Source organism: Phacochoerus africanus, chromosome 4 (assembly GCF_016906955.1).
Source record: "Phacochoerus africanus isolate WHEZ1 chromosome 4, ROS_Pafr_v1, whole genome shotgun sequence".
Taxonomy (NCBI): Eukaryota; Metazoa; Chordata; class Mammalia; order Artiodactyla; family Suidae; genus Phacochoerus; species Phacochoerus africanus.
In genome coordinates this window covers 12,593,402-12,737,580 of record NC_062547.1, presented here as the reverse complement: position 1 = coordinate 12,737,580, position 144,179 = coordinate 12,593,402, and the positions used below count along the sequence as shown (strand labels likewise).

At 38.3% G+C, this 144,179-nt stretch overlaps 11 protein-coding genes across 11 annotated transcripts; 4 read left to right on the top strand and 7 right to left on the bottom strand.

Annotated features, from left to right (window-relative positions):
• Positions 1 to 6,905: 6,905 nt before the first annotated feature.
• Positions 6,906 to 7,883, bottom strand: LOC125124423 (olfactory receptor 10Q1-like). Its single transcript, XM_047774533.1, has one exon. It carries the CDS (start codon positions 7,881 to 7,883, stop codon positions 6,906 to 6,908), a length of 978 nt encoding a protein of 325 aa, XP_047630489.1.
• A 6,318-nt stretch (positions 7,884 to 14,201) lies between these two features.
• Positions 14,202 to 19,253, bottom strand: LOC125124422 (olfactory receptor 5B2-like). Its single transcript, XM_047774532.1, has 2 exons — positions 18,339 to 19,253; positions 14,202 to 14,336 (listed from the first exon to the last, which is right to left on the bottom strand). Exons 1-2 carry the CDS (start codon positions 19,251 to 19,253, stop codon positions 14,202 to 14,204), a joined length of 1,050 nt encoding a protein of 349 aa, XP_047630488.1.
• Positions 19,254 to 42,872: 23,619 nt separating this feature from the next.
• On the top strand, positions 42,873 to 43,817 carry LOC125123973 (olfactory receptor 5B2-like). Its single transcript, XM_047774148.1, has one exon. The coding sequence runs from the start codon at positions 42,876 to 42,878 to the stop codon at positions 43,815 to 43,817; it is 942 nt and encodes a 313-aa protein (XP_047630104.1). The 5' UTR covers positions 42,873 to 42,875.
• An 8,244-nt stretch (positions 43,818 to 52,061) lies between these two features.
• On the top strand, positions 52,062 to 53,009 carry LOC125123972 (olfactory receptor 5B12-like). Its single transcript, XM_047774147.1, has one exon. It carries the CDS (start codon positions 52,065 to 52,067, stop codon positions 53,007 to 53,009), a length of 945 nt encoding a protein of 314 aa, XP_047630103.1. The 5' UTR covers positions 52,062 to 52,064.
• Positions 53,010 to 59,568: 6,559 nt separating this feature from the next.
• LOC125124421 (olfactory receptor 5B2-like) lies at positions 59,569 to 60,507 on the bottom strand. The gene has a single exon (XM_047774531.1). It carries the CDS (start codon positions 60,502 to 60,504, stop codon positions 59,569 to 59,571), a length of 936 nt encoding a protein of 311 aa, XP_047630487.1. The 5' UTR covers positions 60,505 to 60,507.
• Positions 60,508 to 77,410: 16,903 nt separating this feature from the next.
• LOC125124420 (olfactory receptor 1S1-like) lies at positions 77,411 to 78,400 on the top strand. The gene has a single exon (XM_047774530.1). It carries the CDS (start codon positions 77,444 to 77,446, stop codon positions 78,398 to 78,400), a length of 957 nt encoding a protein of 318 aa, XP_047630486.1. The 5' UTR covers positions 77,411 to 77,443.
• Positions 78,401 to 85,644: 7,244 nt separating this feature from the next.
• LOC125123971 (olfactory receptor 5B17-like) lies at positions 85,645 to 86,592 on the bottom strand. Its single transcript, XM_047774145.1, has one exon. It carries the CDS (start codon positions 86,587 to 86,589, stop codon positions 85,645 to 85,647), a length of 945 nt encoding a protein of 314 aa, XP_047630101.1. The 5' UTR covers positions 86,590 to 86,592.
• Positions 86,593 to 98,466: 11,874 nt separating this feature from the next.
• Positions 98,467 to 99,405, bottom strand: LOC125123970 (olfactory receptor 5B3-like). The gene has a single exon (XM_047774144.1). The coding sequence runs from the start codon at positions 99,403 to 99,405 to the stop codon at positions 98,467 to 98,469; it is 939 nt and encodes a 312-aa protein (XP_047630100.1).
• Positions 99,406 to 108,966: 9,561 nt separating this feature from the next.
• Positions 108,967 to 109,914, bottom strand: LOC125124419 (olfactory receptor 5B2-like). The gene has a single exon (XM_047774529.1). The coding sequence runs from the start codon at positions 109,909 to 109,911 to the stop codon at positions 108,967 to 108,969; it is 945 nt and encodes a 314-aa protein (XP_047630485.1). The 5' UTR covers positions 109,912 to 109,914.
• A 13,586-nt stretch (positions 109,915 to 123,500) lies between these two features.
• LOC125124418 (olfactory receptor 5B2-like) lies at positions 123,501 to 124,469 on the top strand. The gene has a single exon (XM_047774528.1). It carries the CDS (start codon positions 123,501 to 123,503, stop codon positions 124,467 to 124,469), a length of 969 nt encoding a protein of 322 aa, XP_047630484.1.
• Positions 124,470 to 134,122: 9,653 nt separating this feature from the next.
• On the bottom strand, positions 134,123 to 135,070 carry LOC125123969 (olfactory receptor 5B2-like). The gene has a single exon (XM_047774143.1). It carries the CDS (start codon positions 135,065 to 135,067, stop codon positions 134,123 to 134,125), a length of 945 nt encoding a protein of 314 aa, XP_047630099.1. The 5' UTR covers positions 135,068 to 135,070.
• Between the last annotated feature and the right edge of the window lie 9,109 nt (positions 135,071 to 144,179).

Sequence of the window (144,179 nt, the reverse complement as noted above, 5' to 3'; positions counted from 1 at the left end):
ACCCATTTAAAGCTTGGTTTACTGTTGATTTATTGACAGATTTGAACAAATATATTTCAAAAAAGTCTGAAAACGAATGGATGTGTGTATATGTATAACCGAATCATTTTGTTGTACAGAAGTTATCACAATATTTTTAATCAACTATACTTCAATATAACTATAAAAGATGAAAAAAATTCCACTGACATTAACCAACCCCCCCCAGAAAAAAACAAACAAACCATGAAGTGCCCATCACTATTCTAAGTTCTGGGCACACAAAGTGAATAAATAGACTAGATTCCTATTTTCATGGAGTTTGTGTTGTAGCTAGTGAAACAAACATGGTAAATAAGAAATTGAATATTATCAGATAGTGATAAATCCCATGAAAAAAATATAGCAGATTAATGGGATAGAGAGAAACTAGAGAAAGAGGGTCATTGAAAACATCTTTGATGAGGTGATGTTTGAGCTGGAACATGATTGAGGAGAATAACCTATCCGTGAAAATTTGGGGGAAAAGCCAATTCAGAAAGAGGGAAAATGTGATGATGGTACTTGTAAAGGACTGGAGTTCCTGTCGTGGCTCAGTGGTTAACGTATCCAGCTAGGAACCATGAGGTTGCGGGCTCAATCCCCGGCCTTGCTCAGTGGGTTAAGGATCCGGCGTTGCCCTGAGCTGTGGTGTAGGTTGCAGACGTGGCTCAGATCCTGCATTGCTGTGGCTCTGGCGGAGGCTGGTGGCTATGGCTCTGATTAGACCCCTAGCCTGGGAATCTCCATATGCCACAGGAATGGCCCAAGAAATGGCAAAACGACAAAAAAAAAAAAAAAAGGACTCAAATCTGGGGGAAAAAAATCAGTGTGATTAAAACAGCAATATTTGACCTTTAAGCATATTTTGTTATGAGGATATTAGAAATCTTATTATCAGTGATCTTCATAAAGAAACGGAAATCCAGAGAAATTGTCTAACAAGTCAGTGACCAAAAAGACTAATTTGGTTCTTCTAATTTTATCTAATACTATCCTCTGACTCTTGAATAATAAAACCCATCAACTCTTCAGGACCACAAAGGAAGTGAGTGGGGAATAAGTATCTGTTTTTAAGAGAATACTACAGGGCCTTTAATAACTCATTACACCAAGGATTTAATCTTTTTCTAAAATTTAAACTAGAGTGAGAATTTTAAAATTGAATATATTCGTAAGACCCAAATATGACTGCATGTTTTGAAACAATATGTTGTATGATGAGTATCCAGTAAAATAAAATGTCAAAAGCATTTTGTCTCAGTTTTCTAAAATAGAAACATAATATGATTGAGATTAAATTTATGTCAGAACTTTTGTTATTTCCTGGGTTGTGATGCTCAGCTTTGTGTGTTAAATTTTCTAGGCCATAATACTCAGATATTTGGTGAAACACCAGTCTAGATATTACTGAGAAAGTATTTTTTAGATGAGATTAATAATAAGATAGCTAGAGTAAAACAGATTATCCTCCATAGTGGTGGGCCTCATCTAATCAGTTGAAATTTTAAGAGAAAAAAGATTGAGGTCTCCAGAGGAAGAGGAAATTCTGCCTCGAGCCTGACTTTGCACTTAATCTGCAACATCAGCTCTTCCCTGAGTCTTCAGCCTCCTCGCCTACCCTGCACATTTTGGACTCACCAGAATCCACAACTGTTTCTTGGAGAACCTTGTTTGGTAGAACTTCTGATACCAATAGTTGTTCTAAAGGGAAGGAATCCTAAGGATGAGTTTTCTGAGTAGGCTCTGGGCTTTGTGGAATTTGCTTTCTAATCTGATTATATTTAAATCATATTTCTATCTCAAGTAGTAGAGAGAGTACTGAGAGGGCGTGGTGGATACTGGCAATAGAGATATGCAAAATATCACTTTGGATACAACTGATCAAATGCTTATAAGAGGCAAGGTTTTCAGTAACCATGCATATGATACCTTCAAACATTTTTGTCAAAGTGACAAGTATAATGATGTTGGTGGGTTGTTTCTAATTGCACAAGAGTAAGTAAGAAAGAAAAGAATGGGCTCAAGGATTCAAATTGTCAGCTAAACTACTAAATAAATGATTTGGAAACTTCTATGTCTGCCCTGAAAGAGCCTAGTATATATCAGTCCTCCATATCCATGGATTCCATATCTACAGATTCAACAAACCATGTATCAAAAATATTCCAAAAAATTCCAGAAAGTTCCAAAAACAAAACTTGAACTTGCTGCATGCCAGCAATAATTTACATTGCATTTATATTGTATTATATATTGTAAGTAATCCAGAGATGATTTAAAGAGTATGAGAATGTGCATAGGTTATAGGCAAATACTATGCCATTTGATAGAAGGGCGTCCACAGATTTTGGTATCTGTAGGCAGTCTTGGAAGCAACCCCCTGCAGATGAATGAGGGATGAATGAACTGGTCTGACAGTTGCAAAGCTGAGGTTGCTGAAAACCAAACCAGGAATCTCATCCTTCTAGTGGGAGTGGCTGATTTACAATTCAAATTGAATTTCTAACCTCACTGGGTTTCTACTGCTAAAATGAGGGTATTAGTTGGAAAAGAATGGCATCCTAAAAATTGGAATGGGGACATACAGCATAATACTGATGAAGCTAGGGCCACAGAACTCCTAATTCTAAAGAAGCTTCTTTGCTAGTAGAAGCTCTACTCCACCTCCATCTGAAGACGTTAAACCTGCTTTGCCTGCGATGACCTCCCCTGAGGTATTTGCTTGTAAGACACTGCTGATTCTCCACAGGACCCACTCCCACTTCCCTCTTTGCTTCTGGACCTAAAACTAGATTTAAGTCCTAGCAGACCTGGAAAATTGAGGTACAAAGTTGTGCAATACTGCAAAAGAATCACATGACTCCTGTCCCCACCCCCACCCCCAAATTATACAAACAGAAATCCGAGAAATATGTGTAGGAATGGATATTAAATCTATGGATTAATGATGAAAGGAACATAAAATTGAATCGGGCTGAATTTTTTGACATGGACACACTAAGCATACATTCTGAATTTAATTTTGTAGCTTGCGGTGTAAGAAAGGGCCCTAAAAGTTTTCCTGTTTGGCTGAAACATGGACCAATAGGTAGCCTACACCAAATAAAGTAGAAATACCAGACTGCCTTAATATAACATAGAGAAAGGAATTTAAAGGCTTTAGGAGTTTAGAACGTCAGAGGATTTGTCATTTAAGTCCTGCTCACCCATCCCAGGAGAGTGCAAAGGACATGCTTTTTGTCATGACTGTGAGAAACAAATTCATGAGGGGAGTCCCCGCTTCCCTGAAGAGTTCTGTGATTGCTCTTCTCTGTAGGTCAGAAATTACAGTGAGATCTGCCATGGACTTGAGAAACCTAAATGTAATGGAGATAATTGGATTCTTGGGTGGCAAGGGCCAAGTGGGGCACTTAATTGCCAAAGGCAAGATGGCTGTGGTTATTGTAATGCACACAGAGTAAAGCAGCAGTCAGAAGAGTCTGACACATAGAGACCTTTTTTGTGAGTGGCCTTGGCTGGTTGATCACAGTGTTGCTAGAAGAGAAGTAGATGGGAAGTCTATTAAGTTTTTACTTGATTTGTATAAGTGGAAAAGTTTCAGGACAAGTAATTAAAAGTCTAACTTGAATTGTGAAGCACAGAATCAATTCTCAGGCTTGAGCTAGTTTATAAACCCAGAACTTCTTGAATGAAGGGGAGACTGGATTCTCATAAAGAAGAACTCCACTATACTGCCAAGTATTTATGCAGCTAATCTTCCCCTCCCAACCCCTCGCCTTCCCCAAATGGAGATATAGACTGTTAACAATAGGACTGTGCATTGGGGGAAAGGAAATAATCAGGAACTACTAGATACTGGCTCTGAATTGACATTAATTCCAGGAGACCCAAGAGTTGCTGTAGTCCTACCCCAGTCAGGGTAGTTGTTTATGGAGTCAAGTGGTCAATGGATTTTTTCTTTTTTTTTTTTAAGCTCAGGTCTATCTCACGTGTCTTATGAGGCCCTAAATCCATCTTATTTCCTCAGTTTGAGAATGTGTAATTGAACTTTGGGTATAAATTTTTCTTCCTTTCAAACAGCGCTTCTGCCAAAACTCCTGCTTTTGGATTTTAGGAAGGTTTTATCTACTGTTGTGGTCTTCCATACAGCATTGTTTCTGCTCAATGAATTCATGCCATGAAAATGAAGTACAGAAATGGGCCCCAGCTCATGCAATTCACTGGTCTTACCATGTTCCTAACTGTCCTGGAGCATTTGGCTTGATGGAGTGCTGAATGTCCTTTTAAAAACCATCAGGACTGGGGAGAGGTTCTCCAAGAGGCTATACATGTCTTGAATCTCCATCCAACTTATGGTACTGTTTTTCTCATAGTGAGGATTCATAGATCCAGGAATCAGAAGATGGAAATGGAAGTGGTACCACTCTTTATTACCCCTAGTTTTTCATGAGAAAAAAATTGCTTCTTGTGTTTGTGACTTTTTGCTCTTCTGATTAAGAAGTCTTTGTTCCAATATGGAGTGCTTCCACCAGTAGACACAACAATGATTCTATTGAACTGAAAGTTAAGACTGTCACCTGGCCACTCTGAGCTCCTCATGCCTCTGAATCAACAGGCAAAATTATTGTACTGACTGGGCTAACTAATATTGATTACTAAGGGGAAATTGGACTGCTGTTCCATGATGGAGGTAACAGAGAGTATGTCTGAAATGCAGGAGATTCTTTAGGGCTTTTCTTAACACTACCATGCCTTGTGATTAGAACCAATAGAACACTGCAACAACCTAATTCAAATAGACCATTTAGGCATGAAGGTCTATGTGACCCAGCTTGGTAAAAAAACATAATGAGCTATGCTACTCTCTGAGGAAAAAGGGGATATGAAATGGGTTTTGGAAGAAGTGTTTTATAAATACTGGTTTTGACTACATGACCAGTTACAGAAATGAAAGCTGTAATTGTTATGTGTGTTTTTTTTTATTGCTTTATCAATGTGTTGGTGTGAGTTTTTCTCCATCTCTTATACACTTACCATATAACTTGAGATCACTTTACATCATTGTATTTGGTATTGTTAACTTTACATAATAGTATTTAATTTATAGAATATCAAGGAGAAAGGTGACCATTACCAAGGACTTGGTTTGCATCCTCTTCCAGGGAAAGGGTTAGTTCATGTTCAGTTTTAGGCAGGATAAATGTATCAAATTAGGCAGCCGTATGACTTAATTGTTGTCTTTATTTGGAGATTAAGTATGGTTTAAGGAGATGGGTATGGATGCTGAATTGACAAGGGATGAATTGTGGTGGCTAATTTTCCATGTCAACTTGGTCAGGCCACGGTAATCAGTTGTTTGGTCAAATACCCGTGAAGATGCTGGTGTGAAGATCTGGGTTTTTTTTATACATAATTAACATTTAAATCAGTAGACTGTGTTTAAGGAGGCTTACTCTTCTTTTTTTTTTTTCAACACATGGAGGTTCCTAGTCTAGGGGTTGAATCAGAGCTACAGCTGCCAGTCTACACCACAGTCACAGCAAAATGGGATCCGAGTTGCATCTGTGACCTACATCACAGCTCATGGCAATGCTGGATACTTATACCTCTGAGCATGGCCAAGGATCGAACCCACATTCTCATGGATGCTAACTGGGTTCATTACCTCTGAGCCAAAATGGGAACTCTGAGGCTTTCTCTTAATGTGAGTTGGGCTCATTCAATCAGTTAAAGGTCTTGTGAGAAAAGAAAGGAATTTGACTTTCATAATGCCTTTAGACTCAAGAGTACAGCAGTGATGCCTACTGAAATTTCCAGTCTCCTGGCCTGGGCTGAACATTCTGGACTAACCAAACTCCACTATCACATTGGGCAATTCCTTAAAGTACACCTTTTTCATATCCACATACATATATATATATATGTATATACATCCTGTTGATTCTTTTTTATGGAGAACCCTGACTGACATAGAGAATGACCTCTAGAGAGTCTGACCGTGACACGTGATGATCCAGTCTGATGTTCCCACAATTTATGGGTCCCCTATTGGAAATCTGGCAGTTACCCTCCTGTTAATTTTTAGAGCAAACGTACTCTGCTCCACTTTTCCTTACCTACCTGCACATTCTTGAGTTGAATGCGGGAGATTAGGTTAGACCAGCACAAAGGACCCTTGTTACATGTGAAAGAAGTTTAATGAAGGAGACAAGTGAATTGACCAGGCAATAATTTGTCAGACTTTGATGGCAAATACAAGAATAAGGCGTATCAGGTTCAGTGAAATATCCTCGTGAACATTCTTCATCCAGAGCACTGCTCAAGGAATCAGTGAATACCATTGCTTCTTAGGAGGATGCTTCACTGATAATAAAGTTGCCTTAGAGGAAATAAAAACTTTTTTTTAAATTTTTTTTATTTTTTGGTCTTTTTGCCTTTTCTTGAGCCACTCCCACGGCATATGGAGGTTGCCAGGCTAGGGGTCTAATCGGAGCTGTAGCCACTGGCCTACGCCAGAGCCACAGCAACGCAGGATCTGAGCCGTGTCTGCAACCTACACCACAGCTCACCGCAACGCCAGATCGTTAACCCACTGAGCAAGGGCAGGGATCGAACCCACAACCTCATGGTTCCCAGTCGGATTCGTTAACCACTGAGACACAACGGGAACTCCATTTTTTTTTTTTTTGGAAATAAAAACTTTTAATTTGGGGTAAAGTGAACAATAGTAGCCTACAGTGTCCCAGTCCAGTTTTAAAAAATGGGAGTGAACTGTAGCAACTAGGTGTATTAGGAAGAGAATTAATAAAAATTCAAATTTGGGGGCTATAAGTGCACATCTCTATGTAAGAGTTTCACTGTTGTCTTATGCTCAGGTATTCCTTTCAAGTTCCTCTAAACCCTGAGAGAGCTTCAGCTGTTCCTTTGCAACCGATGGCCTTTTTCAGAGCACCTTTGACATCCTTGTTCCTAAGAGTGTAGATCAAAGGGTTGAGTAAGGGGGTGACAAAAGTGTAAACGAGGGCAAATTGGCGGTCCTCATCCACTGAGGAGCTGGACTGAGGACGCAGGTAGACCAATGCACAGAAGCCGTATTGCAGCAGGACCACGGTGATGTGGGAGGAGCAGGTGGAGAAGGCCCGGCGGCGGCCCTCCCCAGAACGGATGCGCAGGATGGCGGAGGCGATGAACACATAGGAGACACAGATGAGCAAGAAGGGGACGGTCAGCACGAGGATGCCCACGACATACAGGACGGCCTGGTGTAGGCGGATATCAGCACAGGCCAGCCTCAGGACCGGAGGCACGTCACAGAGGAAGTGGTTGATTTCCCGGAGGTGCCCGCAGAAGGGCAGGGTGAAGATTAAGGAGGTGAGCTGCAGGGACAAGAAGACGGCCAGGCCCACAGCACAGACCACCATTTGGATGCACAGCGGCTGGGTCATGATGACAGTGTAGCGCAGTGGGTGGCAGATGGCCACATAGCGATCATAAGCCATGATTGCCAAGAGAAAACAGTCAGCACCACCAAAGGTGAGAAAAAAGAACATCTGGGCCCCACAACCAGCTAAGGGAATGGGCTTCCCGGCCCCCACAATGTTGGAAAGCATCAAAGGCACCACAACAGTGGTGTAGCTGATCTCTACAAAGGACAGATTGGACAGGAAGAAATACATCGGGGTGCGGAGGCAGCTGTGGGTGCACACTGCCCAGACGATGGCTGTGTTGCCAGCAAGGATCATCAAGTAGAGGAGGAGGAAGAGGAGGAAGAGGAGCGCCTGGAATTCTGGGACAGTGGTGAAGACGCGGAACACAAACTCGGGGGGACCGGACTGGTTCAGCACAGGACTCCCAGCCACCATGTCTCCTGCAAAAGAAGGGCAAAGTGCTGAACCTTCCTTTGCTGAGTTGCTTTATTGTCTGCGTAAAATAAAGACTTATGAAATTTTTTCAGATATGGGAATTACCTAATTATCACTGGGATTCTACTTGTAAGAAAAATAGGGTATACCATTCTCTAGAATTCCTCTTATGTACGTTCCTGAAGGCAAAGAAACCGACTTCAAAAGTTCCTTTCAACATCTTCCTTTAACTATAAGTTCATAAGCGCTAGTTCTTTGCTTCTGTAAAGAATTCATGGTTATATAATTGTAGACATTTCTTTTACAGATGAAACTTTGAATAATAGAATTTCTCATATTAATCTTGGTGTTTTGGTCTCATAGAGCTCTGGTGACACACTTTTCTTCCAATAATGTCTTGACTTATACTACTTACTTATTTTCCTTTATGAGGTATTATCTGTAAGACTTCAACTTTCAGCCCCAAATTTAGGTTTCGGATATAAGGACAGGAAAAAGCATTGGATCAATGGTAGGCAGAAACAAGAATGGAGCTAGTGGAGTAAGGAAAGCTGATGAGAAAACTAGTAATTTCATAAAAGGAAAGAGAGTAACTACTTTCCTCAGTCACTACTTTCATGCAGATGTCTCTCTAAAATACATTTTTTATGACACAAAAGTTGAGATGGACCACTATGTGAAATATTTCAAGGAAAAGAAATTCTGATCAAGAAACCTATACCCAATCCAGTTGTTATTCTTGTACATAACCTCAAAAAGAATTTTTCGGATTTGCAAAAGCTCTGAAATTATACTGTCTACATCCTTACTGAAAACAATAACTCAATAACTCAAATTATCTATTTAAAAAAATCAGTCAAGTTAAATATTAAATGCAGAGAATTTTGTGATATAAAACTCATGAGAATTAAAACATGGTAAAACACAGTCATATCTAAATAATTATTTCCAATATTATTTTATAAAAAAAACAAAATTCATTATGACAAACAATTTTAACAGTAATGCAGATAAAAAATTTCAGCTGATACAAAAATATACAAGAAATGAATAAAAGAAAGGATAGGTAAAATTGTGTTAATTGTCGCAAATGGTATAAAGAATAATTCGGTAGAAACCATATTATTATTTAGATGTGGATAACTGGAGAAAAGTTCATTCCTTTCATATTCTTTAACACTTTATATTAATCACTTTAATATTACAAACAAATAGAATGTATTTTCCCAATTATATAAAAAGCTTTCCTTTTCAAAAATTAAAGAAAAATTGAGAGAATAAAGCCGTGGCTCAGAAGAGAAATGAGAGCAAAAATGGATAAGGACTCATATAGAAAGAACATCTTTTTAAAAATGTTGTCAGTAGCTGGATGAAATTAGGACAATGAATATCAATGCGCATCTATCCTCCATTAAAATGTGAAGATATCAGATTGACTTAGGAATGTTTAAGAGGCAAGAAATGGAGTGTCATATAAAAGCTATCACTCTTTTTATGCAAAAATTTTCTGGAAATTCTAAAATAGGAAATAAAAAATTATGAAATAAATCATGATCCCCAACCAAAAAAGATCACAAACATTTGATTGCCCCATGAAAACTGCAAGGCAGACAACCAAGAAGTTGTTAGAATTAATAAGGACATTTCTCAAATAAGCCGAGTTAACCAATTTCTACTTAACTCTTTGCTCACCTTTGCCCCTATAAAATGTGCTGTTGGGGTCCACAGCACCCAGACCTGAGGGGAGGGGTCCTCACTCCTGTACACCTGAGAACTTACACTCTCTCCAGCTGAAGTTTTTGTTTAAGTCAATAGTGTTTGTTTCCAACTGTGAAGAAGCCAAGTTCACGTGATTTTATGAAAATTAACAGAATTCACCAAATGTTAAATTATGAATATGAAGAAGGATTCTTTGAATGGAAAGCCTTGAAAATTTTTTTAATTTTTATTTTATATTGGAATATAGCTTTTTTGGAATATAGTTGATTTACAATGTTATGTTAGTTGTAAGTGTATAGCACAGTGAATTGGTTATACATATACAAATATGCATTCCCTTTCAGATTCTTTTCCCATATAAGTTATTACAGAATATTGAGCAGAGTTCCCAGTGCTATACAGGGATTATCTATTTTATATATAGCAGTGTGTATTATTGATTATATATTTTATATATTGTAGTGCTCATTGATTATCTCATATGTAGTAGTGTGTATATGTTAATACAAACTGCCCATTTTAGGGAGTGAGCATTTTATTTAATTTTTTTATTTTTATTTTTATTTTGTCTTTTCTAGGGCCGGAACCGCAGCATGTGGAGGTTCCCAGGCAAGGGGTCTCATCAGAGCTGTAGCTGCCAGCCTACACCACAGCCACAGCAGCTCAGGGTCCCAGCCGTGTCTGCATCCTACACCACAGCTCACAGCAACGCCGGATCCTTAACCCACTGAGTGAGGCCTGGGGTCGAACCCACAATCTCATGGGAAAGACTTGATAATAATGAGTTGCAAACAATGATTTATTGATGAATCAGCTAAAATGGGCAAAATTGCTGTATATATTTGAGGGAAGAAGCAAATTTAAGGCTTTAGTGATTGCCTTATATTTATTAGAGCGAGAGGAGATCTCCTAGCAAGTGTGTTTTGAGAAGCCTCAGGAAACCTCTGAATTTGACCCCCTAAAGGCATTGACCATGGTGAAAGAAATCTTGAGTTAATTATTCCTATGAGAAAACACCTAGGCTTTGAATCTTGCCTGTGCCGCAATCCAGCTCTCTGGCCTTGGGAAATTCCCTTATTCTGTGACCAAACCTGCAAATCTCAGTTTCCTTAGATGCAACTTGCAGGGTTCCTGTGAATGTTGATAAAAATATACATAGAGTGCCCTGTGCTATGTCTAGCTCATTTCCCCTCCAACCTTTTTTTTAAATTATAAAGTACACAGAACATAAAAATTATTATTATTTTGGAATTCCCATCATGGTGCAGCGGAAACGAATCCAACTAGGAACCATGAGATTGTAGGTTTGATCCCTGGCCTCGCTCAGTGACTCAAGGATCTTGTGTTGCTGTGAGCTGTGGTGTAGGTCACAGACGTGACTCAGATCTGGTGTTGCTGTGGCTCTGGTGTAGGCTGGAAGCTGCAGCTCCGATTAGATCCCTATCCTGGGAACCTCTATATGCTGCTGGTGCAGCCCTAAAAGGACAAAAGACCAAAAAAAAAAAATTATTATTTTAAACATTTTAAGCATATAGTTCAATGGTATTAAGGAATTCATATTTTGTGTAATTATACCACCTTTACCTCCAGAAATCTTTTTACCTTGCAAAGCTAAAACTCTGTTCCACTAAACAACTCCCAATTTTCCCCTCCCCCCAGCCTCTGGCAGCCGCCAATCTACCTTCTGTGCCCATGGTCTTGATTACTCTAGGTACTTCATATAAGTGAGATCATATAGTATTTGTGTCTTTGTAGCTGGCTTAGTTCACTCACTGTGTCTACTTTTAAGTAGGATCTCATACTTCCCCAGTCCCCACCACTCCAATTCCTTGAATGCCATCTTGTCTCTCCTGAAATCAGAGAAAGTCCCTCAGCCTGGATGACTTTTCCTTCCTTTATTCTTAGCTAATTTCTACAGATTTCAGCTCAGGAATCAGCCCAGAAATAAATCATATAGGAAGGATTCCTGATTCTCATCCTCTCTGTGCCTCTGGATAAAGTTCTTTTCCTATGAGTCACTACAGAATCGTGAATGCCTGCATCAAAAGAGGTCCTTGTCCTCAGTCATGTAATGAAGGCCTGACATTTAACAGAATTAGGGAAAAATTCTTCTAGGTGAGGGTTTCCTATATACCCTTTTAGAATACTAAAGCTATAAAATGCTCTTCCCCAGTAAGAAAAATAAAGAAATGAGTTCAAGGGTCATACAAAATAATGCTAATGCTGAATTTAGTCTGTAGGTCTATTTTATCTACCCTTACTCTAAATTATTATACACAGTAAATTAGGATTGATTAGGAAAAAATAGCTGATTCATTTTTAAAAAAACTCTGAAGATGTTCCCTTACCTCTTTGTAATTCGCTTCATTCCATCAGCCATCAGAAAATTCATACAGGCAAACTTTTTTTTGTTCCTGAAATGCTGAAAGTTCCTGCCATGGATGCTTAAGGGAGATCTCCTGGAATGCTTTCTGATTCTACATATCCTGTCTTTAAGAATGCAATAAAATAAGGATGCATGGGCTCTAGATGTATATATTTCCCTAGAAGTGAAACATGACCAGTAGATGATGTCCTTGTAATTTTTAGATATGGACGGGGTGCTCAGGAAAACATCAGATTTTGGAAAGCCATCCTTGGGACAGGGCAAGATAAAGAGGCATACCATGCAATAGGGATATCCTATTGGGTTAACGTAAACCACTTCTGCATGGAAGACTAGCTTCCTCTTCCGTATTCTTCTCTTTATCCAGCGGCCATTCTTCTATGATTTAGCCAGATAGCTTAGTGCCCCATAGGATATCTTAAAATAATAGATCCCAAAGAGGAGACATTTCTCCAGTGGCTTTTCTTACAGCAAATCCAACTAAATCACATTTAAGACAAATTTCCTAGGTTGAGCAGCTGCGACAAAGTTAATGGGCAACTTTTCATGTGATGATCAACAGATAACTGCCAGCTAGGGACCACAGGCTGGTGTCCTCCTTCCTGCCTGTACCCAACAGGGACCTAGGGATGGTGTGTTCTCTTAAGTCCAGTTGGTGGGAAATGTTCTTGTCAGCTCAGGGCTTACAGAAGGCATAGAGTGCATTAAAATGACATTTACCAGGAAAATTGGAAGTGTGAATTTAAGGCCTGACTTTGCCACTTAAGTGCTCTAAGTTATCTCAAGCAAATGGTGAAAACGTTCATATCTGAGTTTCTCTATTTATGTGATCCGTGCTTAGACTAGATGACATTCATAGTCCCTTATATCTCAAAATTTTACAATTTCTACCTCTCTCCTAAGGAATAGAAAATATCGAAGAATTGTGATCTATCCATCACATTTGGCTTTCTTATTTCCTCTGTCAATAATATATTTCTGATGAACGCTGCCCCATTCCTACTCATTTTTATGATGATAACTGTAATTTTAATTCTCATTCTACCAGGTTGTTCAATTGCTCCTCATTGTTTACATTTCTTCAATTTCGTGTATGTACCATTTCCTCCTGATTCTGCTAACAGAATTTAAATTTTCAGCCTTTCTATCCCGTAACTCTTGGCAAACCTTCCATGTAAGTCAGAAATTTTTCTATACTGGGATCCATATTTTGCTTTTTTTTTTTTTAAGGGCTGCACCCATGGCATATGAAGGTCCCAGGCTAGGGGTTAAATCAGAGCTACTGTTGCTGGCCTAAACCACAGCCACAGCAACACCAGATCCAAACTGAGTCTGCAACTTACACCATAATTCATGGCAATGCCGGATCCTCAACCCACTGAGCGAGGCCAGGGATTGAACCCACAACCTCATGGTTCTTAGTCGGACTCATTTCCACTGTGTCATGACAGGATAAATATTTTGAAGAAACAACATAGCAATGAATACTTTTTGTTATGATGGTCATTAAGAAAGACCAAATTAGGAATACTATAGATGACTCATGTATAAATCAAAGACATAGAGAGGTTAAATTAAGAACACCTTTTTAAAATTTAAAAAAAATTTTTTTATCATAGTTTATTTACAACGTTCTGTCAATTTCTGCTTAACAGCAAAGTGCCCCAGTACATATAAGAACATCCTCTTATCATCCATAAAATCACCGATTCTTCAATATGCTCAATACTTTACAAAGCCACAATCCTTTAGAAACTGCATAATAAATTATGTTTCCTAGCTATTTTAAGGACCAAATTGTCTTATTTGGTAGTGTGGGACCTATCTGTGTTCAGAGATCCATATAAAGATAGACCGGAATGTATAGTATTTATAAGCCAAACATTCATTGTTCAGCCTCTGGATAAGTTTTGAGCGATGAAACTAGATGAAATCCCCCAGGAGGTGAGTGGTGATAGAGCAGAGAAAAGAGGTCCAAGGATGAGACTGTGGGTCACACCAACATTCAAGGTTTGTGAAGCTACTGAGAGTGAATCAAGGAGCAAGCAGCCTTAGAGGTAAGATGAAAAACAAAGGAGAGTTGATGTACATACTCGTTGATGCTGACAATTCACAAAATTGTAGCTTTGTCTCAAACCTGTCTTGTGAACTTCAGAACGTGCATCAGCTGTCTCCTCCACTTCTCTCTGTCAAATCTTAATTTGACGTCTGTGTTAGCCCTGGATTTTCCTCACTACCTGCTCCTCTTCCATTTCTCCTCTTGGAGGTAAACTATGACCCTTTGTAGGGGTCGCCTCTTTCTTTTCTGCCTCTAAATCCAACCTGTCGGCGAATTCTTTTGGCTCCACCTTCGCAGTGATTAGAAATGTGACTGTTTCTCAACTTCCATCTCTACAGCTCTGGTCCAACATATTGTCATCTATAGCTTGACTTTCCGCCTCCTTTTTCCTAACTGGCCTTCTGGTTTCTACTCTTTACTCTTACAGTCTTTTTTTCTTCTTTTCAAAAATGCATGTGATTAATTAGTTTAAAAAATCTTTTAAAATTGAGTATAGGGAGTTCCTTTTATGACTCAGTGGAAACAAACCCAGCTAGTATCCATGAGGATGGGGGTTCTATCCCTGGCCTTGCTCAGTGGGCTAAGGATCTGGCATTGCCGTGAGCTGTGGTGTAGGTCACAGATGCGGCTTGGATAATGTGTTGCTGTGGCTATGGCTGTGGCTTGCAGATGCAGCTCCAATTTAACCCCTAGCCTAGGAATTTCCATATGCCGCAGGTACAGCTATAAAAAGCACAAACAAAAACAGAAAAAGAAAAAACAAATAAAAATTGATGTATAACTGATTCACAAAATGCACATTTTTTTATTATTTAAGTTTCTAAGGATAAACTGATTTATATTTATTTATTATTTATTTTGTGGTAAAATATGCATAACAGTACTATCTTAACTGTTTTAAGTGCACAGTTCAATGGTATTAAGTACATGGATAGTGCTGTATAATCACCATCACCCATCTTCACAACTCTTTTTCTTCTGCAAAACTGAAACTGTATCCATTAGACAGTAACCTCTCTGTGGTCCCTTTGGCTCTTGGCAAACATGGTTCTACTTTCTTTCTTCTTTTAAAAAAATCTTTTCTTTTCCCCACATCACAGCCTCCAGTAACTCACATTCTACTCTGCTACTGTGAGTTTGGATTTTTAAAAATATTTCACATATAAGTGTGATCATACAATAGTTGTCTGTGTCTGGCTAATTTCACTTAGCATATCTTTCAGGATCATCTGTGTTGATACAAATGACAGGTTTTTCTTTTTCTATGACTGAATAATAGTCTGTTGTTGTGCATCCATCAACAGGCAATTTGGTAATTCCCATTTTTGGCTGTTGAGAATATACTGCCATGAACTCTGGAATACAGACATCTTAACTGACTTAATTTCCTTTGGATATATACCCATAAGTGAGATTACTGGATCACATAGCAGTTGTGTTTTTAATTTTTTTTAGGAAACCCACCAATGTTTTCCACATTGGCTGCACCAATTAGCATTGCCACTAACAATGTACAACTGTTCTATTATCAACACATTTTTTGCTAACACTTGTTATCTCTTGTCTTTTTGATAATAGCCATTCTGAAATGTGTCAGATGATATTATATTGTGGGGTTTTTTTTTTAAATTTTTTGGTCACATCTGTGGAACGTGGAGATTCCTGGGCTGGAATCAAACCTGTGCCACAGCAGTGACCCAAGTCTTTGCAGTGACAATGCTGGATCTTTAACCCACTGAGCTTCAAGAGAACTCCTCTTATTGTGGTTTCAATTTGCATTTCCTTGATGACTAGTAATGTTGTGCATCTTTGCACATATCTGTTGGCCAAAAAATAAAAATTGCAGTAGCAGATTTGACAGGATATGGATGAATGGCTGTAGTATCCTATTGTCCAACACTGAGTGTTAGAGGTGGTCAGATAGCTGTCCAAACTTGCCTGCTGTGTGTGCTACACAACTTTCGGTGACTAATACCACACACCACCCCACCAGGACTTCAAAGTTCAGGGCATCGACGTTTTCTGAGTACACATTCATCTTTTACTGTTCTTTCCCTGTGTCTTCTCTGTGAGGCAATGGGACCTATGGAATTTGATGAAGGTGCACATTCGATGTTAAGGTTTGTGGTCTTCCACCTTCCCCACCAAAAGTGGATCTTCCCTGGAGGATGCAAATTTTCTAGTTTAGATTCTTTACCCAAGTGAAGCTTCTAATTATGTAGCCCAAAGCTTCTAGAAAACAGAGATGACAAGTCTTCCCAGATAACAAGGGCTTTATTGTAAGAAGTAGCAACATGTAGACAGAACACAAGGGTTCCAGTCCCCACCGATGATCTCAAAAACTTATATTGTTTACTGTGCTCCCACTTAGAGCTGTGATAAATTGATAGGAATTTGGGGAATCTTCAGAATATCAACAAGGAAGGAGATTTAAATAGTTTTAAGAAAGATGCTAGATCAATATTATTCTGACTTTTAAATGTCTCTTTCAGTCCATATAATGCTCTAGTTACAAAGCTAATTGTGTGATACTGAGATTAGTAGTCTTTGACAAAATCAAATTGTTTTTCTTCTTGATATATATTATGCCTACTACAGTATTGCTATGGTGTTAAACAATTGTTAGCAGAACTAAGCTGGAAAGAACATGCTTTGGAGTCCTGCAGACTTGGGTTAAAATTCTCACTTTGCCACTGTCTACTCCTGTCTGAACCTTCATCTCCTCCTCTTTGCATGGTTGATTCTCCCAGAGTATGTAAGTAATTGGGCAGATTATTAATAAATATTATCCTTCCCCCTCCCCAATCTCTCCTGTATATCAAGATCTGGGGAAGTGACTTCATTTTACATTCTTGTGGTGCCCAGGTCTTATCCCCAGATCTATTAAATCATACTTTCTAGAGGTGGCATCCAGGCAGCAGTATTGAAAAAATATCCCTTCAGTTATAGTCATATGCATCCAAGGTTGGGAAGCACTGCTGTAGGCTAGTGCTGCTTGGTTGCTTGAATACATTAGTTTTCAAACCCGAGCATACTTCAGAATCACCAGGAGGGCTTGTTAAAACACAGATAGCTTGGCTGTACTCCGAGTTTCTGATTCTGTTGGTCTGGGATGGGGGTTCCTGTAATTGGCATTTCTAAAAAATTCCAGGTGATTGCTGATGCTGCTGGTTTGGTAATGATGCCTTTGAACCACTGCTCTAGGGAAACAGTTTTCAAAGTGTGACCCATAGCACAGTCTCATCTGAAATACAGGGGAAGTTTGTTAAGAATGCAGGCAGTCCTCCCTATCCAGATTCTTTATCTATTAGAACTCTCTCAGGAGAGGGAGAGGTATGGATATATTTTAACCTTCTGAACTGTGTTTTTCTCTTTGAAATTCAAAAACAAAATAGACATAGCTTATATAGTATTTCTCATTATCCAGATTTACAACAGGCATTCTTGCTATCTAAGTTTATGATAAGTATAGGTAGATAATGGGAATAATTCTACCGAGGTCTGGGCTCTACCAGAGATATCTAAATTACATCATCTGGATTAGATCCTGAAATTCTGCATTTCATCAGTTTCTCAAGGTAATTCTTAGGGGCATTGCCTAATGCCTAATGTCTGAGAACCATGCTCCTATGCTATGTAGAAGAATCACAGAGCTCTTTTAAATTCCAGTAATTGAAAATGTAACTCCAGTGTCAAATCCTTATGAGGTTTACCTGCAAAGCACTTTAGATCAGTAGATTGATGTAATGTGAGATCCTATAATATCTAGGATTATAACCTTTATCTTGAGATAGAAGCAATACTATTTTTCTGGAAATAGACATCCAATTTTTCCCTACCCAGTTATATTCCCAAAGTATAAACAGAACCAGTTCCATTTGGAAAGGAATTGCTCAAAGTAATTAACACAAGAAAGAATTAAAATTCAAAAAACATTGTCAAACACTAAAAGTCCAAAAGAAGTTTCACATGATTTTCATGTTATTTGTAATTATATGTCTTCCAATGAAGACTTTGCTTTTCCAACTTTTCTTTTTTTTTTTTTGGTATTTTTAGGGACGAACCCACGGCATATGGAAGTTCCCAGGCTAGGGGTCAAATTGGAGCTGTAGCTCCTGACCTACACCACAGCCACTGCAACACGGGGTCTGAGCCGCATCTGAGATCTACACCGCAGCTCACGGCAACACCGGATCCTTAACCCACTGAGCAAGGCCAGGGATTGAACCTTTGTCCTCATGGATTCTAATCAGATTCGTTTCTGCGGATCCACGATGGGAACTCCTCCAACCATTTTCTTAAATGCACCCTTGACCTCCTTGTTCCTCAGACTGTAGACCACAGGGTTCAGCATGGGGATGACCATGGTGTAGAACACAGATGCCACTTTGTCTGAGTCCACGGAATGACTGGAACTTGGCCGTAAGTACATGAAGATGATTGTCCCGTAGAAGATGGAAACAGTGGTGAGGTGGGAGGCACAGGTGGAGAAGGCCTTTTTCTGTCCCTCAACTGAGTGCATTCTCAGGATAGCAATGAGAATAAACAGGTAAGAGTTCAAGATAACCAAAAGAGTGAAAAAGATATTGCATGCGGCCAATGTGAAGAGCATAATCTCATTTGTGTAGATATCAGAACAAGAAAGATCCAGCAGTGGGGGAATGTCACAGAAAAAGTGATTAACCACATTGGAATGGCAGAAGGAGAGGTGGAAAGTCAAGGCAACGTGGATGGAAGACTGTGAGAGTCCACAGAGGTAGGAGCCAGTGACCAACAAAGCACACACAGTACTTGTCATGGTGGTGGTGTAGTGCAGGGGTTTGCACACTGCTGCATGGCAACCAAAGGCCATCGAGGCCAGGAGGAAACTTTCAATAGTAGCAAAGGCTGCAAAGAAAAACATCTGGGTGGCACATGCATTGTAGGATATAATCTTATCTCCTGTGAGAAACCCCGCCATTACTTTGGGAGTAACAGCGGATGCATACACACAATCCACGAGGGAAAGGTTACTGAGGAAAAAGTACATGGGAGTGTGGAGTCGAGAATCCAACAGAATCAACATGATCATCCCAAGGTTCCCAATCAGAGTGATGAGGTAAATGAGAGTGAAGATTATAAAGAAAGGCATCTGCATCTCTAGGGCATCTGCTAACCCTATGAGAAGGAATTCAGTCACCTCTGAAATGTTCTCCATCAAGGTCATTTGGGAATCACCATGAGCAGCATCTGTGACAAGATAAGTACACACAAGATAATGCTAACTGATCACTGTTACAGGAACAAAGTGTGAATAAGCTCTATCATTCACATGTGCCAACTTCCTATGGAGAGAAGGAGCTCCTGCACCAGAAGTTGGACCAACAGGGTGGGAGTGTGTTGAGTGAGGTCATTCATCTAGAAGTGCTATGGAAAGATGCTAGAAGGCCCTTGCTGACTGGCTGCCACAAGGGGACTGTATTATAAATGTGGCACACCTCAGCTTGCTTGCTTGCTATGTGGTCTGATCTATTACATTAAACAATATGGGACTCTTTTTCACTACTTTCCATATCTTATAAGCCTTCTTGTCTAAGATATGCATAGAAGGCTTAACAGAAAGTAAAACATAGAAAATATTTTGTCGATAATTGGTACACGATGCTGACAAGCCCCCTCAAATACACTTTCTGTCTCTGAAGAACCCCTCATCATTTTTTTCACTGAAAATAGTCAGTGATTCAGAGCCCTGCTTTAGGGAAACCCACAGTTGTTTTTTTTTTTGTTTTGTTTTGTTTTTTCCTAATTCATGAAGGCTGTCAGTTGGGTGCCCCATTTCAACCATTGGCTTATAAAGGAAACTTTATGATTTCTGCTACAATCTTAGTAGAGTTTTGGCATCTTTCAGTAACTCTTAAAACTAAAGGAACTATTTTTCAAAAAGTTGAAGTAAAAATTTTGTTATTTTCTCTCCATGGAATGATCTTTATTATTTTTTAAATTGTAGGCTGATGTTTTCCACCACCGTCTATGCTTTTGCTTTATTTGTGGGGAGGGAGAATAAGGGGAGATGGAAGTTAATTTTGTTCTCACCTAGAGACTCTGTACTATCAACCAAGCCACAGACCTCCTGCCGGATCACATGGTATATCTGGTGGTTCTCACCTCCAGTGGTAACTCCACTGACAGGGTATTTTGGTTGCCATCGTTACGGTGTGAGAGGTTCTCTCAACCCAAGACACACTTCTGACTCTGGAATCTTAAGTCACATTTATTTCTCTTGGGTTGATTAAATATTCAAGGAAAGATGTGATAGAGCCCTTGTCTTTGAGGATTGCCTAGTGAGAGAGACCTGCATCCAAAAGATCTATTAATCATAACGTATTTCTCAAGAGGTATGGCCAACGCATTTGAAATTAGAAAGGATGCGTGGTTAGCCCAACACAGGAACTCAGGAAGGCTTTCTGGAAATGAGAACTCCTGCATTGTGGCTTGGAATCTAAAGGGGATAATAAGATATATTAGTTATTATAATAACAAACACATAGCACTTATTTTGGGTCAAGAAACCATGCTAATCTGGTCAAATATATTAACTCATTTAGTATATTTAGCAATTCTGTGATGCATGTGATATTATTACCCTCATTCTACTTCAAACGGAACTGAGATTTATTTTATTTTATTACTTTTTCATTTCATTTCTTTTATTATTTTTACAGTCACACCTGCAGCATATGGAAGTTCCCAGGCTAGGGGTCGAACTGGTGGCCTACGCCATAGCCATAGCAACATTAAGTCTGAGCTGCATCTGGAACCCACACTGCAGCTTGTGGCTGGATCCTTAACCCACTGAATGAGTCCAGGGATTGAACCCTCATCCTCATGGACATTATGTTGGGTTCTTAACCCAGTGAGCCACAACAGTAACTCCAGAACTCAAGCAGCAAATCTGGAAACAAAGCTGGGATATGAACCTGAGCAGTGTAGTCTAAAATTTATAATAAGCACCCTTCTCAAAATAGTAAGCCAATCAATTAACTTGCCTCTATTTCAGCTTCCTCATCTTTCGAGTGGGAAATATAGATTTCAACTTTTCAGGGAAATAAATAGGATAACTTAGATTATGCAAAACACTTAAAATGAGGTCAATTATACAGCAAATACTCAAGAAGTTTAGGCTGTCATTACTACTAGTACTACTAGTAGTACTAGTTCTAGTAGTTCTGCTATACTAGGCTGAAGAACATCATGGATAAAAGCATGAATTGGCAAATGCTATTGTATAAACAGACAATTATAAGCATATGGGTATACTAATTAGTAAAATACATGACAAAAATCACATCTCAATTAGGAGGTGATGTACAAAAGTCATAGGTGGGGAGTTCCCGTCGTGGCGCAGTGGTTAACGAATCCGACTAGGAACCATGAGGTTGGGTGTTTGGTCCCTGCCCTTGCTCAGTGGGTTAACGATCCGGCGTTGCCGTGAGCTGTGGTGTAGGTTGCAGACGCGGCTCGGATCCCGCGTTGCTGTGGCTCTGGCATAGGCCGGTGGCTACAGCTCTGATTCGACCCCTAGCCTGGGAACCTCCATATGCCGCGGGAGCGGCCCAAGAAATAGCAACAACAACAACAACAAAAGACAAAAAAAAAAGTCATAGGTGGAAAGGAAACAGGACTGGATCTTAAAAGAGGAAAAATATTTCAGATTATGGATATAATGCAACTATTTACAAAAAGACCCTTAGGTGAACTATTTATACCAAATATATTACAGGCATATATTTTCCCAAATATACAGATACGTGTCACTTACTGGTTAGCAAATGAGATGAGACGTGGCCTTGGGAACATTGACTTAACATTCTGTGAACCCCAGTCTGACTGTGGAATACTCAGTTCATGTGATATACAATGTATTCACTTGACAGAGCTGGAAAGATGAAATCAAACGACATACAGAGCTCTAACGTAATATCTGCACATGGACTATTCAGTGCTAGTTCTCACTTTCTCATTCTCTTCCTAGCTGCCTTTGCACATAAGCCAGCTCTGTACCAAGAGCTAGTGTTACAAAATGAATAACATGATTCCCGACTTTTTAAGGGAATAGAGACAGCCAGATCTACAAATTATTCTTCCCCAGTGAAAGTGCTAAATGCCGTAATAAAAGTGCGTGTAAAGTGTTATGAAATAATCACAAAGATAACAAGAATATGCCAACACACACTACTGACCATGCAGTTACTTCCTCCTGAGACTCGTTCATCAAGTCTTAGATGTCCATGCTTGTTGGAGTTGCTATATCTGGTCCAAATGCATAAACGTGTGACATTAAATTTATTTTTGAAAAAATAGTTAATTTCTGTATTCCAACTGTGCACCAAGCATGGCGAGTATATTGACTAAATATCACATTTATACTACTTGTAGTACAAAAGGACACAAAATATCTCCCTTTCATCCAGAAATTCATAGGTGTAGGGCACTGGATAGCATTGTACTACAAACACAAGGTCAGTTCTAATCCTTGTTCTATTGATAATTAGCAGGGTGTGGTCCTGCTGCTAGCCAGATCTGCTTAATTCACAAGATGAATAGCATTCTTTATCTCCCTTGTAGGCTGCTATCCTGCTCTGATGTGATAATAAATATAAAAGTTCTTTAACAACTATAAAAGGTACAAGCATTTTAAAATCAAGCAATTTGAGCCATTACTTTATAGTCTATTTCATTCCTTCTTGGTTACTGCAGGATATTCAGTCAATAAAATTGCATGTCCAAACTTGGATGTTTCTAAAGAAAATGGGTTTGCATTTGAGATCCCAAATGGATGTTGAAAGTTTTCTACAACACCTTAAATTCAGAAAGGGAGCTATGATATTTGCACCTGCTCCTGTAGTAATTCAAAACAGGAAACAAATTAGAAGGTGCAGTCTCCCTTTTTGAGTCTAACCATCACTCCAACCATTAATGTAAGACATCTGATCGTAGTGAGCAGGGAAATCTGGATGCTGGAGAGCAGCATAGTAAAGTGCAAAGAGCAGTGAACTGGGAGTGAGAAGACGCCGCGCTAACAGGGTGTCTATGGTCCAGCTGTTTAACCTCTCTAGGCTTTTTCACCCTCATTCGCAAAATAAAATTGGTTGGACCTTCTCTAAGACCCATTCTAATTCGCTGTGATGGTATGTTTCCTTGATACTCACTTTTGTCCTAAGAAGAGGCAGAGGAGGGTACAAGGGAGGGAATGAGGAAAGCCTTCATGCTCAGACCATTGACCGGAAGTCCACATCCGGGAAAGCATCATGCTGGAGAAACTTCTTTTCTACCAGCGGAGCTCTGTATTGTGCAACATAGTTTAGGCTTGTGCTCTTGCCAATATCAAGGCAGGAAAAAACGACCTCTTAACCCAACAAATCTCAAGGGAAATAGCTTTGTATCTCAGGAGGCTGCTAATCCCAGGTTGGCTCCCCCCATCACCGGCGGAGTCACAGGGTATCGTGTGTATGCATTTTAGCTGAGAGTGCTCATGAAGAGACGGAGGGCGGGGAGCCAAGAGGGAAGAGCCTCTAATCATTAAATCAGCATGAAACAGCCAAGTTAGGCAACAGAAATTAAAACTTTAAATCTCTGGCCTATGGGATGTCGGGACCTCACACAAGCTTTCTCATATCTTTTTCTTAAAAGCCTGGAGATCTGTTCCCCTCTCAATTTTTTTTTTTTAAACAAAGTAACCTACTATAGAGTCTGTCTGGGGATATTTTGGGAGATATTTGTTACTATTTTTAGAACTAAGGGGGTGAATCCATTCTTTCCTCTGCATAGTGTGCTCTGACCCTAAACACCCAGGCAGAATCATCTCTTTTATCAGTGGAGTCATGTGTAATGTGCATTACAAGTTACGGCTGTGCAGTCAGGCAGCCTGCCTCTCAATCATAACTTTTGTCACCGGTTGCAGGGTAACCTTGGCCAAGTTATTCAGTATCTCCAAACATCAGTATATCACCTGTAAAAGGGGGGATAATAATATTGTATATCCCTCATAGGAGAGTTCTAAAGATTAGATGATATATGTGTGTGTGTGTGTGTGTGTATGATTAAATATATAAATATGATTATATATGTATGTGCATTTATATAAAGCTGAGCATGACGTCTAACACGTACCAAGAGATCAATAAACTAAAGTATTACTATTTTATCATCAACACAAATGTTATGTGGAACAAAAGTAGTGGTGCTCAAACATTATACCTGCCCTCTATTTTTCCTTGCCCCCTTGCAGCTTCGTGGAGCTGTGAACTAGAGCCACATAATGGGATGGAAAAGAAATGATGCATGTCGTTTCTGGGTTGAAGTATAGAAAAGCCAGCGCCTCTCCTCTGCCATGTTAACTGAGGAGGCTGTGTGTTTCAGAGGGTGTAGCTACAGACAGCAAGGACTCTGTTGGGTGTTTGAATGAATTCATGACAAGAAACCTCCCCTTTCTTAGACAATCTGTGATGCACATGAAGTAGCAGAAGTAAGAAATAAAACTTTTTTTGTGTTAAATCATTGGGATTTGGGGTTGGTTTGTTACTGGAGCATGAGGTAGTCTATTCAGCTTAATACAACATGTAATAAACTATGTATGTTTTCTGTTGATTTTTTAAAAACAGATCCCTGTGTGCTGGTCAGCTTTTCATTCTTTCTTTCCCCCTCTCCCTCCCTCCCATCCTTTCTTCCTTCCATTCTTCCCTCCTTTTATCCTTGTTTCAGTTCTTTCTTTCTCTCAAAAATATTTATTGTTATATAATTAACATACTATAAAATTCACCCATTTAAAGTTTATAATTCAATGATTTTTAGTACATTCAGAGTTTGCAACCATCACCACAATCAATTCAAGAGAAATTTTTTTTTTTTTTTTTTACTTTTTAGAGCCACACCTGAGGTATACAGATGTTCCCAGGCTACCACAGCTCAGGGCAACACCAAATCCTTGATGCCCTGAGCGAGTCCAGGGATCGAACCTCCATTCTTATGGATAGTAGTTGGGTTCCTAACCCACTGAGCCACAATGGGAACTCCCAGAAATTATGTATTGATTACCCATCTTTTCGGTTTCCTTCCACACTTCCCCCCAGCCCTAGGAAACACTAATCAAATTCTGTATCTATATAGATTTGCCTAGTTTGGAAATTTCATATGAGTAAAACCAGACAATATGTGGTCATTTGTGAGTGGCTTCTTTCACTTAGAAGCTGTTTTCAAGCTTCATTCAATGTCTAGCATGTATCAATATTTCACTCCCTTTTATTGCTGAATAACATTTCATTATAAGGATTACTACATTTTATTTACCCATTCATTAGCAGAAATTAATACAACACTGTAAATCAAGTATATTCTAATAAAGTTTACAAAAGTTACATATTGTGTTATTGTATCATTCTATTTGCTTGATATTCTAAAAAGCAAAACTACAGTGGGAGGTCAGAAAATCAGAAGTTGTCAGGATCTTAGGGATGAGAGGGGATAAGCACAAAGGAAGCAGGAGACTATTTGGTGTGGATGTGACTATTTTGTACATTAATTTTGGTGGTATTCTGTATACATTTATTCAAATTCTCAGGAATGAATACACTAAAATGTATGAATTTTGCTTTATAGAAATCATGTCTTTAAAAATAAAGGAGAAATGACAACAGTAAGGCAAATATGCCTGTGTGTTGACTTAACAAATCAAACTAAGTCCCTACAAGTAGTCAAATTGTTTCTTTCTGATGTAAGGTGCATGAGGAACTATGGATGCCCTCATAGGGGTCTGTTTCCTCAGTTCCGTATGAAACATAGAACTCCATGTTGATAAAATTCCCTTCTCATACTCATTTATTAGCCTCTGAAATTCCAAGATGATTCCACATGACATCATGGTATAGGGATCAGATTGTGTGTAGAGACACTTTGGTTATTAATTTGCAGTTATGTACAAAGCTAATTTAATATGTGCAGTATTAGAGTATAGAAATAATAAAACAGTGGAGTTCCCTTCATGGCTCAGTGGTTAATAAACCCACTAGGAATCATGAGGATGCAGGTTCAATCCCTGACCTTGGTCAGTGGGTTAAGGATCTGGCGCTGCTGTGAGCTGTAGTGTAGGTGGCAGATGACGCTTGGATCCTGTGTTGCTGTGGCTGTGCATAGGCCAGCAGCCATAGCTCTAATTCAGCCCCTAGCCTGGGAACTTCCATATGCCACAGGTATGGCCCTAAGAAGCAAAAAAAAAAAAAAAAAAAAAAAGAAAGAAAGAAAAAGAAATCATAAAACTCTAACAAAAAGAATCAAAGAAAATCTATAAATGTGGATATATAAATAACATATCATGTTCATGTGTTGGAAGATTTCACTATTTCAAGTTCTTCATATTGATCTACAGATTCAACCTAATCAAAACTAGAGCATCAATTTTGGAGACATTGACAAGCTGACTGAAAATTTCAAGTGCCCCAAACAACATAAATAAAAGCAAAAATAAACCAATGGGATCTATTCAAACTGACAAGCTTTTGCACAGCAAAGGAAACCATAAAGAAAACAAAAAGACAAGTTACAGAATGGGAGAAAATGGTTTCAAATGATGCAACTGATGAGGGCTTAATCTCTAAAATATACAAACAACCTAGACAACTCAAGAGCAAAAAAGCCAACAACCCAGTGGAAAAATGGGTGAAAGACCTAAATAGACATTTCTCCAAGGAAGACATACAGATGGCCAATAAGCACTTGAAACAATGCTCAACATCACTGATTATTAAAGAAATGCAAATCAAAACTACCACGAGATACCACCTCACACCAGTCAGAATGGCCATCATTAATAAGTCCACAAATATGCTGGAGGGTGTGTGGAGAAAAAGGAACCCTCCTGCACTGTTGGTGGGAATGTAAGCTGGTACAACCACTATGGAGATCAGTATGGAGGTACCTTAGAAATCTATACATAAAACTACCATATGGCCCAGCAATCCCACTCTTGGGCATATATCCGGACAAAACTTTTCCTTAAAAAAGACACATGCCACTGCATGTTCATTGTAGCTCTATTCACAAAAGCCGAGACATGCAAACAACCCAAATGTCCATCGACAGATGATTGGATTAGGAAGATGTGGTATACACACACACACACACACACACACACACACACACACAATGGGATACTACTCAGCCATAAAAAAAAACAAAATAATGCCATTTGCAGCAACATGGATGGAACTAGAGACTCTCATACTGACTGAGGTAACTCAGAAAGAGAAAGAAAAATACCTTATGATATCACTTACATCTGGAATCTAATATGTGGCAAAAATGAACCTTTCCACAGAAAAGAAAATCATGGACTTGGAGAACAGATTTGTTGTTGCCAATGGGGAGAGGGAGGGAGTGGGTTGTTTGGGGAACTTGGGGTTAATAGATGCAGACTATTGCCTTTGGAGTGGATTAGCAATGAGATCCTGCTGTGCAGCACTGGGAACTATGTCTAGTCCCTTATGATAGAACATGATAATGTGAGAAAATAGAATGCATGTATGTGTGTAACTGGGTCACCATGCTGTACAGTAGAAAAGAAAATAAAAGTTAAAAAAATTTGAAAAAAGAAAATTTCAGGTGAAGAGGTAAAGCTACTGGAATACTTAAAGTTATTGGAAAAGAAGAACAAAGTTGAAATATGATTTCGTGACCTAACTTGATTTCATGACTTAACTCTAAAGTTATATTAATCAAGAAAGTGTATATTGGTGAAATAACAGACACACAGATCATTCGAGCTGAATAGAGATCCCAGAAATAGAACCATACAATATAGTCACCTGATTTTTGCTATAGTAATTCAATTTATTATTTTTTAATAAATAGTGCTGCAGCAGTTAATGTACATATACAAAAACAAGTGTGCCTCAAAGAATAGTTTACATCTAGTGCAATAATTAACTCAAAAGAGTTACTACTTAAATGTGGATTATAAAATTATAAAACTTTTAGGAGAAAACTTAGAAGAAAATCTGAAAGTCCTGAGGATGTCACTGAATTAGTTAGATATAACATCAAAATAATGGTTTATGGAAGAACAAATTGATACATTTTACTCTATCGAAATTAAAACTTTTGTTCTGTGAAAGATGCTCTAAAGAAAATTAAAATATAAATCACGAATTTTGAGATAGTATTTGCAAATCACTTTTTGCACATAATATTTTAAATTTACATATAAATGATTCTTCAAAAAATTTTACAGCTTTATTGAGGGATATATGACAATTAAAATTGTATATATTTAGGTACACAATGTAGTGTTTATATATACACGTAAAATTGTGAAATTATTACCATTATAAGATAATGGATTGGAGTTCCCGTCATGGCACAGTGGAAACGAATCCGACTAGAAACCATGAGGTTGTGGGTTTGATCCCTGGCCATCCTCAGTGGGTTAAGGATCTGGCGTTGCCATGAGCTGTGGTGTTGATCAAAGATGCGGCTTGGATCTGGTGTTGCTATGGCTGTGGCATAGGCCAGCATCTACAGCTTCTATTAGATCCCTAGCCTGGGAACCTCCACATGACACAGGTGAAGCCCTAAAAAGACAAAAGACAAAAAAAAAAAAGATAATGAATATGCCTGTCACCTGATATAGTTATCATTGATTTCTTTGGATGAGAACACTTGAGGTCTACTTTCTCAGCAAGCTTCAGTATAAAACATTATGATTAACAATCATCACCACCCTACGCATTAAGATTCCAGAACTTATTCATGGTGTACCCTTTGACCAGCATCTTCCCGTTTCCCTCATACCCCAGCCCCTGGTAACGATCATTCTATTCTCTATTACTATGAATTTGATTTTGCTTTTTAGCTTCCACGTACAAACGACATCATGTGGTATCTTTCTGTGTCTAGCTTATTTCCCTTAGCATAAAGTTCTCTAGATTCATCCATGTTTTAAAAATGGCAGGAGGCAGGACGTCCTTCTTTCTAAAGGCTGAATAATATTCCATTTATATATATCAGATTTTCTTTATCCATTCTTCTGTTGATGGACACAGATTATTTCCATATCTTGGCTACTGTGAATAATGCTGCAATGAACATGGGAATTCCAATATTTCTTCAAGATAAGGATATTATTCCCTTTGGATATATACCCAGGAGTGGGGTTGGTGGATCATATGGTAGTTCTATTTTTAATTTTTTGAGGACTCTACATACTGCCTTCCATAATGGCTGTACCAATTTACATTCCCACCAATAGTGCGAAAGGTTCCCCTTTCTTAACATCCTTGTCAACACTTATCTTTTGACTATTTGCTAATAGTAATCCTAACAGGTGTGAGATAAATAATTTACTGTGGTTTTGATTTTCATTTCCTTGATGATTAGTGATGCTAAGCACCTTATCATATACCTGCTATCTTTTTGCATGTCTTCTTTGGAAAAATCTCTACTCAGTTCCTTTGTTCACTTTTAATACAGCTATTTCTTTTCTTACTATTGAGTTATACACGTTCCTTATGTATTTTGAATACCAACACGTTATTGAATACATGGTTTGAAAATATTTTCTCCCATTCCAAAAGTTGCCTTGTAATTGTTTCTTTTGCTGTGCAGAAACTTTTTCGTTTGATATAGTCCAATTTATTTATTTTTACTTTTGTTGCCTGTAATATTAGTGTCAAATCTAAAAAAAAAAAAATCATTGCAGAGACTGATGTTAAGCAGCTTTTCCCATGTGTTTTCTTCTAGGTGTTTTATGGTTTTTGGTCTTATCTTTAAGTCTTTAATCCATTTTGAGTTGATTTTTGTGTGTGGTATAAGATAAGGGTCCAATTTCATTCTTTTGTATGTGGTTATCCAGTTTTCTCAACATCATTTATACAAAGACTTTTCCCTATGCTTCATTCTTGGTTCTTTTTTTGAGAGTCAGTTGATTGAAAGTGTGCGGATTTCTTTCTGGGCTCTCTGTTCCACTGGTCTCTGTGTCTTTTTATGTCAGAGAACCATACAGTTTCTATTACTGTATGTTTGTAATATAATTTGAAATTAGGAAGTGTGATGCCTCTTGCTTTGTTCTACTTTCTCAAGATGGCTTCAGCTACTGGGAGTCTTGTGTGGTTCCACAGAGCTGGGATCTGCAGTGAAGGTGCACATGGTGCTACAGCAACTCCAGGGTCTGAGGCACGGCCACTCCTGGTGCAAGTGGCTCAGGTGCTTTAGGCATGAGTGCTGGCAGAGCAGTCACAGACCTGGTATCTGGGGAAGGGTCGTACAGAGCTCTGTATGTGTGTAGACATTTCTGTTGCAATGGTGTTTCCAGCGTCCTCAGTGTGAGGACTTCACAAGCAGCTGTGTAGTTGGGGTGCGGGGCACAAGCGTGTGTAGAGCTCTCATGATCCTGGAGCCCTGGGTGCAGGTTAGCCTGCACTGACAGTGCTTCTGATGGCTGCAGTGTGGGGGTGTGCAGAGCAGCTGTGAAGCCAGAGTCTGGAGTGCAGGCACAAGCAGAATCACCACAGAATGATTGTCTGGAGACACGCGGCTCCTGGGTCTGGGGGTGTGTGGAGGGGTAGAGGGGGAGTGGCCCCAGTGCCAAGGGAGGTAAAACTGTGGTTCTTTCTTTTTATTTTTTAAATTTTTTGACTATAGTTGATTTACAATGTTCTTTCAATTTCTGCTGTACAGCAAAGTGACCCAGTTATACATTTATACATTATTTTTTTCCACATTATCCTCCATCCTGTTCCATCACGAGTGCTTGGATATAGTTTCTTGTACTATACAGCAGGATCTTATTGCTTATCCATTCCAAATGCAATAGTTTGCATTGTGGTTCTTTCTTTGGGTGGAGGGAGGGCAGTATCTCCCTCCCCAGAGAGTCCACAGCTGCAGTGGCTGTTGGTTATCTCAGTGTCTGAGGATCCGGGGGCCTCCAGGGGGCAGCCTGCTGTGGTCTACACTAACAAACCCTATAGGGTTCCCAGGGCTCCTCCACTGCGAAACAAGTGTCACTGTTGAGATCACAGTGGCTTAGGCTGTGGGGGTCTTTCACAGAGCAGACCACTGGAGACCACGGTGGCATTTCCATGTCATGGATACCGATAGGCAACACTCTTCTTTGTTCCTGGCCAGATGTCTCAGCTCTGCGGATTTCCCCAGTGATCCTTTCTGTGCCGTTATTCTCTCTCTCTTTATTTTTTCCCCTCTACTGTGTTGCTGCAGATTCTTAATTGGACCCCTGAGTCCTCCCAGAGCTAATTCTGTCTATGGATAGCTGTATAGTTGTTGCTTGATGTGGGGTAGGAGGGTAAAGATATGTGTTATCTTGCTGATATCACTGTATAAGGGATTCTTTTACAGAATATATAGAGTACTCTTAAAATGCAATGATAAGAAAAAACAGCTCAATTAAAAATGTGCAAATGATTTGAATCTTTACCAGAGAAGAGGTACAGATGGAAAGTACACATGAAAAGATGCTCAATAGCATTTTCATTAGGAAAGTACATATTAAATACACAAAAATGTATTACTATACATCTATTAAAATGGCAAAAATGAGTTCCTGTTGTGGTGCAGCAGAAATGAATCTGACTAGGAACCCTGAGTTTGCAGGTTCAGTTTCTGGCCTCGCTCAGTGGGTTAAGGTTCCAGCATTGCCATGAGCTGTGGTGTAGGTTGCAGATCCAGTCAGATCCTGTGTTGCTATGGCTGTGGAGTGGGCTGGCAGCTGTAGCTCTGATTTGACCCCAAGCCTGGGAACCTCCATATGCCACGGGTATAGCCCTAAACAGACAAAAGACAAAAAAAAAAAGGCAAAAAAAATCCTGACAATATTAAATACTGGTAAAGACTTGAAACTCATTCATTGATTCATTGCGGTAATATGAAAGAATACAAACTTTTGAAGACAATTTGGCAATTTCTTATAAAGTTTTGTATGGTCTTACATATGACCCAGTGTTTTCACTCTAAGTATTTAACCACAGGGAACTGAAAATATGTTTCACAAAATCCTTCTGCAAATGTTTATCGTAGCTTTGTTGAGATTCACCCAAACTGGTAGTAACCAGATATACTCCTGAAGGTGAATGGCTAGATGAACTGTGATATTTATAAATGTAAGTGGAATACTCTCCAGTATTAAAAAGAGGATGAGCTATTGATTCCTACAAAACATAAATTAATTTAAAGTGTATTTTGATAAGCAAAAGAATCAGACCCAAACACTGCATATTATATGATCCTATTCATTTGACATTCTGGAAAAGGAAAAGCTGCAGAGATGGAAAATAATTTAGTGGTAGTCAGCGGCTAGGGAAAGGGAGAGCTCTTGTCTATAAAAGAGACACATAGGGGAGTTTTTAGAGTGATGGAATCATCCTGTATGGTATTGGGACGGCAGATACGTAAATGCGTGCGTTTGTCAAAGGCTATAGAACTGTACATCACAAAGAGTGCACTTTAATATTTACAAACAAGGAGTTCCTGTCGTGGCACAGTGATTAACGAATCCGACTAGGAACCATGAGGTTGAGGGTTCAGTCCCTGCCCTTGCTCAGTGGGTTAACGATCCGGCGTTGCCGTGAGCTGTGGTGTAGGTTGCAGACACGGCTCGGATCCAGTGTTGCTGTGGCTCTGGCGTAGGCTGGTGGCTGCAGCTCCGATTCGACCTCTAGCCTGGGAACCTCCATATGCCGCAGGAGCGGCCCAAGAAATAGCAAAAAGGCCAAAAAAAAAAAAAAAATTTACAAACAAGCACACAGAATCAACCTGAAGGCTGGACAACCCCAGGATAGAATGAAGACTGTTGCAAAAGAACCTGAGCCACTGAATCACTTCAGTAAGGGAAGGAAAAAAAAAGAGCTGATATAAGTAATGTTACAAAAATGTATCGACTGGTAACTGTCAACTACACAGCTAAAAGTAAAAGGAATTCTACCATAAGACTGTGCTCCAGTGTTAAAAGTTGTTGCTCACAGGGGTGCCAGTTAGCAAATCTGGAATGGCTTTACCTATATACTAGAGTTAAACAAATAAATAAACAAGAATTGGCCAGAGAGATAAGAGGGAAGGCTGAGATAAAATGGATTCTATCAGAGACTTTGGTATGAAGTCATGTTTAGTGACTCTGTATGTGTGTATGCACATATATATGTGTATGATTTGATATAGAAAGTATAGGTTTGATAGATTTATCCACATACACAGGTGCATATGTACACACATACATTTTCTAGCTCTGTCTGCTTAGAGGGCCTAGAAGTGATTCCCAGCAGAAATGAGTACATCCAGCATTCAGATCTTATTTCTTAAATATCACTCTCTAATAAAAGGAAGTAAGGGTCTTTGGATGAGTAACTGATTTTAGAGCTAGAACAGGAAAAATACGAGATGAGCCTAGAATACCTTGTAGTTCCAGAAAGAAAAAAAAACAAAACCAAACCAAAACCAAAATTAAAGGATTGGGAAATATCAAATGGAAATAAAGTAAACGAAAAGGGCTTTCAATGGCCAAAGGTGAAATAAGTTGAGTGAAAACCTAAATTAACATAGTATGGAATTATAATTTGAAGTATAAAACCAACATACATGAGTCCATTCTGATAAAAACAAACTGAATGAGAAGAGAGGTCTTTCAGAAGTATTCTAAATAATATATTTAGGGCCCCTCCCTCAGGAGGGGCGTGTATTCCTGAGCTACCTCGAGTGTGGCCAGGACGTTGTGACCATCTTACAAAGAATAGAGATAGAAAGTAGAAAACAAATAACTTTACTATGAATAAACTGGAAAAAAATCTTTATCAGGCAATTATCCCCCATGATAAGTCATATGGATAACATATATCCCCTGATAGGACATGAGAAGGGAACTTTTTTTTTTTTGGCCACACCTGTGGCATGTGGAAGCAGGGCCAGGATCGAACTCACCCCATAGCAGTGACAACAGCAGATCCTTAACTTTCTGTGTCGCAAGAGAACTCCAAGAAGGGCACGTATTCTTCTTCCTCAAAACATATAACTTTTTCTAATCATGAGAAAAAAATCAAACAAATACAAACTGAAAGACCCTCTACAAAATACCTGACCAGTATTTTTCAAAGCCATGCAGGTAACGAAAAACAGGTAAAGACTGAGAAACTGTCACACATCAGGAAAGACTGAGGTGACATGACAGCTCTGTACAATGTTGTATCCTGGATTGGATCTTGGAAGAGAAAAAAAAGACATTAATTGAAAAAAAGAAAATCTGAATAAATCCTTAAAGATAAGATAATAATAATGTGTCAATGTTAGTTTCCTAGTTTTGACATATGTATGATGACAAAGTAAGACGCTACCAACAGAGGAAACTAGGTGAGAGAGATGCCAGACTTGTCTGCAATATCACAGCAAATGTATTTCTTCAATCTGAAGTTCTTCTCAAATAATATGCTTAAAATGATCATGTAAAATGTTTCCATGAGGAGAAATAACGATTTTCATAGAATTTAGAGCCAGAAGGAGATAGGTGCGTTAACTACCCAGATCCCACTAATATCATCACGACCCTCTTAGGACATTCAAGCACAGTTTTGTGAATCTTGAAATGTTCAGTGTTTCTAATTTTATAAAGATGGGAAAGAATCCATGAGCGCAAATTCCTCTGGGGAACTTTAGTATAAAATTGAACCCACCTCAGGATTAAAAATAAAATATAAAATTATTGTGTATTATATTAGCATATTGAGGTAAGTTGTGTTTATTGCTGTAAAGTATTATCAAGCTTACATTTTCAGTGGATGTTTAGAATCACTGGAATTAAACTAGTCATAAATATGTATGAAAGGGGAGTTTCCATGGTGACTCAGCAGTTAAAGAACCCGACTAGCATCCTTGAGAACATGGGTTGGCTCCCTGGCCTCGCTCACTGGGTTAAGGTCTTGGAGTTGCTGTCAGCTGTGGTGTGGGTGGCAGACGCTGCTTGGCTGTGGTTTAGGCCTGCAGCTACAGCTCCAATTTGACCCCTAGCCTGGGAACCTTTTTTAGCCGTGGTCCTAAAAAAAGACAAAAAAATTTATGAAGGAATTTTGAAAATTGAACCAGATAGGAAACTTCTCGTAGTCTCATACTTTTTTGATTTACTAAGTAGAATCAATTTCCTGTGTTATGTGCTACTCAATGAAAAATTCCAAAGGAAAAAAATTTAAGATAGCTATATATTATCCACGTGATAGTGTCTTCAAAAGATTAATTTTTCCAAAAGTGGGGAATGCAAGTAGTGAGTGAGAAAACAGGGAAAAAAAAAAAACAAACAAAAACTAGTTGCATCTCATGAAATGTAAAATTATTTTCTAAAAAATTATGTAATAGGTAATGAACTAAATTATCAGCAGTTCTAATATATTTACTGCTGAACTCAAAGCTTAATTAATTGATTCATTTAACAAATGTTTAAAGAGAATTTAGTATGAACCAGACAATTTTATTCATGTGTTGGGGAGCAAGATGTGAGTAAGAAGCAAAGTCATTCCTCTTGCCTCGTGTATGGTCTAGGGAGGAAGATAAATAAACAGGGGAATAGTAATAATAATAACAATTGACTCTTGATCAGGAGTATGAAAAATAAAGCACAGAGAGCAGGGAGAGCAAGCAGTGTCCATCAGTGGTGGGGTGATTATAACATGGTAACATTTAAGCCAAGAACTGAAGGAAGAGAGGGGCTTTCTGAGCATTGACAACAGCAGGGCTGGAGTGCACTTGAAATTGAATTTTTAGAGTACAGGTCTTTTGCCTCTTTAAGTAGGTTTGTTCCTAGGTATTTTATTCTCTTTGACCATCATTCTCCTAAATGCTTTTACAACTTCATTTTACATGCCTGGTCCAAAAAGGCATCATGCTTGATGAGGTTTGACTTATAGAATATACTGTGTACTACAATCAGTATTAAAATCCATATACACATATATATCTTTTCATTTGATTCTCACAATAATGTTATAAATAGTAGTACTATTTCCATCTTATTATTAAGAGAACTGAAGATTTAAGAGACTATGCAAAGTTTTACAATTATACAGGGGTATGAAGAAAATTCAAGTTTTAATATTCGAGCCCATCTATGACCAAATAATATGCTTTTAATCACCTCACTGCAAGCACTTACTATATGTGCTGGTCAATAATGGGTGAAATTATGGGGGAAATGTTACAGTGAGTAAGGAAGTATGGATTTTGCTAACTCAATTACAAGCTTTCCGTAGTTTAAAGGAGGGTTATTTCACATTCATCTTTTTTTAACCTTCAGTGAGAGGTCGACAGAGAGTTTATAAGATTAAATTAATGCTTAGTCTATCAGAGCATAACCTGCCCACTTTTTAAACTAATCTCTTTGGGAAGAACCGCATGATAATGCTTCAGAACTATCACTGAACTCCCTCCTGAAATTTTGATGTGTCACTGCTTTAGAAAATATTCAAAAAAATCTATTTCTGTGCTTAAATTACTCATAGCAGGTATAGAATCCCCACTGCTTCTGCAAATTTCCAAGGGCTCTAAGGCAATAAAGATGAGAGAAATAATACAACATGGAGCCAGGAACCTGTGTTCAAGACCTACACCTAGCAGACATTCCTTATGTACCCTCAGAAGGATCTCTTTCTTCTTCTTCTTAATTGTAATATAAAGAATAAAATGACTTCTCCCCCATAATTCAAGGATTATTGTGTGTGAACTATAAATGAGGGAACCTCTGAAAAACACCTCACTGCTTTACTTCTTTGGCAACATTTGAAATTATAATCATTTTGAAATTTGTATTTTGGTTTTATTTTGCATTCTAGCTTTCTCAAGGAAGACTCAAGAAATTTCTTGGAAAAAAAAATTTTAAACACCATTTTGCCTTAGTGAGATAGTTGTGGCCAGAGGATTCTTTTTACCAGCAAAAGAGATAGATCCATCTTTCCTTCGCACAGTAACCTATGAGCCCACACCTTGAAGCAGACTTAACACATTTCTCAGTGCAGACAAATGTCATTGTTACAAGTTAGTTCAGTGCACTCAGGTTGCTTGCCCTCAAATTAATTCAGGAAAGTGATTTAACCTAGTCAAGTTTCAGATGGTCATCTTTAAAGAGGGAGGTAATAGTAGCATGTAATAGCCATGGATTTTCTGTAAAGATTATAAGATGACATATGTATGATAAAGCATAGTCAACAAAGTAGTGTTGCTAGGGGGAGGGAGTGGGATGGTCTGGGAGTCTGGGATTAGTAAATGCAAACTATTACATTTAGAACAAGTAAGCAATGAAATTGTAATGTATAGTACAGGGAACTATATCCAATCTCTTGGGATAGACCATGATAGAAGATAACATAAGAAAAGGAATGTGTGTATGTATATCTGTATGTATGACTGAGTCACTTTTCTGTACAGCAGAGTCACAACATTGTGAATCAATTACACTTTAACTAAAAATGAAAAAAAAATGTGTTGCTCAAACAATCCGATGCTGTCCTACATGTGCCCGCTACACTGAAGTTGGGCTGAGACAAGAACAAGTGACAGACAGTGGACAGTCAAATAAAATAACATATGTCATTTCTGGGTGGATAAAAGCATATGTACAACCTTCCAGTTGTTTCTTCTGCCGTCATGACTGAGAAGGCAATATTAATATTCAAAGATACAGCTTCCAAGCAAATGTTGATTCATGAAGATGGTGATCTAACCATGGCATTTAAGGGAATCTCTGTGAAACTAGAAACTGACCACAAGCTAAAGGGACAGAGACTTCAGACACCACACACATAACACAGGATCAATAAAAATAGTTTAGAAAACTCATTAAACCAACAAATACAACCCAGCAAGCAAAACAACAAGAGCAAAAGCCTTAGGGAAGTGGGGAGAAATCTGATTTCCAGAGTTACCATGCTATATTATCACAATGTCCAGTTTTCAATAAAAATTAAGAGTCATGCAGAGAAATAAGCAAGTGTGTCCCTTTCATGGTGAAAAAAGGAATTAGCAGAAACTCTTCCAAAGGCAACACAGATATTGGATTTACTGGACAAAAATTTTAAATAACCTCTTTAAGTATGCTCAAAGAACAAACGAAAATCATGGGAAAGAACTACAGAAAGCCAGGAGAATTATGTCTCAACATTAGAGAATATCAACAAAGTGATCAAAATGATAAAAAGAAAGAAAATATAAATTCTAGAGCCAAGAATACAGTAACTGAAATAAAAATTAACTAGGGGGTTTTGACAATATATTGAGCAGAAAGAAGAATTAGAAAATTTAAAAATAAGGTCAACTGAGGAGTTCCCGTCGTGGCGCAGTGGTTAATGAATCCGACTAGGAACCATGAGGTTGTGGTTCGGTCCCTGCCCTTGCTCAGTGGGTTAACGATCCGGCGTTGCCGTGAGCTGTGGTGTAGGTTGCAGACACGGCTCGGATCCCGCGTTGCTGTGGCTCTGGCGTAGGCCGGTGGCTACAGCTCCGATTCAACCCCTAGCCTGGGAACCTCCATATGCCGCGGGAGCGGCCCAAGAAATAGCAACAACAACAACAAAAAAGACAAAAGACAAAAAAAAAAATAAGGTCAACTGAATTAATCCAGTGTGAGAAACAGGAGAAAAAAGAATGAAGAAAAATGGAATAGAAGAGACCTATGAATCACCATCAAGTGTATCAACATATGCATAATGATCATTGCTGGAGAGGAGGGAGAAGAAACAGGAAGAATATTTGAAGAAATAAAGGCTGAAATTTCCCAAATTTGCTTTAAAAAAATAAATGTACTCATCCAAGTAAGTTATCAAACTGCAAGTAGAATGTCACAAAGAAATATACACTGAGACATATTGTAATCAAATTATTGAATGCCAAAGACAAAAAAGATTCTTTTTTTTTTTTTTCTTGTCTTTTTGCCATTTCTTGGGCTGCTCACGCGGCATATGTAGGTTCCCAGGTTAGGGGTCGAATCGGAGCTGTAGCTGCCAGCCTACACCACAGCCACAGCAACGCAGGATCTGAGCCACGTCTGCGACCTACACCACAACTCATGGCAACACCGGATCGTTAACCCACTGAGCGAGGCCAGGGATCAAACCCGCAACCTCATGGTTCCTAGTTGGATTTGTTAACCACTGCGCCACGACGGGAACTCCAAAAGATTCTTGAAAGTAGCAAGAGAAAAGTGATTCCTCATATACAAGAAATTCTTGTTAATGAGGTTAATTGCCAAGTTCTCACCTGAAACTATGAAAACCAGAAGGCAATGAGATAAGAAAATCCCTGTCAACCAAAATTTCTATATCTGGTAAACTATGCTTCAAAAATGAAAGAGAAATAAAAACATTCCCAGATAAACAAAAGCAAAAGAGTTTACTGGTAGTAGAATGTGTCCTACAATAATTTCTATAAAAAATACTTCAGACTGAGAAAGATTCTAGATAATAATTCAAACCCATACAAGAAATAAATACTATAAATGTAACTATAGAGGCAAATGAGAAGCTAGTATTATATTTTTGGTTTTTGACTCCTCTATTTTTCCTATATGATTTAAAATATAATGAATAAAAATAATTATAAATCCATGTTAATGAGTGTAACATGCATAAAGATGTCATTTGTGACAATAGAAATGCAAAGAGCAGGGGTATAGCTGTATAGGAACACAATTTTATTTTTTTTTTTCTTTTATGGACACATCTGTGACATAAGAAGTTCCTGGGCTAGGGGTTGAATTGGAGCTGCAGCTACAGTGTACACCACAGCCACAGCAACACAGGATCTGAGTCTATACTGCAGCTTGTGGCAATGTGAGATCCTTAACCCACTAAGGGAGGCCCAGTATTAAGCCTGAGTCCTCATGGACACTATGTCAGGTTTTTAACCCACTGAGCCACAGTGGGAACTCCATGTGGTTATTTTTATTTATCTTAAAGTATATTCTATTTCTATTTATTCTCTAACTTTTTTCTTGTTTATGAGATTGTGTTCTTTAATCTCTAATATATATGAAGTATACGTTTGCCATGTTTTGGGCCATGTTTTTTTTTTCTCTCTCCCTTCTCATTCTGGCATTCTATTTATGCATGCCTTGATACAAGTGATGGTGTCCAGCATGACTGTGCCTTTTAAGTTTTTATTTATTCTTTAAAAGAAATTATGTCTTTAGACAATTTATTGATTGTCTTCAAATTGACTCATTACTTCTTCAGCTCAAATCACTATTGAAAAAGTCTAGTGACTTTTTGCTTTTTCTTATTATACTTTTCAACTCCAAGTATATTGGTTTCATTTATAATTTCTTTCTCATTATTGATATTATCTATCTGTTGAAAAAATCACTTTCCAGGTTCCTTTAACCCTTTATTCAATATTTACTTAAACTCCTTGAGTATGTTTGAGATAGTTGATTTAAAATCTTTGACTGGTAAGTCCAATTCTTAGAAAAAAAACTAACATATTGGGGAAATAAAAAAAATAAAAATAAAAAATAAAAAACATAAAAAAAGGAAAAAAAATAAAATAAAAGCATATTAATATATCAACTCCCAGGAAAGATTGGAAACAACTGAAATGCACTGCAGGTGAGAAATAGAGACACAAATTCCAAAAACAGTTTGACATTCTTTCTCAATTAAGCATATGGCCGAGCAATATTTCTCACAGGTATTTACTCAAATGAATTGAAACTGTTTGCAAAAACCAAAAAACCCACAAAACGCCTTTAGGTATATGTTTAGCTTAGATTTCTTCACAATCTATAATGTGCAAAAATGGAATACTGCCAAAAATTATATACAGAGAACAATTAAGTGGTGTCCAGAGATGGTGGGTGGGGGAAGGAGTGGTCCACAAAAACCTTCAGGTTTTGTTTACATGGTGTAGGTGTTTCATAGCTTGAGTGTTGCGGTAGCTACGTAACCACACATATTTAACCAAATTATTAGAATAATAAACAGAAAGAGTGGATCTTACAATTTTAAAATTATACATTTAGAGAATAATAAAAAAAAAGACTAACAAGTAATACCAAAATATACATGCACGCTCATATAAGCAGCCAGATCCCCACAGGCTGTTTAATTGCTTCTTCCTTGGGAAGGTGGGATGGGGAGCTGTGGATTCTCTCATGGAAGGGAGGCATCTCCTGAGAACCCCATCTCTTTATAATTCTTGGTTCCTTTGCATGGCCTCTGAAATGCAAACGACACTCCACGTGACATAGTTTTAGAGGGGCCTGACTGCATGCCGAGCCCTTTGATCATCATATATTTATCTGAATGTTAATAGTTATCATTACACACAGGCTTTCTCTCCACCTGAGGAATAGCTATGTGCCTACAACCATGGGCCAAGGGAATCATCCCAAGATAAAAAGTATATTGAGTGACTTTGAAATAGCAACCATTTACTGAGATATTTAATAGACTGTCCCTTATTTGCTATTTACAGACACAATTCTGTAAATTACATGGGAGAAGTAATTTTACAATGTTCATTTTATAAAGTAGGAGAAAGTAAGTGACTCTGCTAAGAGCACAGCAAGAATTAATGTTGGCTTTGGGTCTTGAACCTAGACTTCTGGGTCCCTTTAATATTTTGTCCTCCATCTTTCCTTGTCTGAAAGTACTTGGAGCTTTTGACCACTACCTAAAATATAGCTTCTCTCTCATTATTTAGGCATTACTTCATGGCTGAATTTCTAATGTCATGCTCATTATTCAAGATGGACTGTCCCTTCTCTTCAAGGAGAAAGGTAAACTACTATATTTCATAAACACTATCAGTAAAATATAATTTGTGCAAAAGCAGCGGGGAACTTATACATACTATGAGTTACTTGAGCACAGGAATAAGTGTTTTGAACATTTTTTTCTAAAACAGTGAGTTAAGGCTGGAGTATTAATGTCAAAACTTCCATTAGTGGGAAATTTAGTGATACTTATGAAGTATCCTGCTGCTTCTCTAAAGAAAATGAGTAAAAAATAAGGTAGATGCTGCTGTGATTGAGCAGGTAGTAATTTTTTTCTTGTTCACTATCAGTTGGTTTCGCATGAAAGGTTAAAAAAAAAGGATAGGTGTGAAGTGACCTTTAACTACAAAGGCAACAAAAGGGAGTAAATGAATTAGCAAAATCTAACTGCAGTTTAACCTCTTACACATAATCTCATCCTTATATTTACTGGTACCTTTAAATATTCTGATAGTGAGGTGGCTAAAATCACAGATTTTGATTAGATCCAAACTGGGCTTCAGTCTTGGATCTTGATTTTTTTTCACTTGAATTTTTTTCACACAAGTGATATACTTGTAGAATATTACATAACCTCTCAAATCTCTTAATCCTTTAGTGGTAAAATAAAAATAATAATACTACCCTTTGGGTATACGCACACATACACTCATATACATATTTACACGTAAAGTTTGTAACATTAGATCAGGATAATTTTAAGTAGAAATTATTAATGAATTTCTGTTTCTCTACAACTTATTTTTTAATTTAATTTTTTAAAAAAATTATTAAAACATAGTTGATTTACAATGTTATGCCAGTTTCTGCTGTACGGAAAAGTGACCCAGTCATACATGCATACATTCTCTTTCTCATGTTATCTTCCATCATGGTCCATCCCAAGAGATTGGATATAGTTCCCCATGCAGTACAGTAGGACCTCGTTGCTTATCCGTTCTGAATGTAATAATTTGCATCTACTAACCCCAACTCAATTTCTTTTTTGTTTTTCACTAATTCTCTTTTATTTCTGATTGCTGTAGTAGCTCTCATGATCTCCAAATAGCATTAATGGAGAACAGGACAAAAGTGACACGGTTCATGCTCCTTGGACTCACCACTGCCCCAGAACTGCAGATGCTCCTCTTCATCGTGTTTACTTTCATTTACCTCATCAATGTGGTTGGAAACCTGGGAATGATCACGCTGATTCTCTTGGACGCCCGTCTGCACACTCCTATGTACTTTTTCCTTAGCAACCTGTCTCTGGTGGATTTGGGTTACTCTACAGCCATCGTTCCTACGATAATGGCTGGATTCCTTATTGGAGACAAGGTCAACATCTCCTACAATGCATGTGTTGCTCAGATGTTCTTTTTTGTAGCTTTTGCCACTATGGAAAATTTCCTTTTGGCCTCAATGGCTTATGATCGCTATGCAGCAGTGTGTAAACCTCTACACTACACCACCACCATGACGACAAGTGTGTGTGCATGGCTGGCCATAGGCTCCTATGTCTATAGTTTCCTGAATGCCTCCTTCCTTATTGGGGACACATTCAGTCTTTCTTTCTGTAAGTCCAACATAGTCCATCACTTTTTCTGTGATGTTCCGGCTGTCCTGGCTCTCTCTTGCTCTGATAAACACATTAATGAGGTGGTTCTTGTTTTCATCTCGAGCTTTAATGTCTTTCTTGCTCTTGTGGTTATATTGATTTCCTACCTGTTCATATTTGTAACCATCTTGAAGATGCACTCAGCTCAGGGGCACCAAAAGGCTTTGTCCACCTGTGCTTCCCACCTCACTGCTGTCTCCATCTTCTATGGAACAGGCATCTTCATGTACTCACAGCCCAGCTCCAGCCATTCCATGGACACGGACAAAATAGCCTCTGTGTTCTATTCTATGGTCATTCCGATGCTGAACCCTGTGGTCTACAGCCTGAGGAACAAAGAGGTCAAGAGTGCATTTAAGAAGGTCATTGAGAAGGCCAATTCCTCCGTAGAATTTTAACATTGTGGTAGGCACAATAACCTTGTCTAATTCCTCTCAGACCTTCCCCATGCAATGAGTTACTTTTTAAGCCTCACACTACATTTAAATTCCTGAGGTGACATCCTTATCTCTTCAAAAGTCTGATGACTAGTGAAAAGAAAATGTTCAGAAATTTAATATCTGAATGAGGATAGCTAAAGAAAAGCATTAGAAATTTTGGGACCTGTTGCCAAAACTCACTATGATATTTGATTCATTATGTGCTAACCTACCATATTATATACTAATGGTATTTAATTTATCACTATTATGGGTGCATGCACATTGGAATGGGAAATTTGTCAAGAGGTAAATGGAGTATGGCTAGTTTTCAATAAAAATAATTTTAAAAGTTGAGATAGTCATTGTAAAGTTTTGTCTAATGGCAATTATTTCCTTTGTTGAATAACTTCTAATATTCTGAATAGAAGAAAAAAAATCATGTTCTTTTAAATGAAAGTATGTACTCTTTTGGCACATTTCATTGAGAAATACAGAAATATCATATCTTAAATGAATCAATATTTCTGTCTTAATTGAGTCCTTTTGTAAAATCAACATGTTCACATTACCATTTTTAAAAAAGAAAAGGACTCAAATTCCATTGCTTATAAGGCAAAGTTTTTTTCTTGGTGTTGTACATGTGGGTTTGGGCACAGTGAGTTGAATCCATCATTATAATATCATACAGAATATTGTCACTGCCCTAAAAATCCTTTGTGCTCTGCTTAGTTATCTTTATCTACATAAACCCCTGGTAATTACTGTTCTTTTCATGTCTCCATAGTTTTGCCTTTACAAGAATGTCATATAGTTGAAATCATGCAGTGTATGTATATGTGTGTATGTGTATATATATATAGACTTTTTTTTCTTTTAGTAATATGTATTTAAAATCTTCCTTGTGTTTTCATGACTTTATAGGTCATGTATTTTTAGTGCTGAATAATTAATTGTACCACAGTTTATTTATCCATTTACCAAATAAGGGACATCTTGGTTGCTTCCAGTTTGGGCAATTATGAATAAAGGTGCAAAAATTTTGTGTGAACATGAATTTTCAACCAATTTGAATAAATACCAAGGAGGATCATTGTTGGAATGTACGATAAGAATGTGGCTAGTTTTTTAGGAATCCTTCAAACTCTTGCCTTCTGGCCAGCCATGAGTATAAGGTTTTTTTCCTCTACATTCTCATCAGTGTTTGATTTTGGCCATTTTAATAGATCTGTAGTGGTATCTATTGTTGTAATCTGCATTATTCTGATGACACATGATGTGGGTAACTCCTTAAAATACTCCTTTGCCATTGGTAAATGGGTCACATTTGGCCACTAGCCATTGGTAATTATTAAAATACACCACATGCTTGAAGAGTCCATTTTATAAGTTAGTTGTTTGTTTTCTTATTACGTTTTAAGAGTCCTTTGTGTTTTGGGGACTTTGTGTTGTGTCCTTTGCAAGTATTTTCTTTGAACTTGTGGCTTATATTCTTATCCACTGATATTGTTTTTCTTTTTCATTTTTCTTTTTTGTCTTTTTAGGGCCACACTTGTGGCATATGGAGGTTCCCAGGCTAGAGGTCAAATCAGAGCTGTAGCCACTGTCCTACAACACAGTCACAGCAATGCCAGGTCTGAGCCATGTCTGCAGCCTACACCACAGCAGCAACACCAAATCCTTAGCCCTTTGAGCAAGGCCAGGAATCGAACCTTCCTCCTCGTGGATGCTAGTCAGGTTCATTTGTGCTGAGCCATGACAGGAACTCCATGGTTACGTTTCTATACACTGATAACAAACCATCAGAAGGCAAAAATAAGAAAATAATCCTATTTATGAATACCTCAAAAATAATAAAATATATAGGTATAAATTTAAGAAGGGGGTAAAAGACTCTTAAAACTATAAGACATTGATGAAGAAATCAAAGATGAGACAAATAAATGGAAAGATATACTGTCCTCATGGATTGGAAGAGTTAATGTTATAATATCTATATACCCAAAATAATCTACATATTCAACCCAATCCCTATCAAAACCAATGGCCTTTTTCACGGAATCAGAACAAATAATTCTAAAATATTTATGAACTCACAAAAGACCCCAAGTAGCCAAAGCAATCTTAAGAAAGAAGAGTGAAGCTGGAGGTACCATGTTCCCTGATTTAAAATCGTTCTACTAAGCTACAGTAATTGAAACAGCATGTTACTGGCAGAAAAACAGACACATTGATCAGTAGAACAGAATAGATAGCCCAGAAATAAACCCACTACACAGACAACTAATTTATGACAAAAGAGGCAAGAATATACAATAGGAAGAAAAGAATTTCTTCAGTAAACACTGTTGGGAAAACTGGACAGCTACATGCAAAAGAAGGAAACTGAACCGCCTTCTTATACCATATATAAAAATAAACTCAAAATGGATTAAAGGCAAATACGAGACCTAAAACCATAAAACTCCTAGAAGAAAACATAGGAAGTATTCTCTTTGACATAAATTTTTAGCAATTTTTTTGGACCTGTATCCTCAGGCAATGGAAGATTGATGATGATTTTACTTCTATGTAGAATCTAAAAAAAACAAAGCAAAACAAAACAGAAACAGAGACACATACATACAGAGAACAAAGAACTGGTTTACCAAAAGATAAGGGAGAACCTTATGCCTATGTAAGGATAGCCTTGTATGTACATATATTTCATACATGCATGGCATATCTAACTTTTTCTTAACTTTTTCAACATTTCTAGGTCATGTGAGTTTGCCTGCAAGTTTTTTTTTTTTTCATACTGTCATAAATCTCAGAAAGAAATCCAATATATATATTGGAAAAAATACATATATAGGTGGACACATGCACTTTTTCATTTTATTGAAAAATTTTTTTAGGCCTGCACCTCATGGAAGTTTCTGGGTTAGGGATTGATTCAGAGCTGCAGCTGAGGCCTATGTCACATCTACAGCAACATTGTATCCCAGTCACATCTGTGAACCATGTTGCAGCTTATGGCAATGCCAGATCCTTAACCCATTAAGCCACAATGGGAATTCCAACCCATGCACTTCAAGTGCATGTTATTCAAGTGTCAATTGTATGTATGTGTGTATTACGTTATGATTATATATAATACTATTAGCTTTGTTGTAAGTGTTTAGTAAAATTTTCATAAGTATATTTTCATAGAAATCGTATTTAAATCTATGTCTGTCTGCACATTACATGCTCATAACCCCCACACTGTATAGACACTGGTAATAGCACACATTTAGAGGAAAGAAACTTTCTAAAGCGCTTCTAGTTATAAGAGCAGCAAGTGTTCCTGCCAGTACAAGATCAAAGGGCATTGGCAGTGTAAGACGGTGATGAAAGGGAATGCCCAGGCTGAATGCTTTGGCGTATGATTATTCAATCAGTCATAACTCAATAGAGTAGAGGTTAAATATTCAAAGACCACAAAGTAAAGCCAAGGAATTATTCCCTCTATTGCAGCTTTTAGACTCACATACTATAGGGAATACTTTTTAGATATGATGGATTTTCCTTGAGAAATATGGCTTTGTTTACAATGATACAATTTCCAAATTAGCAGGAGTAAAAATGTACTCCTTTCTGAAAGTAATTGTCAATCCGAGTGGGTTTATGCTTTACACAGGACAAGACTGAGTTATTCTTACAACCTACCCATTCTCACCCCATGATCTGTACCAATTATCCCACTGATATTTTGAGTTTGGGATGGCATCTTTGTTTTGTTTTGATTTATTTATAGGTTTTGTTGTGGAAAAAGCAATGAAAAGAAATTGCCAAGGAACAGATCTTGCTAACTATGCTGCAGTCACTCTGTCTTCTTTAGATTCTGTCAATTTCTTTGACAGCTTGAGGCCTTACCATAACGTTTCTTTTTACTTGGGCAATCTTTCTCTATCCATCATTTAGGCATTGGCTGAGGTACTGATTCTCCCCAAAAAATTTTCTGACCCTTCAATTCAAAGTAGATTTTTACCATTCATTCTCATGCGGGCACCTTGTTCTATTTATAATTTTATGCTTATTTGTGTATTTGTTTCATGTTTGTCTTCTCCACTGAAGAAGTACATGAGACTAATAGAGATTAATAATTACTATTTTTTCATGAATATGTCTTCCTACGGTCTAAACTTCAGCTGAAACTCATTTGGGATCAAGAAACAGTTGAATTAATGAATAAATATCAATGGTGTAAAATTTTCAGGTAAATTAAAGGATGCAATAATCTTGGGATTTACTGGGCTTGTTTAATGACAGAGACTGTGTCAAATAGGTGCCTTTGATGTAATAACGTAACTTGATTTTTAGCAATGTACTTAATTTTAATTTAACTTAATTTTAATAGATTTTCATTTTTAATAGATTTTTAGATTTTAATAGATTTTTCATTTTCATTTTTCAAAGTTTTATTAAAGTATAGTTCATTTAAAATATTGTGACAATCTCTGCTATATAACAAAATGATTCAGTTATACATATACATACATCCTTTTTTTTCAGATTCCTTTTCCATATAGATTACAACAGAATATTTAATAGATTTTTTTAAAGAGTAGTTTTAGGTTCACAGCTATAATTGAGCAGAAGGTAGAGCGTTTTCCCTTTTACTCCCAGTTCATACAATAGAGGCTACTCATGGGGTTTTAAAACTGCTTGCTATAATTGTTTTTGATATGATGGATACCCTTTAAGAAATGGTGATGGCTTTTCTCGCAATGCTACAGGTTTCCAAATTGATGGGAACAAATAGTTTCCAATTTGAAGCTAACTGTGAATCCCAATGGGAGCTGTCCTTAGGGCCTGCTTTTTATGGGGCAGTGATGCAGACCAATAACCCAGATGATAGTCTTGCTTGGGGTGGTGTGGGGTTTTTATTTTCTTTTATTCAGATTTTATTCTGGGAGGATGTCAAAATATGAAGTGTCAAGGAAGAGACCTTGCTACGTATGTTGTAGACATACTGTCTTCTTCCAGATTCTGCCAACTTCCTTGATTTTGGAACTGCTCCTTCGTGCGTTTCATTTTCCTTGGTATGGTCTTTCCCACAATGGTTCTTTGTCATTTTTAGGCCTGGCTGGTATGCTAACTTTCCTAAGAAAGCATTCTGATCAGCCATTCTCTCTTATTTTTCTATATATAATTACTTGCCTGTATAAATAATTTTATATAATATGTAAAGTATATATAGTATTTTTTCTATTTATAGTTACATGCTTAGGTTCTTCCCTTGTTTGGTATCTATCTTCTTCACTAAAGTGAAACACTATGAATGCAAGGATGATGCTAATTCACATGGGTCTATGTTTCCATGGCTCACCATTAGGGTTGAGGCCCTCTGGGATCAGTTAATAGTTTAATAAATTAATAAATTTATTTTATTAATTCATCTCATTCTTCTCAATGGTACAAACATTTAAGGTAAATGAAGGGAAGGACTAATTCCGGGGGTCCACTTGTCTTGATTAGTGATCTCCCAATATTTATGCCAGACTGCAGCCCTTGGAATCATGCTGTGGCTGGATTGTACCTCATCAAAGAGAATGACTGCAAATAGTGTAAATGCCGCCATGATCTCCCCCAGCAAGCTGAGCTGGATCCCCATGGATGCTTTAACTGCTTGTTCTCTAGTTAGGTGAGATAAACAGTTTTGTAGCCTTCACAGGGTGTATGTCTCCTGAGAGGTCCATGACTACATAACTCGCTCCTGGTTCCCATTCTTTAACCTCTCCAGTCCCCACATGACTCCATTTGAAAGTGCAGCCCAAGAATAAGCATTCCTTTGGCCAATTATTTTTCTTCTGATTTGTTACTAGTTGTCTAGTCGCAAACAATGACCTTCCCCCAAACTGTGAAACTGCTAAAAGCGTGCAACAATATCCAGAAAAAGCAACCCCAAATCATAGTGATATGATTGATGATGTGAATATGATGCGCACGTCCTGTCAAGTCTGAGGTATTTGGGGCATTTTCTCATTTTCTTATCATAACTGCAGTCTTCAGGGAGGATGTAGTTGGTGCTGCCTTTCTACTATTCCCATTTTAGAGATGAAGGTATCAGAGCTCAAAGAGGTTAAGCGACTTTTCTAAGGAGAGCGAGCAGCAGATCCAGGACTGGAACTCTTCTTAGCATCTTCCAAAGCCAAGGACAATTTTTCTCCAATTTCCCCATGCCTCTATAGAACTTCAAACCTTTTGGCCCAACACCAAAGAAAAGCATCACAATAGAGTGCTTACTTCCTTTCAATTACCAAGTTTCTGATATGACTCCATTTATGAAGGTGCTGGAGTCGCGTGCTGTATTTTTCAGGGAGTCAGGTAAGCCTACAGATCTCTTAGATGAAATCTATTACTTGCATAAATTTGTATGAATAAACATAGTCAAAAATGCATTAAGGAAGCCATTTGTCTCCTGATTTATCCAAAGCTTGGGCTTGAATCTTTGGATATTTCTTACATCTGTTTCATACAACCAGAGGTTTTACGTCTAAACTCTATATAGGTCCTACTAGAACATTTAAATTTATCATGGAACATAGAAAAGCCCACAGGAAGACTTTGAATCTCTGCTTTGCTAAACAAAAATCTCACAGACTTTGAATAAGTTATTTAAAATATTTCAATCTCAGTTTTCCCCTTCAAGGAATGTGATAATAGTAACGTTCTTGACTAACAGGTTTTAACTTTATTTTCCCTCCAGGACAATGTTGTATTAAACACAAAGGTTTAACATATGGTGAAGTAAGTTTGGTAAGAAATTTTGAAATTATTCCTAGAAAAAAATTTTTTTCCAGATTTGAGAAATTCGTACCTGTGATACTATTCAGTTGAGCAGTTTTTAAGTAATCAACAGATATCCTAGGCACACTGCTTATACCACAAATAGCAAAGGTGATCTTTGCCCAGAGTTCTCCATGATTCTGTTTTGACCCTCACCTGTCTAATCACCTTTCCAGCCCCTGTCCTCACTTTGAGATCCGTAGGACTAATCTCGGTATTAGATTTATTGCTTTGTCACTCAGCATGAAGCCGGAGATTTTCATATCAGCCCACAACCCCTACAAAATAATATCCACACATCTTTGTATTTCCCCTTTACTGACCCCAACTCCATTCCTGCCCAACTCTTAAATTATAGTCAGTCATCAACATAAATCAATATACTCTTAGCATGTCCTCTAAAAGTCCTCCTTACCTACTTGTTCTAACCAAACTCTCTGTGTTCTGGGACAGTGGTTCCTCTGAAGCTATCTTAGGTTGCAGCAATTTTTCTGCCCCACATTCCTCTTACTATTGAATCTCCTCTTTTTTTTTTTTTTTTTTTTTTTCTGTTTACAGCCACACCTGTGGCATATGGAAGTTCCCAGGCCAGGGGTTGAATTGCAGCTGCAGCTGGGGCCTCCACCACAGTCATGGCAACATCAGATCTGAGCTGCAACTGCAAACGACACTGCAGCTTATAGCAAAGCTGGATCCTTAACTCACTGAGCCAGGCCAGGGATTGAAACTGCCTCCTCACAGAGACATCAAGTCCGTGGCTCAGAGGTTAACGAATCTGACTAGCATCCATGAGGACGCAGGTTCGATCCTTGACCTTGCTCAGGGCTATGGCATAGGTCAACAGGTACAGCTCCAACTAGACCCCCTAGCCTGGAAACCTCCATATGCTGCAGGTGCGGCCCTGGGGGAAAAAAAAAAAAAGAATTTGCGTTTGTTTTGGAAACCTTGATTTGGGAGCCAGGGCTGTTCCATTTAACAACTAATCTGATGAACTTGCATAAATCCGTTCTCGTCTTTACCTTAATTCAGTCTTCTATGAAATTAAGAGGTTGAAATGTATTATCTCCAAATCCTCTTATCTGGGATATTCTATGACCTAGCAATGATTTAAAACTTCATTTAGTTATCATGGCCATACTTCAAATCTAAAGATCCTGGGAAAAAATTAATGCAATACTGAAATAAGGCACGGAGTAAACTCACTGATTTTTTTTTTTGAAGTTTTATGGAAGTATAATTGATTTAAAACGTTGTGATAATTTCTGCTGTACAACAAGCAATTCAATTACATACACACATCCATTCTCTTTCAGATTCTTACTGATAAATTTCAGCCAAATCCTCCCTCCATTGACCATTCTGATCCTATTTTCTCATGGCTACAGGGCAGCTACACAATTCCCAGTCATCTCCATGGAAAACACTACAGAGGTGACTGAGTTCCTTCTTAGGGGGTTATCCAGTGACCCAGAGCTGCAGATCCCTCTCTTCATCATCTTCTCTCTCATCTACCTCATCACGGCCGTTGGGAACCTGGGCATGATCCAGCTGATTCTGTTGGATGCTCGTCTCCACACTCCCATGTACGTTTTGCTCAGTCACCTTTCTCTGGTGGACGTGGGTTACTCCTCAGCTGTCACTCCCAAGGCGATGATGGGATTCCTCACGGGAGACGCAGTCATCTCCCACAATGCTTGTGCCACCCAGTTCTTCTTCTTTGTAGCCTTTATCACCGTGGAAAGCTTTCTCTTGGCCTCGATGGCTTACGACCGCTACGCAGCGGTATGCACCCCCCTGCACTACACCACCGCTGTGACGACAAACGTGCGTGCGTGTCTGGTCGTGGGCTCCTACGTCGGTGGTTTCCTGAACGCCTCCATCCACACTGGGAACATTTTCAGGCTCTCCTTCTGCAGGTCCAACGTGGTTGACCACTTCTTCTGTGACGCGCCTCCTCTCCTGGCTCTCTCGTGCTCAGACACCTACGTCAGTGAGATGGTCATCTTCTTTGTGGTGGGCTTCAATGCCCTACTTTCTGTCCTGGTCATCTTGGTCTCCTATCTATTTATATGTATCACCATTCTGAAGATGCACTCGTCTGAGGGACGCCAAAAGGCCTTTTCCACCTGCACCTCCCACCTCACTGCCGTCTCCATCTTCTACGGAACAGTCATCTTCATGTACTTACAGCCCAGCTCCAGCCATTCCTTGAACACGGACAAAGTGGCCTCTGTCTTCTATACGGTGGTCATCCCCATGCTGAACCCCATGGTCTACAGCCTGAGGAACAAAGAGGTTAAGAGCGCCTTTAAGAAGGTTGTGGGGAGGGCAAAGTCTTCTATAACATTAGTATTTTAATTATATTGAATCTCAAATAAGGCCCCTTTCATCTACTTTGAAAATATTTACTGGTCCATTTCCAGTCTCCTAATTTCTTATAGTAGTTTCCCCAGCTATTTATTAAATCTACAAAGCAAAATTAAAAAAAATAAGACTGGCACTCCCTCATGGATCAATAGGTTAAGGATCCTGTGTTTTCACTGCTGTGGCTCTGGTTACAGCAGCAATGCAGTTTCAATCCCTGGCCCAGGGACTTCTTAATAAGTTCACCCACAATCCCACATGAACATGTGTATTTACATGCATGTATTAACATATGCACACACATGCAACGTTCATGAGAAACTCGTGAAACCCACACACTTAAAGATGGAGAGATTTGTTTAAGACCTGCATGATATAGATCTATTATAAACGAATATAAAACAATTATTTTGGTGTGTGAGAATTTTTTTATAACTGCACCCAGGGCATATGGAAATCCCCAGGCCAGGGGCTGACTCTGAACCATAGCTGTGACCTAAGCCACAACTGCAGCAATGCCAGATCCTTTAGCCCACTGCAGCAGGCCAGGGATAGAACCTGCACCTCCACAGGGACCCAAGCAATTGCAGTTGGATTTTTCACCCACTACAACACAGCAGAAACTTCTGAGAACGTATTCTTAATATAAATATTTTGACTTATCTAATTGAAATAGTATATAGAGAGTATATATAATGTACACAAATATTATATGTTTGGTTTTTGAAAATTATATTTCACTTCATCCTTTTGCAAACCTGTGGAAATGCAATAGGTTTTATGCTTAAAAATTAACCTTTAAGAAAATAGTTCCAAAGACCTGAGTATTAATTTCTTATTGCTTCTTTATCTGTTTTTGTTTGTAATAAAAATGCATTCCTTTACATGGGTATTTATTTTCCTACCTAAATTTCCACCTTGAATAAATTATCTAAACTTAGTTTGTTTACATGACATTTCAATTGAGACAACATAACACAATATAGGAGGAAGAAAAGGGTGGTTAAGATAATAGGAAGAAATAAAGGCACACTTTAACTCAAAATATACCATTTAAAACTTTTAAGTGACAAGAATTATAATAATATTAGTAACATACATGAATGTGAATTGATTAATTTTATAATTAGTCTTTTGAGTATTATTTGGTTAAAATATCTGAATTTTTTTTTGTATTCCATTCCTTTTGTCAGATTTGGAAAATTTAAGCTATTATTTCTTCAAATATTCTTTTTGCCCTTTTCTCTCTCCTTTTGGGACAGCTCATTATACAGATCTTGGTACTCTTGACAGCATCCCAATTTTCTCTGAGACTGTTTATTTTTCTTCATTCTTTTTTATTTTTTTTTAAATTTTATGGTGGGACCCAGAGCATACAGAAGTTCCTGGGCCAAGGATTAAATCCGAGCTATAGCTGCAGCATAACACCAAAGCTATGGCAATGTCAGATCCTTTAACCTGCTGCATCAGTCCAGAGACTGAACCCATGCCTTTGCAGCAGCCTGAGCTGCTGCTGTTGGATTCATAATCCACCATGCCATGGCAGGAACTCCCATTCTTTTTTATTTCTGTTCTTCAGGCTAGATAGTCTCAATTCTCCTATCTTCAAGTTCACTGATTTTTGTATTCTGCCATCTTAATTTGCTATACATCCATTTTGGTAAATTTTATATTTCACATAATTTCCTTTTTAACTCAAGAATTTCTATTCATTTTTTAAAAATAATGTTTTATCTACATTGATATTGTTTATTTGGTGGGCCATTGTTCTCATATTTTCCTTAGATTTTTAAGACCTGGTTTCCTTTATTTCTTTGACCATATTTGTATTTTCTACTTTAACTTTTTTTCTAGTTAGTCCAACATCTGGGTTTCATCAGAGAAAATTTCTGATTTTTTAAATTTTTACATTTTTTAGCTTTCTTTTTTTAGGGCCACACCTGCAGCATATGGAAGTTCCCAGGCCAGGGGTCGAATCGAAACTACAGCCACTGGCCTAGGCTACAGCCACAGCAATGCTGGATCCAAGCCTTGTCTGTGACCTACACTATAGCTCATGGAAACTTCCAATCCTTAACCTACTGAGCAAGGCCAGGGAGCAAACCTGCATCCTCCTGGATCCTAGCTGGGTTCGTTAACCACTGAGACACAAAGGGAACTCTTCTATTGATTTAAAAAAAAAAAAACAAAACCTTTGTATTGATCATATTTTCCTCTTTTTTGTGTGACATTGTTTTTTGAAGATGGGCATTCAAAATAATAAAATGCAGCATATTCTGGAAATCAGATCTCCCCTTCCTCCTAGAATTTGTTGGTGGTGATCAGCTGTTTTTCGTTTAGTGATTTTCCTAGATTACTTGTGTTAATTCTTTATTCCTTATTGTGTGTTACCACCAAATTTTCTACTCCCTTAGCTTAGGAATCAGCTAGTGATTATTCAAATTTTTAAAAATGCTTTAAACCATTAATTCTTCTCAGCCTTGCAGAGAGGTTTGTATATGTGTCTCGGAACTTGCCTTCAATGATCTGGCAGTTTAAATTCTCTTAATCTGCACTTCCGGCTTATACTGAGCCTCAAGGTCTGTGGTAGATGAAAGATTAACTCTTTTTAGGCCTTTTATGTGCATGCATAGAGCCTTGCCCATGTACTTGGTGTTTTGAGTCCTAGAAATACACCGGAGATTTTCAAAGCCCCTATGGATGTCTCATTTCCATAACAATTATTTTTAAGATTTGCTCTAACAGCAAATAATAATTAATATAAGAAAAGAATAAAACACTCTACCCATGAGTGGATCAGGACAGTTTCCTGGGACAAGACCACCAGAGCTCTTCCATACCCAGAGTTGGTCAGGTTCTCAGAGAAAGCCTATTTCTGAGAACAAGGAAGGAACAAATTTCCCATGTAAGATGAAGGCTGGATCAGAACAGGAGTGAAGGGACCTTACTATTCACAACCACGCTATTTAGATGTACACCCAGAAATGGGATTGCTGGATCCTATGGTCGTTCTATTTCGAATTTTTTGAGGAACCACCATAACATTTTCTGCAGCAGCTACACCAATTCACCTTCCCACCAAGAGTGCATAGATGTTCATTTTTCTCCACATACTCGCCAACACTGGTTATTTCTTGATCAAATGTTCAATGCACCAAGAGGAAGAAAGAATGTTTAATAGACCTCCACCAAGATCGGAGAACTGAAATATATAAAGTAACTCTTAACAAAATAGAAGGGTGAAATACACAGAAATATAATAACAAAAGGTGATCCTGTACCCCACTTTCAATGTCGTATAGATCAGCCAGACAGAAAAATCATTTTATGAACAAACAGATAAAACAACTGCTCCCTTGGAGCTTACATTCTGATTTGGGGAGATAGGTAATAAAGAAGTGAGCAAATAAACAGGCAATAGATGAGTATTGATGATAAGGACTATGAAAAATGATACAGAGTGAGGGGCAGGGTACATGGTGAGTGGAGAGTTGCTGTTTATAAAGATGGTCAGGGAAGGTCTCCATGGTAAGGAAACACATAAGGGAGACCTGAAGGGACAGAAGAAACATTCCACATGAAGGACCCACAAGTACAAAGGTCCTGAGATGGAAACATGTCTGGAATTTTGAAGAAATATCAAGGGAATTAGGGTGCATTAAGTGGGGGTAAAAGACTGGAAAGTGACAAGTGATTTCATACATAATCTGGAGAATATATCAATGAACAACATTTATGATTTCAAAGCATTTGTAGAGAAAAAAATGTACAATATTATTGTTATTCTCAGTGCATTTTTTAACTTTTTTTTTTCTTTTTATGGCCACACCTGCAGCATATGGAAATTCTTGGGGTAGGGGCTGAATTGGAGCTGCAACAGCAGGCCTACACCATATCAACAGCAACACCAAACCCGAGCCACATCTTTGACCTACACTGCAGCTTGCAGCATTGTCAGATCCTTAACACACTGAGTGAGGTCAGGATCAAACCCGCATCCTCATGGATACCGTGTTAGGTTCTTATGGAGCACAAGGTTCAGCATGGGGATAACCACTGCATAGAACACAGACGCTACTTTGATGGGGATAGAGTAGGATAGATAATCAAACAGTTCCAAAGTCCCACTAGGGGATTGGAGATAGAGAGGGAAATTATAGGGGCTTTGGGAGATCATAGTGAGTTAATGACCACTCAAGAATGCAATGGGAACATCCCAAAACAATGTGCGCTTGCTTGATTTGAGAAGCAGAGCAAAGTCGCTTAGCAGCAAAGCCAGAAAGGCTTGCCTAACAACCAAAGTAAGCAATGCGTTGAGCAACAAAACCGTGCAATGGAGGCGCGAGTCATGCCTCAAGACAATAAAACAATAGTAAAAAAGAGAAGGCCTACATCCTGCCCAGGGATGTTCGTAAGTTATGTTTTCCTAAGTGACAGATATGTTTTCTAACATACATGAAAAATAAGTGACATTTCAGAATGAAAGCCCCCTTTATACTAAAGCTTGAAGTAATTTTTCCATGGTTCTGTGACAGTGCTGGCTGGGCCCTATAAGGTCACCCCCCGCCCCCCAAATCTAGGAGGAGTTGATGGAAGACTCAAAGCATGAAGAAGGTGACTCCCTTCCTCCTCTCTTCTCCTTTGATTTTAAAAATGTAACTCACTGAGCACTGGAGGCAGCACAGGACAAGGCTCACTCGCCTGCTTGTATTTCTCGCAAGCATTCTATTTAAATAAATCACTTATTCATCACGTTGCCCTTCGCTGTTTTCTCTCTGCACTGAGACAAAATGAACCAAAGTTCTTTCCTAGCCACCACCCTGCCCCCACTGAGGCACCACTTAGAGGTTTCACTTCCTCTTCCAACATTTTCCCGGAATTCTATCCTTTCAGACTCCTTCCTATAATAATATAGGTTCCACACAGACAATTCAGGATAATCTCTCAAATTAAAATTCTTAATGTAGTCACATGTAAATAGCTGATTTTTTTTTTTTTTTGGCCATATAAATTAGCATTTGCAGTTTCTAGGGGTCAGGTCATGAATCTTTTGGCAGGCTATTTTCAGCCTGCCACAAGATTATATAGGAATATTGTGTACTATTTTTTTTTTGTAAGTGTCTATAACCTAAAATAGTTTTAGAATTAAAAAATCATTTAAAATAGTAATTAGAAATGGTTCCAAGAAGAGAAACATCACCATACTGACAGATATTGTCAGGTTCATTTTTTTTTTGTCTTTTGTCTTTTGTTGTTGTTGTTGTTGTTGCTATTTCTTGGGCCGCTCCCGCGGCATATGGAGGTTCCCAGGCTAGGGGTTGAATCGGAGCTGTAGCCACCGGCCTACGCCAGAGCCGCAGCAACGCGGGATCCGAGCCGCGTCTGCAACCTACACCACAGCTCACGGCAACGCCGGATTGTTAACCCACTGAGCAAGGGCAGGGACCGAACCCGCAACCTCATGGTTCCTAGTCGGATTCGTTAACCACTGCGCCACGATGGGAACTCCAGGTTCATATTTATATGGGAATTTAGAATAATTTCATTTTAAAAAAAAGACAAGTGAAGACATACACGTTCATTTAATGTGTTGTACTTATGCATCTCTAGATAAAATATGTCAGTGAAAAGACAAATACTTTCATTTAAAAATTTAATACATTTCTAGAGTTCCCATCGTGGCTCAACGGAAATGAATCTGACTAGCATCCATGAGGACGCAGGTTCAATCCCTGGCCTCACTCAGTGGGTTAAGGATCCGGCGTTGCCATGAACTATGGCTTGGATCTGGCATGGCTGTGGCTGTGGCATAGGCCAGCAGCTACAGCTCCAATTTGCCCCCTAGCCTGGGAACCTCCATACGCTATGGGTGCAGCCCTAAAAAAGACAAAAAATAAAAATGTAATATTTTATTTTAATATTTTATTTTCAAATTTGGACACATTTTATTATTCAAGAAAAGAAATAAATAACATTAAATACAAATTGAGGTTGTAATACTCCAGTTAACTACTTGAATTATTATTTTAGGAATTTTTTTAAATTGGAGAATAGTCGATTAAATACAGTATTAGTTCCAGGTGTACAGCACAGCAATTCAGTTCTATTTATATGTATATCAGCTGGGTTATTTCTATCAAAAACTAGTGATACATTCCACCACATATGGCAAATTTCTCACACCCAAATATGTGCACCCATGTGAGGCACACACATGGGCTTCTGTTCATGGGCTTGTTTGTGCCTCTGGTTTACATGTATGTTTAGAGTGGTATATCGTAGAGGAAATGCATGTAGAATGCATGCGTGAAATATCCTTGACAAAATTTTTAGCAGCAGGACACAAGGTGTCTTGAACTTCACCTTCGCTGTTCTCATTCAGGTATTGTAATTCTGGACATGATGTTTCCTCTTTTATAGACAACAGATTTTTGAAGAGGGAAAAGTATCACTTTAGGAATTGAATTCATTGTGGGCCTTAAATCTGACTGAGTACATGGAGAACATCTGAGAGAAAAGAAACTAGGTTACTCTGAATCCTATGACATTAAAATCAACCTAGAAACAACTTTTCTCCCAAAAGAACCTTCTTAAAGGCACTCTTGACCTCCTTGTTCCTCAGGCTGTAGACTATAGGATTGAGCATGGGGATGATCATACTATAGAACACAGAGGCAATTTTGTCTGTATCCATGGAATGGCTGGAGCTGGGCTTTGCATACATGAAGATACCTGTTCCGTAGAAGATGGAGACGGCTGTGAGGTGGGAAGCACAGGTGGATAAAGCCTTCTGGTACCCTGCAGAGGAGGGCATCTTTAGGATGGTAATAAATATGAATATGTAGGATATTAAGATAACAAGGAGAGCTAAAAAGACATTGAAGCTGGCTGCATAAACAAGAACCAACTCACTCGTATGTGTATCAGAACAAGACAGAGCCATGACTGCTGGAATATCACAGAAAAAGTGATGGACCACATTGGACCTACAGAAAGAGAGAGGGAATGTATTCCCAACGTGGATGGAAGCATTCAGGAAACCACAAATGTGGCAGCCTATGACCAGACCTGCACACACACTTGGTGTCATGGTGGTGGTATAATGTAGGGGTTTACATACTGCTGCATATCGGTCATAAGCCATGGATGCCAAGAAGTAATTTTCCGTAGTAACAAAGCCTGCAAAAAAGAACATCTGAGCAGCACATGCATTATAGGAGATGACTTTGTAGACTTTAAAGAACCCAGTCATGACTGTGGGAGTGACAGTTGAAGAGTAACAAAAGTCCACCAGAGACAGGTTACTAAGGAAAAAATACATGGGGGTGTGGAGATGAGAGTCCATGAGAATCAACAGGATTATCCCCAAGTTTCCAACCATATTGACAAGGTAAATGAGAGTGAACATTATAAAGAAGGGGACCTGAAGCTCGGGGATGTCGGTTAGTCCTAGAAGGATGAAGTGGGTCACGTCTGTCCTGTTATCCATTGATGTTATTTGGGAATAATGAGGTAGCCTGTAGCAAAGTGAAATTATGGACAAGAATGTTAAAGTGGAGTAAAGATTGCAGTGAAATTGAATTTTTTATACATTGTGGGCACTATTTCATTACAGCAATAATATATATTTCAAGATTCTTCATAAAGCATTTTCATAGTTAACTATGAAATTATTATATTAATAATCTATAGAGTTGAAAATCATTGAATTGGAATTTTCCTAAAATAAAATAGACACCATCTCCCCAATTTTTAAATTTTACATATTTTCAAACAGATTTGGAAAATTTAATGACTTGTCCAATACAACATGTCTAGGATACTATATGTCTTTGCTAATTCAGTTTTTGTCTATCCTAGTGAAAGTATACTTTGTTATCCTTTCAGAGTTTTAATTTGTTATCCATACATATTTTTGTTATCCATACATATCCAATATGTAACATACTAAATTACTCAACTGCCAGGACAGTTCTAAACACTTTGCGTGTATGTCATCAATTTTTCTCGACAATGCTATGAGGTTGGTTAGTTGCTTCTTTCATTTAAATTATGAGGTACAAATATTCATGGCAAGTCAAATTTTTGATGCAAATCGAGTGGTTTCTCTGTAAAATGGTCTTAATTGAATTTAAATCAAATTTAATTTAATTAATTTAAAATTGCTCATTGTTTCCATTAGTCCAAACTCAGTTTGGGAGTTTCACAGTGAAGTAACTGAGACTTACATGCACAGTGCATGTGATGGGAAAACTGGACCTGTTAGGGCTGTACAACCAGCGGAGGCAATTCTGAAGAGGAGGCACCACATCATGTATATGACCTGGACTCTGGAATAAAGTACATACCAACCCTACCATCTACCACCCAGGAATCATTAATCCTACCTAACCTGATTCCCTGGAACCTAAAGTTTTCCATCTACAAAGTAAAAATAGTAATGAGATCTAACTCAAGAGGTTATTGTAAGAATTAAATTAGATAATGTATTAAAAACAATATGTAAATTTTTAGGTGTTTAGCATGGCCTGATTAGTGTCAGCTATAGCATCATTAGGGTGGAATGATGGTCTACATTGATTTGGAAATGGTGGGTAGCAACACATAGGATTTCAGGTGTGAGTTGTGAAGTCCTGTAGCCTCCTCTTCAATGGCCTTTTCTCATGTCATAAGGCCACTGAGATTTTTTCTGTATCCTCCAATAAGTTTCACTCTGTCCTTGCTCCACTCATGTAACTGACTGTTTTAATCTTTTCATGTAGTCCTTTTTTGGAGAAAAACAATCCTTAAAATACATATTTTAACTTATGTTTTAAAAGTCTCCTTTTTTAAAACTTATTCTTAATTTCATTACAGTAACACCATATTTGAATCAGAGACGAAGGGTGAAAGTTCATGGTTCGTGGCTCACCTTTAGCCTGCAGATCTGTTTTTGTGGCTAACTTCACATTTTTAAATATTTTATATGAATCTGTTCTTACATAGGAACAGTATCTTAATTCCTTTTATTTGAATCTGCATGCTTCAGAAGGACAGCCATCCAATGATGCTAACTACTACTCCCTATTGCTTTCCTCCTAAACCTTTCGCTTTGCAAGTCTAGCCCATGAAGTCTTTATATTTGCAAATCTTAACATACATAATCATATTAATGTAATGTATATCATGTTCTACAGCCAGTAATAAGAATTTTGTATTTAAAATGTCTGTGTGTGTGTGTGTGTGTGTGTGTTCAAGGTAGGTAGAGTTCTTATTCTTATTTTACTAAAAGAGAATAGAGAACTTATAAAGTTACATAATGTTCTACAATTACACAGCTGATAGGAAAAAGATTCAAGATATAAATCCATTTTCAACCTAACCAAAACCCTGTGTTTTTAGCCAGATCACTATTAACATGTGTAGATATGCTAGAAATAATTGAGCATGAAATTCTGGCAAAATATTAAAATAAATTTGAATTTTACTACTTTGGTCTTTTATGGTTTAAAGACGGATTTTTTTCCCCACACCTATGGGATATGGATGTTCCCAGGCCAGGGATCAAATTCAAACTACAGCTGTGACCTACACCACAGATTCAGGAACACTGGATCCTTAACCCACTGCACCAGAGTGGGAACTTCCTAAAGAACTATCATGTAACTCTCATTTTTTTCTTCACCTCTAATAAGAGGCTAATGTGTAGTGAACAAGATGAAATTATCACCTAATCAGAGCATTACCTATACAACTTTTTTTTAACCAATCTTTTTTAGAGGAACATATGATAATGTTTCGTAAGTATCATCTGACTTCCTACTGATGGAAATTTTGATATTTACTCTCAGATTTTTTAAAAGCTCCTCAGTGTTTAATAAAAATGTTCAAAACATATATTTCTGTGCCCACTAAACCATAATAGGTATAGCTGCCCCATTGCTTTTGCATGAATTAACAGTTTTCACTGAAAGCACATATTAGGTATAGAAACTTATCTTTCTGCTTGAAAACAAGCAACAGTCAATCCTGAATAGTTGTTTGAAATAAAAAATTCACCCGTAGAATAATGTATAAACACTGTTGGAGAAGCTCTCTCAAGCAGTGTTCAAAGATCCCAAGTTTTCTAAGGCAGGGAATTATAGAGAAAACATGAATATGGGTTCAAGTTCTGAATTTGTGATACATTCCTTCTGTGTCCTTGGAGGAGTCATTAACCTTCTCCTTATTTGTAAAATAAACAGCAAAATTACTACCCCCAAATAATCCACAGAATTGTGTTAGTAAATAGCAAAGAAATGTGTATAAAATAACTTGGTGATGGAGAGATGTTATCATGTGATATAATTAAATTTATAAAAATAGAAATGAAATTTAATATAAGTACTCCATATTATTTTTACCTTGGCGTGTTCCCTTGGCCATGGCCGCAAGCTCATAGGAAATCCTAAAATCTGGGAGAAGGCCTGTATGTACCGATAAATATTAACATTCAGATGAAGACTTGATGGTCAAGGCAGCTAGGACCAAAGTCTGACCCCTCTAAAATGATGTCTCTTAGAGTGATATTGGACTTCAGAGGCTAATGCATGGGTCCTGGAATGAATTATAGAGACATGGAGCTCTCGGGGGATCTCTTATGAGACCATCCACAGCTGCTCTTACCACTTTTCTAGGAAGAAGTCATTAAACTGCCTGTGGGGACCAATTTGTATATTTTGAGGGTGTGCATGTGCTTTTGTATTGTGATTTTATATTATTCTCATTTCTAATTATCTATAAGCTACAAACAGTAATATGCACACTTACAAGTGGTTCTAAGAATTTGATCAAATGTGTAGTCAGGTGATCACTGATGCAATCACCCACAATAAATTTCCCTGAGATTCTTAGTAGTCAACCCTGTTGTCACCTCACTCTCACATAACCACTAAATTGCTTTTTCCATATTATTTTGCCTTTGCAAGTATGTCCTTATCTAGAGTCCTAGAATGTGCAGTCTTTGACTGTGACTTCTTTCCCTTAGCATAATTCAGTTGGGGTCCATCTGTATTGTTATCTGTTATCTATGGCATAATTTTTAATTTCATAATAGGATGCTAAAACATAAACTGCATGCAGTGATTTTTTTCTTTCCTCAGTTGAGGACTTTTTGTGTTGTTTCCAGTGCTTATAAATAAAGATGACTTAAACATTGACTAATTTTTTTTGTGAATGTGTTTTTTATTTCATGTTGGTAAATATTTAGGTGTTGTACTGCCTGCTCATTTGGTAAATATACTTAATTTAATAGAAACGGCCAAACTGTTTATGGAAGTGGTTCTATCATTTGGCATTCCCAACAGCAAACACATTCCAATTTCTTCACATTTTTGCAGTACTTGGTACTTTAAATTTTTAAAAATATAATTTCTATTTTATTTTAATATCTGCTCTTGGTCAAAGACCTTTTAAAAGTCTCTAAAATCCTTTATTTTTATTCAATTTGCCTTACCACCACATTATGGCCTGTAAATGTTACTTTGTAACAAAGGAGTTAGATCAATTTTTTTCTTCTAGGTGCTATCCTTTGAGCCCACATGCCTGTGCAGAATCATCCCACCTTTCTCGTTGCAGGCATGTATAGCAGTTATAGGTTTCTTACGTGTACCAAAGTGGTTTGGCCTCAAATCAGCCAAGTAATTTAATCTCCTCTGTAAACTTCAGCTGCTCATCTGTAAAGACGGAGATAATAATATCATGCCATCCTCATAAGGTTGCCAAGAATGTTTAGTACACCACAGGCACACAAAGCAGAAAACAATTTCTAGGGCATATCAGGTGTTCTGTAGGGTTAAAAGTCACATTCCTTTGATATGCATGGGTCACAAAAATAGTAATGTTCAAACACTCCATCTGCTTCCCCCAGTGTACCTGCCCATTATAGGTAGGCTGAGACATGTATTAGCTGTAGACAACGAACTGTAGAAAGAATTGATATGGGTCAATTCTGGATGGGCTGAAGCAACATATTACCCTCCAGTTATATTTCTCTTGTCACAGTGGTTAAGGAGGCTTCATATTCTAGCAGGTGTAACTGTAGATAGTGAAGCCTTCCTCAGCCTATGTCTTTGAGTGACCACAGAGTGGGAGTTCATTTTACACCTATATAATGAACATATAGTAGCACAAATGAGAGACAAATCCGTACAGGGCTAAAAAAAGATCCTCAGATGTATCATAGGCATATCCAGAAGGATAGGAAAGATAAGGAAAACAGAAGAAGGTAGCTGCATGGGTAAATATAAAAACAGGTATTTTTACATTTTTGGTTTGTAACTCCCATTTATCTTATATGATTTTAAGGTAAATGTATAAAATGATAAATACATGTAAGTGTAACTGGGTCACCATGATGTACAGTAGAAAAAAAAATATATATATATAAATAAATGATTAAAAATAAATCTATATTAATGGGTAAAAAAATGTATAAAGATCCATGACAATAACAACATTAAGTGGGAGAGATATAGCTTTGTAGGAGCAGAGTCTATATGCTATTAAATTACTATGCTATTTACTATGCTATTTGACATTATTCAAATTAAATTATTATAAATTTAGTTGTTAATTATAATCCAAGGATAATTATTAAGACAAGTAATATATAAAAGAGAAGGGATTCAAAGCCTACACTAAAAATTAATTAAATACACACACACACAAAGCAGAAATAGAAGAAAAAATTTTTAAATGGACATATAAAAAACAAACAGCAAAATAGAATAAGGCCTTTTTTATCAGTAATTATGTAAATGTAATTAGGTTAAACTTTCCAATCAAAGGTAATGATTGCCAGAATGTATGAGAAAATATGATTCAAATACATACTGTCTACATGAAACTTACTTACATCCAAAGACACAAATAGGTGAAAGTGAAAGAATGGAAAAAGCTATTCCATGCAAATAGTAAACAAAGAGAGCTGGGCTGGCTATAACAACATCAGGCAAAATAAACTGTAAATGAAAATATCTTAAACAAATAAGAATATTACATCTTGATAAAAGGGCATATTTATCAAGATTATATATATTACTTATATATTTAATGAATATATCATACATTCATATGTGTCATGTATATGAAACAAACATCATATATCTATGAATATATCATATATATATACATATATATATTTATGAAATGGGCTTTCCAAGGCAGTGAGAATATCAAACACAAAGGGAATTTTATTTTATTTTATTTTATTTAAAATTTTTTTGTCTTTTTGTCTTTTTAGGGCTGTACCTGCAGCATATGGAGATTCCCAGGCTAGGGGTTGAACCAGAGCTGTAGCAGCCAGCCTATGCCACAGCCACAGCAATGTGGGATCCAAGCCAGGTTTGCGACGTATGCTACAGCTCACGGCAACGCAGCATCCTTAACCCACCAAGCAAGGCCAGGGATCAAACTCACATCCTAATGGATACTACTCAGGTTCATTGACCACTGAGCCATGATGGGAACTCCCACAAAGGGAATTTTAAAGCAGAGAAAGACAAATGGATTTCCTGTTTTGGTGCAGTGGGTTAAGAATCCAACTAGTATCCTTGAGGATATGGGTTAGATCCCTGGCCTAGTGCAGTGGATTAAGGATCCAGCATAGCTGCAAGCTGTGGCATAGGTTACAGACATGGCTTGGATTCCACGCTGCTGTGCCTGTGGTGTAGGCTGGCAGCTGCAGCTCCAATTTGACCCCTACCCTGGGGACTTCCATATGCTACAGGTACAGCGCCAATAAGAAAAACAAAGCAACACATTACACACAAAGATACACCCCTTTCCCCCATAACACTATAGGTATATTTCTTAATAGAAACTTTGCAGGCCAGGAGACAGTGGGAAGATAAATTCCAAATATTGAAAGAAAAAAAGGCTATCAACCAGAATACTATACCTGGCAAAGATGTCCTTCAGAAATGGAGTGATAAAGACTTCCCCAAACAAACAAAAGCTAAAGGAGTTTCACCTCCACTAGACCTGCCTTACAAGAAATGCTAAAGAACATTCTTCAAACGGAAAGTGAAAGATGTTAATTATCATATTTAAAACATATGAATATGTGTGTAAACTCACTGTTAATAGAAAACAGTCAAATTTAGATTCTCCGGTGTTGTAATGGTAGTATATAGCCCCTAGTTTAAAGTTTAAAAATGCATATAAAAGAACCATAACTACAATAATTTCTTATGGAATAAGTGATACCCAAAACATGGAAACCATAACATAAATAACCTAAAATGTTGGAAGAGGAGAAGTAAACGTATAGTTTTTATTGCTATCAAAGTCAAGTTGTTATTAGCTTAAAATATATTATTTTAGAATATTTTATGTAAGCCTCATGGTAACTACAAAGGAAAAACATGTAGTAGATTCACAAAAGATGATGATAAAGAAGTAAAGGCATAGCTCTACAAAAGTATCAACTCACAAGAGAAGACATTAAGATAAGAAAGAGTTCTGTCACCAAGATGGTGACATAAGAGGTTTCTGAACTCATCTCCTCCAATGGACACACCAAATCTATAGCTATACCTGGAGCAATTTCCTCTGAAGGAAATCCAGAACCTATCTGAGTGACTCCCACACATTTGGGCAAAAGAGAAAAAAGAGAACAAAATATTTAGGTGAGACTGAGACACTTTCTATAAATTCTATTCACAGAAAAGTGACATAAAATCTATGATGGAACCCTAGATGCTAAAAAGAAAAACAGAAAAGATTAATTAGGCTAAGAGGGATTTTTTTTAGAAGATAAATAAAATCGACAAACATTTGGTTAGATTCACCAAAAAAAAAAAATGTAGAGGATTAAATAAATAAAATTAGAAGTGAAATAAGAGGGAGTTCCCATCATGGCTCAGCAGAAACAAATCTGACTAGCATCCATGAGAACGTAGGTCAGTCCCTGGCCTTGCTCAGTGGGTTAAAGATCTGGTGTTGCTATGAGTTGCAGTGTATGTCGCAGACATGGCCCGGATCTGGCATTGCTGTGGCTGTGGTGTAGGCCAGTGGCTACAGCTCCAATTCAGCCCTGGCCTGGGAACCTCCATACGCCACAGATGCAGCCCTAGAAAGACCAAAAAAAAAAAAAAAAAAAAGTGAAATAAGAGGCATTATGACAGATGCCACATACATACAAAGGGTCATAAAAGACTACTCTGAAAAATTATATGCCAGCCAAATAGACACCTAGAAGAGATGGATAAATTCCTGGAAACAAAATCTACAAAGACTGAATTGAAACTTAGCATTTATGACTTAAACCTAGCCAGAACCCAGATTGGGCCTTGAACCCATGGCTTTTAAATTAGAATCACACCTGTGTCTAGACTTAATGAGTCTCAGGTTCTTTGTGCCTCAGCATAGTAGGAATTCAGTGAGAGACAAAGTGATAGACAAGAAATAGATTTATTAAGATAGGGCACTTGTGAGAGATACAAGCCGGCAGGCAACGATTAGATGGACTACAGTTTTATAATCCAAGGGGAGTGGGAGTTAGAAAAGACTGTCTCTTCCTATTTCTTGAGTTCATCCTTGGTATCTAGTAAGAGAGTATTTGACCCAATAAGGTCAAACCAGGACTGTCATGGTGCTTATTCAAATCAACAAAAGGGTGGTCCTTAAACTCCTGCCTTTGGTCTGAACCTGAAATATTTCCCACCCAATGACCTGAGGCACGTCTTGTGCCTGCCTCATTCTGATGGTCCTCTTACAGTGATCTCCCAAAGTTCCCTAGGTTTTCCTCCACCTTATGGCAGTGTATTGGGACTTCTACAACTACCTGTGTAGCTATCCTATTCCATCCCTATCAGAATCACGCAGAAATAGAAAATCTGAACAGAGCAATTGCTAGTAAGAAATCAGTAATCAAAAGCTTCTCAACAAAAAAAATTAAAGACCAGAGGGTTTCACCACTGAATTCTACTAACCATTTATAGAAGAATTAGTCCAATCCTTTTCAAACTTCCAAAAATTGATGAACAATTCCAAACTCATTTTATGTGTTCAGCATTTTGCTGATTCCAAAACCAAATAAGGATACTACAGGAAAAGAAAACTACAGGACAATAACCCCAAAGAATATAGATGCAAAAATTTTCAAGAAATATTAGTGAACCAAATTTAACAATACATTTTTAAAGCTTTTAGTTTTTGCTTGTCTGAGTAATTTTTGTTTCTTCGTTTGTTTTATAGATTTTATTTCACTTGTAGTGATCTGTCTGTTCAAATTGTTTCTTGACTCAGTCTTGGCAGGCTCTATGTTTCCAGAAATATATCTATTTCTTATAGATTGTCCAATTTATTAGCATGTAACTGCTCATTGTCTTATTTTATAATTTTTTTGTATCTTTGTGATATTAGTTATTTCTCCTCTTTCTTTTTTTTTTTTAAGTTGTTTAATTGGGTCCTCTCTCTCCTTGGTGAACACAGCCAGAGATTTGGAGATTTTATTTATCTTTTCCAAAAGGAAGCTGTTGGTTTTATTGGTCTTTTCTATTGTTTTTAATCTCTATTTTACTTTTATTATTATTATCATTATTATTATTTGTCTTTCATCTTTTTAGGGCTGCACCCATGGCATATGGAGGTTCCTAGGCTAGGGGTCTTATTAGAGCTGTAGCTGCCAACCTATGCCACAGCCACAGCAATGCCAGATCCAAGCTGCATCTGGGACATACACCACAGCTCACAGCAACACCTGATCTGCAACCCACTGAGTGAGGTCAGAGATCCAACCCACAACCTTACGGTTCCTAGTCAGATTTGTTTCCTCCTGCACCATGACAGGAACTTCTAATCTCTATTTTATTTTCTCCTTTATCTTCATTATTGCTTTCCTTGTGCTGACTTTGGGCTTTGTTTGTTCTTAATTTTTATATTCTGCTAGGTGGTAGTTTAGGTTGTTTATTTGAGATTTTTCTTATTTTTTTGAAAAAGGCATATTTCTTCATAGACTTTCCTGTGAGAAATTTGTCTGCATTCCATAGATTTTGAAAAGCAGTGTTTTCATTTTCAATTTTCTCAAGGTATTTTCTAATGTCTTATTTGATTTCATTATTGAACCATTGTTTTTTTTAGTAGCATGTTGTTTAGTCTCCATGTGTTTGTTCTTTTCCTGTTTTTCTTTCTATAGTTGATTCCTATTTTCATACCATTGTATGAAAAAATGCTTAATATAATTACTATCCTCTTCAATTTGTTGAGGTTTGTTTTGTGATCTGGTATGTGATCTATCCTGGAGAACATTCTATGTGCACTTGAAAAGAATGTGTATTCATTTCGAGGGGAATATAATGTTCTATGATATCTATTAGGTCCAACTGGTCTATTAAGTCATTTAAGACCTCTTTTGCTTTACTTATTTTCCACCTGGATGATCTATTCATTGATGTCAGTGAGGTGTTTAAGTCCCTAACTAATATTGTATTACTGTCATTTTTTTCCCTTTGTATATGTTAGTACATTTTATTGAAGTACAGTTGATTTGCAAAATTGTGTTAGTTTCAGGTGTCTGGAACAGTAATGTATTCTAAAAGATCTACATTTTGTGCTCACCTCCCACACATTTTGTGTTTTTGATGCCATATTTTACATCTTCATGCTTATTCCTTTACTGTTTATTAAAGTATCATTGTTTTTTACAGTTTATTTCTTTGTTTTTTAAGTACTGGCTTATTTAAGTGATCTTCAAATCCTTATGTATTTGCATTTCCTGTTAGAATTCTCCCTTTCCTATGATTCTTACTTCTTTTCCATTAAGGAAGAACTTTCAACATTTCTTTTAGGATAAGTTTAGTATTGCTAAATTCTTTTAGTTTTTGCTTGTTTAAGTGATTTATAAAATAAAAAAAAATCTTTCCTTCTATTCTAAATGATAATCTTTCTGGGTAAAGTATTCTAGGTTGGAGGTTTTTCCCTTTCATAACTTTGAATATATTATGCCACTCCCTTCTGGACTGCAAAGCTCCTGTGGAGAAATCAGCTGATAGCCTTATGGGGGCTCCTTTGTATATGACTCTACTTTTATTCTGCTGCCTTTGGAATTCTCTTTAAATTTTGCCATTTTAATTATGTAATGTTTTGGTGTGAGGTCAGTTTTGGACTCTCTGTGCCCCTTATATTTGGATATCTATTTCCTTCTTTAGATTTGGAAAGTTTTCAGCCATAATTTACTCAAATATATTTATGATGCCCTTGAATCTCTCTTCTCTTTCTGGAACACCTATAATGCAAATGTTGGCATGTTTTACACTATCCCAAAGACTGGATATGTTACCTTCAATTTTTTCATTTGTCTTTCTATCTGCTGTTCTGATTGGATTATTTCTTATTTTATCATCAAAATCACTTATGCATTATTCTATGTATTTAGTCTGCTATTCATTGCTTCCTAGGCCACTTTTTTTTAAATCTCAGACATTAAATTACCTATTTTTTATTTGGTCAATTATATTTTCTAATTCCTTGATAAATGGTCTGTGCTTTGATCAATTTTCCTTCTTAATTTATCAAGCATTTTTATTACCAACTTCTTGAAATCATTATCTGGTAGACTGATTATCTCTTTTATTAATTATTTTTTCAGGGGTTTTCTCTTGCTCTTTCAACTATGAGTAGTTTTTCTGCCTTTTATATTATTTAAATTTCCCTGTCTCTATTTAGGTGAAACAGTTATTTATTGTAGTCTCGAAGGGATGTTTTTATGTAGGAGTGTCCCTGTATACATTATGTATTCCCAATGTCTTTGGTATGAGCACTGGATTTTTTTTTTTTTTTTTGGCTACACCCATGTCATATAAAGCTTTCTGGGCCAGAGATCAAACCCATGCCACAGCAGCAACCTGAACCACAGCAGTGACAATGCTGGATCCTTAACCTGCTGCACTACAAGGAAACTTCATTTTAAAAAAAATTGGCTGCACCTGCAATGTGAATAAGTTCCAAAGCCAGAGATCAAAACTGCACCATAGCAGTGACCTGATCTTCTGCAGTGACAATGCTGGATCCTTAACTCATTGCACCACAAAATAACTCCTAAGGGCCAGAGTCAATCAATGTGGACGCCAGCCACATCTTTCCTCAGGTTGTGCTGGCCACTATCACCTTGATAGGGGTGTGGCTCATGTTGGAGGTGCTAGATTCTGTACAGGGTGTCTTGTGGGACTTCCTCTTTGCTCAGCGACCATCAACACCCTCTCAGGGATGTGGTCTACTCCCAAGTTGCTGGAGCAGAAACACTGGGGGTCAGACTCCAGCTGATCCTCTTCCCTTTAAGTGCATGTTTTTCCTTCTCCTCACATTGGGGATTTTGCCCCAAAGGACAGGAGTGTTGCAGTAGTGGTGATTGAGACTTAAAAGAGGTCTGATGTGCTATTTATGTAGGTATGTCCGGTTCAGCTCAGATGCAGCCCAAGCTTGCATCCTTCCCCCTGTGGTGGTCATTTCAGATCTAGTGCAAAGTTGTGGAATCAAGTAGGTGAAACTCAAGCTTACATTGAGTTGGGACTTGGGATCAGGATGTAGTGGTAATGAGAACTGAAGCCACTGTGCTCCTGTCAGGAGTCTGGGCTACTAATGAAGCACTTTTTGAATAAATGCCAATAATAGCTGCACCACCCAACCTGGACCACTCCTCACCCTTCCCCTTAGATCACATCCTTTTCCCAAGATCAAGCCTTCTTTCAGGTTCTAGCTATCCTAGGTCCGGGGCTAAGATATGGAGAGAAGTGAGTAGGACAGGGGAGTTCACTCATCTCAGATTGGGGGAGAATGGCAAGATGGCTCATGCTTGAACTTCACACTCTCCACCCTGTCTTGTGCAAGTCAGCACCTGTACATTTCTCACAAGTGGAGTCTAGATTTCTCAGGTCTTTCTTCTTGTTGTAACAGTTCTTCAAGCAGCCAAAGGGGCTTGTATTTTTCCTGTAGGATCCCACGCTTGGGATGTCCAGTTTCTGGCTTGACCTGCTCACTTTGCAACTTTGTTTTTAACTTCTTTATATGAACCTGGAGCTTAGCAATTCTTATCTCTTTACTGAACCCAGGATATGCCATTCACGGTCCTACCCTCTGGCCTTTGTTCATACCATCCATTTGGTTCAAAATCCTTCTCCCCACCTGTATAAACCCTAACCATTTAAAAAGTATAGCTCTAGTTCACTTACTCTATGAAATAATACTTATCCAATCCCTTCATTCCACAGAAAAATCTCTATCCCCTGAATTCCTGCAGTATTTTCCCTCCCTTGCTTGATGTATCATGGCAACCATTGGCAATTACAAGCTCTTGCTTCTCATTCACATCTTACATCTGCAAATCAGTTGTAAATGTTTAGAAGATAAAACCCAAGTGTTATTACTCTTGATTTCCCCACAATACTTAGGCCAATGCAGTGTATAAAACAAAGCATAAGTAATGTTTCATCGATAAACTTTAAGCAGATAAAATGCATTTATATGCTCAGAAAAATTTTCCAAGTCCTTCTCTCTAGAAAGGGCTAATACTCAGCTTCTAGCCTCCATAAGTTCACAGCACAGTAAGGAAAATGGGCTTCCATCCTTGAATCCTGCACAGTAATTCCAAACTTTAGAGGCTGACTGTAATGAGCAGTGCAAAAACCACAACCCAAAAACTAAGAGAAAACAAGAATTCATACCCTTCAAGGGAAACTTTTAAATTGTTCTCAGCTTAGGGGAGAAATAACTTCATAATATTATGAGGCATATGTAATCATCAGAAAAGGGCATGTATTAACGATGGTTGTGCTTTTGGCTACATAGTCTACCTTTGTCTTGTCCATTTCAGAATCTGTTTTAATGGCCTTCCAAGTGTATCTGTGAACAAAGGAATTTCATTCTAATATGGTTCTTTCAATATTAAAAATCTGTAATTTATTTCTTTAGTTTACAACGAAGGCCCCTGAGTGTTGAATTCTTGGGTCCCCAGATTCCCTTCTGACACTGACATGCATTCAAACAGGACTGAAGCCAAAGCCTGTCCCTTTCCACTAGAGAGAGCCTTGCTCTGGAGTCATAACCCCTAGTTCAGGAATTACAGTCAATTATTAAGGTATTTACTAAATTTCCCCCCTCTATGAGGCATTAGAGAAGAAACAGAAAAAGAACTCTCAGAATCTCACCATTTCACTGGAAACATAGGACATAGCCAACAATTCACTGACTACAAAGAACAATAATCAACAGGTTACTTGGTTTGTTAGTTTATAAACCCAATTTACAAACAAAAAAGTGGAGTTGCTCATCTAGTCCTCATTTTCCTCTTTGGAGCCTGGGATGTGAAAACAACCATCTGTCTTGAGGAAAACACTTCAGGGACACTGTCCCCAAGGAATCAGAAGGCATTAACTATCCCATAAGACCCAGCACTGTGGATCTGTTAACTCTGTGATTGGGAAGAGTCTGGTTCTGAAAATTGTATAAGACCTGTTCTCAGTCTCTGCCCTGCAACACTGTCAACAACAAGTTAAGCTACTGAGTCTAGACTCCAGGAAGTTCCTGAGATCTTACCACCTTTCAGAGGTGAGCCCTTTCAGACTATAGCGCTGCTCTTAACTAGCCAGGCAAGTGTTTCAGGGACTCAGACAATTTATGCAAGACTGCTGGTGGATGGGAGAGGTAGGACAGGAAGGTGAGATTGGAGATTTCCACTCAAAAATACACACTTCCTCATGCTAGTCAAGCCCAAACTAGTGCAGGGCTTAAAGATCACAGGACCCTCTAAGGTCAGTACAGATCTTGCCCTGAAGTTACATATATAAATGCCTTTTATCTCACTTTAGTTATGCTTGGCATCTTCCTTTTACATATTACTTTTTCTCTCTATCCCAATGTTCTCTCTCTGATTTGTAAGTCAAGCTTTCCTGGAGAAAAAAACCCCAGAGCTACTGCTCCAGTCACCACTACCCTTCACTTTTGCAGAACCTAGGGGGTAGGTATTTTATTTTCTGGCCTCTTCACAGAAAGAAAAGCTATTTGGGGACTTGGTTATCGTTAATCTTTGAGGGATAGGGATTTTGGAGATGAGAGAGAAAAATGAGAGGGAGACAGCAGTAGGAGAGCAGAAAGACAAGACCAACACTCTTGGCTCTCAAGCCAGTATTCTATCCAAGAAGCCACAAGGAAAACCATATTCAAACTTATCTTACTTCTCTGTCTCTGCGTAGCACCTTGGGAGGCCCCCATAGCTTTCTGTGTGCTTTTACTTTTAAAAATAAATTTTACTTTGGCACTAAAGACCCACTTTTTCAAAAGCCCAGAACATTTAAAAACATCAACTTCGCATTCTTCAAAGCACATGCCCTCCCTCCTGAGCTCAACCTGCTGTGTAGCTTGGGAGTGTGTAGCAGTAAACAGTAAGGAGGAAGAATGGGGCTGAGAAAAAGGGCAAAGTCTTCAAGCCTGTTGTCTTGGAAGACTAGCGGTTGGTGAGTAGTGTGTAGCTGGCGTGCTCTGTCCCAAGAACATTTGGGACTTTTCAATGTTCTTTTCAGGGACAGCTTCATGAAGTAGTTTCCCAACAAGGACAATGAGTTTTCTCCCTGATCTCTCTATGATCTCTGTCATAACAGAGCCATCCTTGACCTCTTACTGCTAAAGCCTCCTCCACCACCCCAGCAGGTCCCTTCTTGGTTGGAGTCCCAACAAGGTGGCTTGAGCTCAGTGATTTCCTGCAGCATCCACTAGGCTTGAGGGTAACTCTGTGTCATGTGTGAGAATGCAGGATTGCCCTACCTGCATAATGGGCTGAATTAGTGGGCCTCCCACCTTTAGAGGTGGGATGTAAACTTTAGGTTTTATGTGTCTTTAGGTCTTTAGAATCTTATGTGTCCCCTGAATTTTCTGCAATCACCTAACATTTAGCTATGAATGAAGTAAAATTCTGGTCTCCACTTCCTGTATATGTTCTCCAAGAACAGTCCTTTTGGAGTCCTCCCCTAACTTGAGAGGAAAGGAGCACTTAAATAAGCATTCCTTTCCCGATCTCTTCACTTTAATCACTCTTCAAATTTCTGTTCTTTTAGATTTAAAGGATGGAGGTGAATGGTTGGAAAGGTCTTGGGACCAGTTAGTTCATTTTTAATTTTTTTTTATCAGTATAGTGTGTGTATATATATGTGTGTATATGTATATATAGTTAATATGTATATAATGGAATATACATGTATAAATAATATATATATCACATCTTAATCCATTCACTTGTTGACAAACACTTAGGTTGTTTCCATGTCTTGGCTATTGTGAATAGTGCTGCAATGAACATAGGGGCGCATGTATCTTTTTCAATGAAAATTTTATCTGGATATATGCCAGAAGTGGGATTGCTGGGTCAGATGGTAGTTCTATATTTAGTTTTCTGAGGTACCTCCATACTGTTTTCGATAGTGGTTTTACCAAATTACATTCCCATCAACCGTGAAGGAGGGTTCCCTTTCCTCTACACCCTCACCAGCATTTGTTTTTTGTGGATTTGCTAATCATGGCCACTCTAACTGGTGTGAGGTGGTACCTTATTGTAGTTTTGATTTGCATTTCTCTAATAATTACTGATGTTGAGTATTTTTTCATGTGTCTGCTGGCCATCTGTATGTCTTCTTTGGAAAGATATCTCTTTGGGTCTTCAGCCCATTTTTTAATTGGGTTGTTTATTTTTTTGTTGTTGAGTTGTATGAGTCATTTGTATATTTTGGAGATTAAACCTTTGTATGTTGAATCATTTGCAAAGATTTTCTTCCATTCCGTGGGTTGTATTTTCATTTTTTAATGGTTTCCTTTTCTGTGCAGAGGCTTTTGAGTTCAATTAGGTCCCATTGTTTTATTTGTTTATTATAGGAGGTAGATCAAAAAAGATATTGCTGTGATTTATGTCCAAGAGCATTGTACCTATGTTTTCCTCTAAGAGTTTTATAGTATCTGGCCTTACATTTATGTCTTTAATCCATTTTTAGTTTATTTTTGTATATGGTGTTGGAAAATATTCTGACTTCATCCTTTGCCAAAAAGTTAATTCATTTTTAAATAATTCCTTCATGGCTACCCGGCATTTTTAGAAAATGGATTATACTTCATTTATTGTCCTCAATTTTGGTATTTCTTTTGTAGTTGGAACCAACTGTAAAAATCACATTAAGAATCATGTTAGAGTTTAAAACATGTTCATTGAGAAGCATCTATCATGCCTCTGTCTTTTCTTCTAAGGCATTTCCTGAGTCTCTGCATGTCTGACATAATTCCTTATTAAGTAATCCTTCTCCACCCTTCATTCCTCTTCAGCCTAGAAGGAGTGCTCACCTCTTATAATGGCCAGAGTTGAGTAGTACCGTATTAGGTTTTCTAGTGGTAGTGTTAAGACCTGGTATTCATTTCTCCAGATCAGCAGAAATATGCATCAAGGAAACCAAACAACCATCTTGGAATTCCTCCTCCTGGGACTCTCCAACCAGGCTGAGCATCAGAAGCCCCTCTTTGTGCTTTTCCTGGGTATGTACCTGGTCACCGTGGCTGGGAATGGACTCATTATTCTGGCCATTGGCTTGGACTCTTACCTTCACACCCCCATGTACCTCTTCCTTGCTAATCTGTCCTTTGCTGATGTTTCCTCCATTTCCACCTCAGTCCCCAAAATGCTGGTGAATATTCAGACCAAGAGTCAATCCATCTCCTATGAGAGCTGCATAACTCAGATGTATTTTTCTATTGTTTTTGTTGTCATTGATAATTTCCTCTTGGGGGTCATGGCCTATGACCGTTTTGTGGCCATCTGCCACCCTCTGAATTATACAACCATCATGGAACCCAGGCTCTGCTTGCTGCTCACAGTCATCCCGTGGGTCTTCAGCCATATTATTGCTCTGACGCACACCCTCCTGCTCCTTCGACTGGTCTTCTGTGACAGCAACACTCTCCCACACTTCTTCTGTGACTTAGCCCCCCTGCTCAGACTGTCCTGCTCAGACACGATGATCAACCAGCTTGTGTTGTTTATCGTGGGCTTATCAGTCATCGCCTTCCCCTTTGCCCTCATCCTCTTCTCCTATGTCTGCATCGTCAGGGATGTCCTGAGACTCTCATCCACAGAGGGAAAGTGGAAAGCCTTCTCCACCTGTGGCTCTCACCTGACAGTTGTATTGCTCTTCTATGGGACCATTGCAGGGGTTTACTTCTTCCCCTCCTCCACTGACCCTGACAACAGAGATAAGATTGGTGCGGTACTCTTCACTGTGGTGACGCCCATGGCGAACCCCTTCATCTACAGCCTGAGGAACAAGGACATGAAAGGTGCCCTGAGAAAACTCATCTATAGGAAAAAATGTTCTCCTTTCAACACCCAGAGCATCTAACTTTTTATCTCCAAACAGAGTGGATGATTCTGCCCAGACAGCGTTTGTGGATAGATGTGATGTTTCAGCTTTTTATGAAATTTCAGATATCTGCCTCCTATTCCAACCTCTGAAGCCTGGGGCTTTTCCACATACCTCTGGTCTTCAAAGAAGACTGTTAACCCCTGTCATAACTCACAACAGTAATACACATCTAGATTATAATTTATATTACTAATAACTTTGGTGCAAATTGTTTATACCTTAAAAGATAACAAGTGCATGTACTACCTACAGTCTAGCATTTGCTTTGAGGACAATTATCACTAATTCCATGATTCAATCTCAATTTATCTAGGTCTACTTTTCTCAAAGTATGTTTTGTCCAAATAGCTATTCAGAGAGGTACTTAATTGTTGTAAAAAATGAGTCCCATGTTCAGATAATTTGGGGCAACACTGAGCTAAATGAGGTAAAAAGTCTTAAATAGACAACTCAGCAATAATATAAGTCTCCAGAAGGGTAATATGCATGCATGCATTATTTCTCAAAACTAAATTTGTTCAGTCATACGTAACTAGGCTCATCACAGAGTGGTACACAGGGTCAGTGTTGTCCAAAATACATTTGGGGAAGTTCATTTCCATGGAAAACCATAGAGCATATATATAGAAAACATTAATTATAGTCTTGACCCTGTCTGAGTAGCTATGAGAATGTAGGTGTGTCAGCTCACCTTCTCGAACCCAGTTTCTCCTCTATAAAATGATTGGTCTCAGTTGTTTCCAAGTGATGGTACACATCAGAATAGCTTGGAGCAATTTTTTTTCAAAATTCACATACTCAGACCCAGCAGTACTATTTCTGCTCAACCAGCTGCAGTGGTCTTGGATTTAGATTAGCAATTAAACTCACAAGATACACCAGGAATAAAGCTTTAAGAAAAGACACATATATGCGTAACTTGGTCCTCATGCTGTACAGTGGAAACACACACGCATATGCACACACACGTACACACACACACACACACACACACACACACACAGTGATAGCACAGTAGAGATTTCATGATTCCTAGGCATGCCTTTTAAATATCAAAGTCACTCTGCACTTGAGATGTGTCTGGTCATGAGAGTGAACACTGGATGTGGGCCATCATGAGAGAGAGCAGAATTTCAGAGAAACTATTTGCCTTACTTATTGCATAGCCTCTCAGGGGTATTCAACTAGCACCCATTTTCTAGTGCAGCTGCAGCTCAGCAAATACAGGTTACTCATCAATTACAGATTTCTCCCTTATCAATTTTAACAAACAGATGCAAGTGCTCATGTCACTTCAAAGCCATTTCAGCAGGGCTGCCATGTCTTTGATCCAATATGCTCCTATACAATTTCTGAATTAGAATTTGATGGAGTGTCAAACCTCAGACTGCCAATGCTGAAAAAAAGGCTATGAACTGGAAGGAAGGCTATGACTGCTTTCCTTCCAGATTCATCCCTAACTCTTGACTAACCCACACTCTAGTGAAGGAACTGGGCACTTGTATTCTGAAAATGTCCCTCAGTTGACCCTGATGTGCTAAGCAATCACTGAACTACATGGGCCCTGAGTTCCACTCTAGCTCTAGGATTCTGTGAGTGTAGATGCCTACTGGTTGATGGAAATGTCTTTCAAACATCCATCTTAAAAATACTCTGTAGCTACCCAGAAGAATGTGGGTTTTCTTGTCCATATCCTCTCCTCAAATATTTCCAACTCTGGAGCAAATTAGTGTTAGTTATTGAATCTAACTTCTCCCTAACAATTGCACTGTAGTATAGTGAAAAGATCCGGTTTTAAATCCTGGCTTTTCAGCAAATTTTGATGCAACTGTGTGATATAAGTGAAATTATTTAAGCAGTGAAACTCATCTTCATCTATAAACTCAGAATAATCCCAACATACCAAAGCTGTGCTCAAATGAACATGTATATTAGACAACTACTGTAGTGCCTAGTGTATCATAGGTACAAACAAACAAACAAACAAAACTTTTCCTTTTTCGTTAACTGTTCCCTGGATTCCAACACCAATCTACCTGCCTGACCAAGCAGGTTTATTTGTCCCCAATCTAAGCTGACTTCTATCTTTCCTAAATTTACAAAATCCAACCTTTTTAAGAGGAAATAGATAATCAGCAACTGCTCTTTCTTTATAGTATCTCTTAAACTTTTATGCTTTACTTGTTTTTTTTTTTATTATAAATGTAAAATCTATCTGCTTTTATATAGGTCACCAAACCATCCTCATAAAAGTCCTGCCTTCCTCAAGTACCCCCAAGTCTACCCTATTCCACTCCCAGCTCCAACATGAAATGTCGCAGGCCTCTGCTTTTGTTGTTCCACTTGGAGTGGTAGAGAGTCCTAGATTTATGATCAAGAGACTTGGGATCAGGTTCAACTCTGCAGCTAACTCACAGTGTGGCAAACCCTGTCACTAACCGCAGCTTCTTTTTCTGTAGTATAATAAGAGACCTAATGTGAACAAAGAAGGTTTCAGTACAGCTCGTTTATATAAAACAGAATTTGCAGAGAGAGATGCCTGGGAGGAGAGTTCACAAAATATTAACAGTGGTCGTGGCAGATTATATCTTCCAAAAATGGCCCCAGCAATATTTTCCATCTCACAGGCTCTTGAAGGACTTTTCCATTTCCTCATCAAGAGATGGATCTAGGTCCCTCCCTTGAACCTGGAAGATTTTGAGGATGGCTTTGACTAGCGGAGGATCCCAGAGTGGGGCCGCAGGATTCCCAAAGCTCTTAGGAAAGCCCACACAGCGCCCCCCTAACTCTGTCTCAGAAAAAGCACCTCTGGGGCCCTCAGTTAGCATGTAAGTCCCACTGCTCTGAGCCGCTATGCTGCAGAGACCACATCAAACTAGAGGGAGATGCCCAAGGAGCCCCAGGGCTTCCAGCCAACAGGTCCTCAAGTCTCCCAACCAGACACCCAACGTTTGAGTGAAAATCCAGCCGATCCCAGCCCCAGCTCTGACTGCAAATCCCTGAGTGAACACCGCCTGAGTCCAGTCAACTTCTAGAACTGTGACCAGAAACAATAAAATGACTGTTATTATTTCAAGTTTTCACAAAAGGAAAATGTAAAACTGTATCTAAATATTTATATTTCTTTGAATCATTCCTCCATGTCATCTTCAACAAATGTCTCTTATGAACCTTCTATTTACCAGGCTCTGAGTCTGGCCCTGGGCTAAAAGGATGAATAATTCACAGTCCATGTCCTTAATACACTCACGAAGTAAAGACAGAAACTTCCAAGAAAAAAATTAATTGATTTTTAAGACTCAATAAACAAAGACAGGAGTTCCCATCATGGCTCAGGGGTTAAGAGACCTGACTAGTATCCATGAAGATGTGGGTTTGATCCCTGGCCTTGTTCAGTGGGTTAAGGACTCCACAAAGGTGCAGAGGCAACTCAGTGGAGAAAAGGCTGTGTTTTCAACAAATGGTGCTGAAACCCCTGGATGTCCATATGCAAAAGCATCTACTTTGATCCATACCTTGTTTCATATAAAAAACTCAACTCAAAATAGATCTTAGACACAAATGTAAAACCTAAAACTATACAATTCTCAAAGACTGAGGATAAAATACTGCTGATCATGGAGATAGGCAAAGATTTCTTTGCTTGCTTCTAGTTTTTGGCTCTTTTAAATAAAGCCAGTAAATCATTGGTGACCTGAGATCAGATCCTCCCTGGTCTGCAACTTTCTTGCTGCAAAGCTTGGGCAAGTTACATAATCATGTTGGGTCTTATTTCTTCCTTTTGCTGTACAGTGGAAAATTGACAGAATGCTATAAACAAGCTATAATGGAAAAAAATAAAAATCATATAAAAAAAGAAAAAAATCAGTACTTTCCATTAAAAAGTATCAGGAGAACACTAAAATAAATGATTCATGTAAAGCTTTTAGCATAGGGCCTAGTATTAGTTTAAGTGTGCGTTTAAGTGTACACTAGTTTAAGAGTTATGTTAAACAATTACTATTGAATGCTTTACTTCTGGAGATGTCTGGGTCCACAGCAAATCTTGGCCCAGAGAGACTGGTCCAGACAGTTGCGAAGTGAAGATGCCCACTGATCAGCTGTGGGACCCTCTACCCACTGATGCTCACTGGGCTGTGGATCCTGGGATAATCACCATCATAACACTATTTATGAATTAATATTTATGCTTATAGTGGAGTTCCAGTCATGGCGCAGTGGTTAACGAATCCGACTAGGAACCATGAGGTTGCGGGTTCGATCCCTGGCCTCGCTCAGTGAGTTAAGGATCCGGTGTTGCCGTGAGCTGTGGTGTAGGTTGCAGATGCAGCTCGGATCTGGCATGGCTTTGGCGCTGGCGTAGGCCGGTGGCTATGGCTCTGATTAGACCCCTAGCCTGGGAATCTCCATATGCCGCAGGAGCGGCCCTAGAAAAGGCAAAAAGACAAAAACAAACAAACAAACAATTTATGCTTAAAGAGCTTCACCCAGGACCTTCCCATCCTCCATGTGCACCAAGTTGTTGTGAGAACAAATGAGATACATATAAAACCTGACACGGACTAAATGCTCAGTAAGTATTATTTCACAGTTGAGAAAGAAGCCCCTAACTAATCTGAAATCATAATAACTTAAGAAGTGACAAACTGGACACTTTGATGCCAGATTCTGAGATCTTCCTACAATACAAATACCTCTTTTTTTTTTTTGTCTTTTTGCCTTTTCTAGGGCCGCTCCCGCAGTATATGGAGGTTCCCAGGCTAGGGATCTAATCGGAGCTGTAGCCGTCGGCCTACACCACAGCCACAGCAACACGGGATCCGAGCCACATCTGCAACCTACACCACAGCTCACGGCAATGCCGGATCCTTAACCCACTGAGCAAGGCCAGGGATCGAACCCACAACCTCATGGTTCCTAGTTGGATTCATTAACCACTGCGCCACGACGGGAACTCCAATACAAATACCTCTTATCACCTACTGCAGAAACAATGTGTCAGGGGAACATTGCACAACAGTTAACATTCAAAAAATGACCTTCGGGACACACACTCTGGAGTTGCTTCAGCTCATTATACAGTTTTGAAGTGATTTATACAGACATAAGCAAAGGCCAAATCTCTTGGCCACCAGCACATTTTTTTCTCAATGTTTTTTCTGGAACGTGTCCGCTCAACTCGTCTCTAAAATTTTTGTCATTAGCATTGGAAGTTTTTAGAGCAAAAGCTTCTATCTCTTTAATCTGCCCACTTCATTTTCTCAACACAACTACACACATACAAACACACACACTGACATATTACATAATACTAGCAATTAAGGCTATAAAATAAATGTTGTTGGCTCCCTCCAAAAAGTAGGCTTTTTATCTCTTCTTTACCAGATAAAAGGAAAAAGAAAAATTCAGTGACAGTAAATTCCATATTAACTAATTAGCAGACTGGGAAGTGATCATAGCAAGACACTATATGTATGGCAATGAAGAGCTCAGGCCGTGGGTAGGGCAGGAGTCCCACTATAGCACTTGCTTACTGACCACAGAACAATTACTCAGCTGTAAGTGTCAGATGCTTCATCTATCCATAAAGCAATAATAATAATAGAGCACACCTCATAGGGTTGTGGTGAGAGTTAACTCAGATTATTCATGTAGCAAACATCACAATTCCAGGAAGATGATAATTTGCCTAGTAAATTTGCTATCATCTATCTATCATTATGATCAATATTATTATCATTCAAAACCCACAGAAACAGTAAGAAGAGAAACAATGACAGCATAAATAAGGAGATTTGGAAAATCCCTTTGAATCAAAACAGTAGTGGCGTTTGTAGATAGCTTTTTGTTTTTCCAGATATTTTTGCTTCGCTCATCAATTATTTGTTGTGCCAGGCAATGCCAATTTATTTCAAAGTTGGGGTCACTAACAAGTGATTGTGAGGGCATATGCTCCCCTTGAAGTTTATAGAGGGTTTTATTGTGGGGTTTTTTTGTTTGTTTTGGTTTTGGTTTTTTTTTTTTTTCTTTTTAGGGCCACTCCTGCAGCATATGGAGGTTCTCAGGCTAGGGGTCCAATCGGAGCTGTAGCCACAGCCCTACGCCAGAGCCACAGCAATGTGGGATCTGAGCTGTGTCTGCGACCTACACCACAGTTCACGGCAACGCCGGAACCTCAACCCACGGAGCAAGGCCAGGGGTAGAACCTGAGTCCTCGTGGATTTTAACTGCTGAGCTATGATGGGAACTCCTACAGAGGTTTTACAATGTACTGCCAGCAACACAAATTTGGAATGTCTTGATTCATTTAATGCTCAACACAATGATTTTTGAATCAAGATTCAAAGTTTCATTTCCAATTAAATAACCAGATTAAGCTACAGTTAGCAGGGAATGGTATATCGATGTGCAGGTGAAAAAATACATACAAGAGCAGAGTGTTGATAACTCTGAAGAAGAACCAGGCTGAGGAAAGACGGCCCAAAGGAAGTGGAGTGACTGTTTCATAAAGTGGTTTAGAGAAGGGATGTATGACTTCCCTGAGCAGATAACATTTAACCAGCAATCTGAAATGATTTAGGGAGTATTCCATACAGAGGAATCAGGTACAAAGCTCCTGAGACAGGGGCGTGCATGGAGTTGTCCAGGAATAGCAAGAAATCAGTGTGAATAAAGTGGGGTAAATGGGTGTGAGAGCAATAAGACATAATATAGCTCAGCTATGATATTAATAGTGAAACTAACTACTTCAAAGCATTTATCCAAAAAAAATAGAAAAGAAAATAGCACTAATAATATCAGCGCATTATTTTTAACATAATGAGAAGAGTTGGTAGTCAGAAGGTTAGGGTAACAAAAAAGTCTTAAGTATCTCTCCACCTTTAGTCTAACCGGCTATTTATCTTTTGGAAATTGCCACGTGAACATGCTTTCTGTTACCAAAATCCTCGGTAACAATGCAAACATTAATTTATTAAGATGATGTATTTACTTATACCTGGTTGAAATGTGTCAAAAACTACACATATGCCATTAAACAAATTTTATGAAAAAGAATTCTACTTTTCTGCATTTTGGATGCTTGGACCTATTTCAAAACTAAAGCAAACAATACTATTTCACAAACTTTTATGTTCTACTCTTTACATCACTGTGAACATTGAGTTATGGCACAGAGTACATCTAAGACAGATGAAGCAACTTCCTTGGGTTCTACGCCATTAAAAGATTAAACCTACAGAATCCTTTGCTTTCTCAACAACCTTCCTGAATGCATTCTTTACCTCTTTGTTCCTTAAGCTGTAGACCATAGGATTCAGCATGGGGATGAGCATAGTGTAGAACACAGATACTATTTTGTCTCTGTCCATGGAATGGCTGGAGCTTGGCTGTAAATACATGAGGATGACAGTCCCATAAAATATGGAAACTGCAACAAGGTGAGAAGCACAAGTAAATAAAGCCTTCCGGTAGCCCTCACCTGAGTGCATCTTCAAAACAGTGACGAATATGAGCAAGTAGGAAATCAAGATCACAAGAAGGGCAAAAAATATATTAAAGCTTGAAAGGAGAAGAAGAATCAGCTCATTCACATCTTTATCCGAGCAAGTTAGAGTCATGACTGCTGGAATATCACAGAAAAAGTGATGGACCACATTGGACCTACAGAAAGAGAGACAGAATGTGTCTCCAACATCAATAGCAGCAGTCAGAATGCCAAACACATAGCAGCCTATGGCCATGTGAGCACATACACTTGTTGTCATGGTAGTGGTGTAATGTAGGGGTTTGCACACAGCTGCATAGCGGTCATAGGCCATGGAGGCCAAGAGGTAATTTTCCACAGTGGCAAAGGCTACAAAAAAGAACATCTGAGCAGCACAGGCATTGTAGGAGATGACACTGTCTCCTATGAGGAGCCCAGCCATCACCTTTGGAGTGATGGTTGAGGAGTAACAAAGATCCACCAGAGACAGGTTACTAAGGAAAAAGTACATAGGAATGTGGAGACGAAGGTCCAGCAGGATCAACACGATTAATCCCAGGTTCCCAATCAGAGTGATGCCATAAACGAGAATGAACATTGTAAAGAGCGGGATCTGCAGCTCTGGGGCGCTGGTTAGTCCAAGCAGGATGAAATCTGTCACCTCTGTATTATTTTCCATGAATGCGATTTGAGAATCATGAGATGCTCTGCAGCAAAGAGAAGAAAAGGAACACATCGACGAACAAAAACAGTTGCCCAGAAGTACAAGCATTATTTTTCTAGAGCAATGATTTTTTCATCAATATTCTCCATGGGCATGTCAACACAATTTATAGATAACTAATCTATACAGTAACAGACTTTTTGGGTGGGAGGGTTGCACCTGCAGCGTGCGGAAGTTCCCAGACCAGGGATGAAACCTTCACCACAGCAGTGACCCAAGCCAAAGTGGTGACAACATGGGATCCTTTAACTGCTAGGTTACCAGGGAATTCTTAGGCTTTTGAAGAAGAGTCTTTATGGATCACCTTCCCGACATCTTGATTTTATATGTGTATAAACTGAATGTCAGGAAAGGCTAATGAGTTGTCCACATCCACATGCCTGGAATGAATTCATTTCCTAAATCAGATCTTTGGGGACTTTTAACAGTTTACCTTTCTATAGTGCTTATGTGCCAGGTACTTTATATGTATATATGTGTGTGTGTGTGTGTGTGTGTGTATACATATATTCTTTTAATTTTCTTATCAACCCTATTAGATTGACTATTTTTCTCATTTCTGTATCTGGTAGCTCGGCAATAAAGAGGTTGAATAATTTATTCAAGTTTACATAAATTATTCAAGTAGAATAATGTATTCACATTTGAATAATTTATTCAGTTTATTCAAGTTCAATAAATTTGAATAATTTATTCAAGTATTAATGAACAAAGCCAAGTTTAGATCCAATCAGAGTGGTTCCTAACCTACCTAAATGCTGTTAATAAATTTGAATTGATTTTAATTTTGTTCAATTTACATTTCATAGTCTCTAGTATAGTAAACAGATCATGGCGTAGATGGTTGAGTAATTCACAAATAAATGCATAGTAGATGCAGTGGGCTAAGTGCAGGGTTGGAGGTGTGTACACAAACAGAGCTGATTCTGAAGAGAAGGTTTAACATTGTTTATAAGAGCTTCGGCTCTGAGGAGTTTCTCTTGTGGCTCAGCGGTAATGAACCCAGCTAGTATCCATGAGGACATGAGTTCGATCCTTGGCACTGCTCAGTGGGTAAGGATCCGGCATTGCCATGAGCTTCAGTGTAGGTCACAGATGTGGCTCAATTCCTGGATTGCTGTGGCTGTGGTTTAGGCCAGCAGCTGCCGCTCTGATTCGACCCCTATCCTGGGAACTTCCACATGCCACAGGTGCATAAAAGCCCTAAAAGGACAAAATTAAAAAAAAAGTTTTCTCAGAAGATGTGTTTATGTGTAAGACAAACCATCCCTACCATTTACAACCTGGGAGACGTTGGTCCTAACTTATCCCTGATTCTCATTTTATCTACCAGAAAGTGAAGGTCGTATTGAGACCTACCTTAAGGGATTATTATAAGAGTTAAAAGAAATTATACATGAAAACAGTACCATGTGGATCTTAAGCAGAATTCTAATGAGTAGTAACTGTAGTATTATCAGTAGCATAAATAAATGGTCTCAGTGTTGATTTAGGAAGTTCAGATGATAGAAGCAGGTGGTTGGGTATTGTCTTTTTCTTTTTTTTGTCTTTTGTCTTTTTAGGCCCACAGCCGTGGCATATGGAGAGGTTCCCAGGCTAGGGGTAGCCACTGGCCTACACCACAGCCACAGCAACACCAGATCTGAGCCGCGTCTGCGACCTACACCGTAGCTCACGGCAATGCCAGATCCTTAAACCACTGAGCGAGGCCAGGGATCAAACCCACAACCTCATGGTTCCTGGTCGGTTGCCACAACGGGAACTCCAAAATCTTTGATTTGCCTTTTTCCACATTCTGTCCACTCAGATTCTTTCCTTCCCCTTTACGTCCCATTCAACCCCCAGCCTGGGAACTTCTATGTGCTGCAGGTGCAGCCCTAAAAAGACATCAAAAAAAAAAAAAATGGAGGATTCAAATCCCACACTTAGTATGGGATATTTAACTTACAAACTCATGTCCACTTGATCCCGATATCTGTGCCTTTAATCACCATTGCAGTGTAAGATTTTCTAGTGGAGCAAGTAATGAAAGGGTGAGATTGTGGGGAAATAATACGGAAAATGGAGTAAAGACTTTGGTACTTTCACGATGACCCTCCTAGAGTCAAAAGAAGGTTGTTGCACCCCATTTGGTTAGTTAATCTCTTCAATGGCAAGTCAACACATGGATAACAGGAAGAATTTACAGTCTACTCAGAGTATCATCTACCAGGCTTTTACTATGCTCTTAAGGAAAGCAGCATTGAATTTAATAAATATTACTCTATTCTCTGCTAACTAAAATATTTTTGCATTTGAATCCTATTGTTATGCACATGTTTCAGAAAGTGTTCAAACAGCCAGATATGAAGTCAAAGACCAAGATGCAGCTTTTTCACTTTTTCTTCATCAATTGCATTTTTCACTAGAAATGTATATTGAATATAGAAGCTTACCTTGATCTTGAAAAGAAGGGAAAGACAATCCCGAAAAGTGGGTCTGAAATCAGAAATTCAGCCCTAGAAGAATGTATAAATAACATAGGAGAAATCCTCTCTCATATAATGGTTAAAATGTTCAAGTTCCCTGAAGCACGTAGAGATGGAGAAAAACTCATTATCACAGAGTTAGGACACGTGAGTTTTAAAAGTTGCATCTACCATAGATTTTTCTGTGTACTCAGAAAAATTATTTACCTTCTGTTGGTCTTAGTTTCCTTATTTGCAACATAGAGATAATAAACTTCTCTTGCACACTCTTTAAAGAATCGTTATCTGTGAATAGCAGATGAAAGTAAACGTATAAAAGACCTTAGGAGGGTTTGACTTTTTCAATTTAATTTTTATCTTAGCATATGTTTCCTGCCTGGGATTTTAGACTTGCTGCAAAACCTCAGTTTGGGGAGAAGCTGGTATACACTAAAGAATAAGCATTCGTTTCAGTAAATGATGACCATATAAGCTCTGCTTACAGTTTGGTCCTCTTAAAATAATATCAAGTGGAGTTGTGATGGGATTTCATAGACTAATGAACAAGGAGAAAACTGTACAGGCATGGAAGTCTCAGGGGAACAGGGCCACTGTGAAGGCAATCACTTCTCCTCATTCCCCTTGATATGGAATAAACAATTAAACTGCATGCAGGGAAATAATTCAATACGTTGAGTAACACATAACATAGAGTTGCAGTCTTGCCATCTTTTCTTCCCTTGTTTTAAAAATTAAGATGCTTTTTAAAAACATCGAGTGGTTTTGTTTAATTAATTTACATTTATTGTGACCTTTGATATTTGAAATATAAATCTAAAAATTAAGTTCGTTTTCTATCTGCCACATTTTATTATGTTTTCCTCTTTTCCATTCTTTTAAGTGTTATAATTAAATATTAGGCTACTAGAAATTTTAAGAAATCGATAAATAATATCCATCTTTTCTTGAGTTTTCAAAGAATAGGCAAAAGTGAAACATGTCAGAGAGATGGAGATTCAATTCTGCCTTAATTCTGATAAGCCAATTTGAAAGTTTCGTTCAGATCTGCACACGGATGGGCTTCTTTCCTCCTCCAGATGAGCCTCCTGTAGCCAATGCTGATGGTGTTCTACCCAACATCCTGTTGGCGTGCATTATCCCTGTATAGATCAATGCTTATTACTTAAAAAAAAAAAAGGAGTCTGCAACTGTTAGACTGAGAGCTTATTTCAAGAATTAGCTTAGCCTTTGTGTGGACCACTTAATTTATCTGGTGGCAGCCATCATAAAACGTCAGAAAAAGTACTCTGAGTCAGGTTTTATACATTATTTGCAATACAATTGAGCTTCAGTTGCTTACATAAGCTACTTGCTAATAAAACCATGTATTGTCTTTTCCTTGTCTCCCTTTCTCACTACCCTATCTGTACTTTCTGCTGTTAATTCTTCTTCTTCTTTTTTTTTTCTTTTTGCCTTTTCTTGAGCTGCTCCCGTAGCACATGGACGTTCCCAGGGTAGGGGTCAAATCGGAGCTGTAGCAACCAGCCTACGCCAGAGCCACAGCAACTCCGGATCCGAACCGCATCTGCAACCTACATCACAGCTCATGGCAATGCCGGGTCCTTAACCCACTGAGCAAGGCTAGGGATTGAACCCATAACCTCATGGTTCCTAGTCGGGTTCGTTAACCACTGTGCCACAACAGGAACTCTCAGAGTCCTTTTTATACATTGAGTTTGTTAATATTTTTGAGGGTTTTTGCGTCTATGTTCATGAGAGATATTGGTCTGTAGTTGTCTTTTGCTGCAATGTCCTTGTTTTTTTTTATTAAAGTGTAGTTGATTTACACTGTTTCTTCAATTTCTGTTGTACAGCAAAGTAACCCAATCACACACAGCTCCCTGTGTTGTACAGCAGGACCCCACTTAGTACTAGGTAATGCTGGCCTCATAGAAGGAGTTAGGAAGTATTACCTCTGATTCTAACCTTTGAAAGTGATTGCAGAGAATTGGTATAATTTCTTCTTTAAATGTTTGTGAGAAATCACCAATAAACACATCTGGGGCTGATGCTTTCAGTTTTAAAAGGTTATTAAATGCTAATTCAATTTCTTTAATAGATAGAGGGCTGCTAATTACAATAGATTGTTTATTTCTTCTTGCGTGATTTTGGTAAACTGTGACATTCAGGGAATTGGTCGATTTAATCTAGGTTGTCAAATCTGTGGACACAGAGCTGTTTCTAGTATTCCTTTATGTCCATATAATCAGGCGTGATATCTCTTTTTTCATTTAAGTATTAATAATTTGTGTCTTTTTTTTAATTAGTTAGCCTGGTTAGAGGTTATATCAATCTTTTCCAAGAGCCAGCTTTTAGTTTCATTGATTTGCTCTATCAGTTGGTTTCTTATTTTCAATTTCATTGATCTCTACACTAGTTCCTATTAATTTTTTTCCACTTAATTTGGATTTAATTTGTTCTTCTTTGCCTCATTTCCTAGTATGGAACTTTATGTTATGCATTTTAGGTCTGTCTTTCTCAGTGTATACATTCAGTGCTATAAATTTCCTTCTAAACCCTGTTTTCTCTGAATCACACAAATTTTGATAAGTTGTGTTTTCACTTACATTTAGCTCAATAGTTTAAGATTTCTCTTGATTTTTCTTTGATTCATTTTTAAGGTTTTTTTTGGTTTTTGGTTTTTTTCGTTTGTTTGTTTTTTGGCTTTTTAGGGCCACACCTGCAGCATATGGAAGTTCCCTGGCTAGGGGTCTAATCAGCACTACAGCTGCCAGCATATGCCACAGCCACGGCCATGTGGGATCTGAGCCACATCTGCAACCTACATCATAGCTCACAGCAATGCCAGATCCTTAATCCAGTGGGCAAGGCCAGGGAATGAACCTGCACCCTCATGGATACTAGTTGGGTTCATTACTGCTGAGCCACAACAGTAACTTGCAGAATATTCTGTTCTTTAATAGCCACATATTTTATTAGTATATGCTTTATTTCCAAGATTTCTTTAATTTTATTGGAGTATAGTTGATTTTCAATGTTGTATTGGTTTCTGGCATACAGCAAAGTGAATCCGCTGTACATATACATATATCCATTCTTTTTTCTTATTCAGGATTTCACAGAACATTGCGTAGACATTCCTGTGCTGTACTCAATGTTAGTTTTTTATGTTATATATAGTAGAATACATGTGTTAATCCCATCCTTCCAATTTACCCCTCTCCCCCCTCCCAACAATTTCCCCTTTGGTAACCAAAAGTTTGATTCAAAAATCTGTGAGTTTGTTTCTGTTTTATAAATAAGTTCTTTTGTATCATTTTTATTGGTTTCCTTTTCATATTGTATGTTGCCGAACCACTTATTTTTCTTTCATTTATTTCCAGCTCTTACATTATATTAGAACCCATGGAGAATGATCTAAAGTACATACTCTTAACGTTCCTTTCAAAAATGCTGTTCAAGGAGGTTCCCATTGTGTCTCAGTGGTAATGAGCCAGACTAGTACCCATGAGGATGCAGGTTCATTACCTGTCCTCACTCAGAGAGTTAAGGATCCAGTGTTGCCACAAGCTGTCACCACAAGCTGTGGTAGAGTTTGCAGATGTGGCTTGGATCCCACATTGCTGTGGCTGTGGTGTAGGCCGGCAGCTGCAGCTCCGAATTTACCCCTATCCAGGGAACTTCCATATGCCACAGGTGCAGCCCTAAAAAGAAAGAAAAATTGCTGTTCAAGTTAACCAATTGTTCTGTGTGTAAGTTTTTTCATCAGTACGGTTGGAATAATAACATTTTTTTCCCATTTAAATTCAGTTGATGAAATAAATTAGGTTATGCTGATTGGTTAGTTTAATGTAAGTTTTACAATAAGTACTCATTAATATTTATACTATAGTACCACTATTTGAGGGCTGTTATAACTCCTGGCACTATTATAGCAGACAGTGGTATTTTACTGATGGAAGTATAAAGTAACCTTAAATGATATAAATGCAAAATGTAATATAATTTGTAAAACTAACAATAGAAATATAAGGCACAATCAAAAACCAAAAATTGAATGAGGGAATGAAAGGAAGAGTAAGAGACACAGAAAGAGAGGATAGAAACTTAGCAGAATTAGAAGAAAAATTGTTCAGGTTTTAAATGTAGCATAATTTTTTGAAGAAGATACTCAGAGAAAATTTACCCAAGAATATTGCATGGACTTGTTTCTCTAGTAATTTTCCTGGATTGTATTGATAAGTGTAATTGTTTAGCAATTTGGATAAATATGACCTTGAGGTCATTACCGCCACTCCTTGAAACCTAGTTTCATGTCTTGTTAAAAACCCAGTTTGGGAGTTCCCATCATGGTGCAGCAGAAATGAATCCACCTGGGAACCATGAGGTTGTGGGTCTGATCCCTGGCCTTGCTCAGTGGGTTAAGGATCCAGCATTGCCTTGAGCTGTGGTGTAGGTCGCAGACGTGGCTCGGATCCTGCATTGCTGTGGCTGTGGCTGTGGCTGTGGCTGGCAGCTGTAGCTCCGATTCAAGCCCTAGCCTGGGCTGGGAACCTCCATATGCTGCAGGTGTGGCCCTAAAAAGACAAAAGACCAAGAACTAAAAATAAAAAACAAAAAACTCAGTTTGTATTATTGTCAGGATACTTATTTTACAAAGCTATGAAGATTAAATTTAAACATATATAGAAACCTCTTTTTTTTCTTCTTCTTCTTCTTTTTAGGCATATAGAAGTTCCTGAGCTAGGGGTTGAATTGGAGCTGCAGCTGCTGGTCTGTGTCACAGCCACAGCAATGCCAGGTCTGAGCCACATCTGCTACCAGCTTGTGGCAACACCAGATTCCTAACCCACTGAATGAGGCCAGGGATTGAACCTGCATCCTCATGGATGCTAGCCGGGTTCTTAACCCACTGAGCTACAATGGGAACTCCTAGAAATCTTCTAACACAAAGTCTGATGTAAGAACAATTTTAGGCATTATTTGCCCTCATATTCTCATTTTCCTCTAGCTGTCTCTGCACATATGCCAAACTTTAGAATAATTGACCACTTTGTAATAAAAAGCTGTAGGTGTCCACAATAAAAAGTAGTGCATGTTTACTTCTAACTCTCAGTGCATAGACTGAATCACTTTAATTTGCTCACATGAACAACACATATTGAATCCCAGTTGTGTACCAGATGATATATTTGTTCCTATTATAACAAAGTAAACAACATGAGTCTTTCCTTACCATGTGAGTAGAGGCAGCAAGAACTACAAATCAGCATTCGAAGAGTGACAAATGCTAAAATCAAATACTGATGAGTATTATAAAAATCACCTTGAACATTTTCAGGATGTACCAGAAACCCTGGTAACCTTGAAATTACTTCCTTCTGTGAGTTACCATATTGGGCCCAAACACTAAACATGCATCTGATTACACTTACTTTTGAAAATAGTTGATTTCTATATTCCTCTGATACAGAGGGGCTAATGCATTGTACAAAATCTCTTATAGGTACTTTTAAGTATAAAGGGACACAACTGTATTTTTGATGAAGAAGTTCAGAGGTATGGGGATATGGTTAACATTGTACTACAAAAGACAAGACCAGTTTCAATCCTAGTTCTGTTGATAACCAGCTGTGTATGATGGTGACATACCTGGTGTAGCCTAATTTTCTTTTTCATTTAAAAAGTTTTTTTTAATTTTTAATTTTCTTGGTCTCTTTGTCTTTTTAGGGCCTCACCTGCGGCATATGGAGGTTCCCAGGCTAGAAGTCCAATCAGAGCTGTAGCCACCAACCTACATCAAAGCTTGTGGCAACACCGGATCCTTAACCCACTTAGTGAGGCCAGGGATCGAACCCCTGTCCTCATGGATGCTAGTCGGGTTCTTTAACCGCTGAATCATGATGAGAACTCCTTTCTCTTTTTTATAGATGATTTTTATTTTTTCCATTATACCTGGTTTATAGTGCTCTGTCAATTTTCTACTATACAGAAAAGTGACCCAGTCACACATACATATATGTAGATTCTTTTTCTCACATTATCGTCCATTGTGCTCCATCATAAGTGACTAGATATAGTTCCCTGATTTTCTTTTTCTTTTTCTTTTTACAGTCACACTTGAAGCATGTGGAAGTTCCAGGGCTAAGTGTCAGATTGGAGCTGCAGCTGCAGGCCTACACCACAGTCCCAGCAACACCAGATCTGAGTCACATCTATGACCTATGCCACAGCTTGCAGCAATGCTCCATCCTTAATCCCTTGAGCAAGGCCACAGATCAAACCTGCATCCTCACAGAGAAAAAGTTGGCTCCTTAACCCACTGAGCCACAATGAGAACTTCCCATTGCCTGATTTTCTTAATTCACGAGAGGAAAAATCCTCACCATCTACTTCGTGGGTTTCTATCCTGCTCTCATGTGACAGTAGATATAAAAATTACTTTAAAAGCACAATATATACTAACATTTTAAAATCAGGGAGTCTGAGCTATTATTTTCTATTGTCTACCTCTTCTCTTCTTGATTATTGCTCCAGACTTTCTATCTGGTACATTTTATAATTTCTGTCTCTATAAATAGTCTCTATTTTTGAGATTTCATTCCTCTGATTTCCTTTATTACTTTGTCAAATATTTCATTTATCTCTTTGAATATATTTAAGATATTGATCCTAAAATTTCTGAAAAACATAGAATACTGATGAATGAAATTTTTTTAAATGAGTATAAAGATACACATATTCATGAATTAGGAGACTTAAAGTTGACTGCTTTGCAGATTATATTTTATCAAAATTGAAACCCAAATAAGGCTTTTTAGGGTAAATCTTGACATGGCGATTTTAAATTTTATGGAATTGCAACACTAGTAAGCAGACAAAATAATTATGAAAAAGAAGGATGAAGTAGGAGCCTAAAATTATCCTCACTTCATGACTTCATGACATAGTATACAAGACAGTGTGGCATTATGGGAAAGATAGACCCATTAATCAATGGAACAGATTATATGATACAGAAATGACCCACAGGTATAAAATCAATTGTTTTTTTGTGAAAGATGCAAAGGAAAGTCAATGGAGAAGATATATTATTTTCAACAAATTTTGCTGCAATGATTATGAGTTAAAAGGCAGAAAAAAGGAACAAAATGTTAAATGTAAACTGAAGTCATATGTTTTCCCATAAATCTTTATGCAAATTTTTAAAGTTTTATTGCAGTTAAGAATTGACAAGCTGAAAGCAATCAGATGTACTTCAAAGAGTGAATGATTAAACAAACTGTAGTATATCATTATATTAGAAGAATGTTCAATGATAAAATGAATATTATTGATTCATGAAATAGTATGGATGAATCTAAAGTGGATTGTAAAGTGAAAGACGCACAACCTAAAGGCTCTATATTATGTGATCCCATTGGTATAACATAAGTATGGGAAAGAGCTCTATGATTTCCAAGGGTTGGGGGAGTAGAGAGTGGTTGTTTATAAAACAGATGGAAAGGGAAATTTTAAGATAATTGAAGAGTTCTTCATGGTGCAAAGCTGATGATCACACAAACAAATGTTTGTTAAAACCCATAGAACCAGTGTTCCTCTTGTAGTTCGATGGTAACGGACCTGACTAGTATCCCATGAGGATGCGGGTTCTCTCCTTGGCCATGTTCAGTGGGATAAGGAGCCAGCATTGCTATGAGCTGTGCTGCAGATCAAAGATGCGGCTCAGGCTTCCATGGCTATTGCTATGGCTGGGCTCTGGCATAGGCCAGCAGCTGTAGTTCCAATTCGACCCCTAGCCTGGGAACTTTCATATGCCATCGATATGGCCCTAAAAAGAGAAAAAAACAAACAAACAAAAAATACCGAACTGTACATAGCGAAGAATGAATTTTTTTTTTTTTTGTCTTTTTAGGGCCGTATCTGCAGCATTTGGAGGATCCCAGGCTAGGTGTCGAATCGGAGTTGTAACTGCCGACCTATACCACAGCCACAGCAACGGGAGATCCGAGTCATGTCTGCGACCTACACCATAGCTCATGGAAATGCCAGATACTTAACCCACTGAGCAAGGCCAGGGATTGAACCTGCATCCTCATGGATACTAGTCAGATTTGTTTACAATGAGCCATGAGGGGAATTCCAAAGGATGAAATGTAATATATACAAATTAGAAAGAATCACCCAGGAGCACAGGAGAATCTCAGGAGTGAACACAGACTATTAAAAAATAAATTAATTGCACTACAGATGACTTAACCTCACTGATGGGAGATAAGGAAAAAAATGAGCTGACCTAAGTAATTTTGGAGAATACTGTGTTGATAGGTAACTGCAAGGCTATAAATGAAGAAAAAACCATAAAAATACTGTATTTTCGTTACTAAAGTTGTTTCTCATGGGGAGTATAGATGAACACTTTTCTAATTGCTTTATTTGTAAACTGGAATCACACAAATAAATTAAAGAATGGGAGTTGTTGAAAGCCAAGTTTCTCACTGTCAGAGATGGCAGTTACAGATAAGGAAGGGAAAATGGGATGAAATAGATTAGAGTCAGAAACATAAGTGTGCACTCATGTTTAGCTTAATATAGACATAATAGATAGGCAGAGAGAGAATTATAATGATGAATATGCAGACTACTCAGATATATACTTGCTAACTCCAGATAAGAGAACCTGGAAGTGAAACTCCAATACCAGCAAGCACATTCAGCATCCAAATCTTGGATTTTTAAATACTATTCTCTTCCTCCATATTTCTTATACTCTGGCTATGTTATCCTTGGAAAATTCTAAAAGGACTCAGTCAAGACAGAAATATTAATTCATTTAAGATGTTTTATTTATCTCTCAATAAAATGTGCTCCCCAAAAGCACATACATCCACTTAACGGTATATCACTTTTCTTCCCAAATTAGGGCTCTTAGAATAGCATTCAACTAAAGAAATAAAAATATTAGACATAAATTCATATTCTAGAATATAATTTAAATATTTTAATCTTTATTAAAACCTAGCGACATTCTATTTAATTCTGTCAAATTGCTCATTCTGACTTAAGTATTCTCTTGAGGCACATGTGCTTTGTACATGGTCTCACTTGTGCCCCTATTTTATGTGTATTTTCATTGAGGAAAAAAAGCATGCAGAATATGTCATAAACCAGTACCCTTAATAAAGTTTTAGACTGGCAGGCCCAAAAAACATTTTAGTCATTCTTGCTTAGGAATTATATTTCTAGACATAGTGTTTCCTTTTTTCCGAACTAGCAACTTTTTATTGGTAAGGCTATCACTTCAGGAACTTAATTTTACTGTTGCCTTAATGAAACTAGGTTACTACATTGTAAAATGTTGAAATCATAATCCTAAAGACAATTTTGCCTCCAAAACTACCTTCATAAAGGCACTCTTGACCTCCTTGTTCCTCAAACTGTAGACCACAGGGTTCAGCATGGGGATGATCATAGCATAGAACACAGAGGCAATTTTGTCCGTGTCCATGGAATGACTGGAGCTGGGCTGTAAGTACATGAAGATAATCGTTCCATAGAAGATGGAGACGGCAGTGAAATGGGAGGCACAGGTGGATAAAGCCTTCTGGTATCCTGCAGAAGAGGGCATCTTCAGAATGGTGATAAATATGAGCAGGTAGGAAATCAAGATAATCAGGAGAGCAAAAAAGATGTTGAAGCTCACTACATAAACAAGAACCAGTTCACTCACATGTCTATCAGAGCAAGAGAGAACCATGACTGCTGGAATATCACAGAAAAAGTGATGGACCATGTTGGACCTACAGAAAGAGAGAGTGAAAGTGTCTCCAATATGGATGGAGGCATTAAGGAAACCACAGACATAGGAGCCTGTGGCCAGACAGACACACACACCCGTTGTCATGGTGGTGGTATAGTGTAAGGGTTTGCACACTGCCACATAGCGGTCATAGGCCATTGAGGCCAAAAGGTAATTTTCTACAGTGGCAAAGGCTACAAAAAAGAACATCTGAGCAGCACATGCACTGTAGGAAATGACCTTGTCTCCTGGAATGAACCCAGCCATGACTATGGGAGTGACAGCTGAAGAGTAACAAATATCCACCAGAGACAAGTTGCTGAGGAAAAAGTACATAGGGGTGTGGAGATGAGAGTCCAGTAGAATCAACATAATAATCCCCAAATTCCCAATCAGAGTGATGAGGTAGACGAGAATGAAGGTTGTAAAGAGGGGAACCTGCAGTTCTGGGTCATCAGTTAGTCCTAGGAGAATGAACTGTGTCACCTCTGTGCTATTCTTCATCAAGGTAGAGAATCACAAAGTGCTCTGGGGCAATGAGAAGACAGAATCAGTGATAAACAAAGAAACCTGAAAAGTGTACATACAATATGTATTATTTCATTATAGTGATGCCTTGTAGTTTTAGATTCTCCAGATAAAAGTATCCTTGTCAACAGAACTTGGTGCATTAATTATATAGAAATTTATGTACTAATCAGGGATGTTGAGCATTTTTTCATGTGCTTATTGGCCATCTGTATATCTTCCATGGAGATATGTCTATTCAGGTCTTTTGCCCATTTTTCCTTTGGGTTGTTGGCTTTTTTGCTGTTGAGTTGTCTAAGTTGCTTGTATATTTCAGAGATTAATCCCTTGTCAGTTGCATCATTTGAAACTACTTTCTCCCACTCTGTAAGTTGTCTTTTTTTTTTCTTTTTGGTTTCCTTTGCTGTGCAAAAGCTTGTCAGTTTGATTAGGTCCCATTGGTTTATTTTTGTTTTTATTTCTGTTGCTTTGGGAGACTGACCTAAGAAAACATTTGTAAGGTTGATGTCAGAGAGTGTTTTGCCTCTGTTCTCTTCCAGGAGTTTGATGGTATCTTGTCTTATATTTAAGTCTTTCAGGCATTTAGAACTCAACACCCCTGATTATTAGAGAAATTCAAATCAAAACTACCATGAGATATCACCTCACACCAGTCAGAATGGCCATCCTTAGTAAGTCCACAAATAACAAATGCTGGAGGGGGTGTGGAGAAAAGGGAACCCTCCTGCACTGTTGGTGGGAATGTAAGCTGGTACAACTACTATGGAGAATAGTATAGAGGTACCTTAGAAATCTATACATAGAACTACCATATGACCCAGCAACCCCACTCTTGGACATATATCCAGACAAAACTTTCCTTGAAAAAACACATGCACCTGCACTATTCACAATAGCCAAGATATGGAAACAACTTAAACGTCCATTGACAGATAATTGGATTAGGAAGATGTGATATATACATACACACACACACGCACACACACACACACAGGCACGCACACAATGGAATACTACTTAGTCATTAAAAAAGAACAAAATAATGCCATTTGTAGTAACACAGATGGAACTAGAGACTCTCTTACTGAGTGAAGTAAGTCAGAAAGAGAAAGATAAATACCATATGATATCACTTATATCTGGACTCTAATATACAGCACAAATGAACCTTCCCATAGAAAAGATAGTCATGGACTTGGAGAATAGACTTGTGGTTGACAAGGGGGAGGGGGAGGGAGTCAGATGGATTGGGAGCTTGGGGTTAATAGATGCAAACTATTGCTTTTGGAATGGATTAGCAATGAGATCCTGCTCTGTAACACTGAAAACTATGTCTAGGCACTATGATGGAGCATGATAATGGGAGAAAAAAGAATGCATACATGTATGTGTAACTGGGTCACCATGCTGTACAGTAGAAAAAAAAAACTGTATTAGGGAAATAACAATTAAAAAATTAAAAAAAAAAGAAGTTTACGTACTGTTGTATCTGAAGGATCTTTGTGGATCATCTCCCTGATTTTCAAAGTGTATAAGTTTGTAAACAGGAAATTAACTTGATAAGTAGCTTGTCCAAAATAAATTTATCTATACATTCCTTTTTGCCAAGCCTAGTAAAAGCATATACTAGTATGTTACTGCTCGTCAGGAATTTCTGTAGACACTTTAAATGTAAACACACAATATCCTTTCAAGAACATCATGAGTTTGATTTGATATTAGGTTCCTTTAAACTATGATGCATGAGAAGTTGGGTAATTTTTCCCCCACATTTAAATGAGTATTAATTGGCAAGCCAGTCTTTGAGTCTACATTAAATGGCTCCCAGACAGTGGTCTTAGTTATATTAAAATAAAACTAAGGAGTTCCCGTCGTGGCGCAGTGGTTAACGAATCCGACTAGGAACCATGAGGTTGCAGGTTCAATCTCTGGCCTTGCTCAGTGGGTTAACGATCCAGCGTTGCCGTGAGCTGTGGTGTAGGTTGCAGATGCGGCTCGGATCCTGCGTTGCTGTGGCTCTGGCGTAGGCTGGCAGCTGCAGTTCTGATCAGACCCCTAGCCTGGGAATCTCATATGCCGCGGGAGCGGCCCAAGAAATGGCAAAAAGACAAAAAAATTTAAAAAAAATAAAAATAAAACTAAGTTTAACCCAATTTACAGTCACTCATTGTCTTCATTAGTCCCAATTAAGCCTTTGGAGTTTCACAGTGAATTAAGTGAGGAATATGTGCATCATAGATGTGGTGGGATGACTGGAGCAGCAGGGGCTGTACAACCAGCAGAGGAAACTCTGAGAGGAAGACATAGCTTCGTGTATAGAGCTGAGGCTCTAGGATGAAGGGCATAGCAGCTCTACCATTTACTACCTAGGAGTCATCCTTACCAAACTCACTTGAATCTCATACTTCCAGCTGAAAAATTAAGATGATAATGAGACCTACTTTATAGCACTACTATGAAAATTAAGTAAGATAATGCATTGGTATTCCCTGGCAGTATAAAGGTTAAGGTCTGGTGTGACCAGGTGTGGTCACTGCTGTGGTGCAGGGTTAGGTGATCTCTGGCCCAGGGAACTTCTGCCTGCCAATGGTGCAACCAAAAATCAATCAATCAATCAATCAAAGAATGCATTTAAAAATGGTAAAATGCTGAGTGTTTAGCACAGTCTGATGAGATGTAATATTTTTATGAGGATGGGACGATTGTTTTTATGTTGGTTTGAGAAAAATGAATGGGGATCCGGAGGGCGTCAGAGGGGCATGCATTTTGAAGTCTTACAACTTTCCCCTTTTATGAAATTTGCCTTTTCTCACACATGAGGCCCACTGAGATTTTCTGTGCTCTCAAGTGTTCCTCAGGCTGTCCTTTCTTCATCCATACAGTTGGCTCCAGAAATCCCATGTGAGCCATTCTTTTCCTTAATTTCTTCCTTGAAATATCTACTTTAGCTAGAAACAGTCCCTTCTCCTTAAACTCATTCTTTCTCTCGTTACTGTCATCTCATAGCAGACTCACAGAGCTCAAGGAAGGAAAGTCCCTTGGTAGGCTCTTTATCCTGAAGATCTGTTTTGGTGGCAAGCAGTATGTTGTAAAACAGTTTATTAGCATCTACTCTCGTGTAGGAATATTTTAAATATTTTTATTTGTAGTTTCACTTTACAAGCCTACCCCAAGAAGGCATTATGTTTGCCAAGTGGAGCACACCTGACCACTTTTAGGGTATATTATGTTCTATAACCAATAGGGGCTTTATGTATAAATGTATGTATGTGCATGTATTGTGTAAGGGAAGTAGTATTATTTAGACTTTATCATTAAGGAAATTAAGGATTTGAGAAGCTGTGTGATGCTCTAAACTTACACAGCTAGGATGAGAAAGAGTCAAGATTCAAGAGTTGAATCTACTTTCAGTCTAATCAAAAGTCTATGCTTTTAGCCATTCACTCAACATGTGTAGACATGCCAGTAGCAGTAAGCATGCCATGATGAGGAAAAGGTCAAAATGCAGTTGGGTTTTAATTCATATTAGACACTTTTGTTGTTTAAAGATTATTGACTTTTCTGCTTTTTTTGTTGTTGTTGTTGTTGTTCTTCACCAGTTAGTATTTATTTGTTCTTTACCTCCAACGAGAAGGAAATATCTGGTGAACAAGATGAAATTACCACACAGTGAATCAGAGAATCGTCTATGTATTTTTTTGTTCATATCCTTCAGAAAGCAGGATGTTTCATGAGTATCAGTAAAATCCCTACTGATGGGAGCTTGATATTTATACCCCAGTCTCACCTCAATATTTTAGAAAAACATTAAAATAGTTATTTTGTTTTCTCAAACTCAAAGTAAGTATAGTTGACCCAGCACTTTTGCATGAGTTATACTTCTGACTAAAACATTTATGTAATATGGATGCTTACCTGTCTGCGGGGAGAGAAGGAACCGTCACTTCTGAACAGTGAGTCTGAAATCAGAATATCATCTGTAATTAGAGGAGCTCTCTTCCAGGTAACTGTCATAAGATTCCAAAGTCTCTAATGCAGGAAAAATGGAGGAAAGAATATTAACATGGTTTAATTCCTGAAACTACCATGCATTGTTTCTATCTCCTTACCTCTTCCTTATTTGAGAAAAAAATCATAAGATTACCTCTGTTAATCACAAGTCTGTTCTCTATGTCCATGAGTGTGTTTCTGTTTTGCAGATTGGTCGTTTGTGCACATGGAAGGGGGAAGGAAGTGGGATGGATGTAGAGTTTGAGGTTGGTAGATATAAACTATTACATTCAGAATAGTTAAGCAATGAGGTTCTATAGTACGGCAATGAGAAATGTATCCAATCTCTTGGGCTAGAACATGATAGAAGATAGTATGTGAAAAATAATGTTTATATATATATGACTGGGTCACTGTGCTGTGCAACAGAAATTGGCGCAACACTGCGAATCAACTATACTCTAGCAAAATTGCCTCTGTCACATAATTCACAAAGTTGTGTCTACAAGTAACAAATCTCAATACGAGGTTATCAGCTAAAGGCCAATCAGTTCAATTTTTATCTTGGGGTGTTTTCCCTGACTCTGGTTACAGGCTCATAGCAAATCCTGGGATAAGGCCTCTGTGTACTAACAAGTATTAATACCCAGATGAATGACTGATCACCAAATGGGTTCAGCATATATCCTGATCCCTTTAAAATGATGTCTCATTGAGTGATGCTGGGATTTCAAGGGCTAACACTTGGCGACATGGAGGGAATTATAGAGACGTGGAGCTCTCTAGGAATTTCCCATGAGAGCATCTGCAGGTCCTCATCCTACTTTCCTGGGAAAGAAGTAATTTACCTGCCCTGGGGGACCATGCTTATTATTTTCATTACACATACATATTTTTGTACTACCTGTTTTATCTTACTGTTTTTGTCTATTTATAATGAATGTGTAATTTACATACAGTATTATCCAAAATTTTAGCGTATACTTCTAAGAATGTTATCAAATTTATTGTCAAGTAAACACTATCACCTGAATAAATACCTATAAACTTCCTTTATAAACCTTTTCTCCTACCCACTGCCCCTGGCAACCAATAAGCCAGTTTGTCCAAATAATTTTGCATTTGCGAGAATATCCTTCACTCTAGGAGTTCCCATTGCAGCTCAGTTGGTTAAGAACTCGACACAGTGTCTGTGAGGATGTGGGTTTGATCCCTCACTCCATAGGTTAAAGATCTGGTGTTGCTGTGGCTGTGGCACAGTCCAGCAGCTGCAGCTCTGGTTTGACCCCTCGCCCCGGGAATTTCCACATGCCACAGATGTGGCCATAAATAGAAAAAAAAAAAAATCCTTAACTGTAATCCTAGAATATGTACTATTTAAATCTGTAATCTTTCACTTAGCATTTGACGTCCATCCATATTGCTATTTGTGTCATAGTAGAAGACATAGTAGTAGTAATTTTTAATTGCAAAATACTATTCTATTATATGGACATTACAGATTGTCTATCCTACCCCATATTTGAGAAACCATTGTTTATTACAATGTCTAGTGATTACAAATAAGGCTGATATAAACATTACCTAAAGATTTTTGTGTGAACTGATTTTCATGTCCTTTGGCTAAATGTCTAGGAGATAGGTGGCTTTGTCACATGGTAGGTTTGTATTTATTCAAATGAAAAACTGCCAAAATATTTTCTAAAGTGCTCAAATATTTTGGTTTCCCACCAGCAATCCATTCAAATTGTTTTACAGCTTTACCAGCATTTAGTGGTTTTTGTTTTTTTTTTTTTACCTTTAATCCATTTATTGTGTATTATGTACAATGACAGTATTTAATCTAAGATGGACCACATGAAAAAGTAAACCTCTGAAGAAAGAAGGCTTTGAGAATGCGTATGGGAAACTAAAAGTCATCTCCCGTAACTTAAAGAGGCGTAGAGTATTTGGAGTTGAATATGGTCCATTCCTGCATAGTTTGTTTTCTTTTGCCTTTTGATTAGCTCATATTTGGGTCAAAAACTGCTGGGATCTACTGCAGTCCAACTACAACACTCAGTACTTTGATCAACCTTTAGAGGCTTCAATCTGGCTGAAGAATTTCAAAACTACAAATGAACATTTCCTGAGTCAGGTGACTGGACTCCCAGAATTCTGGTGTTGTACAGTCTTTTAAGATCTTATCTTCTTTGTGCCCTTGGTACCAGTAGACTATGGAGAACTAATATTGTAGTTGGGATAAGTGTACCATTTAGTATTTGTTTTGTTTTTTGCTTTTTAGGGCCACACCTGTGGCCTATGGAAGTTCCCAGGCTACGGGTCGAATCGGAGCTGCAGCTGCTGGCCCACACCACAGCCACAGCAACGTGGGATCCGAGCCACATCTGCAACCTATACCTCAGCTCACAGCAACACTGGATCCCCAACCTACTGAGTGAGGCCAGGAATCGAACCTACATCCTCATGGATACTAGTCAGATTTGTTTGCAGTTTCTACTGAGCTATGATGGGAACTCCCTCTTTTGTTTGTTTTTAAGCTCCAGGCCAGAAATGGGCTAGTAAAGCATTCACTTCCCTGATGAGTTCTCTTACAAGGCTTGAAAAAAATAGATTAAAACTGACTCCAAACAACCCTAACCTCCTACCTTCTTATCTAGGGATAAGTTCATCCTTAGGCTAAGTGGCCTTTTTGGGTTTTATTTTGTTTTTAGATAAAAGTTCAAGAGAAATACATCTGGAATAAGTGAGAAAGCACTGACAGCATTCAGTGTTTTAAAGTTTTTAAATTTAAATTTAATTTTATGTCATTTTTTTCAAAGTTATCAAAATATTATTGACTACATTCATTGTGCTCTATATTACATCATCACGGCTTATTTATTTTACAACCAGATATTTGTACCTCTAATTCCCTTTACCTCTTTTGCCCCACCTCCATCCCCATCCCTCTGAAAACCCCCAATTTTTTCTCTATATCTGTGAGTTTGTTTTAATTTTGTTCTGATGTTCGTTTTGTTTTTAGATTTTGCATATAAGATCATACAGTGTTTGTCTTTTTCTGTTTGACTTAAATCACTTAACATAATATCTTCTAGATACATCTATGTCGTTGCAAATGGCAAATTTTTTTTTGTCTTTTTGCCTTTTCTAGGGCTGCTCCCAGAGCATATGGAGGTTCCCAGGCTTGGGGTGAAATCAGAGCAGCAGCTGCCAGCCTACACCACAGCCACAGCAATGCCAGATCCAAGCTGCATCTGTGACCTACATCACACCTTACGGCAATGCCGGATCCTTAACCCACTGAGCAAGGCTAGGGATCGAACCTCATGATTCCTAGTTGGATTTGTTAACCACCGAGCCACGACGGTAACTCCAAAATTTCATTTTTTATGGGTGAGTAATAGTCTAGTGTGTATTTGTTCGTATATCACACACATATTCTTTGTCTATTCATCTACTGATAAATACTTAGACTACCTTCATACACTGGCTATTGTAAAGAGTGCTGCAATAAAAATAGATGTGCATATATATTTTTTTGAATTAGTGTTTTTGTTTCCTTCGGATAAATACCCAGAAGTGATATTTTTGGATCATTTGGCAGTTTTATTTTTAATTATTTGAGAAAATGCCACACTGCTTTCCATAGTGGCTACACCAATTTATAACCACACAAATAGTACTATGGTTCCCTTTTCTCCACATCCTTTCCAACCCTTGGTATTTGTTGCCTTTAAAAAAAAATTATTGGGGTATAGTTGACGTATTGACTTACACTGTTGTGTTAATTTTCTCCACATCCTTTCCAACCCTTGGTATTTGTTGCCTTTAAAAAAAAATTATTGGGGTATAGTTGACGTATTGACTTACACTGTTGTGTTAATTTTCTCCACATCCTTTCCAACCCTTGGTATTTGTTGCCTTTAAAAAAAAATTATTGGGGTATAGTTGACTTATTGACTTACACTGTTGTGTTAATTTCAGGTGTCTAGCAAAGTGAATCATTTACACATATCCGTTCCTTTTCAGATTCTTTTCCCATCTAGGTCCCTGCACAGCATGGAGTCAATTTCCCTGTGTGTATAGAAGATCCCTGTTACTTACCCATTCCGTATAGAGTAGTGTGCCTATGTCAACCTAACCTCCCAATTTACCCCCCATCTCAGTGTTTCCTCTGTGGTAACTGTAAGTTTGCTTTGAAAATCTTTGACTCTGTCTCTGCTTTGTAAGTTCTTTTGTTACCTTTTTGATGATAGACATTCTGACAAGCGGGAGGTGATGTCTCATTGTGGTTTTGATTTGCATTTCCCTGATGATTAGTGATATCGAGCATCTTTTCCTGCGTCTATTGGCCATCTATATGTCTTCTTTGAAAAAAAAAAAGTCTATTCAAGTCCTCTGCCCATTTTTTAATCATGTTGTCAGTTTTTTCAAGTTGAGTTGTGTGAGTTCTGTGTATAGTTTTGATATTAATTCCTTATAGGGAGTTCCCTTTGTGGCTCAGCAGAAATGAATCTGACTAGCTTCCATGAGGACACAGGTTCAATTCCTGGCCTTGCTCAGTGGGTTAAGGATCCAGCATTGCCGTGAGCTGTGGTGTAGTTCACAGACATGGCTCAGATCTGGCTGCGGTGTAGGCTAGCACCTACAGCTCCGATTTGACCTCTAGCTGGGGAACCTCCATATGCCATGGTTGTAGCCCTAAAAAGAAAAAAGACACACACAAAAAATCCTTATAGGATGTATTGCTTGCAAATATCTTATCCCATTCAATAAGCTGCTTTTTTGTTTTCTAGGTCATTTTCCTCACTATGCAATAATTACTTAAATTAATTTTTTAAGAACCAGCCACACTCCATTTACCTCTGGCAAATTTCCCACTCCAATGTGTGTATGCCCATATGGATGTGTACTTGGGCCTTTGTTCATAGGCTAGTTTGTGCCTCTGTTTAACATGCTTTTTGCATCGGCACGTGGTAGAGAAAATGTAAGTGGAACAGGTGAATAAATCAAATACCATTAATAAGGTTTGACAAGCAGTTCCCCAAACGTCTAATGTTTTTCCTTAGACCTTCTAATTTGGGTATCATGCTTCTGAATATGTTTTCTTTTTTACTAGATGACAGACTTTCAAAGAGATAAGGTTATTACATCAAGAATTTAAATGCAGGAGTTCCCATCGTGGCTCAGTAGTTAACGAATCTGACTAGGAACCATGGGGTTGTGGGTTCGATCCCTGCCCTTGCTAAGTGGGCTAACGATCCGGCATTGCCGTGAGCTGTGGTGTAGGTCACAGACACGGCTCGGATCCCATGTTGCTGTGGCTCTGGCATAGGCTGGCAGCTACAATTCTGATTCGACCCCTAGTCTGGGAACCTCCATATGCCATGGGAGCGGCCCAAGAAATGGCAAAAAGACACACACACACACACACACACACACACACACAAAAGAATTTAAATGCAATATGGAGCTTAAAAAGTAACTCACTGCATCAGGAAAGTCAGAGAGGAGTTAAACAAGATTATTGTGCATGCGACAGTGTTAAAATCCCAGTCCTACAGAAAAATTTGTCTTCTTAAACACCGTCTTGAATGCAGTTTTGACCTCCTTGTTCCTCAGGCTGTAGACCACAGGGTTCAGCATCGGAATGACCATAGTGTAGAACACAGATGCTATTTTGTCCGTGTCCATGGAATGGCTGGAGCTGGGCTGTAAGTACATGAAGATGACTGTTCCATAGAAGATGGAGACAGCAGTGAGGTGGGAAGCACAGGTGGACAAAGCCTTTTGGTGCCCCTGAGCTGAGTGCATCTTCAAGATGGTTACAAATATGAACAGGTAGGAAATCAATATAACCACAAGAGCAAGAAAGACATTGAAACTCGACATAAAAACAAGAACAATCTCACTAATACGTTTAGCAGAGCAAGAAAGAATGAGAACAGCTGGAACATCACAGAAGAAATGATGGACCTCATTGTACTTACGGAAAGAAAGACTGAATATGTTCCCAATGTGGAAGGAGGCATTCAGGAAGCCACACACATAGGACCCTATGGCCAGATGTGCACACACACTTGTCGTCATGGTGGTGGTGTAGTGTAGAGGTTTGCATACTGCTGCGTAGCGATCATAGGCCATGGAGGCCAAGAGGTAATTTTCCACAGTGGCAAAGGCTACAAAAAAGAACATTTGAGCAGCACATGCATTGTAGGAAATGACCTTATCACCTAAAAGTAAGCCGGCCATGGTTTTGGGAGTGACAGATGAGGAGTAACCCAAATCCACCAGAGACAGGTTGCTAAGGAAAAAGTACATAGGAGTGTGCAGACGAGCGTCCAAGAGAATCAGCGTGATCATTCCCAGGTTTCCAACCAGAGAGATGAAGTAAATGAGAGTAAACACGATGAAGAGGAGCATCTGCAGTTCTGGGGCAGTGGTGAGTCCAAGGAGCATGAACCGTGTCATTTCTGTCCTGTTCTCCATTAATGCTATTTGGGAATCTTGTAGCGATCAGCAATGAAAAGGAAAAGTGACAAACAAAAAAGAAATTGTAGTGAAATGGAAAGGTATTAAATACCACGAGCATTACTTCATTGATAATTTGTACTTCAACATTATCTGGATTTAATGCTGAGATTTACATACCAATTTGTGTGTATGTGTGTGTGTGTGTAGTATTATTATTTTTATTTTACCTTTAGAGGAATTATAGATTTGGAAAGTTATGTGATATTCTACAATTATATTGTATGAAGACATTTCAAGATTCAAGATTGAAACTCAGTTTCACCCTAATCAAAATTCTGTGTGCTTTTAGCCATTCTACTGTCAGCATATTTTAAAATGCCTGTAATAATAAGGATGAGATTACTGGGGAAAAGTTAAACTGCAGCTTGATTTTGCTAATTCATTTGGTTCCCAGTGCAATATAAGAATGATCACTTTATGGAGTTCCCTGTTGTGGCTCAGAAGGCTATGAACCTAACCAGTATCCATGAGGATGCAGGTTTGATCCTTGGCCTCACTCAGTGGTTTAAGGATCTGGCATTGCCATGAGCTGTGGTGTAGATGGCACACACGGCTGGGATCTGGCGGGTTTGTGGCTGTGGTGTAGGCCAACAGCTGCAGCTCCAACTTGACCCCTAGCCTGGGAACTTCCATATGCCACAAGTGTGGCTGTAAAAGGCAAATAAAAATAAAAGAATGATCACTTTTCATGTATGCTTTTTTATTAACCTCCAGTGAGAGACCAACTGATGGTGAACAAGATGAAATTATCACCTACAGAATCAGAGCAAAATCTATCTTTTTTTAAATTTCTCTTCATTTGCGAAGCAGAAAAATCCATATCACTATATTCCTTACTAATTGAAGTTTTGACATTTATATTCCAGTCTCAACTTACTATTGTATAAAATTGTTGGTCCAAAACATCTATTTCTGTGGTCAAATAACTCATAGGATCAATAACTCCCCCATTGCCTTTGCATAAATTACACTTTTTACCAACAATATGTATTGAATATTACCTTGCTCCTTGAAGAAAAGGGACGGTCAATCCAGAATGGTGAGTGTCAAGTGAGAAATTCAGCCATGAAATAGTGCATAAATAATGAGACAGGAGCTATGTTTTAGAGAGTGGTCAAAAGGTTCTAAGCTCTCCAAAGCAGGAAAATATGGAATAAAAACACTCTCAAGGACCGAGAAATCTGGATTCGAATTTCAAATCCATTATTCATTCTTATTGTACCTTTGAGGGAGTCATTTATCTTATGCATAAAATGAATATAATAACATTACTTCTCCCATATAATTTACAGAACTTGTGTCTGTAAATATCAAATAAGTGAACATTTATACTAGAAAAGAGTTCAGTAAGGAATTATCATTTTTAAGTCACTCAACACTATTTTATCTTGGGGTGATTTCTTTGGCCATGGTTGTAGGCTCATTGCAGATCCTCAGGTAGAGAGAAAGCCTGTAGGTAATGATAACTGTTAACATTCAGATGAATATATAATGATCAAGGGGCCCAGCATGCAGTCAGGCCCTTCTAAAATGATGCCACATGGAGAGTTGTTGGTATTTCAGGCACTAATGCAAGAGAACCGGGAGTGAATTATAGAGAGATGGGGCTCTCAGGGGATGCCCCCATGAGAACATCCACAGCTCCCCATCCCACCTTCCCAGGAAAAAGCAATTAAACAGCCTATGGGGACCTACCTGCATACATGACTGCATGTATATTTTGGTATTAATTGTTCTTTCCTTTTTTATTTTCTAAATGTGTAACTCCAAACCATAGGATCCACACTATTTTCTGTATAGTTCTAAGAATTTAGTCAAATGAATGTAGTCATATAAATACTACTGCAATCAATAAGAATTCTCCCACCATGTAAACAAAACTTGCATTTCTTTATGGTCCACTCTCTCTCCTACCCTGGAAACCACCTAATAGTTTGGGGCATAAAACTTTGCATTTGCCAACATGGTCTTAACTAAAATTCTAGCATATTTGGTCTTTGAGTTTTGCTTCTTTCACTTGGTATAATGCATTTTTAGATTCATCAATGTTGTTAACTTTACTATCAGTGGGGTTGTTTTTGAGTAGTGTTTCATTTTATGGATGTTACATCAAGTTGAGAGACATTATGTTAGTTGTAGTGTTAGGGGGTTATGAATAAAACTGATTTAAACACATGCCTAAAGATTTTCTTCTGTAAACATAGGTTTGGATTTCATTTGGGTAAAAACCTATGAGGGTTGCTTAGCCGTGAAGTAAATATATGTCTCATTGAGCAAGAAACTGCCAAACTGTTTTTTGAATTTTCTCTGTTTCTCACCTGCAATGCATCCTGGTATTTCATATCTTTTCCAGCGCTGGGCATTTTAATATTTAAAAAAATTTAAATTGCGCTTATTTTCTTGCTCTTTCATAAAGATGTCTCAAAAATCTCCTCAGAAAATTTGATTTTAAAAAAATGATTTGGGAGTTCCCGTTGTGGCGCAGTGGTTAACGAATCCGACTAGGAACCATGAGGTTGCGGGTTCGATCCCTGCCCTTGCTCAGTGGGTTAACAATCCGGCGTTGCCGTGAGCTCTGGTGTAGGTTGCAGACGCAGCTCGGATCCCGCGTTGCTGTGGCTCTGGCACAGGCCAGTGGCTACAGCTCCGATTAGACCCCTAGTCTGGGAACCTCCATATGCCACGGAAGCGGCCCAAAGAAATAGCAAAAAAAAAAGACAAAAAAAAAATGATTTGCCTTTATCACTACAATTCTGGCTGAGAAATTTTTTTCTCCAGGAAAAGAAATAGATCCATTCTTCTGTCTGTATATTTGTTCTAGATCAACACTCCCAAAGAGACGCCACACCTTGCTCAGTGCAGCAAGTTTAGTGGATATGAATTTGTTCTATGTACTGTGATAGCTTAGCTACAAATTCATGTAAGTGATTTAACTGCTTGAGTCTTCAGCTTTGCATTTGTGGAGACAATATCACATAATCCTCATAGAATTGTTAAGATCATCAGAAGACATATATACAGAGTAGAGTGCAATTTCTAGCACATATCAGACAGGGTTAAATAATGCTATTTAGGAGTTCCCGTCTTTGCACAGTGGTTAATGAATCTGACTAGGAACCACGATGTTGCGGGTTCAGTCCCTGGCCTTGCTCAGTGGGTTGAGGATATGGCGTTGCCATGAGCTGTGGTGTAGGTTGCAGACGCGGCTCGGATCCCGCGTTGCTGTGGCTCTGACCTAGGCTGGTGGCTACAGCTCCGATTAGACCCCTGTCCTGGGAAACTCCATTTGCTGCAGGAGCGGCCCAAGAAATGGCAAAAGGACAAATAATAATAATAATAATAATAATAATAATAATAATAATGCTATTTGATTATTTATCAAAAATTGAGTCAGCAGGATGTAGTTACTGAATGGTCATTGCCCAATATCCCCTTTAAGCATAAAGGGGTAGAACACCTGGAGGGGGGAATGATAGGGATGGAGTAGACACAGGTGGTTGTAGATGTTCCGATAAAGGATCATAGATAAAAAGGGAAACCTAGGCGACTTGGAGAGATCACTGCACCTTAATCAATTGCTCAAAAAAAACCCGTCGGAACAAGGCAGGTTTGCTTGACTAGTGGAGCCGCGAGAATTGCCTCAGGTCTTTGGGTGGGGAATGGGATGAGGCCGGCATTCAGATTCAGACCGAGGGAGGGAGTTTGAGGACCGCCCTTCTGCTGATTTGAATACACACCTTACCAAGGAGGAGATAGTAAGGAAGAGGTGGTCTGGTGGTCTTTCTGACGCCTGCTCCCCTGTGGTGATACAATCAACTCTTTAACTGTTATTTATTTTTTAAAGTTTAATTGAAGTGGAGTTGATTTACGAGGGTGTGATCATTTCTGCTGTACAACAAAGTGATTCAGTTCAATCAACTATCTTAAATACGCTCAAAACTTTTAAGAAAATTTGAATAAAGGAAAGAATCTGGAAGTTCCATTGCGGTGCAGTAGGTTAAGGATCTTGCATTGTCACTATAATGGCTCTGGTCACTGCTATGGCATGGGTTCGATCCCTGGCCTGGGAACTTCCACATGCCACTGGTGTGGCCAAAAAAAAAAAAGGAAAACAAAAAAAGAAAGAAAAAAGAAATAGAAGAAATAAAATGGTATTTCTTTTTTTAAAAAAAGGAAACTGGGGAATTATTTTTTCAATAACAAAAGACCATCAGTAAAAAGATATAAACTATAAATAGAACCAGATAGATTTGAAGTTAAAAAATACAAGTTAAATAAAATATTATCTTGAGTTTTTCAACAGTCATTTGAACAGAGAAAAGAAGTAATGAGTCAATTTGAAGATAATTCAATAAATGTAATCATTGATAGGAGCATAAATTTAAAAAAACAAACAAAAATTTAAAGGGCCGAAGAAACCCCTTGGACTCTATCAGTAATGCCAAGATATGCATAAAGAGAATACCAAAATGAGAGCAGAGAGAAAGAAAAGGACAGAAAGAATATTGTAAGAAAATTTACATATATGTGGGAATTAAAGAACATGTTCTTATGCAACCAGCGGGTTAAAGAAGGAAGCAGAAGATAAATAGAAAATACACTAAGACAAATAAAAATAAAAACACTGCATATTGACAGTTCCCGTTGTGGCACAGTGGTTAATGAATCCGACTAGGAACCATGAGGTTGCGGGTTCGATCCCTGCCCTTGCTCAGTGGGTGAAGGATCCGGCGTTGCTGTGAGCTGTGGTGTAGGTCGCAGACACGGCTCGGATCCTGCGTTGCTGTGGCTCTGGCGTAGGCTGGCGGCTACAGTTCCAATCAGACCCCTAGCCTGGGAACCTCCATATGCTGTGGGAAGTGGCCCTAGAAGAGGCAAAAAGACAAAAACAAAAAAACAAAAAAAACCCACTGCATATTGAATATTGAATACTTAACAAAACTAGTGCCCATAGAGGTTTTTACAGCTGTATATATCTATATCTATATCTATCTATACACACACACACACACACACACACATATATATTGGGCCATACCCACAACATATGGAGATCCCCAGGCTAGGGGTTGAATCGGAGCTGTAGCCACTGGCTTGCACCACAGCCACAGCAACACCAGATCCTAGCCACGTCTGTGACCTACACCACAGCTCACAGCAATGCCAGATCCTTAACCCATTGAGCAAGGCCAGGGATGGAATCCATGCACGCACATGTGTTGTCATTGTAGTGGAGTAATGCAGTTTACACACTGCTGCATAGCGGTGTGGAAAGTAACATAATGTCTTCTCTATGGAAGGAAATCTTGGTTACTCCATTTTGCTGAAACGCCTTCCTGCCATGCCCCCTCCTCTTTCCCTCTTCTCCCAGTAACAATTTGTTTCAAATTAGCCAACTGGGAAGAATGTGCACCCTGACTTGACCTATGGGAAGGGGACAGATAAGTCACCTGCATTAGGGATAAATAGGGGAGGGTCCTTTGTTTGGTGTGCGTGCTTTTTGGAGTGCCCGCGCCCTTCTGCAGAAGTAAAGAGTCTTGCCAAGATCTCCCCGTGTTCATGTGTCCCATTTTTCGACACCGACAATCCGAGCCACGTCCCCAGCAGTGGTCATAGGCAGTTGAGGCTAAGAGGAAATTTTCCACACTGACAAAAACTGCAAAAAAGAACATCTGAGCAGCACATGCGTTGTAGGAGATGACTTTATCTCCTCTAAGGAAACCAGCCATCACTTTAGGTGTGACTGCTGAAGAATAGCCAAAGTCCACCAAAGACAGGTTAATGATGAAAAAGTACATTGGCGTGTGGACACGGGGGTCCAGCAGGATCAACGTGACCATCTCCAGGTTTCCAAAAGCACTGGTAGAGTAAATGAGGGTTAACACAATAAAGAGGGGAATCTGAAGTTCTGGGGTATTGGTTAGACATATCAGAATGAAACCCATCACCTCTGTACCCTTCTCCATGGGAATTAATAAATATCCTGTTGGAATGAGAAAGCAAGGAACATTTGGTAAACAGTAAAGAGGTTTCACTTAAATTCAAATATAGAAAAATCTTGCTTATTTTACCATAACTGTATGGCAATAAATTATCCTTCATGAGTCTCTGATCTGAAGCATAGATTTGAATGCAAAAACCTAGTAAATATATTATCTTAGAGTTATATACCACTGAAGCTGAAAAATCCATACAGATCACATAGCCAACTTACCACTTGTGCAAATGGACAAACCAAGGTTCAGAAACAGGTTATGATATGCCAAGATGAGTTCAGCAGGTGAGGGCTGAAGAACAGGTGCTGTGAAACTTAAGAAAAAAAGTTAAAAAAGACACAGAGACATTTATCTTAATTAAAGGTGGGAACTGGGGGACACAAGGCCTCAGAGACCAAGAGTGCCGCCTCAAGAAACCACACTGCTTTTATTGTGCTCTTCAGAATTATGTCAAGTGAGGAGGGGGTTATAGATGCAGCATATAGTTTTTTTTTTTTATTATTTTAAAAGTTCTTTTATTATTTTAAAAGTCACATAGCTGGTAGATGGTTAAGCTTTTACTCTGACCTTTAGGCATTTAACAATCATTAGCATTTGAGGAAGCTTGGCATTAACTATCTATGCATAGCATCTAGAGAATCAACCCAGAGGCATGCCTAGGTCTGCACCTCAGCTCTCCTTGCTGATGCATATTCTGCTAACAACAGCTCATAAACCACTTGGGGCCAAGAGGTTCCTCTTTCTCTTATTTTAACAGGACATATCATGCTATGCCAATGCCCTGCCTATCTGCACAGGTCCTGCATGCCTAGACCAATGCATTATGTCCTCATTCAGCTGACCTTAAGAATAATTTATGCCTTTAGGTCTTTGTTCTTAAGCTTAAGTCATTGACTGGCACTGCGACTGTGTTTCAAGCAGGAATGTGGGATAAAGCAAAGTAGGACAAGATGGAGTTTTCAGCATAGAAAATAGAAGCAAAGAGGGTAAGAAAAATATTGTAGAAACATGTCTCCCAACAATGATTTATCTAAGAGGTTATGATATATCTTTGTCATATTTGCCATAAATACACCTTCTAAGTCAGATCGCATGAGTAAATTAGCATCTTCAATTTATACAGTGCTCATTCCAAGTACACAATTATGTTTAATGTGTTTAAAAAGCTTAATCCTCTCAACACTCCTGCAAAAGTTGTTTTGTGCACATTTAAACAAATAATCAACTGACAGCATCAAGCTTTGGGCTAAGGCAGAGCTTGGGCTCCGGAAAGTGGTAAACATACATTCACAAAGTAGACCCATCATTTACTCTCTGGGAAACATTATTCCTAAAATAATTTCCCTTTTTTTTTTTAGCATTATGTGTTTGTGTACAGCACAGGGAACTGTATCCAATCTCTTGGGAGAGAAAGTGTTGGAAGATAGTATGAGAAAAAGAATGCATATATATGTGTAACTGGGTCACTATGCAATATAGCAGAAATTGGCACAAAATTGTAAATAAACTATAATAAAAAATATATTAAAATTTGAGAGGTCCCTTAAGAGATTCAGTGGTAACAAACCCAAATACTATCCTTGAGGACGCAGGTTTGATCCGTGGACTTGCTCTGTGGGTTAGAGGATCTGTTGCCATGAGCTGTGGTGTAGGTCACAGATGTGGCTTGGATCCTGTGTTGCTGTGGCTGTGGCATAGGCCAGCCGCTACAGCTCTGATTTGACCCCTAGCCAGGGAACCTCCATATGCCACAGGTGTGGCCCTAAAAAGCAAAAAAAAAAAAAATTTCACTACTGGAATACAATCAACTTTCCTTATCTGTCAGTTTCACACCCCCATCCACAGATTCAATTACTGTGGATTGAAAGTATTAAATATATATGTATACACATATGTATTTATGTGTATATGTACATATGTATTCGTATATAAATATATATAAACAGATATATATAACAGAAATTAAAAAAAAAAACCCTTGGATTTGCCACCCACCAGCAACTATTTACATAATGTTTACATTGCATTAAGTGTTGTAAGTAATCCAGAAACGATTTAGATTGTCCAGAAGAATGTGCAGAGGCTATATGCAAATATTATGCTATTTTATATGGACATCCATGGATTTTGGTATCCACAGGATATGCCAGGAACCAACCCCCACAGATACCGAGGGACGAATGTATTATGGGTTGAATTCTGTCCCTCAAAAATGTATTTGTTGAGGTCCTAGCACACAGTACTTTAGAATGTAATCTTACCTGGAAAAGGGTCATTGCAGATGTAGTGAGTTAGGATAATGTCATATTGGAGTAAGCTGGGCCCCAAATCCAATATGACTCATGTCCCTATAAAAAGGGAATATTTGGACACATCTGCCCAAGGAAGAACATCATGTGAAGATGAAGATAGAGATCAGGGTGATGCAGCAGATCAAGAAAGGGCAAAGGTTGCCAGCAAACCACCCAGCAGCTCAGGGACAGACGTGAAACAAATCCTCCCTTACAGAATTCATAAGGAACCAACAGAACCAACCCCACCAACACTTTTATCTCAAACTTCCACCGACAAAAAGATGAGGCAATAAATTTCTGTAGTTTAAGCCACCCATGGTAGTCCTAGGAAATTAATATAGGTAATGATGTGAATTGATCTCCAATACACCATGCTAAGAGAAAGAATCCAGACTCAAAGGCTATACGCATTACCATTCTATTTATAGGGCATTCTTATGGAGGTAAATTTATATGAACAAAAACAGTTAAGTGGCATTGTTCTTTTTTATGGCTAAGTAGTATTCCATTGTGCATATTACCACATCTTCTTAATCCATTCTTCTGTCAATGGATATTTAGGTTGTTTCCATGTCGTGGCTATTGTGAATAGTGCTGCAAAGAACATAGGGGTGCATGTATATTTTTGAATGAAAGTTTTGTCAGGATAGATGCCAAATAATGTGATTACTGGATTGTATGGTAATTCTATATTTAACTTTCTGAGGATCCTCCGTACTATTTTTCATACAAAATAATGCCATTTGCAGCAACATGGATGCAACCAGAGATTCTCGTACTAAGTGAAATAAGTCAGAAAAAGAAAGACAAATAACGTATGATATCACTTATAAGTAGAATCTAAAATATGGCACAAGTGAACTTATCTACAAAATGGAAAGAGACTCACAGATATAGAGAACAGACCTGTAGTTACCAGGGAGGAGGGGGGAGAAAGTAGGATGCACCAGGAGTTTGGGGTTAGTAGATGCAAACTATTACATTTAGAATGGATAAACAATGAGGTCCTACGGTACAGCACAGGAAAATAAATCCAGTCGCTCTGACCATGATGGAAGATTAGAAAAAAAACTGTGTATAAATGTATGACAGGTTCACTATGCTGTTAGCAAAAATTGAAAACAGTATATCAACTCTACTCTAAAAAAAAAAAAAAAAAAAAGAGTTCCGTAGTGGCTCAGTAGTTAACGAATCCAACTAGGAACCATGAGGTTGCGGGGTTCGATCCCTGGCCTTGCTCAGTGGGTGAAGGATCCGGTGTTGCCGTGAGCTGTGGTGTAGGTCGCAGACACAGCTTGGACCCTGCCTTGCTGTGGCTGTGGAGTAGGCCGGCAGCTACAGCTCCGATTAGACCCCTAGCCTGGGAACCTCCATATGGCGCCGGAGCAGCCCTAGAAAAGGCAAGAAGACATTAAAAAAAAAAAAAAATTTAAGTGGTTGCCAGGGGCAGCGTGTGGGAAAAAGTGTTGATCACAAAGAAGCCTGGAGTTGTTGTTTAGATGATGGAATCTTCTATGTAATTGTTGTCATGGTTACCCAGCTGTACAAATTTGACCAAACCCTTAGAATTATACACAAAAAAACCTAAAAAAACTATGAAAGTTAGTTTTCTGTAAACTATATTTTAATTAGAAAATAGGAAAAAAAATGCAATATGCTAACATATGCACTCTCAACGTGTCCAGCTAGATCTCACAAGCAATTTTGCCTTTTTTTTTTTTTTTGGCTTTTCAGGGCTGCACCACTGGCAATATGGAGGTTCCCAGGCTAGGGGTCTAATTAGAGATGTAGCCACTGACCTACACCACAGCCACAGCAACACGGGATCCAAGGTGCATCTACGACCCACACCACAGCTCAGAGCAATGCCAGATCCTTAATCCACTGAGCGAGGCCAGGGATCAAACCTGCAACCTCATAGTTCCTAGCCAGATTTGTTTCCACCATGCTATGATGGGAACTCCCCACATGCAATTTAACTCTTTCTTCCCTAAGAATGTGGGGTAACGGATGCCCTCATAGGGAAGAGCCCCAGAGAATTAGGTGTTTCTACAACTTCTTTCTGATTCCCATGAGCTAGCCTCTGAAATCCCAGTATGACCCAATGTTACGTCATCTTAGGGGGACCAGACTCTTCCCTGAGCCCCTTTGGCCATCATTTATTCACCTGAGTGTAAATATTGGTAAGTACAACTACTTACAATCCACCCTGAGGATTTTCTATGACCCTGCAATCATGGCCAATGAAAATTTCTCAAGATAAAAATTATATTTATTGACTTTAAAATGATAACCTCCCAGCAAGGTGTTTTACAGAGCTTCTCTCATTTGCTAATCACAGGCACAATTCCGTGAAATACATGGAAGAGGTAATTTCCTTATTGTTTTTCAAATTAGGAGAAGACAAAAGACTCCTCCAAAAGCACAGTCAGAATTAGTGGAGGATTCTGGACTATTACCTGGGTTTCTAACTCCATGTTGGATTCTTTCCTCCATTTTTACCTGTCTTAGGGTCTTGGAATCTTTTGACCAGTATCTGACAGAGAATATCTTTGAGGGTATACATGCATTGATCCATGACTATGTGTCTGGTTCCAGACTCACTTTAGGATTGACTGTCTCTTATTTTTCTACAGGAAGGTAAGCTTCTAGTCCTTATACATCTTTAGCGAGAAGTGTAATTCATGCAAGCATCTGTGGGACAGCTTTACCTACTATGAATTCTTTGAGCACAAAAATAGATATTTTGAACATTTTCTTTCCTAAAACAGTGAGTTGAGGCTGGGGTTTAAATGTCAAACTTTCATATATAGGGAGTTAGTGATAATTATGGAACATCATCATGCTGCTTTCCTAAAAAGATTAGCAAACAAACAAACAAACAACCAAACAAAAAACCGTTAAGAGATGCTTTTATTAAGTCCCAACTTCATTTTATTTAATGTGTCTGGTCCTCTTGTTGGAAGCTAAAAGTAAATTGAAATAAAAATAATAAATACCAAAAGAGAGTGAAACAATCCTTTAAACCACAAAGGTTAAAATTGAATCAGCAAGACAGTGACTCCATGTAGTCTTTGCCCCATAATCTCATCCTCATTATGAATAGCACATTTACAAATGTTGATGGTGAGGTGGCTAAAAGTGCAGGCTTTTGATTTGGTCATAGCTATTTTAATTGCGAATCCTAAATTTTCCTTATATTAGCTGTGTTAACTGTAGATTTTTATATAGTTTCCCAAATCCTCAATTTCTTAATGGTAAAAGGTGAATACCAATGCTATATCCTGAGCTCCCATCATGGCACAGTGGAAGGAAATCCGACTAGGAAGCATGAGGTTGCAGGTTCAATCCCTGGCCTTGCTCAGTGGGTTAAGTATCTGGCTTTGCCATGAGCTGTGGTGTAGGTTGCAGACATGGCTCGGATCTGGCATTGCTGTGGCCGTGGTGCAGGCCGGCAGCTATATCTCTGATTAGACCCCTAGCCTGGGAACCTCCATACACCGTGGGTGCAGCCCTAAAAAGACAAAAGACAAAAAAAATGCTATATCCCATATAACATTACTGAGAATTACATGAAACGATTGTACATTTATATACATATATAAACACATGAATAAATATACGGGCACAAATGCATACACATTAATAAATGCATATAGCTCTTTTTCTTGTTTGTATAACATACTATATTCTAAAAGTGGCTATGATTGTCAAGGATTGGTAAACATAATGATTTCAGGTGTTGGGCTTATATAGTGATGATGAGAAAGAATTAGGAATACAACGGTAGAAAATAATGACAGATATCTTTCTAAAAGACTCAATGTCAAGTGAAGAAGATTTAAAGCACTATTCCTACACAAGAACATCTTCATGTAAAAAAACTCAAACATGGGCCTCGTCACCAAGGCAGACCTGCGGGCTAAAAGCTGCCCACAAACTAGGAACTGTCAATCCCTGATCTCTGTGCCTTGACTCTGAGAAGATGGTGATGAGAGAAAGAATGAGTTTAGGAAAGGAGACTCCCCTATATAAAACATGGATTTTAAGGAAGAAATTGAGGAAAAGCACGGCTCCCCTGGGATGACTAGAGCAGCCACCCATGCAGACAGAAACACTGGAGGATACGAGAACTCTCAGGGGACCAAGCCTGTGAGAAAAGGCAAACTGAAGAGTGAGGCTACAGGACTAAAAAAACCATCCACCCTTGAGCCTTGCTTTCACCGCCCACCTTTCTCAGACATAGAGGCTATCATTTCATAGTAATACTAATATTACATCTAACCTAACAGGCTGCTAAATATCCAACATGTTAACCTTTGTTTTTACACATTTTATCTTATTCAATGCTTCCAAAAATACCATGAATCAGATCTCATTACTATTTTCTTTTCATTGATGAAGAAAATCAGGTTCAGGGGAGTTGGGTCAGGATCAGTGATTCCCACCCCAAGATTTATGCTTGATGCTATGCCTCTGAGACCTCACTCCACGGCCCAAGGTTTATGCTTGATGCTATGCCTGCCCCTCAGCAGCCCCTACCGCTCCAGGTATCCTAACACAGGCATTAGGCACATACATCTCAGCTTCTCTCTGAAACTCCAAATGCCAAGTTTAGATCATTAGAGACACAGAGTAATTGTAAATTGAATGCAATTCAATTTGACTTAAACTCATTTAAGACCAGTGGACTTGGGAGTCGCTCTACCTATGTACAAACATTGCTTTAGCAAGGATGATTTTGTAAACGTAAACACATTATTCAACCTCTGTGCTTCATAAGATAAATGACATTAACAATTAATTGATCTCATAGGGTTGTTGAGAGGAACAAACACATATACATGTAAAGTGTCCAGAGCAATGCCTGGCACATGAGCAATTTAGAGCTAAGCATTTACTAGGCTGAGAAAAACTGAATTGACAGGCATGTTCATTCAAGACAGTTCATCGTAATCAAGGCATTACATTTTGTACATCTCAGTTCACAAATTTACAAAATTTAAAAAGATGGGAAATGATCCATGAATATCTTTCAGTTTCTACAGTGTGAAATTCTACAGATATTTTGTGCCTTGAATTTTAGTCAGTGCTTTAGGTGTGGAGAATCCTGAAGCTCAAATTACTCTAGAAATGAAATATTATATACATGCACACGGTACAGAATTAATTTCACTTCAATCTCCCATCTATTATCATACTATTCTTTATTTCTCATTGCTACAGGAAATACTGTGATTCCCAAACTACATCCATGGAGAACTATACAGAAGTGACTGAATTCATCCTTCTGGGATTAACCAATGCCCCAGAACTGCAGGTTCCACTCTTTATCATGTTCACCCTCATTTATCTCGTCAGTGTGGTTGGAAACCTGGGGATGATGGTTTTGATTCTCATGGACTCTCGTCTCCACATTCCCATGTACTTTTTCCTTAGTCACCTCTCTCTGGCGGACTTTTGTTATTCCACAGCTGTCACACCCAAGGTGATAGCTGGGCTCCTCACAGGAGACAAGGTCATCTCCTACAATGCATGCGCTGCTCAGATGTTCTTTTTTGCAGTATTTGTCATTGCGGAAAGTTACCTCTTGGCCTCCATGGCCTATGACCGCTATGCAGCTGTGTGCAGACCCCTCTATTACACCACCACCATGACGACAAGTATGTGTGCTCGTCTGGGTGTAGGTTCCTACTTCTGTAGCCTCTTGAGTGCCTCCATCCACACTGGAAATACATTCAGGCTCTACTTCTGTAGGTCCAATGTGGTTGCCCACTTTTTCTGTGATATTCCAGCAGTCATGGCTCTCTCTTGCTCTGATAAGCAAAGCAGTGAGCTGATTCTTATTGTTGTGGCAAGTTTCAACATCTTTTTTGCCTTCCTGGTTATCTTGCTTTCCTATCTGTTCATATTTTTTACCATATTGAAGATGCACTCAATAGAGGGATACCTGAAGGCTTTATCCACCTGTGCTTCTCACCTCACTTCCGTCACTATCTTCTATGGGACAGCCATGTTTATGTACTTACAGCCCAGCTCTAGCCATTCCATGGACACAGACAAAATTGCATCTGTGTTCTATACCATAATTATCCCCATGCTAAACCCCCTGGTCTACAGTTTGAGGAATAAGGAGGTCAAAAATGCTTTCAAGAAGTTGGTTGATAAGGCAAAATTGTCTCTAAGCTTCACCTTTAAGGTCGTAGGATCCAAAATGAGCTAGTTTCATTCCTCTCAGATTTTCAGAATGCAATTCATATGTTAAGGCTGACACGACACCTAAATTACTGAAATAACACCATTTCTTCCTCAAAAGTCTATCATCTAGGGAGTTCCCGTGGTGGCGCAGTGGTTAACGAATCTGACTGGGAACCATGAGGTTGCGGGTTCGGTCCCTGCCCTTGCTCAGTGGGTTAACGATCCAGCGTTGCCGTGAGCTGTGGTGTAGGTTGCAGACACAGCTCGGATCCCGCGTTGCTGTGGCTCTGGCGTAGGCTGGTGGCTGCATCTCCAATTCGACCCCTAGCCTGGGAACCTCCATATGCCGCGGGAGCGGCCCAAGAAATAGCAACAACACACACACACACACACACACACACACACACACACACACACACAGTCTATCATCTAGAAAAAGGAAAACCTTATGTCCAGATGTATGACATCTGATTGAGGATGGCCAAAGGGGACCTTAAGAACATTGAGGGCTTCAGGGATCGAACCCACATTCTCATGGATCCTAGTCGGGATCATTACTGCTGAGCCACCCAACGGGAACTCCAGAATTGTTTTGTTTTTACTACATAAAGGTAAGACTGCTGATGTCCTTTATGCAACCTGCTCTTTTTCCACTCAGTTTTTTTAAACTATGTTTTAGAAATGTCCCCATTGTTTCAAAAATGCTAAAATAAATGAGTCTTTGATTCTAAGCCTCAAAAAAAAAATAATAATAATACTGAGGCCTTACTTGCAATGGATTTTATTATATTTGATTTATTCACACGTTCACATTTTCTTTACCATGTGGCAATGCAATCATAAATGAAAACATAGCACACACAAACCCATGAATAGAAACATACATAAGAATACTTTAAGTGCACAGACACACAGGAGTGGGAAATTTGTTAAAAGTGTTAGGTGGAGTATGGTTAGTTTTTAATTAAAAAGTTAAGATAATTCGTGTTTGGACATTTATGTCTGACATCATTTATTTCCCTAGTTGAAAAACTATTTCAAGGTTTTACCTTGTGGCACAGTGGGTTAAGAATCCAGCGTTGTCACTGCAGCAGCTCAGGTTGCTGTTATGAGGGTCAGTTCCTGGCTGGGAAACTTCCACATGCTGCGGGTACAACCAAAAAAAAAAAAAGAAAAATGAAAAACTATTTCAAAAGTTCAAAAATGAGGTAAAGTGTGACATGGACTTTTTAATAAAAATATATAATTTTAGGAGTTCCCGTCATGGCTCAGCGGTTAACAAATCCGACTAGGAACCCTGAGTTTGAGGGTTTGATCCCTGGCCTCGCTCAGTGGGTTAAGGATTTGGCGTTGCCTTGAGCTGTGGCGTAGGTCACAGATGCAGCTTGGATCTGGTGTTGCTGTGGCTGTGGGTTAGGCCAGCGGCTGTAGCTGCTATTGGACCCCTAGCCTGGGAACCTCCATGCACCACAGGTGCAGCCCTAAAATACAAAAAGACAAAATATATATATATATATATATATATATATATATATATATATATATACACACACATACATATATATATAAATACATATATATGTATAAATACATGTATAAATATATGTGTATATATATATATAATTTTTTTGGCACAATTAACTCAGAGTTACATATGTATAACATTTTAAAGAAATCACTATTTCTGCCTTTAGTACATCATTTGGTAAAAAGAGTATGGTCACAGGATAATTTAAAAAATTTTAAAAAGCAAGAAGTTCAGGAGTTCCCGTCCTAGCTCAGTGGTTACGAACTCCAACTAGGAACCATGAGGTTATGGGTTTGATCCCTGGCCTTGCTCAGTGGGTTGAGGATCCGGTGTTGCTATGAGCTGTGGTGTAGGTTGCAGAGGCGGCTCGGGTCCTGCATTGCTGTGGCTCTGGCATAGGCGGGCGACTGCAGCTCCGATGGGACCCCTAGCCTGGGAACCTCCATATGCTGCTGGAGCAGCCCAAGAAATGGCCAAAAAAAAAAAAAAGCAATAAGTTCAGAGTACAAGAAAAGGTGATCAATTGGTAAAAAGATGTTTTCAATTATTCCATACATGACTACTGTCTCTTGCATTTTGAAAGAAAATGCACTAATAATAATGGTATCCATTTTTCTCTTTAGAAAGACTATAAACTGGCTAAAGCCACTCATTCATGGACACTTTAGTTTGAGATGAGCTACGCCATGTCTTACCACTCTCCTGCTCTGCACGAAGTTCCTTACTCTTCCCGGACAATCTCAGCATGTTCCTTTCTCTAGGTCTTTGCACTGCTGTTATCTGTGCCCAGAAAACTCCCTCATGTCCTTCAGGTTTGCCTCATTGTTACCATGTCATAGTTACCTCAGCCCTAGTGGACACGGATCCCTTATTGCTCTCCTTGCTTTATTTTGTTTTGTTCTGATCACTACTCAATGCATTTATGTATTTATTGGTTCATTTATTCATTCGTTCGTCTTCCTACTGAGAACATGCACTACAGAGGAAGAGTGACTTTGTCTTCTTTGCTAACAACTCCAATCCCAATACATGAATAATGACATGGTTCATACTAATTTCTCAACAAATATTTAAATAACTCGTTAAATTTTGTGTCCAAAAATCCGTATATTTGAATCATTCATAACTACATTTCATTAGTCATTATAAAATTCTTCAGAAAAGAATTTTAGAGCATTTCATGAGACATGGCTGGGTGTTTCCCTTATATTCTCAATTAATGTATTTGCTACTTTTGGACAAATTAATTTTTTGGAATCAATATGTTAAATGGATAATATCAAACCATCTTAATTTTTTTCAATAGGAGTTTTTTATTAAGTGGAAAATAACACAGGAAATGAATTTTATTTAGTAAATCATAAAAGGCAAAATACGAGATGATGAAAAGTCTCCTACCTGACACAGTTGCAAAATTTCTTCATAAATAATTATTCATTTAACTTCAATGGTTGTAAACAGATAAGCCTTGCAGACTTCTCATTCATTTCTTCCTATTGTTAACATTTAATTTACCACAATCTGTTTGTCAAAACTAAGAAACCAGCATTGATATATGAATTTTATCTAAAATTCAAGAATTTATTCAGATCATTATTTTTCTGTTTAAGCTATTTTGTTCTTATGAGATACAATCCAGTACATAACATTGCATAGATTTGCCCTGATTCTTGTCTTTCTGATCTGTGACACTCCCTCAGTCTTTCTTTAGTTTCCATTACCTTAACAGCTTTGGAGAGTAGTGGGTAGGTATTTTGTAGAATGTTTTTCAATATATGTTTGTTTACTTTTTCTCATAGTTATACAGAGGGTATAAGTTTTGAGAAAGAATAAGAAGTGACATTCACATCAGGTCCTGGCAGGTAGTAGATTTTACCCACATGACTTCAAATCAGGTCCTGGCAGGTAGTAGATTTTACCCACATGACTTCAAATCAGGTCCTGGCAGGTAGTAGATTTTACCCACATGACTGTCCCTTGGGGATGTTAACCTTGACCACCTAAACAAGGTACCTTGGCCAGGGGTCTTCAATGGAGGGCTTCAATGGAGGCCAGGGGTCTTCAGTGGAGGGCTACCGTTTCCCCTGCATACTCTGTGCTCCAGAAGCAGGTCAATCAATTCAGCCCGCACTCAAGATGGAAGGGAATGTACTCTATCTCCTGGGGGAGGTCTAAAAATATTATTTAGAATGTTTCTATCAGGAAGGATTGTTTATGTGTTTATTTATACATGTTTTATACTTCAGGTTACAATTTAGTAGGATGTTACGCATTTTCCTGTTCAAATTGTTCCACCTTTGGCCATTTGGGAGCTCTTTTAGGTTTACTCTTGTTTTATTTTGATATGGTCCACCTCTTTTGTCTTTTTGAGTTCCTCCTTACTTTATGAAATTACCAGGTACTCTAGGCTCATCTTGTGCTAATTGTATAATCAGCTCGTCCCAATTGTATAATCAGCTAGTTTTCCAAAGAATCATGCTTCCTTTTATTAGATAGTGATATTTAGTAATAAGATTTGGGTACTGGGTATACACATGGCTACTAGGCATCACTTATTCTAGGCCCTCTAAGCATACAGAGCTGGAAAGATACACACACACACACACACACACACACACACACACACACACATAAAGATAGATGGATAGATAAATAGACATATAGATAGATATATGATCATCCCGGTACCATACAGACTAGTTCTATCTCTTGAAAAATTCCTCCATATGTCTCTTTTTTAGACAACATTTATTCCTTCTCCCAACCCACCAATAATTAACAATACGAAAAGAAAATTAAGAACTGTAAATACAATTGATTCTTGAACAACACGTATTTAAGCTGCACGAGTCCATTTATTTGCAGATTTTTTTTGCTAAATATGCATAATAGTAGTGCATAATCTATGGCTGGTTGAATCTGTGGATGGAGAACTGAGGAAATTGAGGGCCAACTTTAACGTTATATGAGGATTATGGGAGTTCCCATTGTGGCTCAGTGGTAACAAACCTGAATATTATCCATGAGGATATGGGTTCAATCCCTAGCCTTGCTCAGTGGGTTAAGGATCTAGCATCACTGTGAGCTGTGGTGCAGTTTGCAGATGTGGCCTGGATCCTCCATTACTGTGGCTGTGGTATAGACCTGTGGCTGCAGCTCTAATTCAACCCCTAGCCTGGGAATTTCCATATGGCACACATGTGCTAAAAAAAAAAAAAAAAGAAAAAGAAAAAGAAAAAAAAAAAGTAAAATTACATGCAGATTTTTGACTGTGAAGAGAGCCAGTGCCTCTAACTATGTTATTCAAGGGTCAACTGTATTTACAATAGCTTCAAAAGGAATAAAATACTTAGGGATAAACTTAATCAAAGAATTAAAGGCTTGTACACTGAAAATTATAAAACATTACTAGAGGAAACTCAAGATGATAAAAATAAGGGAAAGACATTCCATGTTCATTGATTGGAAGACTTAATATTGTTTAAATGGCCATACTACCTTAAGTGGCTTATGAATTCAACACAAAATTCCGGTGGAATTCTTTGCAAATTAGGGAAAAAAATCCTAAAAGTCATATAAAATATTTAGAATCCCCAAACAGCCAAAAAGCTATTGAACAAGATCAAATCTGAAGGCCTCAAATTCTTGATTTCAAAATATATTACCGAGCTATAGTAAACCAAAACAGTATGGTATTGACATAAGAACAGAGATATAGACCAATGGAATAGAAGCAAGAACCCAGAAATAAACCTACATACGTATGGTCAACAGATTTTCAACAAGGATGCCAAGGCCCACAACAGCTGATGGGAATTTGCTTCAAGAAGTGGTATCAGGAAAACTGAATATCTATATGAAAAAATGAGAAAGAATTCTCATTGCATACCATATACAAAATTCAACTGAAAATATACTGAAGACCTAAATGTAAGATTTGAAAAAATAAAACTCCGAGAAGAAAGCATGGGGGGAAATTCATGACATGGGATTTGGCAAGGACTTGTTGGATATGCTATTTTTACTTAAATCATAATGCACAATTTCTTCAATAATTCTGATTCTGATTATGACCACCTGTCTAAATGGGCATATACTTACCTTAAATTCTTGTAATTCTTATGTTAGTCTGACTCTACCAAAACAGTGATCTTCTCTTTATGACACTGTGAGGTCATTTCAACTTATTTTCTTTCTTCATTATAAATTCTGGGAGTGAAATAATCACACTGAGTTTAACTCAGTTACAAATGAAATTAACTCAGTTAAACATTTAAATGAGTTAAAACATTTCTTTCCCACTATTAAATTTTTTTCCACAGGATTTCAGCCAGATGCTATTCATCTCATGCTCAACCGTAACTCAAATGAACCCAAATCCTCCAGTCTTCATTTTTCATTTTTATTTTTATTGATGTATAAATGATTTACAATATTTTCTTAGTTTCAGGTGTACAGCAAAGAGGTTCACTTACACACACACATATTCTCTTTCACACTTTTTTCCCTTATATGTTATTATAAGATATAGAGCATAGTTCCCTGTGCAGTACCACAGATCCTTGTTGGTTATCTATTTTATATATAGTAGTATGTATATGTTAATCCCAAATTCCTAATTTATCCTCCCTTCAGCCTTCTTTCTTTTAACTGTTAAATTAAGTAGCTACAAGCAACAGGAAGCTCAGCACTGTTGCAAAAAAATTTGAGGCATCTTTGAGTAATATTGTGTGTATTTAAATTTTCTATTTGCTCTCAATTCTTATTCAAAATTCCTGCCTTTATCTCACTTTATCAGCTCAAGTATCACACTGTCGCTTGTGCATTTTATTTTCCTGTCTCTACACTGCTTCCCCCACAAAGTAACATAAATCACTCCTTCTCTTCATTCTCCCAAAGAACCAATTACACAACAGTTTTATATTCAGAAAGAGTTAAAGGGAAGTAAAAGACAGACCTATAAATTATTTCAAAATAAGTATTCAATACAACTGATCTTCAGATGCCTTCTTCCTAAAGTTGAGGATATCAAAGCCATATCCCTCTAACTGCTCTAAGAAAGCACAATGCATATTTACCATATCATGCAGGTTGGGAAAACATTTCGTAACTATGCAAAACATTTAGGAACTCTACAAACTTGGAACTAGAATGTAGAGGATAGATTTAATGAAAATTTTAGCCCCACCATTGAACCAAAACTACTGAAAGTCATTCATCAACTTCCTATCACTATAGCTTATGGTCAATTCTTAACCTTGATATTACCTAACCTACTAGCATTTTTGACACAGATATTCCCTCTTGAAACAATTCTCATCACTTGGTTTCCAGGACACCACTCACCTTTGCTGGCAACTCCTCTCTCTGACCTTTCTGTTTATTTTATTTCATTTTATTTTAATTACAGTATAGTTGATTTACAGTGTTGTGTCAATTTCTGCTGTACAGTATAGTGACCCAGACACACACACACACACACACACACACATCCTTTTTCTCATACTGTCTTGCATCATATTCTATCCCAAGAGATTGGATGGAGTTCCCTGTGCTATACAGAAGGACCACATTGCTTATTCATTCTAAATGTAATAGTTTGCATTCTACAACCCCAAACTCTGACCTTTCATTGTGAAATTTACCCAGGTCTTAGTCCTTAAACCACTTCCCTTTTCTCTACCTATGTTCTCTTACAGATCTCATTAATTCTCAGCGTTAAATGCCATTTATATACTGGTAACTTTCAAAGGTATACCTCCATTCCTATGCTAATATTTTACTCGAGGTATTCAAGCGATGTCTTGAGCTTTATATGCTCAAAATAAAATTTATGATCTCATTCATCCCAAACTTCCTAGGATCATAGTCTTCCACATCTCACATAGTGAGAGTTAATCAGCTAAGCTACTCTTTTTTCTCAAATCCCACATGTAATAATCAGAAAATCATATCATCTCAGTATGACAAAAGCATTAAAAATAATCTGGCCTACTTGGAAGAATATAACCTTACTTATAATTTTGAAGAAACAGAAAACAAGCAGTTAAACATAGAATATAATTTCAGAGATTTATTTATTTTATTTATTTTTTTTTGTCTTTTTGCTATTTCTTGGGCCGCTCCCTCGGCATATGGAGGTTCCCAGGCTAGGGGTCGAATCGGAGCTGTAGCCACTGGCCTACGCCAGAGCCACAGCAATGTGGGATCCGAGCCGCGTCTGCAACCTAGACCACAGCTCACGGCAACGCCGGATCGTTAACCCACTGAGCAAGGGCAGGGACCGAACCCGCAACCTCATGGTTCCTAGTCGGATTCGTTAACCACTGCGCCACGACGGGAACTCCCAGAGATTTATTTTAATTCTATGAATAAGATAAGGCTGAGTAACAGATTACTTAGGAAAGCTATTTTTGGATGAAGTGATCAAGAAAGGGTTTTTTTAAAAATAAACAATGTGGAGTTCCCATCGTGGCTCAGTGGTTAACGAATCTGACTAGAAACCATGAGGTTGTAGGTTCAATCCCTGGCCTTGCTCAGTGGGTTAACGATCCAGTGTTGCAGTGAGCTATGGTGTAGGTTGTAGATGTGGCTCGGATCCTGCATTGCTGTGGCTCTGGTGTAGGCTGGTGGCTACAGGTCCGATTTGACCCCTAGCCGGGGAACTTCCATATGCCACGGGAGTGGCCCAAGAAATGGCAAAAAGACAAAAAAATAAAAAAATAAAAAATAAACAATGCAAGGTCTAGGAAAAAAGTTCCACTTGGGGAAAAAAACAGGCTAGAAACACAATTTCAGAGACAAGACTAGCAGTTCAGCTTCAGGGACAAATTGTGTGGCATGCTACTGGTTTTCCACACACACACACACACACACACACACACACACACACACACACACACACAAACCATTCTTTTATTATTTTTTGCAGAGTATTGGGATTTCAGCTAAACACATTGCCACTCAGCTAGAGATTAAATTTCAAAGTTGATTTTGCAGCTAGTTTTTGTGGCCCCATGACTGAATTCTTGCCAACAGAATGTGCTCAGCAGAAGTAACAAGTAGAGCTACTATGTCACTTTCTTAAAAAGAAATTATTTTTCCTCTAACTTTTCTCTTTCTCCTTTTCTCCAGATACAATAGTTATGAGAAGGAGACTTTCAACACTGTAGGTGAGGGTAGAAAAGAAACAGTGTGGGCTAAATCTGTTCCCAGAACACAGCGGTCTAGAAAGTTCATTTTCATCCTGCTATATTAGCCAATACTATTTGAGAAATAAAAAGCTCTATTTTTATATACACTATATTTTGGCTCTCTTTGTAACAGAAATTCAGTTTAACTGAATTTCTTTTTTTAAAAAAATATTTTTATTAGAGTACAGTTGATTTACATTGTTGTGTCAATTTCTGCTGCACAGCATAATGACCCAGTCATTCATATATATACTTCCTTTTTCCCATACTATCTTGCCTCATGTTCTACCCCAAGAGACTGGGGACTGGACATAATTTCCCTGTGCTGTACAGTAGGAATTCATCGCTTATCCATTCCAAATTCAATAGTTTGCATCTCCTAACCCCAAACTCTCCATCCATCCCACTTCCTCCCCCCTCCTCCCCAGCAACCACAAATCTGTTCTCTGTGATCTGCTTCCAATTGTGATAGACAAATTCTGGGAAGAAATTCTTTTCAGCAGTTTTCTTCAAGAGAAGCAATCTTTTTCTTCATGCTTGGATCTTGACCAGCTTTTGTACAGGTATTTATTTGTATGATAAGGTAGAAAAAAACGTGTGAGTCTAGACATTGAGAAGTCTTTTTGTTTTATTTTCACACTATGAGAATTCTGGCCTGAAAATATTATGAAAGAAAACTTGTCCAGACTCTGGGGGATCAAAGACCACGTGTATTAAGAGGCAGAATAACCAGACTCGACATCCAGAAATGCAAGGTCATTTCTAAACTTTCAGTCCAGCTGACCAGGTAGAAGATATGCAACCTCATGAATGAGCCTATGTGAGAGCAGCAAAGTAACTGCCCTGACAAGCACATAATTATGAGAAATAATAAACTGTTGTTTAAAGTCACTAGTCTTGGTTTGTCACAAAACAAAAGATAACTGATTAGCTGTGCAGGTTATATGATCTCTCTAATTAAACCTGTGTGCTAAACATAATCTTCATCTTCTCAGTGGCTTTCCTCAAGGCATTACTCACCTCTTTGTTTCTTAGACTATAGACAATAGGGTTCAACATGGGGATTACTATTGTATAGAACACAGATGCCATTTGGTCATTGTCCATAGAATGATTTGAACCGGGTTGTAAGTACATGAAGATTACAGTTCCATAGAATATGGTAACAGCAGTGAGGTGAGAAGTACAGGTGGAAAAAGCTTTCCTCCGTCCCTCTGCTGAGTGCATTCTCAGGATAGCAATGAATATGAATAGATAGGAGGTCAAGATAACTGTAAGGGCAAAAAAGACATTGAACGCTGCTAAGATAAAGAGCACAATTTCATTTATAGAGACATCAGAGCAAGAAAGAGCCAGGATTGGGGGAATATCACAGAAGAAGTGATGGACCACATTGGAATGGCAGAAGGAGAGGCAGAAGGTGAATCCAGTGTGGATGGCAGATTCAACAAATCCCCAAATGTAGCAGGCTACTGCCATTTGAGCACACACACGGGTGGTCACCGTGGTGGTGTAACGTAAGGGCTTACACACTGCTGCGTGACGATCATAAGCCATGACAGCTAGTAGAAAACAGTCTATACTGGCAAAAGCCACAAAGAAGAACATCTGAGCCACACATCCCCCATAGGAGATGACTTTATCTCCTGTGAGAAATCCAGCCATCACCTTGGGAGTAACAGCTGAGGAGTAAACACAATCCACCAGAGAGAGGTGACTGAGGAAAAAATACATGGGAGTGTGGAGACGTGCATCCGACAGAATCAACGTGATCATCCCAAGATTTCCAATGAGAGTGAAGAGATATATGAGAGTGAATATTATGAAGAGGGGGCCTTGCAGCTCTGGAGTGTCGGTCAGTCCTAAGAGTCTAAACACATGCACCTCTGTGCTGTTCTCCATGGATGCTATTTTAAAATTATGTTCCACCTGTCAAAAGAAGGGAAGCAAAATGGATCAATTACTGATGCACAGAACATGATTCACAACATACTCTGTCACATGAATGACATAAGCACATCATGACCCCCTTACAAAGGTGGGGTTCCCAATAACCATGATACTGGCTCCTTCTGACCCCCATCTTGCGATGTGTACAGGTAGGCACTATATTCATTAGTTCCTGACCCCACTCAGATATTCCAAATGCCTACTTTGTTTTTTTGGGGTTTTTTCTTTGGTTGTTTTTTTTTTAATTTTTTTAATTTTTTATTTTCCCACTGTACAGCAAGGGGATCAAGTTATCCTTACATGTATACATTACAATTACATTTTTCCCCCCACCCTTTGTTCTGTTGCAACATGAGTATCTAGACAAAGTTCTCAATGCTACTCAACAGGATCTCCTTGTAAATCTGTTCTAAGTTGTATCTGATAACCCCAAGCTCCCGATCCCTCCCACTCCCTCCCTCTCCCCCCAGGCAGCCACAAGTCTTTTCTCCAAGTCCATGATTTTCTTTTCTGTGGAGATGTTCATTTGTGCTGGATATTAGATTCCAGTTATAAGTGATATCATATGGTATTTGTCTTTGTCTTTCTGGCTCATTTCACTCAGTATGAGATTCTCTAGTTCCATCCATGTTGCTGCAAATGGCATTACGTCATTCTTTTTTAAGGCTGAGTAGTATTCCATTGTGTATACATACCACATCTTCCGAATTCAATCATCTGTCGATGGACAACAAATGCCTACTGTGTTATCTTCAAAATATCTCTTGCTTATTTATATTCAGGTTGAAAGTTTGTACTTCCTCTACAAATTAATTTTACTTTCCTCACTCTTGTTCCTGACAAGTTCTCGTATTAACTGAGGACTTACACTATATGCCAGGTAGCCTGAGAATAATAAATAGTATCTCATTTAATCTTCCCAGCTGTCCTATTAGGTAATTACCTGAGAGAAATCATGTATCACTGCCTTTCTGGTTATAAATGAAGATTGAGAATTCTTCATTCTGAAGAATGAGATTATCATCCAAGAAACTGTGATCCATCTGAAGTCTAAGAAAAAATAGTTTCCCTTCCACTTTTTCATGGAAGATTTCCCCAGCCTTAAATGATTTGTCCCACCAAACTTTGTCTAGATACTCATGTTGCAACAGAACAAAGGGTGGGGGAAAAAAATGTAATTGTAAAAAATCTCAAAATTTTGATTATTCAAAAAACTCTGTACTGTACAGCCAATGCCTGACTTCACCCTCTTGAGGAAAGCAGAATAGAATGGAGGAAAATGGTCATTTTAATTTTATTCTCTTGGAAAGGCAACATAAATATTGCTGAGGTTTAATTTCTTCATCTGACAAAATTAAGTGGGCATTGTTTCCTACTTTTAGTATTTGCAATAGTCTTACAGCAATTTTAAAAAGTGCTTGTAGACTAAAAACTGATATTTACAGAGAAAGTATGTTATAGTGGTAAAGAACATGGGCTGTGGAGTGAAATGTATGCATTCAAATCCTGACATTGCCACTTACTAGCAGAGTAAACCTTGGGCAACTCAATCTCTCTGTGCCTCAGTTTAAAACAGGAGTGTTAATAATAGTACCTCACAAGTCTGTTTGGGGGACTTAATGAATTGATTTAGAATAATTATTTAGAATACTGCATAATATGAAATTAACATGCAATAAATCATAGGTATTATTATTATTAAATAAATAACATTATTATGAAGAGTAGTCAGAGTATTTTACAAGATCATTGAAAAAAATAACAAAATAAGATTGGCAAAATTATTGGAACCACATTACTAAAGAAATCTATGTGTGTAAGTGACCTGATAAATTTAAAATTGTTTAGTCAGGAAGTTCCCATTGTGGCTCAGTGGTAATGAGCCCAACTAGTATCCATGAGGACATAGGTTCAAAACATGGCCTTGCTCAGTGGCTTATGGATCTGGCATTGCTGAGCTGTGGTGTAGGTTGCAGACATGGCTTGGATCCCGCGTTGCTGTGGCTGTGGTGAAGGCTGGCAGCCATAGCTCCAATTTGATCCCTAGTCTGGGAACTTCATATGCCACGGGCATGACCCTAAAAAAGAAAAAAAATTAAAAAATAAAAAAATAGGTAAAAATAAAATTGTTTAATTAACATACTGCAATTACAAAAGTAACAACAATAGCCTGGGGGCTGAGATTTAGGGATAATAAACAAATAATAAACAAATTTCAAGATGCTCTCTTTCATGGCATGACTTCTGCAAGAGGAATCTACTGAAAGGTGTCCTGATTATTTCACCTAACTATAAAATAGCTTTCCCAAGGTTTAGAATCCAGCCTAAATATGTGATCAAACCTAGCAAAGTTTTCAAAGAACTACCCCTTAATGACAGAAGTGTTCAGTCCTGGCTCCATGTGAGCACATACTACTATCTCTACTTTCAAAATATTTGTCACCACCTTTAGTATAACCATTTCGAGCCAAGCCATCTTCACATCTGGTAAGAACTGAGGTCCAGATAAGACACTGGGAAAGTTAAGAAAAGGAAATCTGAGTTAAGATGCAGATATGGAAGCTGAGAGATGTGGAGGCTAAGGAGTTGATTTAAAGGATGTTGAATTTTTATCTTTCAAGTAGATAGTACTGTGTCCTATAAGCCATGTCCTTTCAACCCTAATAGCAATGCTATCAGCAATGTAATGGACAGCCTTATTGCCCTTAACCCCAGGTACTGCTGTCCTAGTCCGTATAGATTCAAACTTTTAACAGTCTGACTCCAAGCATGAATAATAGTATAAACAGTGGATAATATAAATAATATATTATGTGCCTTAATTTTTTTCTGAATGACCCAATGTACCCAGTATATAATTAAGGAGAGAAAGTGATTAAATAATTCCTTAATTGTACATCAATCTCGAGTAGTAAAAGTGTTTGATTTCAGCTTTTTCACTTAACAGTTTAAACATGATTTCAAAATTTTCTAAAGGTCATTTTTTTCCTGATGGCAAAATGAAGATAATAACTACTTTACAATGATTGGGGGAGACTTTGCTGTACTTATAGATTTACGTATCAATTACCTGCTAGATCGGAACTTGGAAACATCTTAATATATCTTTCATTGTATCCACGCACCCAACACAGTTCATGGCAGATTTCCCACAGTCAATTAACTTTTGTTGGATGCATGAGCTAGTGAAGAAATTATTGCTATTACTTTATAAAAGTAGCTCTGCAAGAGTAATCCCCTGAAAGATTAAGGAACATCTCCAATAATAACAGCTCTAAAACTCTAGACAAAGAAACTAAGGAAAAAAGAATTTTCTTGTATTTCCTTGATATCTTTATAAGAGTATATTCTCCATTACTATATTCTTAGCCAACATATTCCACACTGTTTTCAATATAGCTAATGTCCACAGCTTTCCTAAAATTCCCTGAGAATATACAGTTGACCTTTAAACAACATGATTTTGAATTGCACAGGTCCATTTATACATGCCTTTTTTCACTAAATACTTACCACAGTCCTATACAATCCATGGTTGGTTGAATTTGTGGCTGTGGAACCGTAACTATGGAAAGCCAATGGCAAAATTATATCCGGATTTTCAGTAGCATCGTGGGGGTAGCACCCCTAACGCTCACATTATTCAAGGGTCAGTCATACTCAGTGAAATATATTTAAATCACAAGTAGAATATAGAGAGCACATGGGTGGTTGCCAGAGGTGGGGTAATGGAGGGGGGGCAAAAGGAATGAAGAGGGTCGGAAGGTACAAACTTCCAGCTACACAATATGTTGTGGGAGTGCAGTGTGCAGCATGGCGACTACAGTTAATAATACTGAATTGCATATTGAAAGCTGCTAAGAGAGTGATCTTAAAAGCCCTCATCACAAGAAATAACCATTTTGTAACTATGTACGGTGACAGATATTAACTCGATTCATTGCGGTAACCTTTTTACAATATTTACAAATATCAAAGCATTACATGGCATACTTGAAACAAATATAATGTCATTTGTCAACTATACCTCAATAAAAGAAAACACAAGAGGACTATAAATGTATGTTTATTGGGATAAAATCAAGAAGGATATTCCATGAAACACCCTTTTGTTGAATGTTAATTTAAATTTGTTATGTTCACCAAAAAGTAAGCTCCTACTGAATTTGTTTGGGGTGAACTAAGTCTTAGAGAATTCGTTCACCACGGATTGTCTTAGAACAGTATTTTACAAATGGGAGGTTGTACGGTAATGTAATGTCATAATGAAGATCAAATGGTGGGTGGTCAGGTTCAACATTTTTTTTCAAAAAAATAAATTGAATACTATGTACCACTGCTGTTATTAGTGGCAATTCCTACACGTGTAGTCTTTACAATGTACAGATATTCCTCTAAGTGTTTTGTATATATCAGTTAATTTAGGATAGAAAAAATAAAAAGTAAAGCTACACTGCAGATGAAAAATAAGTAGGGCTCCATGAAAGTATTCTTTCTGCTGAATGCGTGTATGTGTGTGTGTAGGTGGCTGGGAGTGCTGGGTGATAAGGTAAATTCTATCTTTTCCCTGTGGATTTCTTGTTCCGAAAAAACTTCAACCTCTCTAGCGCCTCTGAAAATCCTGTGTAAAGTTACATAGGAGGAGACGCTTTAGCCACACAGAAACATGTACTTTATTGGTGTGTTCAATAAACAGGCTCAATAAACATTTCATTGGGTGATTTATTCCTTAAATTCAGTTATTAGTTTGTTCACTCATTACCTCAACAAACATTTACTGAGTGCCCACCATTTTTGAACCACTGTCCTAAGCACAGAGATTTTAAGTGATGAGAAAAAAAAAATCATCATTTCCTAATTAACAGAGGTTGTTGCAACATCTGGGCTCTAGCTAGACAGCTTAGAAGCATGAGAGGATTAAAACTTGGGATACTAAACTCTGAAAAATTCATGGAATGATGATGCCCCTTTCCCTTTGCACAGCAGACTTTATAATACCACAATCTAAGCAGGCCATAGAACTAATCTAGAAACTTACCTTGCTTTTCAAGGAAGGTGACACAACTTCAGTTATGATCTCCAAATTGCTAGTCCCACTCAAAAAGACAGGGCCCTATTGAAATTTTTTGCTTAATGCCTGGTCCCAAAGATAGAAGTTCTCTAGAAGCAGGGAGACAAAAGGAAAAGTATTAGGTGAGGATTATAGAATATTCTCAAACCTGTCACACAGGGATGCTGCTGTGAGGACAATGAGGAGAACATATTTCCATGCACCCTATAAAGTGCTGAGCATGGCCAAGAAATGCTCATCATTCTTACCATGGACATTTTAACTTGGTGTTTTATCCCTGGTCATTGTTACAATCTCAGAGTAATATGCCAGTGAACTAATGCCTCTTGGTAAAATGGACAACCTGTTACATTATGAGTGATAAAAGAAGAGCAAAGGGCCTTTGACACACAGACTGGTCCCTCTACCGTGATATCAAACAGAGTCATGTTGGAGTGTTAGAGGCCAGCGACTGGGAACCTGATGGATTTATACATACATGAAGTTGTCTGGGGGCCGGGTACTCAAGAGAGCAAGCACGATCTCACTCCAGCACCTGGAGAAGAAGCAATTAAAATGTCTGGGAGCCCTACCTTCATTTGTGAAGGCATAACACTGATGTATCTACGTAACTTGAGGCTACTTTTTCTTGATGGTGCAGACACCATCAGAGAAGAACTGGCGTTAAGTTTCCTGATAGAATCAGACAGAATCCTGAGGGGGTAATGGAAACTTTGCAGGGACCGTAGGTAAATTCTGTTGCCCCACAGCAACATCATCTCCTAAACTCATAGCAAGAAGGTTGCAGGCTATCTAACCACTCTGCCCTTCCGTTCCCTAATTTATAAAATTGGAGATGGTGGTAGTGCCTCCTTCGTAGGGATGTTATGGCATATAAGTTAATATTTATGAAGTTCTTAAAACTGAGTCTGGTACACAGTAAACTGCTATCAAACCTTAGAAAAAACAATGACAAAGTCTTACTTGGGAGAGGGGGGAAGAGCTTCCATTCTTTCTGATCGTCTCTGTTATGTCTAAAAGAAATCCCTTATCCCTTAGGGTCCTTAGAGGTCACTGTGAGTTAATTTCAAAGACCCTGGCATATAGTTGTGAGGTAATTAACCAACTGAGAAACATGACAGAGGAGAATCAAAATATGAGTTTCTTGAGTTGACAAAGGAAACTGGAAAGAAAGGATTCATCTCCAGAAAACTTGGTGTTTCCCATTGAGTTACATATGAAGCTGAAAAATTCTGGGACTCACCAAAAAAAAAAAAAAAAATTCAGATATATTTCTATATGGAAACTATAACATGTCCACTAGGAGCTGACATATGATATTTTTCTGGAAGTCCTTTACCCTCATTCTTCCTATTTTTGATAATTCCCCAATATGTAAAATTTGTGGAAAGCTATACAATACTGTATTCAAGAGTCCCTCTGAGGTATGGCATTAGTGCATATCCTGGTTCTGTCCAATCTGAACTGGGGCATATTGTTCAGTATCTGTAAGCTTCAGTTTCCTCATGGGCAAAATAGGAATAATAATAGCACCACTTCATGGAATGATTGTGAGGATTAAATGAGTGAAGAGTGTAAAGCACTAAGGGCGGAGTCAATGTACAGGAAACGATATAAATGAGAGCTGTTATTATTGTCCTTATACTCACCATGTTTACTGCTTAGCCAACAGCAAACGAACTTATCTCAGTCAAAGGGCTTCAATAGATAGCACACAGAAGTTAGGGCAGGTAGAATTTATTGATCGTGGTTGTTGTGGCATGTGACGTTAACACAGGTCCTTCAGTTGTGATAATAGCAGCCAAAGGTGGTCACGTCCAGGGCAAAAGTGAGGGAGGTGCCAGGGGAACTGTCTTAACACGACGGTTCCAGGGGTTTTATCTCACCTGTCATTCCTGCCTTCTAGCTTCCTTTGTTTAACACTGATTTTTTTTTTAATTTTAATTTTAATTTTTTTTATTGTTTTGCTTTTTAAGGCTGCACCCACAGCATATGAAAGTTCCCAGGCTAGAGGTTGAATCAGAGCTACAGTTGCCAGCCAACACCACAGCCACAACAACATGGGATCTGAGCCTTGTCTGCAACCTACAACACAGCTCATGGTAATGCTTGGTCCTTTAATCCACTGAGTGAGGCCAGGGTTGGAACCCGTATCCTCACAGATGGTAGTCAGATTTGTTTCCACTGCACCACAATGGGAATTCCCTACCATTGATTTTTCTTGGCCTAATTATCCAATAGTCTCCTTTCATGAGCATCCCATTCTTCTTCCCATAAACTCCTTTTCTGCTTAAGTATGCACCCAAGATCACCTCTGTCCTCCACACACCAATCACATCTCTATGAAAGGCAGGGATTGTGGTAGTGGAGGAAACCTTATCAGAACAAGCAGGTTCTCCCTACCATTTTTGCTCAATGCCCTGAGATATCTTGTCTCATCTTTAACTCCCAAATGTGCCATGACCAGATTTCTTTACACAACATGCCAAACCCCAAGAACCTTACATTCCAGAATTTATATTATAGATTTTATATCTTAAATATGGGATATTTTGAATATAAATACATGCTTCTTTTTCTCGCCTTACTCATATTACCTTGGCTTAATTACTCACTGACCTTGGCATTGTCAACTTTGTTCTAGCAACAGAATTCCAACTCAATTATTTAGGGAAGAAAATAAAATAAAAGCCATGAAAAAGAAGCATATTTGGATCATTTCTCAGGTTTCCTAATTCAAAAATATTTAAATACAGGTTTATAATAGTTCTTTTACATGCAAACGACAATAAAGAAAGAAAGAAAGAAAATACCCTACTACTAACCCCAGAAAAGTACATTACAACTAAGGAAAGCTACAGGCCAATATTTCTCATGAAGATGGATGCAAAAATCAATAGAAAAAACAAACGAACAAATCGAAAAATAGGCAGAAGACCTAAATAGACATTTCTCAAAAGAAGACATACGTAAGGCCAAGAAGCACTTGAAAAAATGCTCAACATCACTAATTAGAGAAATGCAAATCAAAACTGCAATGAGATACCATCTCACACCAGTCAGAATGGCCATCATTAATAAATGTACAAATAACAAGTGCTGGAGGGGGTGTGGAGTAAAGGGAACCCTCCTATGCTATTGGTGGGAATGTAAATTGGTACAACCACTAAGAAAAACACTATGGAGTTTCCTCAGAAAACTAAATATAGAACTACCATATGATCCACCAATCCCATACCTGGGCATATATCTGGACAAAATTATAATTCAAAAAGATACATGCACCCCTATGTTTATTGCAGCACTATTCTTAATTGCCAAGACTTGGAAACAACCCACATGACCATCAACAGATGAATAGATTAAGAAGATGTGGAGTTCCCGTCGTGGCTCAGTGGTTAACGAATCCGACTAGGAACCATGAGGTTGTGGGTTCGGTCCCTGCCCTTGCTCAGTGGGTTAACGATCCTGCGTTGCCGTGAGCTGTGGTGTAGTTTGCAGATGCGGCTCGGATCCCGCGTTGCTGTGGCTCTGGTGTAGGCCAGTGACTACAGCTCCGATTCAACCCCTAGCCTGGGAACCTCCATATGCTGAGGGAGCGGCCCAAAGAAATAGCAAAAAAAAAAAAAAAAAAAGCTGTGGTACCTATATACAATGGGATACTACTCACCCATCAAAAAGAACAAAGTAATGCCATTTGCAGCAATGTGGATATAACTAGAGATTCTCATACTAAGTGAAGTAAGCCAGAAAGAGAAAGAAAAAGACCACGTGATTTCACTTATATGTGGAATATAAAATATGGCACAAATGAACCAGGTATAGATAAACGTAGAAGGAAACAAATTGGGGTGTGTAATTTGTTAGTGTACATACATGTTCCCTAGTTTTATCTTCTATAGCACATAGAAGTGACACCTGAGTAGCAGTGAGCCTACCCAACTCCTAGATCATACTTTCTTTTTTTTTTCTTTTTTTTTTTTTTGTCTTTTG

What these genes read in the sequence shown, in the direction of transcription:
- LOC125123971 (XM_047774145.1), bottom strand. Translation starts at nt 86,589, where the DNA reads ATGGAAAATAATACAGAGGTGACAGATTTCATCCTGCTTGGACTAACC.
- LOC125124418 (XM_047774528.1), top strand. Translation starts at nt 123,501, where the DNA reads ATGGAGAACTATACAGAAGTGACTGAATTCATCCTTCTGGGATTAACC.
- LOC125123969 (XM_047774143.1), bottom strand. Translation starts at nt 135,067, where the DNA reads ATGGAGAACAGCACAGAGGTGCATGTGTTTAGACTCTTAGGACTGACC.
- LOC125124420 (XM_047774530.1), top strand. Translation starts at nt 77,444, where the DNA reads ATGCATCAAGGAAACCAAACAACCATCTTGGAATTCCTCCTCCTGGGA.
- LOC125124423 (XM_047774533.1), bottom strand. Translation starts at nt 7,883, where the DNA reads ATGGTGGCTGGGAGTCCTGTGCTGAACCAGTCCGGTCCCCCCGAGTTT.
- LOC125123973 (XM_047774148.1), top strand. Translation starts at nt 42,876, where the DNA reads ATGGAGAACAGGACAAAAGTGACACGGTTCATGCTCCTTGGACTCACC.
- LOC125123972 (XM_047774147.1), top strand. Translation starts at nt 52,065, where the DNA reads ATGGAAAACACTACAGAGGTGACTGAGTTCCTTCTTAGGGGGTTATCC.
- LOC125123970 (XM_047774144.1), bottom strand. Translation starts at nt 99,405, where the DNA reads ATGAAGAATAGCACAGAGGTGACACAGTTCATTCTCCTAGGACTAACT.
- LOC125124421 (XM_047774531.1), bottom strand. Translation starts at nt 60,504, where the DNA reads ATGGATAACAGGACAGACGTGACCCACTTCATCCTTCTAGGACTAACC.
- LOC125124422 (XM_047774532.1), bottom strand. Translation starts at nt 19,253, where the DNA reads ATGACCTTGATGGAGAACATTTCAGAGGTGACTGAATTCCTTCTCATA. An exon ending in AGGGTGCATTTAAGAAAATG is followed by an intron (nt 14,337 to 18,338) that starts GTTGGAGGAGTT and finishes ATCACTGCGAAG; the next exon opens with GTGGAGCCAAAAGAATTCGC.
- LOC125124419 (XM_047774529.1), bottom strand. Translation starts at nt 109,911, where the DNA reads ATGGAGAACAGGACAGAAATGACACGGTTCATGCTCCTTGGACTCACC.